Source organism: Archocentrus centrarchus, unplaced genomic scaffold (genome assembly GCF_007364275.1).
Source record: "Archocentrus centrarchus isolate MPI-CPG fArcCen1 unplaced genomic scaffold, fArcCen1 scaffold_30_ctg1, whole genome shotgun sequence".
In the NCBI taxonomy this organism is placed as follows: Eukaryota; Metazoa; Chordata; class Actinopteri; order Cichliformes; family Cichlidae; genus Archocentrus; species Archocentrus centrarchus.
Window position 1 is genome coordinate 3,870,257 of NW_022060259.1, and position 121,896 is coordinate 3,992,152.

The window sequence follows — 121,896 nt, forward strand, 5'->3', positions numbered from 1 at the left end:
GTTGTCTGTCTCTCTGTGTTAGCCCTGCGACAGGCTAGCAACCTGTACAGGGTGTACCCTGCCTCTCGCCCTATGACAGCTGGGATAGGCTCCAGCCCCCCCACCCCGATCACCACCCCGCACGGCAGAAGAGGATGGATGGATGGATGGATGGATGGCACTCCATCAGACCTGTTGCCACTGATTTTCAGGCCAGTTCTTGTGTAATTCAGCACATCTCAGCCTTTTCTCTCTGTTACGCTTCATAAAGCATGGCTTCTTTACAGCCGCCCTTCCACTAAGACCACTTGTGCTTTGGCAAACAGTACATGGATCGGCTGAAGGATCAGATGCATCTCTTAGGTCATGTGTCAGGTCTTTGCTGGATAATTTCCTATTTCTTAAGGGCAGGAATTTCAGATTCTGTTAATCTGCTTGGCATCTTTTTCTTTGACATAGCCAATACATCCATTGCATTATTTCATGCAAAAAAAGGGGCTAAAATAGGCACGGCTGGAAAAGCTGTGTTCAATTTGGCACCAGCATCTGGGCTGTGGCCGGCGAGGGCCTATTATCGCTGCTTGCAGCTTTAATTAATTATTGAATGTCTTTACTTTGCAATATAAAGCACCTTGAGGCAACTGTTGTGATTTGATGCCATACAAATTAAATAGAATTGAAATGAATTCTTCTTTTGTCTTCAATTTGTTTAGCTTTCTTATTTTTTTGAAGACCCACTGCACACCATGCAGAGATATGTCAAGTTTTCTGGAGTTGTTGTGTTGGTGCAGAAATACTATTTTATGCCTGTCAAACTGGATTTACAAGAAATTGAAACAAATTTTGTGTTTTTGTGACAGGCTTCTAGTAACTAACTGCCAGGTACAAAGTCTAGAATGCAAATGAGTGAAAAAGCAGCTGATGTCCAAAGAAAAACATTGAAGACCTTCACAAAGCCTGGAGAACTATTGATTCAAAACTTCTTTTAAAAAAAAATTATAAGAAAGCTCCGTAGAAGCAGAGGGGTAATAAGGGGTCGCTCAAATCCTTTGCACAGCAGTGTACGTAAAAATGACAAAAGTACATGAGCATGTTGTTCTCTAGTACCGTCTGTACTTGTACAAATGTGGGTGTCATCCATCCATCCATCCATTCGCTTCCGCACATCCTGTTAAGGGTCGCGGGGGGGGCTGGAGCCTATCCCAGCTGTCATAGGGCGAGAGGCAGGGTACACCCTGAACAGGTCGCCAGCCTGTTGCAGGGCCAACACAGAGGGACAGACGACCTTTCACACTCACATTCATGCTCTCATTCACACCTATGGGCAATTTAGATTAGCCAATTAACCTAACCCCAGTAAGTGCATGTCTTTGGAATGTGGGAGGAAACCGGAGTACCCGGAGGAAACCCACGCAAGCACGGGGAGAACATGCAAACTCCACACAGAGAGAGGGATGTGGGTGTTGCCTGTTTATTCACTTCTTAGAAGGAAATACTTTTGAGCTTGCAAAAAATGGCAACACAAAGGTAAAATAACCTAAAGCAGAGGGTCAAATCAAGCTTCAAACTGAACTACAAAACAGAACTTTTCTTAAATTATTACTCGAGCTGATGAGACTCTTTTGGTAGGTGTGGGAAAGCTGCTTGGATACATTTCATACAGAGGCTGTTGGAATTGTTGTATGTAACTTTATTTTGGTTGCTATGAATTATCATAGCTTCTGTTTCATAAGTTGATAATTTGTTTTCTATGTTATATTGTTGTCCCTTTTATCTTGATGGACACACACACATACACACACACACACACGTGATTTAATCATGTTAAGTGAGTGAAATAAAACAGCTGTGAAGGAGGCCGTCCTTCGGAGATCTTTTCCTCTTTGTTCCGAGTGAGCTTAGAGGACGGTGCCCCTTGCTGCAAGTAAAACTGAGAGTCGTGTGCTTTGTTCCATGTTTTATAAATTGATCTGAACCTATCAGAGGCCATGGAAAATAGCTTGTATCTCCTCACAGTTAATGAATGACCTTGAATCTGTTTCCTGTCACAGTCCTGTAGTGTATACGGTTCAGGCCGACGGTATAACCATATCTAAAGGCTTAACAGAGATGCAAGTTTGGAACTTTATTTAGATGTGGCTGATATGTATAAATAATAAACCAAGTCTACCTATTTTAAAATTTTAATTGTTTCAAACACCTATTTAGAAAAGGCAAAAGAATCCTCTGCATCCATGGATTAGGCTCTGGTGTTTTTCTTTGAAAGCTTGCTGTCCACAAGGGCTCAGGCACTCACTGAATAAAGGGCAAGTGGTAGGGATAACACAGCATATATGAAGTAGTATTATGTAAGTTATGTTAAACAAACTTATTTTCACATAGTAGCACAGACCTTAGTGATCCTGCAAGATTCTTACCCAAACCTGTGTAACCCGGGTTAACCTAATGTGAATTGTATCTAAGCCACCCACAGGTGAAATGAGCTTTCTTGGACACCTTCAGCTCCTGCTGGATCAACTTCACATCCCAGAGACGCTGATTCATACTGAACTGTGGTTGGACTAAACCAAAATCTCTGTTACTGCGACACGCAGAGGGCCAAATCCAGGGACTGATTACACACCAAAGTGTGAATTTGAATGATGATCTGTAAATTAGGCAACAAGTGATTTCATGTTTTCAGCATTGAAATTCAATCCAGTTTGTTGGTGGTGTGTTAAACCCGACGAATGTGGAAAAACTGAGACACATTATTTTTCTTAAGACATCTCAGGGTGTTCATCATCAGTTTGTTAACGAGAACATTTTCAGAACCGTTCAGAGCCATTTTTAGTGGTGGGGCACACGTGAGATCAAACCGAGCTGCTTCTAATGAAGGATTTGCCTTCATGTAACAGTGTAGCTTGTTTTTAGTGTTGGGGGAAAATTCACCACCACGAAAAACAGTTCGACAGAACGATGATCGCACTAGTTTTAAACAAACCAAACCAACAAACTACAAACTTATTTAGGAGAGACATGAGGTAAAATGATGACCTGAACCGCATACTGCAGACATCCATCACAGTCCACAGAACAGCAGCCCCCTTAACACTCAGTTACTGCACTTACAAAAGGCTGGGCTAACACACTTTTCTTGTGCATTGAGGGACAATTAATGACACTGCAGGTGAGCTAAATCTCAGTTTCATGTTTGAAGAAAGTGATTTAAAAGCCTATTTACAACCAGCCAGATTGTCTCACTACTTTTCCACATTTTGCTGTACCAATGAAATAAATGTGAGCAGTACACATTCATCAGACTGCAGTTTGACTTTTTGTACCAGGTCCAGCTTTGGTTTTACTTTGCTGCAAAGCTCCAACTTTCTGAAGTTCACCTACTTCCAAGGTGCACAGAGAAGATACGCTATACATAGAGCTACGTGTGTTTATATCTAGAGTAATGTGAAGCTTTCACAGGACTGCAAAGACTCCTGTGAAAACTTTTTCCACACCCCAAGTGCACTTTGTGATTCAGCAGCTTTTAGCAGCAATAAGTTGCAGTAATGGTTTTCTGTGTGACTTTATAGGATTGTCACATTGTTATGGAGGAATTTTGGCCCACTTTTCTTTATGTTTATTTTTTTTTTATGTTTTTGAACATATTTCAGTGTGACGTCTGGACTTTGACTGGATCTTTATTCTTTCTTAGCCGTTCTGTTATAGATTTGCTGCCATGTTTGGGATCATTGTCCTGCTGCATGACCCAGTTTGGGACAAGTTTCAGCTGTCGGAGAGATGACCTCACATGTGATTCATGAATATCTTGGTATACATAAAGAGTTCATCGGTCAACGCAAGGTCCTGTGGCTGCAAAACAAGCCCAAATCGTCAGCCCTCCACCACCGTGCTAACAGTTGGTCTGAGGTGTTTGTGCTGATCTGCTGTTTGGTTCTCCAAACATGGTGCTGTGTATTATGGCCAAACATCTCCACTGTGGTCTGGTCTGTCCATGGGACGTTGTTCCACAAGTCTTGTGGTTCATTTATATGGAACTTTGCAAACATTAGCTGTGCTGCTGTATTCTTTTTAGGGAGCCTTTCCAAAGAAGCAATTGTAGAGTCTGAGATGCAGCTCTGGGGTTTTCACAGTCTCTGAGCATTACACGATCTGAGCTTGGGGTGGATTTGCTGGGATGTCCACTGTGGCATCATGCTAACACACACCTGAATGCTTCAGACCAGCAAACTGCCAAAGCTTTTATAGATAATTAGCAGCACCTGTCTGCTACTTATGTTCTTAATTGGTATGGAAGCAGTAAGGGTGTACTAACCTTTTCTGAGGGTCCTTTGAACCCCACCCCACCCACAGGTCTGTAAATATTACAAGGTTGAGCATGTATTTAAAATTTCCTGAATGCTACAGAGAGTGGTCAAACTCTCCATAATTATTGTGAATGCTGCAAAGCATTCACAGTATTGTTGTTGTACTCCAAAAACCTTCGGTCGCTAAAAACTCAAGCAGCATTCGGGCTACAGACACCGTTCTGGTATCAAAACATTTGGCCTGTTCTGGAGATTTATGCTGTTACTTTTCTTTTTTGTAACCTTTATACTTTTTAAGATATTGAACTTTTTATAATCTTCATTTTTGCCATTCAAAATGAATGGAGAAGTTTCAAATCCTTTCAGGCTTTAAAAGCTAATAACTTCAGCATACTTTCAGCTAGAAAAACCATTTAAGCTTTAAAATGAAGCCAAGCCTTTCAGCTATTCAGCTATTACTTGGTGTTTCAAAATCTTTTACGGTTTAAGCACAGTGAGCGTTTAAGTTTAAGGTGGTTTTTCAGTCGTTTCAGAGTTTATAATGGTTGTGTATTGCGTTTGTTAGAGTGGGAGACTTCAAAACTTTCATGTGGAAAATTTATTTCTAAACTGCCGCTGTGTCCACACTCTTCACTCTATAGCCATCATTTTATGATCAAAATGTAGAGCTGCTTCTCTACTTTCAAACAATGTGTCTTTAAACCCCGTCAAATGTGCAAACTTGAAAAAGGTAATACCGGAGTTTATTCAACACATCGACTGCCCCACCAGAGGAGAGAGGACCCTAGACCACTGCTACTCTGCATTCAAAGATGGCTACAAAGCAAAGCCTCTTCCGCCTTTTGGGAAGTCTGACCACACCTCTGTCCTTCTCATGCCGAAATACAAACGGCTCAGGCAGGAACCCCCTGCTGTGAGAGAAGTGACACGGTGGTCTGATCAAACAGAGGCCGCTCTGCAGGGTGCGTTGGATTCAACTGACTGGGACATGTTTCGCAGCAGCGCGGGCGGAGACATCGAGGAGTTTACGGAAACTGTTGTGGGATTTATTGGGAAAGTTGTTGAAGACACTTCACTTAGGAGGACCATCAGGACTTTTCCCAACCAGAAGCCGTGGGTGGATAAATCTGTCCGTGACGCCCTGAGGTCCCGCACCGTTGCCTACAACTCCGGCCTCGCCTCTGGGAACATGGAGGACTACAAGGTTGCATCATACAACGTCCGCAGAGCGGTGAAAGAGGCTAAACATCGCTACGGCCGCAGACTGGAACAGCAACTACAACAGACTGACTCCAGGGGACTGTGGCAGGGACTACGCACCATCACGGACTACAAAGCACCACACACACACCCGGTGAGTGCCGACGCTTCTCTGGCTGATGAACTCAACATCTTCTTTGCGCGCTTTGAGTCGGGAAGCCGACAGCCCGCTGCGCTCCCGGCCGGAGGGGCGGAGACACTCACTGTGACGGAGCGCGACGTGAGGAGGGCGTTTAGACGTGTAAACACCAGGAAAGCGGCTGGACCAGACGGTATTAGTGGACGTGTCCTTAAGACCTGCGCTGACCAGCTGGCACCTGTGTTTACACTGATATTCAACCTCTCACTGAAACTGTGTGTGATTCCCACCTGCTTTAAAAAGTCCATCATAGTCCCTGTCCCAAAGAAACCACACCCCAGCAGCCCCAATGACTTCAGGCCCATAGCGCTCACCTCTGTGGTGATGAAGTGTTTTGAGAGACTCATCAAGACATTCATCACCTCCTCACTGCCCACCACCCTCGACCCACTACAGTTTGCATACCGGCCAGACAGATCCACAGATGACGCCATATCCTTCCTCCTCCACAAGACCCTTTCACACATAGACACTGGTAAGGGGAACTATGTGAGAGTGCTGTTTGTAGATTACAGCTCAGCATTCAACACCATAGTTCCCTCCAGGCTGGTCTCTAAGCTGCTGGACCTGGGCCTGGGCCCATCCCTGTGCAGGTGGGTTCACAGCTTCCTGACCAGCAGACCACAGGTGGTACGAGTGGGTCACCTCACCTCATCCTCCCTCACCCTCAACACTGGATCCCCCCAAGGCTGTGTGCTCAGCCCTCTGCTGTACTCACTGTACACCCATGACTGCGAGGCCACGTCAGAGTCCAACGTCATCATCAAGTTTGCTGACGACACTGCTGTTGTGGGACTAATCTCTCACAATGAGGAGACAGCCTACAGGAGAGAGGTCTCCCGCCTGGAGAACTGGTGCCAGGAGAACCACCTCCTGCTCAACGTCAGCAAAACAAAGGAACTGATTGTGGACTTCAGCAGGAAGCAGCAGAGGGACTACCATCCACTTGTCATCAGTGGTGCTGAGGTGGAAAGAGTGGACACCTTCAAATACCTGGGAGTGACCATCTCACAGGACCTGTCCTGGACTCATCACATAAACATCACTGTGAAGAAGGCCAGACAGCGTCTCTACCTCCTCAGGTGGCTGAGAGACTTCAAGCTCCCACTCAAGGTGCTCAGGAACTTTTACACCTGCACCATCGAGAGCATCATGCGTGGGAGCATCACCACCTGGATGGGAAACTGCACCAAGCAGGACTTCATGGCCCTAAAAAGGGTGGTTCGTTCAGCTGAACGGACCATCAGAACCACCCTCCCCAACCTGCAGGACATTTACACCAAGCAGTGCAGGCTGAGGGCCATGAAGATCCTAAAACAGCCCAGCCACCCTGGACACTCTCTCTTCTCCCTGCTCCCATCAGGCCGGCGTTACCGCTGCCTGAGGACTAAGACTGAAAGGTTGAAGAAGAGTTTTTACCCACAAGCCATCCGTCTGCTCAACTCTGAGCCCTAACTGGACCATTATTGCACAATGTAAATATTATAATTTATAAAAGTGTGTATAGTGTATAGTATATAGAGTATAGTGTATAGTGTGAATTACTTTTTTTTATTTTTATTCTTCTTATTTATATGTGTGTGTATATATGGTTGCAGGTACAAAATACATTTCACTGTGCATTGTACTGTGTATAACTGTGCATGTGACAAATAAACACTATCTTAATCTTAATCTTAATGTACACTTCTTAAACTGTGAGGCTTCAAACACAGAGAGTACCTTCCAACTCCTTCATTAACCTCCATAGTAATGTCAGAGAGGTGATTTTCTCCAAAGCAGAAATGAGTACCTTTTTTAAACTGCTCCCACGGCCACACTTTGGAGCCCAGGAAAATGAAAATTACACCACTGTTTAGAGCAGGTCCTTGTGACGCTCACAGTTCAAAAATGATTTTGATAGGAGCTACGGTTTTTGATGTAGAAGCAGTTATTTGACAGGTGCGCCGAGGCAAATTTGACAGAGTGCATGCATCTCAGTAGGTAAGCAGTGCACCTGGCAGGTGTTTTCAATTGGTGCATTTAAAAGCATTCAGCTTGGCAGAGCTCTCCAATATGTATGCTTGCAAACCTCACTGCTTGTGTGACACTACTGTTGGCTCAGTGGTAGCAAAGGAGACCATCAATGCACAAGAAGCAGACAGAGCAGGTTCAAGTCCCACTTTACTCCAAACTTAAAAGATTTTTCCATTGAGTTTTGAAGTTTAAATTATTTCATATTCAATGATATTATACGGATTCTTTCCACAGTTTTCTGCACCTTCTTTCTCCTTCATGTTTAGGACAAAGTTTCAGTGTGTGTTTATTTCTTCAAGCCATTATTAATCTTTTAAAACTTTTTATACTGACACTTAAGCAAAATCCTGCTGAACAGGAAAAAAATCTTGCTTTCTTTGCTGTAACAACACTCACTCTAGTGGTTAAACACAGAAGCAGCAGCATTAATGACACAATGTCAGAAGAGCATGAGCAGGAAAAATGGCCAGAGGTCATCAGCTGCCATAGCCACTTCAGTCATGGTGGCCCGGTATCAGTCACCCTCAATAACAACACATAGACACCACAAACCAACAATCACAGTGAAACCAACAGAACATCACTGAATAACTCATAAACACCAATAACTAAAAGTCCCAAACATCAACATGAAAAGTCCCATAATTCCTTGCTCCAGTGGCTTCTCCCATTGGCTCAGCAATGACAGCAATTCAGCTGAAACCCTTCAGCTGCAAGACATTAAACTACAATACTAAAGTAGGATTTAACTTCTCAATATGTTTTATGGTTTTTCTTCAACTCCAAATAAAATTTCTTCAGGTTGTTTTTCTGCCCTTTAAGCAAATCGAGTTAAATTTAACTACTTTGTTGACAGTTTCAGCTGTTTTGAATTTCAAATTCACTTTCAGCATTTTTCATCAGCTTAAACTCTTTCAGCCAGATTTAAGCTCTTTGAAGCATTTCCTGGCATTTCAGCTAGAGACACCATTTAGGCTTTAAAATAAAGCCGAGCCTTTCAGCTGTCCAGCTTTCCAGCTGTACAGCTGTGCTTTGAAATGGAATAACTTCAGCATACCTTTAGCTAGAGACATAATTTAAGCTTCAAAACAAAGCCAAGCCTTTCAACTATTCAGTGCCAGTGCAGCATGCAGGTGATTTCAGGTGGCGCATTTACAAGCATTCAGCTTGCAGAGCTCTCCAATATGTATGCATGCAAACCTTGGTGTTTGTGAAAGACTTCTCTTGGGTCAGCTGTAGAAAAAGCGAGTATGAAGGCACAAAGCATTCGTATTTCTTCAAGCCATTTTTGACTCTTTAAAACTTTTTATATTGACACTTTAGCAAATTTCAGCTGAAGAAGAAAAAAATCTTCTTGCTTTTTGCTGTGACTGCACTCACCCTAATGGTTAACCAGAGAAGCAGCAGCATTAATGACACAATGTCAGAACAACATGCACAGGAAAAATGGCCAGAGGTCATCAGCTGCCATAGCCACTTCAGTCATGGTGGCCTGTTATCAGCCACCCTCAATAACAACACATTGACATCACAAACCAACAATCACAGTGAAACCAACAAAACATCACTGAATAACTCATAAACACTGATAACTAAAAGACCCACACACTAGCATAAAAAGTCCCACAAGTCCTTGCTCTGGTGGCTCCTCCCATTGGCTGCCACAATTTTACATTCATTCTGTCCACAATTTTCTACACTTTCATTCTCCTTCATGTTTAGGAGACTCATTCAGTGTATTTTAACATTTTGAACAAGATCCCCAAATATTTCAGCAACGACAGCAATTCAGCTGAAAGCTTTCAGCTGCAAGACATTAAACTACTAAACTTGGATTTAACTTCTCAATATGTTTTATGGTTTTTCTTAAACTCCAGTTTAAATTTCTTCAGGCTGATTCTTGCCATTTAAAACTTTTCAAATAAATTGATAATTTGGCAAGCTACAATTGAAGACCTTGTAGCTTCTGGCAATTCATGTGATCACCTACTGGTTACACAGAGAAACTGCATTTAATTTACACAAACTGAAAACACCTTAAACATGAAAAATGGCCCAAGGTCATCTGCTGCCATAGCCACTTGAGTCACAGTGGTGCCCTTTCAACATCTTTCCTGGTTATTCTTCAGCTGCAGTTTACGCCTTTTCAGGCATTTGTTTCTGTTTCACAACCGTTTATATTGATTGACATGATAATAAAGTTGAGTCAAAGAAAAAAAGACTCTTCACCATCATTGTGCTCACCTACTGGTTGCACATAGGAGTGGCACTTTAATTACACAAACATCAACAGGAAAAATGGCCCAAGGTCTTCAGCTGCCATAGCCATCTCACTCATGGTGGCCCATTTCACCCATTTCAATGTCTTTTATGGTTTTTCTTCAACTACAGTTAAAATTTCTTCAGGCTGTTTTTCTGCCCTTTAAGCAAATCGAGTTTAATTTAGCTACTTTCTTGACAATTTCAGCTGTTTTGCATTTCAAATTCATTTTCAGCATTTTTCAGCTGCTTTAACTCTTTCAGCCAATCAGAATTAAGCTCTGAAGCATTTCCTGGCATTTCAGCTGCAATCTTTCAGCTTGCAGCATTTACAGTGCATTTTCTTCAGGAAATGCTTTTTCTAGTTAGAAGTTATATTTTATTTCATGTGAAGTTAATTGCTCACCAACTTTATTCATAAAGTTGGTGAGCCACTTGGTGGTAACCCACTCAGACCACAGGTGGTACGAGTGGGTCACCTCACCTCATCCTCCCTCACCCTCAACACCGGATACCCCCAAGGCTGTGTGCTCAGCCCTCTGCTGTACTCACTGTACACCCATGACTGCGAGGCCACGTCAGAGTCCAATGTCATCATCAAGTTTGCTGACGACACTGCTGTTGTGGGACTAATCTCTCACAATGAGGAGACAGCCTACAGGAGAGAGGTCTCCTGCCTGGAAAATTGGTGCCAGGAGAACCACCTCCTGCTCAACGTCAGCAAAACAAAGGAACTGATCGTGGACTTCAGCAGGAAGCAGCAGAGGGACTACCATCCACTTGTCATCAGTGGTGCTGAGGTGGAAAGAGTGGACACTTTCAAATACCTGGGAATGACCATCTCACAGGACCTGTCCTGGACTCATCACATTAACATCACTGTGAAGAAGGCCAGACAGCGTCTCTACCTCCTCAGGCGGCTGAGAGACTTCAAGCTCCCACTCAAGGTGCTCAGGAACTTTTACACCTGCACCATCAAGAGCATCATGCGTGGGAGCATCACCACCTGGATGGGAAACTGCACCAAGCAGGACTTCATGGCCCTAAAAAGGGTGGTTCGTTCAGCTGAACGGACCATCAGAACCACCCTCCCCAACCTGCAGGACATTTACACCAAGCAGTGCAGGCTGAGGGCCAAGAAGATCCTAAAACAGCCCAGCCACCCCGGACACTCTCTCTTCTCCCTGCTCCCATCAGGCCGGCGCTACCGCTGCCTGAGGACTAAGACTGAAAGGTTGAAGAAGAGTTTTTACCCACAAGCCATCCGTCTGCTCAACTCTGAGCCCTAACTGGACCATTATTGCACAATATAAATATTATAATAATCTATAATTCTGTGTGTATAGTGTATAGTATATAGTGTGAATTACTTTTTATTCTCCTTATTTATATGTGTGTATGTATATATGGCTGCAGGTACAAAATACATTTCACTGTGCATTGTACTGTGTATAACTGCGCATGTGACAAATAAACACTATCTTAAAAATATCACACGCATACATGAATGTTAATCATTTCAATCAAAGCTCTGTAAAGGGCCAGGATCAACACTGTGTGCTCTCTGTTATGCAATGGCCTCCATCATCTCACCCTTCACACCCTCAGAGGTAACAAATACCCCGCCCCCTAAAAAAAAAAAAAAAGCACTCAGCCATCCAACTTGGGTGGTGAACATGAGAATCAATCGGCAGCAGAGCCGATCGTAGTCAACGATCTTTTTAAGAGCTTTCAGAAGTTCACATGCAGCAAATCGCCACCACCTCATACCCACAGCTGATGGTGCTGATGTGTGAAGTTGATACTAAAAGATTCGACCTGATTAATTATCAACGGGCTGCTTTCAGGCCGTATTATTATGAAGTAGTAAGTCTGCCTCTTTGGGAATTCAGCACTGACGTCTTCATAAAAATGCGAGGTTAATGCTCGATACAATATTAACATCACTGGCTGTGGCTGTAGCTCAGTAGGTAGAGCAGGTCACCTACTGATCGGAAGGTCAGTGGTTCAATTCCTGGCTACTGCTGGCTGCGTGCCAATGTATCCTTGGGCAAGATACTTAACCCCAAGTTGCTCTCCGACCGTTCCGTCGGAGTATGAATGTGAGTGAATGTTAGACAATTAAAGCACTTAGCTTAATTAATCATGGAAGTGCTTGTATGAATGGGTGTGCATGGGTAAATGTAAACGTGTTGTGTAATAGTGCTCATATCTGAGTAGAAAAGCGCTATATAAGAACTAGTCCATTTACTCTGAAGTGGCTTGAGTAAAACTAAATATGACAATGCAGGATCACAGGCAGCATTGCAGTAATTTAACTCTGTGGACTCAACGTGCATCACCCAGTTTCCCTGTAGCACAGGAGGTGTTAGTGTCAAGACTGTCACTTTGTTTGTGTGACTGACAGATGGTTTAAGAACAGGCCTAAGGTGGGGGGGGGGGGGGCTAAAAACAAATCATAAGGCCTCAAACTCAAAAAAAAAAAGAAAGCAAGCTCACAGTCAAAGAGACTGAAGGCAGCAGGTTCAATACTGACCTGTTTGACTACAAATGCTGTCAAAACTCAAAAATGAGCCAAAAACAGGTGTCAGCCTTAATGTTCTCCTCATCCCGCCGCATCACTGCAGCGCTGCTGGTAAAGGTCTGATCATCTGTACGGGGACAGCTGTTGTCAAACCTAAAAATAACCCACAATCTGCTGTCCACTGCAAACAAAGCACCCCGAGTGCTGTGGACTGTCCGTCTCTGGGAAAATCTGCCAAAATGTTCAACAGATTCACACATAAGTGTGTAACAGCACAGCGTCCAGGCGGATGAATGAATGCTACAAGCCCGGCTGCTAAACTGTTTTCAAGATGAGATGGATTAAAATCTATTAATCAAACAGTCTTATTGGCAGCAAAACATGCAACACAGATTCCTTCTTTAGGTAATCTGAATATTACTTAATACAACTCTCTCTTAAATAATTAAAATGTTTTCATTCTCATTATATTTAACATAAAATCAGGGGACTGCGCACACGTTGCAGAAGCAACAGTTTCCTAGAGCTAGTTTCCAGTTCCAGCAATAGCAAGCCTCCACCCGGGATAAACGAGGAATGTGTCAAAGTTTCAAACTTGGACAAGGGTCAGTAGTCTAAATAGGTGTTAACATACAAATATAGTGCCATTCTAGCCCACAATATTTGTCTAATTTGAGTTTGAAAGTTGCATAAATATGTCTGTGTAGATTCTCAGTCATCCAGGTCATAGTAGTCTCTGGTGCTTGAAAAAAGGCGACTGGACTTCTTTTTGTTTCTTGAAGACGTTTCTCCTCTCATCCGAAAGGCTTCTTCAGTTCTCAACCAAATGGTGGAGAGACCCAGGTATTTAAACCCCTGTGGGTGTAGTCCCCTGGAGGGGGACTCCCAAAGATCCACAAAGAAGGATTCCCACTCCGACCCATTATCAGCAGTATAAACTCGGTCACCTACAACATTTCCAAACACCTCGCCACCATCTTATCACCTTTTGTTGGCAACACACCCCACCACATTGAAAACTCCACAGATTTTACAAACAAGGTCCAGAATCTTGTACTGAATCCAGATGAAACCATGGTGTCCTTTGATGTGGTTTCACTTTTCACTTGCATACCCACAACTGAGGCAGTGGAGACCGTCAGAAGACGACTACAGGAAGACGACTCCTTACTGAACAGAACCAGCTTCACCCCAGATCAGATTTATGCACTTTTAGACCTCTGCCTTACCACAACATATTTCAAATACAATGATGGATTCTACAGACAGAAACATGGATGAGCCATGGGCTCCCCAGTGTCTCCCATTGTAGCCAACCTTTACATGGAGGAAGTGGAAAGTAAAGCTCTTGGTTCTTTCAAAGGGGTGGCACCTAGCCACTGGTACAGATATGTAGATGACACCTGGGTCAAAATCAAAACCCAAGAAGTAGAAGCCTTCACTCGTCACATCAACTCAGTGGATAAATACATACGTTTTACCAGGGAGGACACCAGAGATAACAAGTTACCATTCCTGGACTGTGCGGTGCTTATCGAGGAAGATGGAAGCCTCAACATTGAAGTTTACCGGAACCCCACACACACAGACCAGTATCTCCTTTTTGACTCCCACCACCCTCTGGAACACAAACTTGGGGTGATCAGGACCCTACAACACCGGGCAGAAAGTGTTCCCTCTAAGGCAGAAGGGAAACAAAAGGAACACACACACATTAAGAAAGCCCTCAGAACTTGTGGTTACCCCAACTGGGCCTTCATCAAATCAGCTAAGATGCACAGGAATGAAGGCCAAACACAAACTACAGAGAATAGGAAGGACAAGAGGAACAACATTGTCATCCCATATGTGTCAGGCTTGTCAGAGAAACTCGGAAGAATTTTCTCCAAGCATGACATCCCAGTATACTTCAAACCTAGTCACACCCTAAGGCAAAAACTGGTTCATCCCAAGGACAAACCCCCCCCAAACACAAGATCAGCAATGTAGTGTATGCTGTCCAGTGCAGTGAAGAGTGCTCGGACCTCTACATTGGAGAAACCAAACAGCCTCTTCACAAACGAATGGCACAACATAGAAGGGCCACCTCGACAGGACAAGACTCAGCTGTACATCTGCATCTGAAGGTCAAAGGGCACTCTTTTGAGGATGCCAATGTTCACATTTTGGACAGGGAAGACAGATGGTTTGAAAGAGGAGTGAAAGAAGCCATCTATGTCCACTGTGAACAACCATCATCGAACAGAGGAGGTGGATTATGTCACCAACTTTCCCCCGCTTACAGTGCTGTCCTGAGCTCCCTTCTCAGACGTCTCAACCCCCATTCACACCTTTGTTCCAGTGACCTCAATAGGCCACATGAAACAATGGAGCGGAGCCCTAAATTGGTTTCAACTGAAACCACTGATTGAAATGACCCACGCTCCCCCTTCACACCTGGGCACATGTGTTTACGCACATGAACAATAGATGGTCATAACCACCTCCAGGGGACTACGCCCACAGGGATTTAAATACCTGGGTCTCTTCACCATTTGGTTGAGAACTGAAGAAGCCTTTCGGATGAGAGGAGAAACGTCTTCAAGAACAAAACTCCAGTCGCCTTTTTTCAAGCACCAGAGACTTGCATAAATATGGCACACTGCAAGAGCAGGCAAACAGAAATCCATCGGGAATCGTTTCTTTACTCACCACAAATGTTTTTGCTTAGTAACGCCACAGCGGCTGCTGGAAGCGCGGTGGCTGCTGGACGCACGGTGGCTGCTGGACGCGCGGCGGCTGCTGTACCGGCTGCTCCGACGGGGCCGACGGGGCCGGCTCCGGCTGCTCCTGCTGCTCCGGCGGGGCTGGCTGCTCCTGCTGTGGCTCCTGCTGCTCCGGCGGGGCCGGCTGCTCCTGCTGCGGCTCCTGCGGGGCCGGTTCCTGCTCCTGCTGCTGCGGCTCCTGCTGCTCCGGCGGGGCCGGTTCCGGCTCCTGCTGCTCCAGCGGGGCCGGCTCCTGCTGTTCCTGCTGCTCCGGCGGGGCCGGTTCCGGCTCCTGCTGCTCCGTCGGGGCCGGTTCCGGCTCCTGCTGCTCCTGCTGCTCCGGCGGGGCCGGCTCCGGCTCCTGCTGCTCCGGCGGGGCCGGCTCCGGCTCCTGCTGCGGGGCCGGCTCCTGCTGCAGCTGGCACAAAAATTTCAACAAAAATTTCAATATCACTTTAGGGAGAGGGGCAGGGTACACCCTGAACAGGTCGCCAGAAGCCGAAACCGGAGTACTCAGAGTAAACCCACGCAAGCACGGGGAGAACATGCAAACTCCACACAGAGAGAGGGAGAGGCCTGGGCTAAGGTGGAATCGAAACTAGGCCTTCCAGATGGCATTCTAACTGTGAGGCAGCTAACCACTGCGCCACCGTGGTGCCCGAGTTGAATCTATCTAAATTTGTTTTTTTTAAGAATATAAACAAAATGCAATGAAATTCAAGTTTCACAAGCCGATTATTTATTTTCCAATAAAATCTTGGAATACTGGTTTGCTGCTAAGGTGTGATGGCAATACTTGTGCTCGTAGCTGACCTTGAGGTTGCAGTCGCAGCGCTTTGTGTAGCACCAAAAAAGCTGCTAGGAGAGTCACATGAGTCCCCACTAACATCATTACAATCACTAATACAAGCGCAGAACAGCGTCTCCCCAGAGGAGAGACGGTTGTGGGAGCAGAGGGGTGCTGTAAGAAGCTCCTCCCCTCCCCATGAGGGTCTGTGGAGAAGTACACAAGGACTGTTTGTTATGCCATGTTCTATGCTGCGTGTGGCTATCAAACAAGCACATGGGGTTGATCATTGTAATAGGCGTGAAGTGCTCAGGAATGTGTGGTGGTCTCCTTTTCTAATGGCAGGGAGCACCTCCAGTGACTAAGGACACAGAAGGCGAAGCTGCCGCAAAGGAGACTTTCAGGCCCTGCTGGGATCAGAAGGTCTCAAAGACTTATAGCGAAAAAAACATTGTGGGGAAACAGAGATTCTCACTGTGCTTTTGCCAACACTGTGGATAGAGAAGGCAGGGAGTCAGGCAGCAGTGAAGGGTGTGATCCAGGGAATAGTCCAGTCAGCACCGACTCTATCCCCCGGTAGGTGGAGCATTAGAGACTAACATTTCATTTGATTAAAAGTAGCTTGACTACAAAAAGTGTCAACATGAAGCTGAGGGACAAACAGTGGAATCAGAGTAGAAAATCATGGACCTGTAATCATCAGCCTCAAAGGGGGAAGAATAGAGAGAATTGGAAAGTGAGGCTGATGATTTACATGTTACTAATAACAACACTCAGCATAGGTAACACAGGGCAAGAAGTAGGGCCTGTTTTGCCTAAATATAATAAGAAAGCAATTCTTCTATTAAATCAGCATCTTTGGAAACTAATTCCTTTTATCAGTGGTTAAAATTTTCAGCAGGTATGGTAGGGAAAAAGGACTGTACAGTCTGTCACACACGCTCGGTGCCACAGGCACTGCCCATTCCTTTTGGAGGAGTGGAAAAATGCTTAGCGATTGGGGGGAAAGCATTGTTTTGCTCATTGTGTCATGTGGAAGGCTCACACCTATGTGCCATATTTAGATTAGAACTTTTCTACTGCAAGTACCCTTACCCTGTTCAAATCAGAGGGTGTGAAAGTGTTGATCTACTTTGACGCATACTTTTAATTGAGTACATAAACAGAGAGAAAACAGGACCAACCTGGCCACAAATGGGGCAGTTGGGGTCCCCACATGTTTCATTTCTGGAAGAGATCAGAGAGGACATGAAGGTGAGAGGAAACTTACAAGACAGCTGTATATGACACATGGGAAACACCATTTCACATTTTCTTTGTAATGAACACACACACACACACACACACACACACACACACACACACACACACACACACACACACACACACACACACAGATACTTGCCTCCCTGGATCCATGTTTTCTTTTCTACAGGAAACAGAGCAGAGAGTTAGATCTCCATGTCTCCAAGCTCTAAACATTCACACAGTTACAAGCCTGTACACTGGCAATCCTGTGTAAAATATGCATTAAAACAGAATGTAATAATTTCAGGGTTTATACAGAAATCCTAGAGTTAAATTTACTACCTTTTACTACCTATTTTTACTACCTCTAAAATATTATTACTACCAGCACAAAAATCAAGCAGCAGCCTTTTTTGGGGTAGCGGTGGATTCACAGCACTAAGCCATGTAAGATGATCACCCGTCTCTCACCAAAGACAAAACTTTATCCCTCTTACTTGAAGGTGTAACTGTGACTTTGTCTTGACTAAGACCTCATACACATTAATATTCCAAACACATTTCAAAAAGTGCCGCTATGGGTAGGCGCTCGCCTTACAGCCGGCGGGTTGCCAGTTTGAGTCCCTGTGCTGCGTTGTGTCCTTGGGCGAGACACTTAAACCACCTCGCCTAATGGTAGCACCGGTCTCTGGCTGCATGACCGCACATGCTCGTCTCTGGATGAGTGATGCAGAACGATCATTTCGTTGTGTGCCTTGTGTGCACAATGACAACGAGTTGAATCTAACATCTTACACTGAATGTGCCTTTGATTTGCATTTTTATTATATGCTTATTTAGGGTCCGGGGTATATTTGGCCATTTTTGACTACTTTTGTTTTTAGCTTCATAGTTGACCTTAGAAACTGTTTAACTTACATTGTTTGGTATCATTTTTTTTTCAGCACCACCTCGTGTGTGACTGTATAGTTATTCTTTCATTTTGACATACTGTATTAACATATTGGACTTATTCAATTCAATTCAATTCAATTCAATTCAATTTTATTTATATAGCGCCAAATCACAACAAACAGTCGCCTCAAGGCGCTTTGTATTGTGGGTAAAGACCCTACAATAATACAGAGAAAACCCAACAGTCAAAACGACCCCCTATGAGCAGCACTTGGTGACAGAGGGAAGGAAAAACTCCCTTTTAACAGGAAGAAACCTCCAGCAGAACCAGGCTCAGGGAGGGGGGGTCATCTGCCGCGACCGGTTGGGCTGAGGGGAGAGAAAAGACATACTGTGGAAGAGAGCCAGAGATTAATATCAATTAATGATTAAATGCAGAGTGGAGTATAAACAAAGTAAATAAGGTGAATGAGAAACAGTGCATTATGTGAACCCCCCAGCAGACTAGGCCTATAGCAGCATAACTAAGGGATGGTTCAGGGTCACCTGATCCAGCCCTAACTATAAGCTTGATCATAAAGGAAAGTTTTGAGCCTAATCTTAAAAATAGAGAGGGTGTCTGTCTCCCATTCTACTCTTTAGTATCCTAGGAACCACAAGTAAGCCAGCAGTCTGAGAGTGAAGTGCTCTATTGGGGTGATATGGTACTATGAGGTCTTTGAGATAAGATGGACTAGTTCTTAGTTCTTATATAGTGCTTTTCTACTCAGTATGAGCACTCAAAGCGCTTATACAACCTGTGCATTCACCCATGCACTCCCATTCATACAAGCACTTCCATTTTTATGAAGCTAAGTGCTTTTTAATTAACTAACATTCACACGCATTCATACTCCGACAGAACGGTCGGAGAGCAACTTGGGGTTAAGTATCTTGCCCAAGGATACATTGGCATGTAGCCTGGAGTAGCCAGGATTCGAACCACTGACCTTCCGGTCAGTAGGTGACCTGCTCTACCTACTGAGCTACAGCCACACCTACAGATGGTGCCTGATTATTCAAGACCTTGTATGTGAGGAGAAGAATTTTAAATTCTATTCTAGATTTAACAGGGAGCCAATGAAGAGAAGCCAATATGGGAGAAATCTGCTCTCTCTTTCTAGTCCCTGTCAGTACTCTAGCTGCAGCATTTTGGATCAGCTGAAGGCTTTTCAGGGAGCTTTTAGGACAGCCTGATAATAATGAATTACAATAGTCCAGCCTAGAAGTAATAAATGCATGAATTACCTTTTCAGCATCACTCTGAGAAAGGATGTTTCTAATTTTAGAAATATTGCGCAAATGCAAAAAAGCGGTCCTACATATTTGTTTAATATGTGCATTGAAGGACATATCCTGGTCAAAAATGACTCCAAGATTTCTCACAGTGTTACTGGAGGCCAAAGTAATGCCATCCAGAGTAAGTATCTGGTTAGACACCATGTTTCTAAGATTTGTGGGGCCGAGAACAAGATTTCAGTTTGATCTGAATTTAGAAGCAGGAAATTAGAGGTCATCCAGGCCTTAATGTCTTTAAGACATTCCTGCAGTTTAATTAATTGATGTGTGTCATCTGGCTTCATTGATAGCTAAAGCTGAGTATCATCTGCATAACAATGAAAACTGATGCAGTGCTTTCTAATAATACTGCCTAAGGGAAGCATGTATAATGTAAATAAAATTGGTCCTAGCACAGAACCCTGTGGAACTCCATAATTAACCTTAGTGTGTGAAGAAGACTCCCCATTTACATGAACAAATTGGAGTCTATGAGATAAATATGATTCAAACCACTGCAGTGCAGTACCTTTAATACCTATAGCAAGCTCTAATCTCTGTAATAAAATGTTATGGTCAACAGTATCAAAGCTGCACTGAGGTCCAACAGGACAAGAACAGAGATGAGTCCACTGTCAGAGGCTCTAAGAAGATCATTGGTAACCTTCACTAATGCTGTTTCTGTACTGTGATGAATTCTGAAACCTGACTGAAACTCTTCAAATAAACCGTTCCTCTGCAGATGATCAGTTAGCTGTTTTACAACTACTCTTTCAAGAATCTTTGAGAGGAAAGGAAGGTTGGAGATTGGCCTATAATTAGCTAAGACAGCTGGGTCAAGTGATGGCTTTCTAAGTAGAGGTTTAATTACAGCCACCTTGAAGGCCTGTGGTACATAGCCACCTAATAAAGACTGATTGATCATTTTTAAGATTGAAGCATCAATAATTGGAAAGACTTCTTTGAACAGTCTAGTAGGAATGGGATCTAACAAACATGTTGCTGGTTTGGAGGAAGTAACTATTGAAGTTAACTCTGAAAGATCAACTGGAGCAAAAGAGTCTAAACAAATACCAGCAGTGCTGAAAGCAGCCGAACATGAAGAATAATCTTTGAGATGGTTATGAATAATTTTTTCTCTAATGTCTAAAATGTTATTTGTAAAGAAATCCATGAAGTCACTACTAGTTAAAGTGAAAGGAATACTCGGCTCTACAGAGCTCTGACTCTTTGTCAGCCTGGCTACAGTGCTGAAAACAAACCTGGGGTTGTTCTTATTTTCTTCAATTAATGATGAATAGTAAGATGTCCTAGCTTTACGGAGGGCTTTTTTATAGAGCAACAAACTCTTTTTCTAGGCTAAATGAGCATCTTCTAATTTAGTGAGACGCCATTCCCTCTCCAGCTTTCGGGTTATCTGCTTTAAGCTGTGTGGTTGTGAATTATACCACGGAGTCAGGCACTTCTGATTTGAAGCTTTCCTTTTCAGAGGAGCCACAGTATCCAAAGTCATACGCAGTGAGGATGTAAAACTATTGACGAGATAATCGACCTCACTGGGAGCAGAGTTTAGGTAGCTGCTCTGCACTGTGTTGGCACTGAAGAGCATAACAATGAAGGAATTAGATCCTTAAACTTAGTTACAGCACTTTCACAAAGACTTCTACTGTAATAAAACTTATTCCCCACTGCTGTGTAATCCATTACAGTAAATGTAAATGTTACTAAGAAATGATCAGACAGGAGGGGGCTTTCAGGGAATACTGTTAAGTCTTCAGTTTCTATGCCATATGTTAGGACAAGATCCAGAGTATGATTAAAGTGGTGGGTGGGCTCCTTTACATTTTGAGAGAAGCCAATTGAATCTAACAATAGATTAAATGCAGTGTTGAGGCTGTCATTCTCAGCATCTACATGGATGTTAAAATCACCCACTATAATGATTTTATCTGAACTGAGCACTAAATCAGATAAAAAGTCTGAGAAATCAGACAGAAACTCTGAGTAAGGACCAGGTGGACGATAGATAATAACAAATAAAACAGGTTTTTGATTTTCCCAATTAGGATGGACAAGACTAAGAGTCAGGCTTTCAAAAGAATGAAAACTTTGTCTGGGTCTTTGATTAATTAATAAGCTGGAATTGAAGATTGCAGCTAATCCTCCTCCTCGACCTGTGCTTCGAGCATTCTGACAGTTACTGTGACTCGGGGGTGTTGATTCATTTAAACTAACATATTCATCCTGCTGTAACCAGGTTTCTGTAAGGCAGAATAAATCAATATGTTGATAAATTATTAAATCATTTACTAATAGGGACTTGGAAGAGAGAGACCTAATGTTTAATAATCCACATTTAATTGTTTTATTTATTGGTGCAGTTGATGAAGCTGTATTATTTCTTGTTTTTGAATTTTTATGCTTAAATAGCTTTTTGCTGATTTTAGCTTTGTTTTTTGGTGGTCTGGGAGCAGGCACCGACTCTATGGGGATGGGGTTTTGGGGGGATGGCAGGAGGAGAGAAGCTGCAGAGAGGCGTGTAAGACTGCAGCTCTGCTTCCTGGTCTCAACCCTGGGTAGTCAGTTTTTAGGAGGGTTAATAAATTTGGCCAGATTTCTAGAAATGAGAGCTGCTCCATGACCATCCAAAGTGGGATGGATGCCGTCTCTCCTAACAAGACCAGGTTTTCCCCAGAAACTTTGCCAATTATCTATGAAGCCCACGTCGTTTTTTGGACACCACTCAGACAGCCAGCGATTCAAGGAGAACATGCAGCTAAACATGTCGCTCCTGGTCTGATTGGGGAGGGCCCGGAGAAAACTACAGAGTCCGACATTGTTTTTGCAAAGTTACACACCGAGTCAATATTAATTTTAGTGACCTCCGATTGGCGTAACCGGGTGTCATTACTGCCGACGTGAATAACGATCTTACCAAATCTACGATTAGCCTTAGCCAGCAGTTTCAAATTTCCATGAATGTCGCCTGCTCTGGCCCCTGGAAGACATTTGACTATGGTCGCCGGTGTCTCTAGCTTCACGTTTCTCAAAACAGAGTCGCCAATAACCAGAGTTTGTTCCTCGGCGGGTGTGTCGCCGAGTGGAGAAAAACGGTTAGAGACGTGAACAGGTTGGTGGTGTACCCGGGGCTTCTGCTTAGGACTACGCTTCCTCCTCACCGTCACCCAGCCGGCCTGTTTTCCCTGCTGCTCGGGATCTGCTGGGCGGGAGCTAACGGCGGCTAAGCTACCATGGTCCGCACCCGCTACAGGGGCCTGGCTAGATGTAGGATTTTCCAGGGTGCGGAGCCGAGTCTCCAATTCAGAAAGCCTGGCCTCCAGAGCTACAAACAGACTACATTTATTACAAGTACCGTTACTGCTAAACGAGGCCGAGGAGTAACTAAACATGTGACACCCAGAGCAGGAAAGTGCAGGAGAGACAGGAGAAGAAGCCATGCTGGTAGTGAGTCGGCTAAGGGCTAAGCTACTAGCTAAGCTAAGCTAGCGAATTTCTAAAAACAAATAAAGTGAGTAATGTGAATACAGGTGATTCAGCAAAGAGTATGCTATTTAAAGTAGGTGAAGATTACACTAAAATATGTTATTATCCAGATAAATCTAGTTATACAGATATAACAGCTAACAGACAGCAAAACACTGTGCTCCGAAACAGGAACAGGAAGTGATACAATACCGCAGTGAGAGCCAACACGAAGTTGCTGCTAACGGCAGCTAACTGCTAATTTTCTCAATTTGCCATTGATTTGTCAAATTGCAGCGAAGATGAAAGCTTGGCTAGTCGGTAACAAAAGGCAGCCATAGTCCTCGATTGCACTGACATACTTAGATGCCAAAATACTAACATATTCCTAAGTTCTAATTTTGACCGCCTACCTTTCCTTCTCTCCACTTCCTGTGATGTCCCGAACAACACTGCTAGGTCGATTTTCCCGCATTCTGTTTTTTTTTTTTTTTTTTTTTTTTTTTTTTATACCCCAATCTTTATTGACTTTAAACATTGAAGGTACACAAAAACATAATTTTAGATATATATGTTAAACAGCAAAACAAAGCAATGCCAGGGGGCTGAATAGACTATTTAGATTGAGTAAAAAAAATTAAATCACAAAAACGTTAAATTGGAAATATAGATCAAATGTTCTTATGGCTTTCTTATTTTTGGAATATTGGAGAGTTGCTATATAATGTTTGAATTCCTCTTTAAAAATTAAGAAGGAAGGATTGCATTTTGAGAATTTAGATTTATGAATATGATATTTTACAAGTAATAAAATTAGGTTAATAATATAGAATTGGTCTGACTGATTAGAGGGATAAAAGAAGAATCCAAACAATATATCTGTATAAGAAAGGGTAAAGTTGTCAAGAATGTTTTGGGAAATAAATGTACAAATATTTTGCCAAAAAGTACATGAAAAGGGACACGTCCAAAATAAGTGACAGAAATCTTCTTCATGGAGTCCACAGAAAGAGCAGCTTGTGTCGATGTCCTTTTTATATCATTGGAGAAAAGCGTTACATGGGTAAAAGCGATGGATCATCTTGAGAGATATATCTTTGATCGTATTAGTAATCAAATATTTAGATGGGAGACAACAGATATTTTTTCCAGTCCAAGTCTGAAGCAAAATTATTCCAATATGAGATTACATTAGGAACAGAGACCTTGTCCTTCTGGAATAAGGCACGCATATCACTATTGGTTTTTCGCTTTTTCATGGAAAAACAGGTTTGACCAATACGGGTGTCAGCTGGGTCCAGGTTCGGAGGGGTCAGTATTGAAGATACAGATGATTTAAAAAGCATTATAACATGTTGGAAATTTATTGCTACTTTTATCCAGGATATATACTTTTCCCTTAAGGTAGTAGTGGATACTTGCCACTATACATATATTCCATTGCCTGTATCATTTCCCCCTAACAGCCCCTATGCTGTCTTTACTTTCTTTCCCCTCTTTGAACTTTCTCCCCTTATACTCTCTCTCTCTTCATACTGTCTATACCTTCCCTCTGCCTTTGAATTCTCTCTCCCCTTATATTCTCTGTGCTATCTCTCCCCTCTTTGTACTCTCTCCCCTAGTCACCTTTGACCCCTTACACTGTTTGTACTTTCTCTCTCTGTAGGGGTCCTTATCAGTGTCATATCCCTTTCCCCATCATTAGTAGTAATTATTCTTCATTTGTGTAAAAGGGATTCACCTTAGTGTTAGTAGTGACTCATCCACATGTGGTAGAGTGTGGAGTTAGAAGGGGTCCTAATTTTATTAATCATTATTCACATCTATTATTTACTTGTATTATTCATTACTTATATTGTTTTAGTGCTATTAGTTTTATCACATGTATACTTTGTATTACCTTCACATAAGTGCCTGGGGTAGTTAGTTGTTATTTGAAGTATCAGGCACCACTTTTATGGCACGTGCCGATAGCCCCCACACACACACCACTGTGTTGAGAGGTTTTTATGTTCTTAGGTCACTGAGGTCAGGGTAGGACCTGTGTGTGTGTGTCTGGAGCCTTTGAAGAATTCCCACTTAAGCACTGTCTAATGTGACATTTGAACCCCTGTGTCATATATCAGGCAAGTTTATGGCAGGTGCGCTGTCAGGAAGGAGAGTTTCGTGGGCCCCCTTGCAGTTATATAGAGGGGGGGAGAATCTGGCTAACTTGGGGACTGGTAATCTTGTCTTAATGGATGTTTGAGGTCAACATTGGTGTCATCTGTTTGAACTGTTGTGACCTAAGAGCCTGACCTGTGGTGTACAGCCTTATGCAGGTGTCCCAAAGTGGGTAAAGAGTGCCCAAAAATTGAGGGGGTAAGGATCAAATTTCAAAGGGAAACAACTTATGCATATTAATTTGGGGTGGAGGAAAGTCCCGCTGACAGGGTATAATTGCCCTGTTTTTCGCCGTTGGAGCACTTCTTCTTTTTCTTTGGCTGCACTGCTTCTCTTTTTGCTGGACTAACTGCTTAAGGCTGTGCACTCCCGGGAGGCGCTTGCTTGCTTTCTTGCTTTTGCTTTCTATCTTCTGTAACATTTTTTGTGGAAATAAAACTTTGAAACAAACCCTGCTCGATTCCAGTGGATTATTTCAGGAAAATGGATTATTTCGATTTTTGTGTATTATTTCAGAAAAGTGGATTTAATTGGGAAATTTCCAGCCGGAGACGGGGCCACCCTGAGGATAAAAAGGTAAAAAGGGGAACCCGAACCACGACCGACAAACACCTGACGGGATAGCATCAAAGACATAAGCATATTCCTTTGGAGGTATAGGAATGCCAAATTTGTGTAAAAGTTTAGAATAAGACATTAAGACACCATCGGGATTAAAGAGTTGCTGAAGTAAGATGATTCCATGTTCAAACCAATTTTCCAAAAACAGAGACCTATGTTTGTACAAAATGTCTCTATTATTCCAAATATGGTAACGATGGGGTGAGAAATTATGTTTATAAATTAAAGACCAGGAGGGAAGCATTTGTTTATGGAAATGAGAGTTTTATAGGGAGTTTTTCAATATTGTAGTTGCAAAGAAGAATACATTTCAGGCCCCCAAGTTTAGAAAATAAATAATTGGGAATAAAATTCCAAATTGACGATGAGTTTTTGAGAAACTGTTTAATCCAATTTATTTTAAAAGTATTGTTTAAAGTTGAAAAGTCAAGAAAATTTAGGCCACCATGTTCATAGGAGTTCATTAGGACTGACTTCCTGATATAATGAATCCTATTTCTCCATACAAAATTGTATAACATTTTATCAATGAGATCAGTTACCTGTTTGTTTACAGAGAGAGACAATGCAAGATAAGTCAAACAGGAGATTCTTCCTCTAATAGACAAATATCTTTGAAGCCAAGAATTCAGTTTTTTTGCACTTTTTCTATAACAGGGTTGAAGTTCAGAGTACATCTAGTGCTTTGGTTCTTGTTAATTGTTATGCCAAGATAGGTGATGGACTCTTTAACAGGGATATTATAGATGGAGGGTGGGCGGCCAGCACTGTCACATTGGTAAGCAAATTATTCTCTTTCATTTCTTCAGTATCAGTGACAGTGCAGTACCTGACACACACAATGTAAAAGACAACACATGTATGTTACTGCTAATGATTTTTATTAAAAATTATAATAAAAAAACTTATAACCCTTCTACTGGTCACTTAAATAAATGTAGTGTTAACTACAACTAACTAGTGTTCCTAAAGGCTTGTTTATTCTAAAATTATGTAGATCCGCTTGTTACAAATGTTTAAAACTTTTAGATTACAGTTTTCCAAACGTTTTGTAGACTGTTTTGTACATGACATCTGCTTACGTTCTCTAACCTGTCGGCAGTAGACTTTACCAACACTGGAGGCAACGACCAAGAGCAACAACAACAATCATGGCGGCACCAACGAGGGCTTTTCGCTATTTTAGTGAAAGAGCGAGCGAGAGAGAAAAGGCGACAAAAGCTGTGTGTGACCTTTGAACCCACAGAGACAAACTTGGCAGTGAGCGACACCCACTGTCTGCGCATGTGCTGCTCTGTTGGTCGCATCCGCAGGCTGTTTCTTGTAGCTATAATATTGTTATATTTGGAGGCACTGATGAGTTTTCCTGTAAGGTAAGCATAGGTGTCCGATATAAATATGTTTGTGACAATCATCAAATACTTAGTATTTCATAGTGGTGTCATTGTACTGTGCTGCAGGTCATGTACCTGGGTGCATCCTCCATAAACCTGGCATTAACTGCTCTGGCTTTCTTTCAAGCATCAGCTGAGAAGTTTGGTTTCCACTAAGGTAAATGTATATTTTGATAAACTGTTAGATATTGCCCAAACCATGAATAACTTAGTAATTTATGTATTCACTGCTCTGTCACTGTACTCACTGCTAAAGCAGCTTTATCTCTATCTAGGTGTAAAATAGATATAAAGCTAGATTAGGAGTAAAAATATGGAACACTATAGATGTATTTTTATGTTTTTTAGGGTATGTGGTGATTGGAGGTGGAAAATCTGGACATTGCTCACCTCATATTCAGTCTTTGGTACTGGGAGGAGCAGCTTTATATCTGGGAAAAGTGTTCATAACCAACTGTTAGTCGAGAAGAATGTTGACACTGCTGCTTGAACGCTGTCACCTAATACTTAAATTATCTGTAATAATGCTTTTATTCTTAATATCAACTTTAAATATTTATATTCAGATGTCATTTGTGTAACTTTAGGATTGAGGTTGTGGAGGGACCTGTGGGTCGCTGTAACGAGCATGATGTTCTCCACTACCATGAAGAAGGTGGCTTCCTCAGCATTGGCAATGCTTCTCACTTCTTCTGTTGCCACACCCACAGGAGGACCTCACGCCCACTCAGGACAGAAGGCCACGACTCCTAACCAGCTGTGGTCCCCGAGCTGTGCGCACCACCCAATTCATGGACCAGATCGTACAGAAGTACGTGCATGTTTTAACATTTAATTACATTAGGACAGGCTTTTATATATGTGGTGTCTGTTCAGTTTCAAAACCTCAGCCCGTTTGTTTCTGTAGGATCCGGATTTTTCTGGATACATACAGAACATACAGCAGCTTAAACACTTATCAAATAGTAAAAAAAAAAGAAAAAGCACGTTTAAATAAAATTTCAATTAGTTTTATTTTCCAATTTGTTTTTGACATTTCTTTGAGTTTCATGGAAGACACCCAGGAACAATGAGAGAACATGCAAACTGCACACCAGAGAGAGGCTGAGGCAATAAAATACCCCTGTGATGTGTGAGCCTTGAACGTGTGACTTTAGAGTAGGCAGCCTGCACCAGAACCTGCTCGTCCCAGTGAGTTTTGGGATATTTTGGGTTTAATTGGGTTTGAATCTTCGGCCAAAAGGAACAGGGAGACCCTAAAAAATGTCACCGACATTTTTGGTGTGAGACGAACAGGATTTGAGGTAAGAGATGTCAGCACCAAAGGCCTCAACGACACTGCCTGCTTTTCAGGGAGCAGCAAAGCCGCAGCCAAAATGAGTTAAGCAGAGTTTTTCTGCATAAATGTGGTGCTGTCTGAGTGCAGAGGAGATTCTGTCCAGGCCTGAGGGAAAGAAACACTAATTGAAGTAAAATATATTTCAAAACTACATTTCAGATTCAAGTTTTTTTTTTTTTTACTTTCAGATTTTTTTTTCGCAGTTTCAATTTTTTTTTTCGAGTTCAAACTTTTGGCCCTGTTTTGGTGTGGGGGGCGGAGCCTCAGATGACGGGGGTGTGAAATCATGACTGACAGCTCAACACAGCGGCTGAACAACATGGTCCCAGCTGTTGCATTCAGGGACCGTGGGAACTGGAAATGTCTTTAATGCAGCATTGATATTCTATATGTTTGTGATTGGTTTTGAAAGATAACATGCTTCACCGATACAAGCAGCTTATGTGAGTACATGACTCGAATCACTGAGGAAAAATATGATCTTGACAGATTTGCATAGCATTTTAAGCCCGTGTTGGAGATTTCCCATGCTCTCAAAGTAAAGCAGAAGCCTCGTCTTCATAGACATATGTTCGTCCCCATCTGCGGGCGCTAGAAAAAATTGAAACTGTGAAAAAAAAATCTGAAAGTGAAAAAAAAAACTTGAATCTGAAATGTAGTTTTGAAATATATTTTTTTAGTTTCACATCTTTTTTTTTCAGTTGCAAAACTTTTTTTCATTTTCAAGCTATTTTTTTTGGTTGCAAAACTTTTTTTTTTCCTGTTTAAATTTTTTTTTTCGGGTTCAAAATAATTTTTCAGTTTCAGTTTTTTTTTTTCGAACAAATATTATGGCCCCAATTTAGCTCCATAGAATTTGACTTGGTAGTAAATTTTTCATCACCCCTTCAATATATTTTGATCTTTCCATTGATGCAGACTTTTTGTTTTAAGTTCGTTTAACTATAAGATCTGTATAGAATTATAACTACTCAGCAGGACCTGAGCTGACGTTGTTGACGAGCGGTTCCACTGTCCGATCTGCTGCGCACATGCGCGGAGTCATTTTGCGCCTCGTCATGGCTTAACCCTCTGGAGTGCATGGATGCGCTGGCGCGTCAAAATGACATCACCGATTTTAGATGACGTAGCATCGGGACGCTGCTGCCATGAATCGAAAGTGCAGACTTCAAACTATGTACCAGTTTTTAAATTAAGATAAGATAAGATAAAACTTTAATGATCCCACGATGGGGAAATTTGTGCATTACAGCAGCTCAATACAGAGAAAAAATGAAAAGGATGAGTAAGAACAAATAACTAAACTAAAAACTAAAACTAAAATTCAATAGAATAAAATAAAATAGCAAAAAACTATACACATATACATAAGCACTATATACATAAATATATATATCAGTGTTTACGTTGATAGGCCAAGTAAAACCAGAGTTGTTCACAATAATTTACGCCATGCTTTTTCCTGTGTATTTTCCTCACCTTCGATGCACGTTTTGTGCAGAAATAAACGGCGAAAATGTGAGTTTCGCTAACAGGAAGTGCTTGCTAATAAAAACAACAAAACAAAATAATTCCCGACAACCCCTTTCCTATTGGTGGAAAAATCAACCAATCAGAAAATTATGCAGTAACACAATGCATTTAGGTGCATTTGACTGCTGCAGAGCAGGTGAAAAAGTGGTAAAAGAGACATTACTGGCAAGTTTTGCCTTTGTCAACTATGAAGCTAAAAACAAAAGTAGTCAAAAATGGCCAAATATACCCCGGACCCCAGAGGGTTAAGCCGGTCATGGGGAATGATCGAGAGGCGTTTTGTAAAGTGTGCAGAAAAAATATACATTTGACCTGAAACGGTGTGACGGCGATCAAATCACACCGAGCATCCACCGTTCACCAGCAGCGGATTTGTGTGCGGGGAGCAGATCCCTATTTTGTTTTTTGGTGCTACACAAAGCGCTGCGACTGCAACCTCAAGGTCAGCTATGAGCACAAGTATTGCCGTCACACCTTAGCAGCAAACCAGTATTCCAGTATTTTATTGGGAAATAAATAATCGGCTTGTGAAACTTGAATTTCATTGCATTTTGTTTATATTCTTAAAAAAATAAATTTAGATTCAACTCATTGTCATTGTGCGCACAACCTGAAGGGGTTCCTCCAGGTGTCCAGAACCACCCAGCTTGTTATTTGTGCATCTGTGAGGGTCTTATTAATGCTGATACATACATACTTTGTTTTTAGGGTGAAACTTGATTATTTCAGCAAGATTATTTCTACATGAAATACGGCATGCAGAAAGAAACAGACTAGCCTGCAGTTCCAGTCTGTTACAGTACACACTGAAAACATTCAGTGTGTACTGAACTGTATTTGGGGTGGCTGTAGCTCAGTAGGTAGAGCAGGTCACCTACTGATCGGAAGGTCAGTGGTTCAATTCCTGGCTACTGCTGGCTGCGTGCCAATGTATCCTTGGGCAAGATACTTAACCCCAAGTTGCTCTCCGACCGTTCTGTCGGAGTATGAATGTGAGTGAATGTTATATAATTAAAGCACTTAGCTTAATTAATTAATCATGGAAGTGCTTGTATGAATGGGTGTGCATGGGTAAATGTAAAAACGTGTTGTGTAAGCGCTTTGAGTGCTCATATCTGAGTAGAAAAGCGCTATATAAGAACTATTCCATTTACCATTTACCATTCACGTCAGTGTAAAACAGAGAGGAGGTACACCAACCCATCAACTGGTGTGGGATCAACAATCTACATGTCAATGTCAACAGAACAAAAGAAATAATTGTTGACTTCAGGAAAAATCACAAGCCACACACACCCCTCACTATCAATGGCAGCACTGTGGAATCAGTGAAAAGCACCAAGTTCCTGGGGGTGCAACTCACTGATGACCTGACATGGACAACCAACACCATCTCCCTTGTTAAGAAAGCACAGCAACACCCCCACTTCTTACGCAGGAGAGCCAATGTCCCCCCTTCAGCACTCACCACCTTCTTCAGGGGTGCCATTGAGAGCATCCTCACCAACAGTCTCTCAGTCTGGTATGGCAGCTGCTCTGTAGCTGACCAGAAGGCCCTACAGAGGGTGGTGAGAACAGCAGAGAAGATCACCAGATCAGCCCAACCTTCCATCCAGGACCTATACTCATCCCGCTGCCAGAAAAGAGCCATCAACATCATCAAAGACCACACACACCCTTCACAGGAACTGTTTCCCCTCCTACCGTCTGGCAAGTGCTACAGCAGTATGCGCTGCAGGACTACCAGACTCAGTAATAGCTGTTTCCCACAGGCCATCATGTTGCTCAACTCACTCATGAAAACACACATAAAATGACCAGTAAACTGTGTAAATGGCTGACACAATGTCTGCAAAACACTCTTTGTATGCACATACGTTATTAAAACTCCTCTATCTCCATTCTGCTATTCTGCACTCTGCACTTTGCCATATTGCACTTGTATTGTTGTACACCTGTACTGTTACCACTGCACTCGAGTAACATACCTCAACCTGTCTTCATTCTGGTACACTGTGTTAGACTTGAAACTGTATCCCCCCTGCCTGTCTTATGTTGTGTGATTTGTTGATATTTATTTATTTATTTACATTTTATGCTTAGTAGTGTTTTATATTTAGTCTGTGCTTCGTTTTTTACGCTTAGTTGTGTCTTCCTTTTGTTTTTTTGTTCTTAATACTGCACATTTTGGGGTTTGGAGAAATGGAATTTCAGTCTTCTGTGTAATGTATTATTACATGGTTTGATTGACAATAAAGTTCACTTTGACATTGAAGTTACGATAAAAGAGGCCCTGAAATGTTGAGCATGTGAAATCTTCTCGAAACTGCAGCAACTGGTCTCATATTTACCTTTTACACAGCGTCCCAGCATTTGTTAAAGAAATGGGGTTTTAAGATTACATATTGTCAAGTGACTTTACAGCATGAACTGAAACTATTAACTTAAATTTAACTTCTTTATGATCTAACTAACATTTTCATGTTTTAGTTTTATTCCATCTGCACACCCAGGTTCGCTGAGCCTGGCTGCACAGTTTCACGACACAGATTGAACATCTGATAGATATGCTTTCTTCTGCCCTTGACACATGACTCATTAGAGTGCTATATGCTGTCAAGACTCTTAATTGTCCTTGGCATGACTCAATACAGACAAGTGAAACTGTTACTGTAACCAGGATCTAATGTGGAATTTTACATCCAGCAAGCTGGCCGCAATCGACCCATTTCCCTGAAAAATCAGCTCAGTGCTGCTGCTCAGCATACTGTACAGTATAATGTATGTGCTAATGATTTTTTTTCTTTATCCAGGACACACTTTATTTTGATAGCACGTTTCACTGCATTCAAAAGCAGGTTTTCAGCCCCGAGAACTTTATCCAGACATAAGTGGTTCAAGGCTGTTTCCAGGCTTCAAATTTGAAGCTGTTATTTTTGACCAAAGCTTTCAGATAAACTTTTAATGGAATGGCTGTTTGTGAGATTCAAATGTTCTATCACGATAAAGTGTTTGCAGTGTTATACTTTTGTAATGACTCTTCAAATATATTGCTTTAATATGATCTCAAAATAGAAAATAATATGTTTGTTTATGCCCAACTGTGCATGTGTTTTCTCCAGAAATGCATGTGTTTATATAATTTTTGTGTATATGTCATGTTCCATCATGTTTGATACAATGACATATGCACTTTACACTTGTCTTCCTGCAGTCTCAGTGAGGTCGGTCCACTCCCAGCCCTGTGAGAGCCGCTCTCTGCTCCAGGTTCCAGACATTTCCCCTCTTCACCCTCGTTACCTCCCTGCCTCTTCCCCGCATCGCCCCCACCAACACCCAGCGCCTCACCACGGGCCCTGCATAGGCAGGTGAGAGACCCCACGTCAGCTGCTTCATACACCTTTAATTACACACACACACACACACACACACACACACACACACACACACACACACACACACACACACACACACACACACACACACACATTTCTTGTCCAACAGCTCTCATGGGGGCTGCTTTTCTGTTACAGGTGGCAGTTAAAGTAGATTCTGTGGAGTCTCAGGGTTTTGAGCAACAGGAGAGGCTCAGTCCATCTGCCACCTCTCTCCCCGTCACCGCTACCTCCTTATACCTCCTCCTCCTCATCATCATCACCTCTTCCTCCTCCTCCCTCCTCTCCCTCTGCCCTTTCACTCCCACCTTGCCCCCCCCCACCTTCCCTCGCTCTCCTCCATCTCCTCTCCCTCCTCTGCTGTCTTCCCCTTCTCCTCTCCCTCCCCCACCATCTTCACCCTCACCACTTCTCCCCCCGCCTCCCTCCACGCCCCCTTGCATCCTACAAGCCTTCAGAGACCAAGGCCACCCTCTGCCATCTCCCTCTCTGACCCGGCCGAAGAGGAGGTGTATCACATCACCAGCTCGGCCCGCCACAGGTGGAGACAAGGGGAGGGAGGAGGGCAGGAGAGCAGGGGTAAAGTTGGCCGTAGCCACTCCCTCTCCCCATACACCTTGCCATCCGCTCTCCACTCCTACTCCTCAACCTCCTCCCCTCTTCCTCCTCCGCTACCACTGTCCTCATCAAGGAGCGCACTCAGTCTGCGTGGGGCTGGATTGAAAGACCGTGACTTCAGGAAAGGCTTTAGCATTGACAACCAGGGCTTCCTGGACAAACCGCCATCATTGAATGCTGGATATGCTGATGACCAGCAGCGCCACTCTATTGAGGTCTGCCTTCCACGAGCTGTAATAACCAATGATAATGAACACTTTACACAGGAGGCCCACCGGCTGGATAAAGGTGGTCAGGCATTTCCTGTGAGGGTCCAGTTACTCAGAAGCAACCACAGAAAGAAGAAGATGAGTCCTCCCTGTATATCCATCCACCCACCCTCAGAGAGGGAGAACACCCAAACTGCCTCGCCCCCAAAATTGTCTGATTGCAGCACAATGCTGAAACGCAGGACACCATCCTATGACTTGACGCCACACACAGTCAAATACACACACCCAAGACGTGTCGTCAGACATACACACAAACACTCAGACGCAGTCTCCGATGTGCAGACCACTAGCACCTCTCCACGTTCCACTGCAAGCAAACTCACCACCTCACACACTGACACACTCATGACCATCTACCCCAACACACACTCAGACATACACCCCACGGCGTGCATCAACACCCACATACCCGCACATCCCCATCAGCCCAAACACCTTCATCCAGCCTCATGCACCTCTTGTCTCTATGCCTTTCTCACAGACATGCCCCATCTCCCCCGCTGCCTTTAAGATATACATGTTATTTCTAAAAGTATTCACTCACCAATCTAAATCACTGAATTCAGGTGATCCAGCCACTTCCATGGTCACAGGTGTATAAACCAGGAGAGCGGTACTTGTCCGTGCTCACAGGCGCTGCTAATCAGGCACTTGGTTGTCAGCACCTGGGGTACCAGAAGCTCTAAACAAGAGTCAACAGCAGAATGAGCTGTTTGGAATTGGCAGAGAAGATTTGAAAAGTTTTTCATGGGCACAACCCACATACTCAACTCTGCAGCTCAACCCACAAATGCATTTTCCCTACAAATGTAGAAAATCCCATCTGATCAAATGCATCTACTCAGAAGCATCTAAGATACTGAGCAAAGTGCCGAGACATGCAGAGGAGGCCGACATATCAAACCCCACTGTGCTGTTAACTGCCTTCACTGGGACAGCCGCATTTAATATCTGTGGAACAAACACTGCACTCTCTCCTCAAGCTGCCTCGAAGCTTAAAACCTCCCATGCTGAATGCTGAAATAATCATCATTGATGAAGTGTCTATGGTGTCAAAAAACCTCTTTGCCTATGTAGATGCCAGACTCAAGCAGATCAAAGGGAGTCACAGACCGTTTGGAGGCATGTCAGTCATTGCTGTTGGAGACTTCTATCAGCTACCACCAGTGCAACAGTCTAGCCCTCTATGTGTGCATGACCCATCAGAGATTGGCCAATGATGGGAGCATTTTCAGATGATCACACTGACTGAGATTATGCGTCAGAAAGATGATGTTGCCTTTGCAGAGATGCTGAACAGGATCCGTGTGAAAGGAAAGTTGGATCAGCTTTCTGAAGCAGACAGAGGTTTGTTGTCACAGACCATAACTGAATCGGCCTGTTGTCCAAATGATGCATTGTGCATTTTTGCAACTAATAAACAAGTGGATGAACACAACTCTGCCACACTGACTCTGCTCCATTCTCACATCATTGACATTGATGCAGATGACTACAGAAAGGACCCGAGAACTGGCAAAATGGCAAGACAGCCCGTTCAAAGGCAATAAAAACGAGTTACCGGACACACTGAAGGTTGCAGAGGGAGCGCGTGTCATGCTCACCAGAAACATTGACATTCAAAGTGGTTTGGTTAATGGCGCTTTTGGTAAACTACTCCGAGCACCTGGAGAGCCTGACAACCTAGTGTACATCGAAAGATCTGAGGAGAACCTGAAGCAGAAAGGAGTGGTACGCAGACAGTTCCCAGTGAAGCTGGCTTTTGCATGTACTATACACAAGGTCCAAGGTATGACAACCACATCAGCTGTAGTCTCTCTCAGGGGCATCTTTGAACCTGGCATGGCCTATGTAGCTGTCAGCAGAGTGACCTCCCTCAGTGGACTGCATCTTCTTGATCTGGATGAGAAGAAAATATACGCCAACCCAGAAATCACTGCAGAACTCCAGAACATGAGACAAGCCAACCTGGATGACATGATGCCTCTTCTACACGTGAGACAATCACTAAGTAGGTCTGAAGCTTTCACCATTGTTCACCATAATACAGAGGGACTGCCATCTCACATTAATGACATCAAGCGCCATCATGAACTGTGTCTAGCGGATGTTTTGTGCCCAACAGAAACTCACCTGCAGGGCAATTTTGTTGCACAGAGTCTCCATTTGGAAAATTACAATTTGTTCAAACGCAACAGACACCTGTCCTACACAAACTTTCCCCAAATGGCAAAAATGGTGGAGGAGTCGCTCTTTATGTGAAACGTGACATTCAAGTGCATGAAAAACAGTACATCCATAATGTAACTGACCTTGAGTTTGTGGCTTTAAAGGTTGAAGCTCCAGTGAGTGCTCCAATGAGTTTGAGACCATTCCTGCAAAACCTGGTAAGCCTTTTAGATTCACTGGAGATCATGGACTGTCATCCCATCATTTCTTGTGGTGATTTTAATGAGAATCTTTTCTCCAATGCAAGTAAACCAATCATGGAGCTGTTTCAGTCTAGGGGATACGCACAACTCATCACTGCTGCTACCACAGACAAGAACACACTGCTTGACCTTGTTTTCATTTCTCAGCCCCACAGGTGTCTCCATTCAGGTGTGATGAAAACCTACTACAGTTACCACGATCCTGTGTACTGTGTACTGTCTTGTGATGGTTTGTGAAGTTAACAAGCTGATTTTTGACGACAGTTTATATTTTCAATGCATAAATTAAGAACACAGCATAAGATATTACCCAACAGGTGGTTGGAAACAGTGCAGAGGAGTACAGAAAAATACACAAACATTTCTGAATCATGGCAAGTTTGATTTAATAGGTTTGACCAGGGGTGCCCAAACTCCTGACCCACGGGCCTACTTCTGGTCCACAAATTGATGTCAAAAATAACAGAATTTGGCCCTCTGACTTAGTTTTTTGACATTTCACTTAACCTTCCTAATTGGAGGGGAAGGAGAAATCTCAAAAAAGTAACTTAAAGGGCCAATTTGTATGTCGTCACCTTGTTAAAATAATGGTCTTAGTCTTTTCTTTTTTGGGGGCAGAAAAATAACTTTCATTAAAAGATGACTTAAACCATTCTTTTAACAAGGTGACAATGTTATTTTTGACATCAATTCACAGACTGGAAGCAGGGTCGGGAGTTTGGGCAACCCTCGGTTAGACTGTTTTAAAGGGACCAAATTATTACAAGATCATGTCTGTTAGGAATCATGTAGATGGCTTTGATTTAATAGATTAATTGCTGATATAACCAAGAGCTGTGCACAGATTTGAAAATAAATCTTTTCATATTCAATGATATTATACTCATTCTTTCTACAATTTTCTGCACCTTCTTTCTCCTTCATGTTTAGGACAACATTTCAGTGTTTTAATTTTTTCAGGCCATTTTTGATTCTTTAAATCTTTTTATATTCATTGACATTTGAGCAAACTGTAGTTCACAAAGAAAGAAAGAAAAAAAGATAGATAGATAGATAGATAGATTTATTTATTTATTTATTTTGCTGTGACTGCACTCACCCTGGTGGTTGTCAACAGTAGCTACAGCTTTAATGACACAATGTCAGAACACCATGAACAGGAAAAATGGCCAGAGGTCATCAGCTGCCATAGCCACTTCAGTCATGGTGGCCCGTTATCAGCCACCCTCAATAACAACACACTGACATCACAAACCAACAATCACAGTGAAACCAACAAAATATCACTGAATATCTGATGAACATTGATAAATGAAACACCTAGACACCAGCATAAACGTTCCCACAAGTCCTTGCTCTGGTGGCTCCTCCCATTGGCTGCCACAATATTATATTCATTCTTTCCACAATTGTCTGCACTTTCATTCTCCTTCATGTTCAGGACAATCATTCAGTGCATTTTAAGATTTTTAGCAAAATTCCCAAATATATCAGCAATGACAGCAATTCAGCTGAAAGCCTTCAGCTGCAAGACATTAAACTTGGAGTCAGCTCTTCAATAACTTTACTGTTTGCTTTTTACAGCTACAGTTTAAATGTCTTCAGGCAGCTTTTTTTGCCCATTAAACCTTTAGATATTCATTGAAATTCTGACAGGCTGCAATTGAAGAACAGCCCTTGCAGGCTGTAGTTATTCCTGTACGCACTTACTGGTTGTACACCAAAGTTGCAGCTTTTCCCACAGAGATGGGATGTATTTTAAAAATTTTAAAAGCTGAATTGTTTTGCTGTTTGTTTGAAGTTGGTGGAATCCATTCTGAATAACAAACCTGGTGGGGAACGCATAATAAAGGAATATAATTGAAGCAAGTGCCTTACAGATGAAACCAGAAGGAAAACGGTGAACATACTGGCAGCTGATATGACTTTGTTTGTCAAATCCAGTGCATGCAATGGATAATATACCGTGACCTTTTTATTCTTGCAGGACATCACCGCCCAGAGAGGTTAAAGAAATGTACACCAGAGGAATTGTGAGCTTATTCCCCTACCTCAGTGATCCATTTTCCAGGACTGGTTATGTAAGTCACACACTATAATAAGCTGTGTTACTGTTAAATGATACATTGAAACCTTTTAATTTTTATCAGAGCATAATTTTAACTGATGCAGTTGCTTTGTGCACGAGTTTCCTTAAGTTGCAGTTGTTAAAGTATTGTTGAGATGTTTTTTCACCTTTCAACTGTGTTTTATATAAACCTTTTAAAAATATAACGAATAAGGCTACAAACACTTGAAAACCATAAATCCAGTTGTGGACATTACCCGTGCAAAGATGGATGCAGCTGAGGTAAATTAAAGCAAACTTATAGACATTTTAGTGTAGACATACTAAGGTGTTTTGTTTGGCACCATCTAGAAAAGTGGGGGTTCCGAGTTTTTTTTTTCTTGCAAAACTTACTAAACTTTTTTTTTTTTACATGTCTAAAATAGTTTGTTTTTTATTTACTTTTTAACTAATTACTTTTTTTAAAACCTGATTTTAATTGAAAAAAGCTGCTGTGCTTGACTCCAACTAGAGCACATTAATTGCAACGTTTACATGCAAACATTTTGATGTCTAATCAAAAATCTGTCATCAAATATTTGGAACTCTATGGTACTCAACTGTGCTTGCCATGCCACAGCTCAAAACAATTTCTTTTTGAGATCAGACTGACATTACAAGCTCACCTTCAGGATGCCAGGCTCCTGGCACCACCTGCAATACCTCCTTGACTGGGTTGCATCACTACCATAGTAATGTGACATGCAGATTAGTGTTGATGTGGGTGCACACGTGGGTGTGGATGCACATGATGGTGTAACTCCTGGGTGGATTGTGATAAGTTTTGTTTTTAGATTCTGAGATGTCTGCTCTCAGCAGATTTGCTAGTTGTGTCGGTCAAAGTCGTGTGATCTTCTCAGCCCGAGATGTGCAGTGATGTCATTTTATTGGCATTTGCTCATTTTTTTGGTTTCAACTGCTTGTAGTTTTAACTGTTTGGTTTGCATACAAACATATTTAATTAATTTAATTAGCTATGATTGTGACATTTCTGCAGCTGTTAAATATGTTTTTGTTATCCTTTCAACCCCCAAGGAGCATTATTATGATGGTGGAAGCAGCACTGGGTACTTGGCCTGGAGGATAAAAACTATTCAGAGATCCACTGCTAGAGACAGACAATCATCATATGGAGGTAAACCATTAAGAACACTTGAGGAAGATCTGAAGCTAGGTGATGGGGGTGAATTTTTTTTTTCTTTTGAAGTATTTTCTTATATTGTATAGCAACATCTGAAGAAGCATCTTGTGAACGTGGGCTAGGACAACCAGCTGCCAGATGGGAGTCCCAGTTTGTTCCAGAGACTGTCCAGAGTGAAGAAGAGTGTAAGGAAGCCATCGCACTGATTAAGTATTCAGCCGATGAGGACACAATCAAGAAAGTGAAGCTCACATTTGACTTCCGACGCAACATAATCCTCGACCCACAACAGTCGAGCAAAGTACTCTACGTCTCTCCACGTTTCAAAGATGTCAAAGGCTTGGTAATTATTTAAATAATAATTTTGACTGTTTTGACAATTTCACAGTTTCTGGAGAAATGGACGACCACATTCAAGGTTGAAGGGTTGAAGTCCCACCTGAGCTACTGTAATAATGTAAGGGAGTAAATTTGTGTATTGAGATAAGACCGCCCTAAAAGTGTTTCTAGTAATGTGAAAATATGGATAGAAGGGCGGGGTTGTTTTGGCAGCCCCCAGAGAACTGTCATGGAGCCATTGCATGAGGATCAAACTAGTGTGGTAGATAGTGAATTGGGAGCATCCTTCTATGCCCACTGGCCCTGATAACAGCAGGTACTTTGTTTAACTTTGTGCTTCAATAAATCCTGGAAACAAAACCTGCTCATCTCCAGTGAGTTTTTGTAAAGTGTGAAGTTACTATCAAGGTGCACTGGTTTGCACTGGTCTCACCTCCGCCTGGTAAGATGGGCAGCGGGAGAGAGCCGCACCACGACCCGACATTTGGCACCCCAGATGGGACCCTGAGATAATTTTAAATGATTGAGAGTCTGGGGTACTCTTATGTGAAAGGGTAAGTTATTCCAGAGATTAGATGCCACCACTGTGAAGGCTCTGTTGCCTCTGTTTTCTGCCTGGATTTAGGCAGACTGAAGTGTAGTTGGTTAGTAGACCGCAGATAGGAATAAAGGGTTTCAAAAGTTCCGTTAAATGACCAGGCGTAACAAAGTAGCAGCTGATTACATCTAACATATAAAGAATTATAATGGTTTAAAACAAGAGGTAATAAAAGCATAAAGTACTCTCAAAGTCCTGTGATGGGTTAGGCTTCACTGTACTGACGAGTCTAAATGAAAAGAAGCTCAATTTAAAAACAAAGCTAATTTGTTTATCAAATTTTGAAGCAGCAACATAATGATAATAAGAGACTAAAAGACCAAAGCACTGTCGTACCCATAACAGGTGGGGTTATCCCAAATAACATCATTTCTGTGTTGTTTTCATTCAGTTTCAGAAAGTTTATCTCCTACTATAACCGCACATCCCTGAGACAGGTTACTAGTGTCTGCACAGAAGCATAATATTAGCTTCTGACTCTGATGTAGTTCAGATAGAAGCTGTACAAAACTCGACATGAGTGACTACGAGGGGTTACTGCATGCAATATCAATGCCAATGTAAAATAGACTGAGTATGGTTTGCCTTCTGAAACATGAAAGAACCAACCAAGAAAGACAACTGTAGACGCCATCCATCTGGTAAACACTATAAAGTTGGGAAAAATAAAGAGAAAAAATATTTTTAAAAAAAAAGCAACTTAACAAGAAGGAAGGGAGTTCAAAGCGAGGTGGAAACGCAGGCCTGTTCTCGAGCATTTCATCGGTTCACTGAAACCGACACCAGCACGAGCAGAAACGTAGTATGTGAGGAAACGAGAGACGATGTATTAGAGATGGACATTAAATGACTCCAGTCATAATTCAACAACTCTCTGACTAAAAATTAGTTCCAAGAACAGGAGAGGCCAAGTGTTTAATGTGCTAGTCATAAATAACTTAGGCTGTAACTAATGATTTTTTCTATTATCAAAATCAATTAATTACGTAATTTTGTTTATTTTATACTTGCTGGTCTCATTCTGTTCTCTTCTGTACTTGAGCTGCGGTAATGCACAAATTTCCCCGTTGTGGGATCATTTAACTTTCATTTTACCTTTTTGTTTTATTTGAGATAGGAGGCCCGCTCCTGCTGCTCCTAGCCCAACACCGGGGAGAGGAGAGGAGGCATGCACAGTGGGAGACACGGCCACGACGGGTGGCGAGGAGCCGGGAGTCAGTGTGTTTCCAAAGCTGACTGGGGTAGCAGTGACAGCGGACAGAGGGGCCACAACAGCTGTTAGGCCACTCTGCGCGGCGGCGGCAGGAGGAGGAGAGGCCGGGCTGGAGCTGCAGTGCGCACCGCCAGTGGCCGAGTGTCCCATCGGCAGAGAATTACCCAAAATCGGCAGCTGCGAGGCTCCGCTGCTGGACTCCTCTCCAAAGCTGTTGAAGGAATGAATGTAAATATGCTGCACACTATACATACCATAAATATAACAATTTAAATAGAAATATAGCATCAAGTAGCATATTGCAGAATTAATCCTCATAACAAGGTGAAAGTGTTGAAATAACTCTGTACAGCAGACAGAAATAAGACTGCAGAGCAGAGAAACAACAAAATCACATGCCGGTGAGTTACTGGAAAAGAATGTGTGTTCTGGTCTGATGTTTTGTGTCTACAGGACTCAGATGAGGCCGTTAACAGGCGACAGTGAAGGGCACAGAAGGAGGAACTGATAAGCTGCTACATGCTTGCATATTTCAATAACTGTGTAACCGTGTCAAGTCTGTGTATAAAAGTTGAACTAAGATAGAGAGCAGATTCAGACTTGTGTGAAGCTGCACCGACTGCATCAGGCAGCTCCAACAATTCTGACCCAGATACCTCATCTCTCTATGCCCTTTTTGCAGGCAAATTTATAAGCACTGAAAATCTCTGACCCAGATCTGGACTCCTGCCCTCTGATCAGACATCGTTCGGACCAGAACCATACTCACCAAATATGGGACCCATCACCTCCACCTCACAAGAGCCTCAACACTGCGCTCTCCTGTATGGAGACAGACCAGATAGGCCACTCAGAGCAGAGGCCTGAAGTGTGACAACCGTCACACTGAACTGAGCGTCATGTGCAACATGTGCAGGAGATGGTTAATCAGCAGAGGAAGAACCAGAAGAAAAAAGGACAAATAAGATGCTGACAGAGAACAGCAACATTGACTCTGCACTGAGCAGTTGCCACTAGGTAAAGTGTTGCCCGAGGGAGAGGACGAGGATGTGGAAGAAGACGGGGTGATTTTTTCCAGGTGCGTCGAGATGACAGATGTTACAGCTGCAGCCTGATGACTCATTGGCGACATGAATGTCTGCAACTGGTGAAGGGAACACGGATTAACCTGACTGTGTCACACTGATTGGAGAGGAGGACTCCAGACAAGTCAGATGAGGGCGAGTTGCTTGATCAGTGGAGAAGGGAAGTGAGATATCACCCATACACACACACACACAACTCACACTCATTACTGGCGCCTAACACACACACACACAGCCTGGCACACATAGAACAATCTGCTCAGCAGGCTTCCTGTAACATATTATTTTAATGCATTTATGTACAGTTGCATCAGGATTGTATAAGAAAATGCCAATGCTGTATTTAATTGTAAATGGGGAAATTTTTCTTTTTTGGTTGATTCGGGAGCAACAAATTCTACTGTCCGTGAATATGCATTATTTGTTTCATTTAAGTTAAGTGGGCGCCACATCTATTCAATGTCCGCATCTGGGAATACAGTTAAATAAGTTTTGCAGTGCCAAGCTCTGGCAAAACAGAGTCAGGACAACTGTTCACCCAGTCTTTTAGTGTCTAAAATGTTTTAGCTTTCAGGAGTAAAATTAGTCCAACTTTGTCTGATTATGTCTACCAGTGGAAACTAAGTCAAAACTCATTTTCCAAAAAAATTAGATGAAGTACGCAATTTGGTGAGTCCTAATTCTGATTTTATGTCAAAGTATGATGTAGGCCCTATTAGGGACTGTGAACCTCTTATCAGACTGAAACCTTCTTTTTGCCCTTGTTAAAAACAATATCCTTTCAAACCAGAGGCTGTTGCTGGCATAACACCAGTATTTAACTCCTTACTGGCTACTGGAGTTATTGTTTCATGTCTTGCTTCTCCTGTTTGTATTCCTCTATTTCCTGTGGAGGAAAAACAGGGCTGTTGTGGCCAGAGCTCCTACAGTACCTAATCCACGTACTATTCTTTATGGCTCCTCTCACAGATCTCCTGATGGTGTCATCCATGTTGGCTCTGTTTCTCTACACAACCTTTTAATCGCTCTTTTTCAGAGATTCAAGCCTTTGCTACTCTGGAGGAGCGTCGTCTTTGAGCTAAGTGTACCTCCACCCCTCGTGGATGGTTTCTTCAGACAAAAAAAAAAAACCTTGTCTGCCTTCCCTTGGTTTGCAAAATGGAGTCATGGGTCAGACCATGTCTCCAAAGGGGGAATACTAAGAATGATACTTTGAAAAACAAACTGGCCAAATGTTGTGAGGGGACAGGACTTTCTTGGGTTAAATGTAGCCCAGGTGACAAAACTGACTAATGAAAGGAAAATGGAATTAATAGGAGTGTATGCTTAAATTTCAAATGCCCTACTGCACTTGAATGCATCGTTCAGTGTATGCGATCCTACGCTGTTCAGCAGCCAATCAGGAATCACGCTCAGAAGCGTAGGGTGAAGTCGAGGCGCAAATGGAGAAGGTAGCTACATGCTGAAGGGAGAACATCTCGGTTGATAAAGTGAAGAGAAAGCCAGAAGCAATTAGCTTACTTGCTGCGAGTTCAGGAGAGAGTGATTCGGCAAAGGGAGACGAGTTACAGCAGCTGGTTTTGCCGTTCACGTTGGGAGCTGTGGATGAGCCGAAGCTAACAAACTCCGTTTGAAATCCAGAGCAACGGTCAGGTTTTTTTGAGTGGACAAGAAAACCAGTCTTGAGGACCCAGCGAGACTCCGATCCAATTCGATGGCGAGCTAAAAGGACTTTGGAGAAAGACCCAGATCCAGAGAAGGAAAGAGTCAAGTACACACATATACACATACAGACCATTCAGATAGACTCAGCATACCCAGTACACCTGCAACACGGGCTGTCTTTCCCATAAGAGACTCAGACGGACAATTTCCTTTTTCATCCCTAGTGGGACTTGTGCACAATTTTCTTTTTTTTTTGTTTTGGGGTTTTCAGTTAATTGATTGTAAGCCATGGCAAATTTTATTTTTATTATGTAACAATATAAGAGTTGCTACTCAATTTCATCTCTGTGTTCGGCTCATTATTACTGCTTTATTCCTTGGCTCCACGAACCAGGTTCTTCTGATCTTAGGCCCACAGTTGTTCTATCAGTTATCTCACTATTAAATGTAATCTGCTCTCGTATCTCGGGAAATTGGTTACATAAGGCTTTGTTATTAGTGAAAATGTACAGGCACATAACACCATCAGAATTAGGACTTACTCCGTATGAAATAGAATGGCATGCTTTTATTGTTATTATATAGGATGTACGATGAGATTGGAGGGTCACTCCTGTTTAGTGCCATGTAATACAAAGTCAAACTCACTAAAATGAAAATAAAATAATCTAATATAATCAAAATATATATAGAAAATAAAATATATTAAATACAGAAAATAAGAGATGTATAAAATATATACACTGGTGCATATTCATTCATAAGAAATATATTCATTGTAAGAGAAGGCAGAAGAGAGCTGTGATTTGAATGAGTGGATGAGGACATTTCTACAAAGCAAATAAGTAACCAATGCTAATAAACTGCCAGAAGCATCTTCTTTCTCTTCACAGGTGCCACTGATACAGCCAGGAGACTGGGTGCTGGTTAAGGTCATCAAATGGAAGTGCTGGTCGAACCCGAGGTGGGACGGCCCATATCAAGTTCTACTGACCACACCAACAGCAGTGAAAATCGCTGAAAGGTCTACGTGGATTCATCTGAGTCACTGCAAGAAGGTGGAGCCACTTACTTCGGAGTAAAGGTGGAAGTCTGGTTACAAAGAGGGAAATTCCTTATAGTGGTTTTTCCGTCTCAACCCAGTGAAGAAAACAAGTGATCCCTACTCCTTTAGAATGGCACCCTTCTGCAGCTTCATAACTATTCTCAGCGTGAGCGCACTGCTAGTTTTAGGAGGAACATCTTCATTAAATTACACCCAGTACCCACATGAAAATGCAACCAATGAATGGTGGCAGTTAATGAATGTCACAGCTCATGTTAATAATTGGACAAATTGTTATGTGTGTGCACATGTCAGTGGCAGGACACAATACTGGACTGAGGCCTTACAATGTTAGCTGGGAGCGCTCATGGTGCCTCTATGGGTTGGCTACACATCCAGGGAGAAGAGCTAAATGGAGTGAAGCAAATTTTATTATAATTCTTAATGTAAAGGGGATAAGTTCTCCCATTAATAGTAATTATTCCACGCTAACAGATTTGCTCACTTGGCATCAGGTAGCCACCCCCCTGTCTGAGGTGCTAATGTTGAATCATTTGCCAGAGAAAGCTTTTCCAGCATGTGTTATAGCAAATGGAACCACCAAGGTGGGTAAACTACCAGCTACTCTTTGTAATGCTACCTATTCCTACTGTCCACCAACAGATGGACGCTGGAGAGCTGAGTCAGTGCTCACGAGTAGCACCAGGACCCAAGGGAACAAGAGTGTTAGTGGACTGGTATTTCATCTGTGGTCACAAAGCATACGTGTCCCTTCCCTCAGGTTGGGGAGGCCTGTGTAGTGTTGCATATGTGTCAGATCATGTCTTTTTCATGCAGTACCAGGCCAGTCATCCACATCACAAGATGAAGCGACAGGTTGGAGAGTGGCTCACGAGCCATTCAGAAGTCCCAGAGGAGCTCCAGATCTGGGGAGTCGGAGCGAAGATTGCCCAGTCTATCTTTCCAGGAATTGGACTGGGATTTGTGCGTGACCAAGTGGAAATAAATCACTATGCACTCTTACGTCTGGTAAATACAACCATAGCTCTAGGACAAGGAACTTTAAAAGAGTTAAGTTCACTCAGAGCAATGGTGATGCAAAACAGGATAGTATTAGATCTTTGGACAGCTTCCCAGGGTGGAGTGTGTAAGATCATTGGTAAGACATGTTGTACTTACATCCCAGATGAAGATAATGCTGGTGGAGCCATAAGGGAGGCACTCGATAGACTGACTGAATTACAAAAATATGTACAGCAGCACACTCAGGAAAGCCAGAGTGATTGGTTTTCCTGGCTAAATGCAGGAACTTGGTGGCAGGTATTGTTGAAATGCCTGACTCCTGTTTGTGTGTGTTGGTGTTGATTTGTGTGTTTACAATGTGTATTCTGCCCTGCATCAGATCCATGATAACAAAGATTTTCACAGGTTATGTTGTGTCATATTTGCAGCTTCAGATGGTCGACCAAGACACTGACAACCCTGGAGATATCTTGTAAATATGTAAATATTTGGCAATGAATGAAACCCACACTGAAAATGTGCAAGCAAGTGGTGTGGTAAAAAGGTGCCAGAGAAGTTATGATAAACAGGGGGGAAATGTTGGAGTTATGGTATAAATTCCATTCTGTTTATTATGAATTATCATATCTTCTGTTTGTATATTTTTATAAGTTGTTTTATGTATATATATGTGACCCAGGTCAGGTGGGAGGCCCAACCTACCACACACTCCAAAAAGGAACTGCCGTAGGCGTGCATTCAGTGAAATACAAATAAAACTTTATTCACAATATAAAATAAACACGTGTCCGGGTACACTCCAAGTTAAGCAACAAACATTAAAAACCACGTACCGATCAATAGGATAAAAAATAAAATAAAACACCAAGAAGATAAAAAAAAAAACGTAATAAAAACCTACGGCTGTTTCAGTCGCCAGCCGTCCTGTCATAAAAGGGAAAAAAACAACAATTACACTGGGAGAGGTACAGTATATCCTACAGTTAGTGTGGACCCTGCTACACACAATAAAAACACAGGTTAACTTAAACCTCCATGCAAAAAAAGGGCAATTCCGCTAAATTGGCCTATCTGATTTTTTACAATGCTGATCCCAAGATAAGTGGTTTTAGTTTTGTTTTGTACATTATGAACATGATTAGCGTCAAAGTCCTTAAGAGGGAATAGGTCACATTTCTTCAGATTTAAGCAGTGTCCAGAAGCTGCAGAGAATAGATCGATTATTTGGATAGCAACAGGGACTTGGGTAATATCTTCGAAAATAATGTAGTATGTAGTAAAATTTCTCTGTTTGCTAGGAAGATACCTTTTAATGTGCTATTTTTAAATGAGTAGAAAGTAGTTGTATACATAAAATAAATAAATAAGAAGATACAGGGGAGCCTTGTCAGATGGCCCGCTGTAATTCAAATGCATTTTTAAGTCTGATCGAGCTGTTACCGTTGGAGTACAGTTAGCAGTTAGAACTGTTGGTTCTAACTGCTTTACAAAAAAATTCACCAACTCTGAATCACTCGATTGTTTAAAATGCCTCAAATGCTTTATAAAAATCTAAGAAGAAGATCAAACTGTCATCAAGACACAGGAATGAAAACAAGTCATATATTATTAGAAATATGTCTCTTCCACATGAATCCCAATTATGTTTCATCAAAAATTGGATCCAGAACATTTTTAAGCCGTTGAGAAAGTACTGTACCAAAAACCTTATAATCAGTGTTCAATAATGAAATGGGTCACCAGTTGTCAATGAGTAGACGGTCTTTTTGAGGTTTTGGGATTAATGTTATCAAGTCTTGTGTTAGTACAGGAGGTAAAGTTTCCTGCTCCACACTTTCTAGTATCACCTTCAGTAAAAAGGGAGCTAGATTTTCTATAAAGGTCTGAAAAAAATTCTGCAGCGAGACTACCAACTCCAGGAGATTTATTAGTTTTAAGTAGTGATGGGTCGGTCGTGAACGATCCGGCTCTTTGAAGTGAACGACGGGAGCCGGCTCCTGATAGTGAGCCGTTTCTTTTTTCTTTTCATTCGTTTCCTTTTTTTTTTTTTTTGTGGAAGTCGCACGTGATTGGTTAAGATGAATGGTAGGATATGATCGTCTACACTGAGTGGGAGGGCAGGGTCCACAGACACACTGCACAGTGAGTAAACAAACACCAGAGAGGGAGGGGCTCCTGCAAAATTCGCTCGGAGACATGAAAGAGTCAGAGGAAGTTGAGCGTTACATAGAGGCTACACACAGGAATGGTGAGGAAAATGAGTGACGGAAAGCGTAGCAAAGACTGGACACATTTTAACCTTATACCTCCAAACATGTCGAACGAGACACCACGTACTTCAAAAGTGCCGGTGTTTGTGGACGTCCGGTCACAAATACCATAATACTACTGCATGACTGTGAAGTGTAATTTCTGAGCTTTCAGGAACCGTTTGAATTTTTTCGATAGCAGGAATGGTCGCGGAGTTAAGGTGAAAAGCCAGCTGATCAAGTTCCTTTGACCAGCTGACTCTGCGGTGAGCCTATGTCTTAATCAGCTGTTCGCGGCTTGTAAGGTCAGGAAACCCGCGCTTCAGCAGTGATCGCCTGGCGTTAAAGGATTATTCTGATAGAGTGTAGACTGCAAATTTAAAATTTAATATCGAGCAGGCTGCACAAACAACCTACATAGGTATACTGTATATGAACTGTTCATCCCTCAGTGTAATTAGAACAAATCAGGGCAGGTCATCAGGCAGGAGAAACAGGATCAACTCCTTTAAGGCCCTTTGTGTTTCTGATTTCCAATCTTTTGTTTCAGAATTTGTATTTGGAGCACTCTATTATATGTTGAGTATATAAAGAAATGTTTGATATAGGCCTAATGTATGTTTTTACATTAGTAATTAGTTTTACACTTTTTTTTTTTTAATTAAAATCTAAGGAGCCATTTGGGAGCCAAAAGAGCCGGCTCTTCTTTGGGAGCCGAGCCTAAAGAGCTGGCTCTCTGAAAAGAGCCGGAATTCCCATCACTAGTTTTAAGACGTTCAACAGCATAAGTCACTTCCTGTCAGGGGCGTGGTGGCCATCGGGAGGTTCGGGAGTTTTCCCGAATGGCTGGTCATTTTCAGGCCAAACCGGCCAGTGATCAGAATTTTTTTTTTTTATCCAATTAAGCACGGCAGCGCTCGCACGGCCACAAGTGCAGACAATGATGGTCGGTCGCGAACGTTTCGGCTCTAAGAGCTGGCTCTTTTTTCATCAGGAGGGGCTACAAATAGTGATGTCTCGTTCTGTGTCGAGGCTTCGAAGCATGTATTGAGTAATTGAAGGAGACTTTTGTGAAGCGCGTGGCTTGTGTCGTGACGTGCGAAGCCTCGCAAACCGGCTGTACCACGTGAGTGATTCAGGAAACGATTCATGGGTTTGGTGTGCGATTCGAAATATAAGGGGCAGCGAAACGCAACGCATCCCCCCTCACAGACTGTGCTATTGGCGACTCTTGCGCGTTGGTTTGCAGTCTATTTGAGCTGCTTCTTTTTTGGTGATGGAACCAGCCAGAAAGAGGAGATTTTCCCTGTTTGGGAACATTTTCAGCTGATCTCCCAATAATGTGTGCGCATAGTAATAAATTATTACCCCAGCATCACCTGTATGGAGGACCAAAACTGACATAATCAGAAATAAAAGCAGAAATATATATATAGGGTATATATCTTGTTTTTCCTTTTCCTTATACACGCGTTTTCATCAAGAAATGTATATATTTGTTTTGCCTTTTCCTTATACAAGCCTTTGTTCTTTTTACATTTCCTCGTCCGCTTTTCCTTTACCGCACGTACTTCTGCCTCATTATGCAAATGAGGAAGGCGGCCTTCTTGCTCCAGCTCCTCTACTATTGGTCAATAAACAGGAAGGAGCAGGATCCATGTGCAGATCGATTGTGCATGCCTGCACCTTTGACTTCAGTTTAGCAGCCCCGCAAAGTTCGGCAATATCCGTAACTGACACACTCGCAAGCAAAAACGACTCCAAGGCATCAGCGAGCAGCAAATATCCAGGTCTCCCAGCAGTTCTTGTGTGGTACAGACTTGTGCAAGCGACACGCCACCTCCTCCAAAATCTGGAGAACTAATGGGTCAGCTTCAATATCCGTGTCTGCAGCTAAATGCAGTAGCCTCTCATTCAAAAATATCTACACTAAACAATAAATAGTCGTCACTGACAGTATTACTTTCAGCTAAGCTAGCAAGGTGACTTAATTCTTCTGCAATTGTCAGAGACCTCCCTGGAAAATTCATGGATGCTCATCATCTTTATGATATAGCGAAAGGTAAGGTTAACAATAACAGTATTTACGTGTTAGTGATTTCTGATTAAGTCAGTTTTGGTCCTCCATACACCTGTGCCCTGTGAAAGTGTGTTTTCTGAAGCAGGTGAAATCGTTTCAAACAAAAGAAAACGCGTGAAGCTCAGCTCTGTGGCAAAGCTCTTATTTCTAAATAAAAACGAATAAGTAAAATGTCCCTAGTGAGCACACTTACCAATCAAATAACACATTCACATCACAACTCTCTCCCCAATTTATTTCCACTTTCCCTCTTGACCCCAACATTGTATCATAAGGACAGACACCATATTAGTTATCTCAGGATTTATTTATTGTCATCACAAAAATCGTTTATTCTGCTCAAAGCTTCACGCACCAAAGCCACTTTGCGACTATTATCAGTCTGTCTGTTTTACATTGACTGGCCTCTTGATGGCGCAGTTTCGACCCATGGGTTCACTGATTGACTGAAAAGCTTAAATGCTTCATGAAGCTTCATCTCACCGTCACTAGATTATAATCACTCTGCCTGTTTTACATTGACTGTCCACTTGGTGGAGCAATAGGGCAAATAAAGCACCATGGCGCTTCGATCCATGGGTTCGCTGATCTGATGGAAAGCTTCAAAGCTTCATGAAGCTTCATCTCACCATCACTAGCCACAAAGACAACAGCCCAGCAGTGTTAATCCGGTCTTTAAGTCTGACATTATTTCCAGGTCCAAATGCTCCTAAATAAACAGCAATGGCATAACCAATGACTGTTCACTATTAAATATGATTCTAACATACCTTATCAACTGCAGTTATTTCCCCTTCTCTTTCTCATCGGTAAAATCACAGCTGTGTTTTTTTTTAAATAAATATTAGTTTTCGTCAACGGCCCTTTTTTCATGATGAAAATGAGACTATAACTAAATAAAAACTACCTAAAAGGATAAAAAAGATGACAAAATTAATTGACACTTTTGTCAACAAATGAAAACGAGAAGAAAATGTTTGTTGGGGAGGACATCCAATCAGAACTTATTTAATTTTGTGACAGGGCGGGACAAGTTAGGAAAACATCCAGTCAAACGCACAGTTGCACAAATTTGCTCTAAACCCGGGAAGACCAAACTAGCCTGTGATTGGTCGTTACTTCTGATAGAACCAAGTTATGTAAACAATGTCAGCAGGGAGAAAGAGAAGAGCCGATGTATGGACACATTTATAACTTTTAATAAATGTTTAATTTTGTGTAAGTGTGTATCATGACTAATTCAAGGGAACTGAAGAAAAATGAAGCTTCATTTTTCTGAAGCTTAGCAGAGACAGAAGGTGAGGACGAGACGAGGAACGAGGAGCCGAGGCAGCAGCTGATCAAACAAAGTGAGAGTTCATTTAAAGGCAGCATCAGAGAAATATGATGTTTATGCTCGCAGACGTCATACAAGCATAATGTTTGTGACAGCTTTTATACTTTTGATCAAACCCTCAATGAGACAAAATAATAATAATAATACATTTTATCTGTTTATCTCAAAACTCCCAAGATCACCTGACAGTAATCATATTAATCAAATCAATCAATATTAGAAGATCATGTAATAACAGTGACTGTGGCAGATTATAATGAGTAAGCTTGAGGTAGATTTGAATCATACTTGTTGTAATTTCACACACAGAAGAAGAAGCTGTGATGGTTCAGGTTCATCTGACACACCGTATGAAGACAAAGCCCCTCGTATTTGTGGACTCCTCCTCCCTCATGGTTTCTGTGTCCCGCCTCCTTCATCAATAAGAATAATAACTAATAACGTCTGTGAAAAACACACCAGAGCACAAAGGAAGCTTGAAAAGCTGAAGAATGAGAAATATTAGACTGAATGATGTTTGAACTTATGATGAAGTGACTGTAAAGCTGTTGTGAGTAAATGATGATCAGAAAAGTAGATACTGAGTCAGGAAATAAAGTTTTGCTGATTAAATATTTAATAAAATGTTGATGATTGTCATCAGTGGAAAATGAAGAAGTGAAAGCAGTGTGGAAAACAGGAAACACTCAAACACGCTGAAGGGAACAGGAAGTTCCCAAATGAAAACAGATTTTTGACCCCTGAGTCATCGAGACTTCCTGCTGCACAGTTAAAGGTTTGGAAAACTGAAACTCAGGAACTGTTTCCAGTCAGTCAGGAGTTTGGATCATGTTTCTGCTGTTTGTATGAGCTAATCACAAAATGAGGAAAAAGTTTCACTTGTCATGAAACTGTTGTTGTGTTTGTAGAAGTGTGAGTTCAGTAGAAACTGTACTGAGCTCAGTCTGAGTTTCTCAGATTCATTTGGATGTGAGATGAACTCGTCTAAATCAGCGTGCACGAAGCAGAGGTCTCCAGTCCATCACAGGGTTAATGAGGAATAATTAATAATGAACTTTCATGGTTAATTTTAGGTCAGGAAGTCAGATACAGTGAAATGGGCTGCACTGAAGCACTTACAGCAAACATGTTTGTATGATTTAATGTAAAATATTATTCTCTATGTATCACCACATGTGGAGAAAAAATGAGCTGGACCTCATAATTCTGATGGGTCAGCTGCTGTTTTTACATATGAGCTAAACATCCTCCTGAAGCAAAGCTTTCACAGAGTCTCACCCCGAGCGAGGAGCCCCACCCCGAGCGAGGAGCTCCACCCCGAGCGAGGAGCTCCAGGGCAGCCAGCAGTGGACTCAGTGACATCATCACGGTGCTCTGAAAGGCTGCCACATACCGGCCTCTTAACGAAGGCTGGGAGCACAGAGGGAGGACGCAGTCCAAACACAGAGAGCCAGCTGGAGCCGTCCTCAGCTCATCACCACGTTTCCTCCTCACTCACTTTTTACTCACACTTATGCAGATTAATTAAAGTCCAAGATGTTCTCAGGATGATAAAAATGAGTGCATTAAATCTGATGTTTGTTTGAATGGTTGAAGTTTGTTCCAAAAACGGAGGAGATTCATCTGAGTTTTAGAAATGTAACTGAATTAATGAGCATCATATCAGCTGAATCCAGTTCACAGGAATAAAAGTGCTGCAGCTCCAACCTGACTCTGTCACACTGGAGCTTTCAGGTTGCTGGTTCGACTTCACTGACAGTCAGTGGTTACACGAGCAGCAGCAGCCCAACCTTCACCTTTCATCTGCTTCAATTATCAGCTCCTATTATTTGGTAACTGAAGATGAATCTGTGGAGTTTGGATTTCCAGGCTGGCTGCTGTCCCAGTTTCCTTCCTTCCTTCCTTCCTTCCTTCCTTCCTTCCTTCCTTCCTTCCTTCCTTCCTTCGTCCAACAAGGTCACAGAGTTATGACTGACTCTGGATCTGTTTATTCGCTCAGCGTGCTGATGACTTCCTGTCCTCCTGCTGCTCTGCCATGACGGTTTCTATCAAGAAGCAGAGTTTCTTCAAATGTGTTTCTGGCTTTAATAATATTGTTTCAGATTTTGGGTCACAGCGTTCCAGCTTTTATATCCGTATGTCCGACTCTTTGGAAGCAGAAGTGTTTTCATCGATCTACAACAGGTTGTGTGGTTGTTTGTTTGCGTGGCTGCCATGCCAACACACAGGTGTATTAGTTCCACATTCAGCCTGATATGATTGATGGTTTCAGAGCTGCTGTCATATCTGAAGCTGTGTTTTCAGCCATCAGCTGAGCTGCAGCATCACACAGACACCAGCAGCACCACAAAAACACCGTTTAACGTCTCAAAGATGCTCTGAATCTTTATTTGTAACCATACATAAGAAACATGTAAGGTCAGAGGTCAAGTTTTTCTTAAAATCATAGATTCATCTCCTACATCTCTGCAGCCTTGACCCCAAACTGAAGGTCAAAGGAAAACTGTGGGTGTGTAGAGCAGGACCTGTGTGCGATCTCAGTGATTCAGTGTTTGGAGAGCGACACGTTTGTTTCCTTAAAATGAAGACGACTCCACTCCAGCCTCTGAGAGCAGGAGCATCGTTTATGCAGACGTGTGTGTGTGTGTGTGTGTGTGGGTCTGTCTGCCAGTCTGTCTCTGAAAGTGTGTTACTGGAACAGTGAGAGACGATGACACACTCGCAGGTCACCGTTTGATGGCCGTGAGCTTGAAAAATACAGGAAGTGGTTGAGAGGATGAAACTCCTGAGTAGCATTACGTCATCACCATGGCAGCGAGAGAGGATGAAGAGCAGAGTGCTGCTCTTCCTCAGGAGGACACAGGAAAGCCCGCACACTAACCCCAAACTTTATTCTGCGTGCAGACAAATCAGTTTGCAATAAAGTTTTCTGACACACGTACAAACACGCACACGTGTGTGAGGTCTGCATGCACACCCAGAATATAACACAATATTCACACAAAGAGAACGAAGGTGATTTCTCTGGTCACACTCAGAATAACCATCATTAATAAACAGGAAGTGAGCAGATTATTAAACTTTGGTCAAAACTGATTTTAGCAAACAGAGAAATAATCATGCTGTCAGCTTTAAACATCTATAAACATGTTTTCATAGTTATTCTAAAGATGAACCATTAAATCGTGTTTCTGAAGGTGAATCTGTGAGTTGTAGATGATCTTTATTAAAGATCCATTCATCTGTTATTAATGTAGCCTTTTATTTAAAAGTGTAATTGTTAAATATTGTTACATTACATTAGGATTACTTTATGATTACACCATAGATTAACATGGAAACACACAATAATCAGTCTGATCAACTTTTCTGTCCACAGTTCATCCAAACAAATCTATGAAAATGAAAAATCACATTTACAGTAGAACAGATTCAGTTTAATATGAAATAAAATCTATCATCTAATGATGTGTATTTCAGATATTTTGACTGGTATGTTTTATTTCTGCAGATACATTTGATAAATAAGTGTTACTATATCAACGCACACCTCACCAGCCACTTTATTAGGTACACCTTGCTAGTAGCAGGTTGGACCTTCAGAGCTGCTTTAATGGCTCAGATTCTTCAAGGTGCTGGAAACGTTCCTCAGAGACTTCGGTCCATGTTGCCATGGCAGCGTCACAGCTGCTGCTGATTGGTCGGCTGCATCCATGATGAGAGTCTCCCGCTCCATCACGTCCCAAAGGTGCTCTGCTGGTCTGAGATCTGCTGGCTGTGGAGGCCACTCGAGTAACCGGATCTCCAATAACCAGCCTGAGATGATGTGAGCTTTGTGGCGTGCTGTGCTTCAGGGTTTGATCTTCTGTGTGCTCACAGATGTTCTTCTTGGTTATAATGAGAGGTTATGTGAGTCACTGTTGTCAGCTTGAAGCCATCCTCCTCTGACCTCTGACCTCAGCATTTTCTCCCAGGCAGCTGCTGCTCACTGGATGTTTTCTGTTTCAGAGCTTCTCTGTAGACCTCAGAGATGTTTGTGAGAGGAAGTCTCTGCGGACCAGCAGCTGCTGAAGTCCTCAGACCAACCACCACGCCACGCTCAGTCACTTTAATCACTTTTCTAACACATTCTGACGCTCAGTTTGAACTTCAGCAGCTCGTCTCCACCACGTCCTCATGTCTGATTAGATATTTGTGTTAATGAGCAGCTGAACAGGTGTACCTAATGAAGTGGCAGGTTAGTGTATATCTTTAAATCCAGCAGGAACAACAGGAAATGCTTTATTGTGTTTTGCCTTTGGTCCAAAGCCAGAAAATGATCTTTGGATGAGCTGCAGAGCCACAAATGCAGCCATAAAAGATTCTGCAACAAAGTTTTTATGGCATTAAATCGTTTGCATCGTGGCTCATGGTATAACAGCAGCAGGGTTAAAGAATATATGATGACTTAACTGAGTTTAATCTTCTTTAAATATTGTTGCAGTCACTTCCTGATTGGTTGTGTGTTGCTGACTCGGCTGATGTGTGTTCAGTAGGAAACAGTTGTGTTCACTGACGCGACGTCGGCCGAGTCTCAGCTCAGAGATTCTTTAGGATGTGAGATGATCTGCTGGGAGCTCTTCCTCTGCTCCCTGAGCTCCTTCGGCCGAACAAACACAGAAGATATTGGACACCAGCTCAATGCTCTCAGGTCTGCTTGGCTCCCGCCCCCTGCTGGCCTGGAGAGACACGACAGCACACAGATCAGACTGACTGCATCGGTCCTCTCTTCAGTTCAGTAACCAGGCTCAGGGCTTCACTCTCAGCTACAAAGATGTTCTCAGTACCTTCCAGTAGAAGTAAAGGGCAGCGATCACAGACAGCAGGATCAGCAGCAGGACGACCGCTGTGACGGTGCGAGCTGTTGGATCTGATAAAACACAGTTTAATGAGTCCAACGGCTCTGAGTGAGTCCCTGTGATCTCTGATTACACTGAACCAGAATCAGAACTACTTCACTGATCACTGATGGAAACTCATCAACATCTGCTGCTGTGTAAGAACAGCAGTGGAAACATCTGCATAGAAACATGAGCTGAAGCTGGATTACTGCAGCAGAGCAGAAAGACCCAAACCCAGCTGGGTCCAGTCTCACAGCTGTTTGCTGTCAACAAGTGAAGATTCATTCCAAGTTTTCAAAGTCAAACTTTATTTGTTTCTGATGTGAGCGACTTTCTCTGAAGCCTGAAGACAGTCAAAGAGCAGGCTCTACTTCAGCTTACCTGAGACAGTGACAGGCAGCAGGCGGCTCTCAGAGGAGAAGTTATGGTCAGAAACATGGACGTCATAAACACAGCTGTAGTTTCCTTGGTGGGCGGGCTCTGCAACAAACAGGAAGTGGGCCGAGTGATTGACAGATGGTTGGGTGTAGCTGGATGCTGTGTTGGAGGAGGTGAAGGTGAGCTGGAAGAAGCCTCCTGGGTACTGTGGCTGGATGGAGCAGCTGATGGTGAAGCTGGAGCCCCTGGACACCTGAAGCCCCTGCTGCTGGGCCTCAGAGACCCCGTCCATGGAGGACACAGAGATGATTGTCTGAATCAGCAGGTCTGTAAACAGATGATGGAAGGTCACATTACAGTCACCCTTCATTAAAGCACAGGTAACACACACTGAGCAGACAGATGTCAGAGAAGAAAAAACCTCTGAGTGTTTCTGTGACAGGAAACATGGCTGTCAGAGGAGATCAGAGATCAGCTTACCTGAACAGGTGAGTTTCAGGATGAACAGTGAGTGTTCTGATGTTGGACACTCCCTCAGAGCAGATCCAGGCTGAGCAGGTCTGATCAGCCACACAGACCTGTGTGAGGACTTCATGACTCCTCCATAATCAAACGGGCCACAGTGCAGACGCTCACAGACAGCATCTGCTGTGTCGCCCAGGATCCAGTCACAGCCAAACACTGGTCTCCACTCTCCCCGATGTTTCAGCTCCAGTGTACCTGCACAGCGACTGGCTCCTCCCACCAACCTGACATCATTAGGCTCTGAACAGAAGGCATCCTGCTGCTCTGTTTCTCCACAGGGTGCCCACTGGAGACCTGAAGGAGACCTGCATCCACTCCCCTTGCAGACCACCTCTGCATCCTGCCTGTCAGAGTCAGCTTCACACACTGAGGACCAGCTCTGGTTAGACTTCACCTCCAGTCTGCCTGAACACAGACTGGAACCATTCAGCAGCCTGACAGAGTCTGGAGACATGTTAGCATCACATTTATATTTCAAACAGCTGATGTTCAGGCCCCGACAGATCTACTCTGATTTTGCCTCTGTGAGGTATCACTCCTGCTTTTGTCTCACTGCATTTCATCATCACCATCATCAGGAGATTATTCTGTTCTTTCTGCTCAGCTCCTCCACAAACTGTTTTCTCCACACAAACGACTTCAACACATTTCATGCTTTCTCATTTCTCTGAGATGATCTATAACCCAGAATATAACTGTTTAGAAGACGAGCCAAACACCTAACAGGTATCAGGCCTGAACTACACTGTATTGCCAGAAGTATCCACTCACCATCCAGATCACTGAATCCAGGTGTTCAAGTCTCTTCCACAGGTGTATAAACCAGCACCTAGGCATGCAGACTGCTTTCACAAACATCAGTGAAAGAATGGGTCGCTCTCAGGAGCTCAGTGAACTCCAGCATGGTACCGTGATAGGATGATACCTGTGCAACAAGTGCAGTCCTCAAATTTCCTCACTACTACATATTCCACCGTCAGCTGTTAGTGGGATTATAACAAAGTGGGAACAACAGCAACTCAGCCATGAAGTGGTAGGCCACGTAAAATCACAGAGTGGGGTCAGAGGATGCTGAGGGTCATAGTGCACAGAGGTCACCAACTTTCTGCAGAGTCAATCACTACAGACCTCCAACCTTCATGTGACCTTCAGATCAGCTCAAGAACAGCCTTATATCACTGAGCTCAATGCAAACCTCAGCCTGATAGAACACCTTTGGGATGGATTAGAGCAGAGACTGTGAGCCAGGCCTTCTCTCCAACATCAGGGTCTGACCTCACAGATGTGCTTCTGGAAGAATGGTCAGAAATTCCCATAAATACTCCTAAACCAGTGGAAAGACTTCCCAGAAGAGTTGAAGCTGTTATAGCTGCAATGGGTGGGCCCACATCATATTAAACCCTCTGGATTAAGAATGGATGTTACTCAGGTTCATGTGTGTGAAGGCAGACGAGTGAATACTGTTGGCAGTACAGTGCATTAAGGATTCAGCCTGCCTGATACAGCTCCCTATATTTTTTTGTTTGTTTGCTTTGTTTTTTGTTTTGTTTTTGGACATAATATATGAACTTAACCTCGTCTTCCTTGTGTTTGCAGTTCCCATGGAGGTCTCATCATTCGTTCCCACATCTCCCACCTTTGCTTTCCATATTTCCAGCTCCAGCTCATATTTCCATTCCTCACTTCCATGTCAGCCTCAGCCCCGAGGTCACAGCTACCTGCCTCAGACCTACGTTAGCGCTCAGTTCCTGCTGTCAGCCTAGCTCCTGTTCAGGAACATTACTTCATCTCACTTCCTGCCCTGCTCTCTGTGCTATGAGAGCCTGTCAATCACTCCCCCTGCCTCCAGCTGTTGTGTCTGTATTTGTGTCTGTTCACTTACTTTAAAGGGGACATATGCTTTTAAATCCTTCCTTTTCATATGTAAGTCATTCATTGTGGTCTATATAAAGTAGAACTGCAATGCTTTGGTCTGAATTCTCGTTATTGTAACTCCACAGACCTCTTTCACACCTTTGACGTGTGTCTTAGAGCAGCTCTTTTGGTGCAGTCTCTTTAACTGTGACTGACACATGTGTGTTAACACACCCAACAACTGAATATTTTGACTTGTCTACTTGCAACTTTGGCATAACTGAACTTGGACTACAAAATCACTGCGAGGAAGAAAAATGAAAAATGATTCAGGAAATCGGTAAGCTGGAGGTCCATGACCTGGTTTAGCAGTTCCACAGCAAATACTGCTATGCTGTTGTTCTAGCTGCTGTGTGTGTCAGCCTGGTAAGATTGTCATATGATGCAACACTGTGCTTACCTGAGCAGGTGAGACTCAGTATGTAGTAATAGTAACTTGATGTTGCACACTCCCTCAAGGCAAACCTGAACTGAGGGCAGTCAGGTGTGATCTCCCACACATTTCTGGCTGATAACTTTCTCTCTTCTACAGAAACATTAGAGCCACAGCCCAGATGTTCACAGACAACAGCTGCATCTTTCAGGTTCAAGCGAAAGTTATACATTGGTCTCCACTCTCCCAGATGCTTCAGCTCGATTCTGCCTTCACAGCGGCTGACTCCTCCCACCAACCTAAAATCGTGAGGTTCTGAGCAGAAAGCAGAGAGTCATCAGTAACAGAATAAAGTGAGTTTGAACCAAATCAAAGCTGCAGCTCCTCTTCTACCTGAGCAGGTGAGTCCAACAGCTTTGCCAGGTGAGCAGCTGCTTCTAGCTGAGCCTGAGCTTCTACAGTCCAGGAGAGCAGACTCATGGCCTCCACACTGGAACTCTCTGCTCCACACTGGAGCCTCCACTTCTCCATAGAGCGCCCCCTGGAGGACCGAAGGAGGCCCACAGCCAAGCTCCCTACAGACCACCTCTGCATCCTGCTGGTCAAAGTCAGCTTCACACACTGAGGACCAGCTCTGGTTAGACTTCACCTCCAGTCTGCCTGAACACAGACTGGAACCATTCAGCAGCCTGACAGAGTCTGGAGAGATCAGAGAAGATCACACAGAGAGATCAGAGAAGATCACACAGAGAGATCAGAGAAGATCACACAGAGAGATCAGAGAAGATCACACAGAGAGATCAGAGACAGCAGACACACAAGAAGAAGATGGCAGCAAACAACTATTCCCTGATTCACACTCAGCACAACTCCAACACGAGCTCATCATTAACTACCTTAGAACAGAACTTATAAATGAATTCATATGATTTTATATTTATGCAGGTATTTCACAACAACTGCTGTCTCAGAGTTTTTTATTGTCAGGTAAAGACTCTTGAAGGAAGGAGTGTAAATAAGCTGCACAGTAGACACACCATAAATATAACAATTGAAACAGAACTATAGCATCAAGCAGCATATCACAGCATTAATCTTAGCAAGGTGAAGGTGTTGAAATGATGATGATGATACTTTATTGATCCCACAATGGGGAAATTACAGTTAACAGAACACCATCCAAGAAGACAAACAGAACAAACATGGGGAGATAGGTGTCATGAGGAATCTTTCACAACTTCATCACTTGGCTTTGTGGGACTGGCTTCAACACTGGAACTCGGTCCAGGTTCAGGTGCATTATGAACTGTATTATCCATCCCACCTTCCTCATTACCGGTAGCACTTCTAGCACTGGTAACTGTGAAGTGTGGATAATAATACTCAACACCATCCTCTTCATCATCACTTTCTGATAACACAGTGTTTTCATCATCATTCCTGTCGGATCTTCTCCCCTTAGCGAGACTGTTAGGCTCGGACCCTTTTGAACCACGTTTTGCTTTGGTTTGGCTGGGTCCTTGCTCTACAACTGTAGGGGGCAGAAAACCGCAGGGCAGCAACAAATCCCTGTGTAGCACTCTTTCTGGCCCATCGGAGTCGCAAGGTGCAACGACAGACCGGTAGATCTCTCACTTGCTTCACTGCCTTGTAAATAGTCTCACTCCATTTGTTAGATATTTTGTGTTTCCCACAGATCCCAACATTTCTCACAAGGACACGATCTCCAGCCTCCAGCTTTGACTCTCTGACTCTCTTGTCAAAGCGCTGTTTATTGTACAAAGCACTTTGTGTACTGTGATCAGCTGCAATCTTGTAGCTCTCTGTTAGAGTTTCTCTGAGATTCTTGACGTACTCAGTGTGAGACACTTTCCCTTGTCCAACAGGGGTCAGACCAAAAGCAATGTCAATAGGTAGGCTGGGTTGTCTCCCAAACATGACCTGATATGGGGAATACCCAGTAGTGTCATGTTTTGTGCAGTTGTAAGTATGCACTAATGGTTGCACAAAGTCCTTCCATTTAACTTTGTTCTCTTCCTGAAGTGTACCTAACATGGCTAGAAGAGTTCTGTTAAATCTCTCCACAGGGTTGCCACGTGGATGATACGGTGTCGTTCGGGTTTTCTTTATCCCAAGCAGGCTACACAGCTCCTTTATGAGAGTGGATTCAAAATCCCTTCCCTGGTCACTATGCAGCCGTTCAGGGAAACCATAATGGACAAAGAAGTTGTTCCACAATGCCTTTGCGACAGTTGTCGCCTTCTGGTCAGGAGTTGGGACAGCCACAGCATACTTAGTGAAATGGTCTGTCATAACGAGTATATTCTTGGTACCTCGTCCATCTGGCTCTAAGGACAAATAATTCAATTTCAATTCAATTCAATTCAATTCAATTCAATTTTATTTTTAAAGCGCCAAATCACAACAAACTGTCGCCTCAAGGCGCTTTGTATTGTGGGTAAAGACCCTACAATAATACAGAGAAAACCCAACAGTCAAAACGACCCCCTATGAGCAGCACTTGGTGACAGTGGAAAGGAAAAACTCCCTTTTAACAGGAAGAAACCTCCATCAGAACCAGGCTCAGGGAGGAGCCGGTCATCTGCCGCGACCGGTTGGGCTGAGGGGAGAGAAAGACATGCTGTGGAAGAGAGCCAGAGATTAATATCAATTAATGATTAAATGCAGAGTGGAGTATAAACAAAGTAAATAAGGTGAATGAGAAACAGTGCATTATGTGAACCCCCCAGCAGACTAGGCCTATAGCAGCATAACTAAGGGATGGTTCAGGGTCACCTGATCCAGCCCTAACTATAAGCTTTATCATAAAGGAAAGTTTTAAGCCTAATCTTAAAAATAGAGAGGGTGTCTGTCTCCCGAATCCAAGCTGGAAGCTGGTTCCACAGAAGAGGCGCCTGAAAGCTGAAGGCTCTGCCTCCCATTCTACTCTTAAGTATCCTAGGAACCACAAGTAAGCCAGCAGTCTGAGAGCGAAGTGCTCTGTTGGGGTGATATGGTACTATGAGGTCTTTGAGATAAGATGGGGCCTGATTATTCAAGACCTTGTATGTGAGGAGAAGAATTTTAAATTCTATTCTAGATTTAACAGGGAGCCAATGAAGAGATGCCAATATGGGAGAAATCTGCTCTCTCTTTCTAGTCCCTGTCAGTACTCTAGCTGCAGCATTTTGGATCAGCTGAAGGCTTTTCAGGGAGCTTTTAGGACAGCCTGATAATAATGAATTACAATAATCCAGCCTAGAAGTAATAAATGCATGAATGAGCTTTTCAGCATCACTCTGAGAAAGGATGTTTCTAATTTTAGAAATATTGCACAAATGCAAAAAAGCGGTCCTACATATTTGTTTAATATGTGCATTGAAGGACATATCCTGGTCAAAAATGACTCCAAGATTTCTCACAGTGTTACTGGAGGCCAAAGTAATGCCATCCAGAGTAAGTATCTGGTTAGACACCATGTTTCTAAGATTTGTGGGGCCGAGAACAAGAATTTCAGTTTGATCTGAATTTAGAAGCAGGAAATTAGAGGTCATCCAGGCCTTAATGTCTTTAAGACATTCCTGCAGTTTAACTAATTGATGTGTGTCATCTGGCTTCATTGATAGGTAAAGCTGAGTATCATCTGCATAACAATGAAAATTGATGCAGTGCTTTCTAATAATACTGCCTAAGGGAATCATGTATAATGTAAATAAAATTGGTCCTAGCACAGAACCCTGTGGAACTCCATAATTAACCTTAGTGTGTGAAGAAGACTCCCCATTTACATGAACAAACTGGAGTCTATGAGATAAATATGATTCAAACCACTGCAGTGCAGTACCTTTAATACCTATAGCAAGCTCTAATCTCTGTAATAAAATGTTATGGTCAACAGTATCAAAAGCTGCACTGAGGTCCAACAGGACAAGAACAGAGATGAGTCCACTGTCAGAGGCTGTAAGAAGATCATTGGTAACCTTCACTAATGCTGTTTCTGTACTGTGATGAATTCTGAAACCTGACTGAAACTCTTCAAATAAACCGTTCCTCTGCAGATGATCAGTTAGCTGTTTTACAACTACTCTTTCAAGAATCTTTGAGAGAAAAGGAAGGTTGGAGATTGGCCTATAATTAGCTAAGACAGCTGGGTCAAGTGATGGCTTTTTAAGCAGAGGTTTAATTACAGCCATCTTGAAGGTCTGTGGTACACAGCCAACTAATAAAGACTGATTGATCATTTTTAAGATTGAAGCATCAATAATTGGAAAGACTTCTTTGAACAGTCTAGTAGGAATGGGATCTAATAAACATGTTGCTGGTTTGGAGGAAGTAACTATTGAAGTTAACTCTGAAAGATCAACTGGAGCCAAAGAGTCTAAACAAATACCAGCAGTGCTGAAAGCAGCCGAACATGAAGAATAATCTTTGAGATGGTAATGAATAATTTTTTCTCTAATGTCTAAAATTTTATTTGTAAAGAAATCCATGAAGTCACTACTAGTTAAAGTGAAAGGAATACTGGGCTCTACAGAGCTCTGACTCTTTGTCAGCCTGCCTACAGTGCTGAAAACAAACCTGGGGTTGTTCTTATTTTCTTCAATTAATGATGAATAGTAAGATGTCCTAGCTTTACGGAGGGCTTTTTTATAGAGCAACAAACTCTTTTTCCAGGCTAAATGAGCATCTTCTAATTTAGTGAGACGCCATTCCCTCTCCAGCTTTCGGGTTATCTGCTTTAAGCTGTAATTTGTGAATTATACCACGGAGTCAGGCACTTCTGATTTGAAGCTTTCCTTTTCAGAGGAGCCACAGTATCCAAAGTCGTACGCAGTGAGGATGTAAAACTATTGACGAGATAATCGACCTCACTGGGAGCAGAGTTTAGGTAGCTGCTCTGCACTGTGTTGGCACATGGCACTGAAGAGCATAATAATGAAGGAATTAGATCCTTAAACTTAGTTACAGCACTTTCACAAAGACTTCTACTGTAATAAAACTTATTCCCCACTGCTGTGTAATCCATTAAAGTAAATGTAAATGTTACTAAGAAATGATCAGACAGGAGGGGGCTTTCGTGGGAATACTGTTAAGTCTTCAGTTTCTATGCCATATGTTAGGACAAGATCCAGAGTATGATTAAAGTGGTGGGTGGGCTCCTTTACATTTTGAGAGAAGCCAATTGAATCTAACAATAGATTAAATGCAGTGTTGAGGCTGTCATTCTCAGCATCTACATGGATGTTAAAATCACCCACTATAATGATTTTATCTGAACTGAGCACTAAATCAGATAAAAAGTCTGAGAAATCAGACAGAAACTCTGAGTAAGGACCAGGTGGACGATAGATAATAACAAATAAAACAGGTTTTTGATTTTCCCAATTAGGATGGACAAGACTAAGAGTCAGGCTTTCAAAAGAATGAAAACTTTGTCTGGGTCTTTGATTAATTAATAAGCTGGAATTGAAGATTGCAGCTAATCCTCCTCCTCGACCTGTGCTTCGAGCATTCTGACAGTTACTGTGACTCGGGGGTGTTGATTCATTTAAACTAACATATTCATCCTGCTGTAACCAGGTTTCTGTAAGGCAGAATAAATCAATACGTTGATCAATTATTAAATCATTTACTAATAGGGACTTGGAAGAGAGAGACCTAATGTTTAACAATCCACATTTAATTGTTTTATTTTTTGGTGCAGTTGATGAAGCTGTATTAGTTATTGTTTTTGAATTTTTATGCTTAAATAGCTTTTTGCTGATTTTAGCTTTGGTTTTTGGTGGTCTGGGAGCAGGCACCGACTCTGTGGGGATGGGGTTTTGGGGGGATGGCAGGAGGAGAGAAGCTGCAGAGAGGCGTGTAAGACTGCAACTCTGCTTCCTGGTCTCAACCCTGGGTAGTCAGTTTTTAGGAGGGTTAATAAATTTGGCCAGATTTCTAGAAATGAGAGCTGCTCCATCCAAAGTGGGATGGATGCCGTCTCTCCTAACAAGACCAGGTTTTCCCCAGAAACTATGCCAATTATCTATGAAGCCCACGTCATTTTTTGGACACCACTCAGACAGCCAGCGATTCAAGGAGAACATGCGGCTAAACATGTCGCTCCTGGTCTGATAGTCAATACAGACCAATTCCAGTGGTCTGCTTGTCTGAATGTTTACAAGAGGAGCACTACGTTCAGCTCTGGCCTTTTGCCTGATGCAACGCTCACAGATTCAAACTTTGTTGTCAACATCTGCTGCCATGTGTGGCCAATAAAAGCAATTGCGCACCCAAGTCCATAGTGCGATCAACTCCCATGTGGCCAGTGGCATCATGGAGGCTTTCTAGAGCCACATTCCTGTAGCTCTGTGGTAAGACAAGTTGGTAAGTAATCTGTCCATTCACCATCCGCTTTCTGTAGAGCACTTCACCAATTAGAACCAGCTGGCTCCAAAGACGCAGCATGAGTTGAACCTCTCTATCCTCACGCAGTCGCATTCTGTATGAAAGTTGCCTCCCTCCTTTCAGCAAAGAGATGACCCGGCTAATGGCAGAATCCTTCTTTTGCTCAAGGGCCCAGTCTTGCTGGGACAGGCAGGGTAATGTGCATGACCCTGGTATCAAATCAGCATGGCAGTACTCTAGTGGGATGACACCATCACCAATAGCTAGACATTCGACTGGGGTCGGTACAAAAGGAAACTCATGGTCGGTGTTGTATGTTTGCTGAGTGAGATGCCTCTGGCAGATGATTTTTACAATGTCTGCTGAGACTCCTGGTTCCTCTTTCTCCTGAACAACCCGGGACATAAACTGCTTCATTTGGTTGTCCTCATTCTCAGAAGTATGATCTGTCCCACTCTGAAGATGAGGCCGCTTCGAGAGGCCATCTGCATCTTGATTTTTCTTTCCAGCCCTGTACTGTAACTGGAAATCAAAAGTCGAAAGACCAGCCAACCATCGATGCCCTGCAGCATCCAGTTTGGCGGTCGTCAGTACATATGTCAATGGGTTGTTTTCAGTTACTACTGTGAATTTTGCTCCATGAAGGTAGTCAAAGAATTTATCTGTCACCGACCACTTAAGAGCAGGGAACTCTAGTTTATGTGTGGGATAGTGCTTTTCACAGTTGGATAGCCCTCGGCTAGCATATGCTATCACCCTCAGTTGACCATCTTGCTTCTGATAGAGAGCTGCCCCTAATCCATGTAAACTTGCATCAGTATGCAAAATATAAGGCTTTTTAGGATCTGCAAAGCCTAAGACTGGGGCGGTCGTGAGTTTGTGAATCAGCGTGTTAAATGTTTCATCACATTTTAAAGTCCATTTTTCCGCAAATCGTTTCTTTGGATCAACAACAGGGGTGTTCTTTGGATTTCCCCTACCAGACTTCTTAGACGGTATGACGCCTGCTGTCAGATCATTTAGCGGCCTTGCTATCTTGGAATAATCTCTAATGAATCTCCGATAGTATCCCGCAAACCCCATATTTGCGGGATACTATACTTTGTAGTCTCGGTTACGGTCACAAACAAACAGGAGCTCTGTTCGGCTATGACTAATACATGGAGTAAAAGACAAGACACTCACCGGAGAAAATCCCAACCAATCACATCAAACTCGGGTCCTCCGAATTCCTCTCTCACAAACAACAAAAATCCAATACGGTTGTTACACTTAACAAAACCTTAAATTCAACATTAAAGAAGCAACTAAATCCAATGTTTTTTTCTCTGTAAAACTCATGGGGGTTACATGTCTCAGCTACATCACTGTCATATATGAACTCATGGATGGTTCTGTCAATATGATTACCTGAACAGGTGAGTTTCAGGCTTTGGCAAGTATGATCTGATGCTGCACAATCCCTCAGAGCAGATCTGGACCGAACACAGTCAGGTGTGATAAGCCACGCAGGTGTGCCTGAGGAGTTTCCTTTTTCTACAGAAACAGCAGAGCCACAGTCCAGATGTTCACAGAAAACAGCTGCTTCTTTCAGGGTCCAGAAATATCCACGAGAGGCACACAGTGGTCTCCACTCTGCCAGATGTTTCACCTCCAGTGTACCTGCACAGTGACTGGCTCCTCCCACCAACCTAAAATCACCAGGCTCTGAACAGAAAGCAGAGCGTCATCAGTAAAGAAGTGAATTTGCTCATGGAAATATTAAAGTCAAAGGTGAGTGCTGAACCTGTGGTTCTCTCTGTACCTGTAGAACTGGGTTTTCCTTCAGTTTGGACTCCTGAGGAGAAAATCAGTAAAAACCATCAGTGAGAAGAAGGATTTCATTTTGAGCTCAGGACAGAACAAACCCTCTCAGGCTGGAAAAGAACTTTCCATCAGCTCACAAACATCTCTGTAAGCTCAGCTTGGACTCACTGGACTGTTTTTCATGAACATGTGAAACAATATCAATAATAAAAGTGTCACGTAAGCTGCGTGGCAGACAAGCTTGAACCCCAGAATGCAGGACTCTTAACACAAAACTGAACACAAACACTGAATACAAATGAATGGGGCTGGATGAGTGCCAGAACCAAGTACAAAGCTGAGTGGCAGCAACAACAAGGAGCAGACACAGAGTGAGGACTTAAACACAACCACAGGATAACGAGAGGATCGAGAACAGGTGGAGACACAGCTGGGAATAACTAAACAGGACGAGACCAGGAAGTAAACTAAATACAGAACAGATGAGACAGACTGATAAAGTAAACAGGAAACAAGCAGCTACAGGACAGAGACGCAGACTCGTCACAACACTGGGAATAAAACAATACAAAACCACAGGAGGTATGACAGAGGGACAAAACAGACACTAGAACACAGAGACAGGAACAAAGGGAACCAGGAAGCCAATAATAATAATAATAAATAATAACAGGATAAGAAACCACAATGAACAAAGGATCTAAACCAAATGCAAACTGGGAAACAAAACAGAAGAAACTCAATGAAAACAGAACCTGAAAGAACTAAAGACAAAACCCCGGGTACCCGGCCCAGGACCACCACAGTAAGACCACAGAGTGATTTACACAGACTGAGGGAGCAGGTTTGAGGACACAGAGAACAGAGATGGACAAAACTCATTCAGTTATAAGTAATATGACAACTAAAAACCATTTATTAAAATCAAATTCAACATTTCAGTCATTGAAAATCAATCAGATCTCAGACCTTGGTTTAATTCTTAGGAACAGCCCATGTACGACCTGCCATGCAGCCAGTCTCAGCAGACGAGGACAAAGATGCTTCGATTTCATCTCCTGTGATTTTATGGAGTCATCCACACATGGACACATCTGACCACCCTGCCAGCAGCCACGGGCCTCAGGTAGCTGTGAATGACCACCTCGGCCGGCCCGGTCATTTCTTCTGTTTCTTCCGAGGCTCCGTATGCTCACTCTGAGACGCTCACAGCTTCACGTCTCACTGACCGAGTTTGACATTATGAGCTGTCGACTGCAGCAGACAGCAGAGCGGTTTGTAGTGAAGCTGTGTGGTAGGATCAGTCTGCCTTTCTTCTGTTTTACCAAACACTCACCAAAGTGTAAGAGCTGATCATCGTGTTCTTTGATTAGGATCTTTGTTACATGGTGTTATGGATGAAGGACTACCAGATCTGGTCCTTCCATCCTCCAGATAAATCCAGCTGCATGCATCCAGGTGGTTAAGGAGAAACTGTGGGCCACGAAATCAATTAGAGGACGGTCTCACAGGTAAGGTCAGGCTGGGTTACCTGTGGGGCCAATAGACCTCCAGCATAACTCTTCAGATTTCACTGACAGCTCAGCTCCCATGTGTCATTCCTCTGGTCCCTCACTGAACGGTAACGTGATGTCAGACATCTTTAAGTAACCTTTCAGCTGTTTCTGGTTCTTGATGGACTCTGCAGTGTGTCAGGTCTCAGTTAATCAGTTCTCTGAGCTTAAAATGGAGTTTATGTCAAAGCTGTTGGTGAGTCTCACTCAAACACAATGCCATTGCATCCTGATGATGACATTTCCTTTCTGTGAAGCAACGAGATCATATTAATACTCTTTGAGTGGTGAGAAAAACTAAATGTCTGTGAAATGATTTTCATTTTCAGGAACATGCTCCTCATATTGTGACACATTTATTGTTCAATTGAGTTCAATTCAATTTTATTTATATAGCACCAAATCACAACAAACAGTCGCCTCAAGGCGCTTTGTATTGTGGGTAAAGACCCTACAATAATACAGTGAAAACCCAGCAGTCAAAACGACCCCCTATGAGCAGCACTTGGTGACAGTGGGAAGGAAAAACTCCCTTTAACAGGAAGAAACCTCCAGCAGAACCAGGCTCAGGGAGGGGGGGTCATCTGCTGGGGGGGGGGGGGGGGGGGGGGGGGGGGGGGGGACAGAGATTAATAACAACTAATGATTAAATACAGAGTGAAGTATAAACAAAATAATTAAGGTGAATGAAATGAAAGAGTGCATTATGTGAACCCCCCAGCAGTGTAGGCCTATAGCAGCATAACTAAGGGAGGGTTCAGGGTCACCTGATCCAGCCCTAACTATAAGCTTGATCATAAAGGAAAGTTTTAAGCCTAATCTTAAAAACAGAGAGGGTGTCTGTCTCCTGAATCCATGTGCACACCTGACTGTGTTCTGTTCACATGCAGAGAGATGAGAGGGAAGAGTTTCCTGGGTTACAGTCACTCCGTGTGAATCAGAGCTGCTGCACAGAAACCATTACTGAATATAAAGCCCTGCAGCAATAACACAATCAGATTTGAACCTGAGGGTCAATATCACCAAAAAGTGCCTTTGGGACATCATAATTCATCTGAAAAAAAGTTACAATTTTCCAAATAATTTCATTGTATCAAGCTGACTTTAGGCTGTTGTAAATGAATGTTGGTCAAGCTCCCACTTTGGATGAATTTACACATAAAGAATGAACACACTGTAAAATATGTCCACTCTGTCATGGACAAAGTCACATGAAAATAAATACATTTTCATACCAACAATGCACATTTTCAGATAGGTAGTTTGTCCTTTGCTCAATAATAATATTTATTTGGTAAAATAAAGCTTTTGAAAATAGTGAAATAATTACAAATTTCTCGTGTCTTCAAAGAATCTGTGATAGTTGTGTTTTCCTTTTTTAATAAAACCTCTAAAAACCTCGATCTGATCAGTTTTTCAATCAATATTATTTGTCAGTGATTAGTTTATTAAGAAAATGTGAAAAGCTTTTACTAACTTGTGACGATAACTTGATTGTTTTCAAAAACTGAAAAAATTAGAGGGTGGACAAAAATGTGTAAACTGCTGACATGAGTAGATTTATTAAGAGCTTTCTCAACAAAGGTGATCATTACAAAACATAAATATGAACATTGATAAGCTTTTTGCATCATAATTAAGATCTATAAAAGGGTCTAAGGTGGCAAAAGGAAGTGTGTGACTAACTGCTTCTCTGGGAGTCACTTCCTGAGTTCTTCATTGTATCGCACACAAACTCTCTGCAGTTTTGTCTGAAGTTGTGTGACTGTTTGCTTGTGTCCAGCTGCCTTGCCCAATGATACATTGGCATGCAGCCTGGAGTAGAATCGAACCGCTAACTTGCTTTACGTCCTGACCTGCTCCACCCCTGTACTGATGTTTCAATTGTACTGATGCATTTCTCCCACAGCAAGTTAAGGCAGCAGGATAACCCCCCCCCCCCATTGAGCTCAGGGACACTCTTCTTCTTCTTCTTCTTCTTCTTCTTCTTCTTCTTCTTCTTCTTCTTTCCAGTGTTTCTGTCTTTATCTCGTCCTCTGTCTGGAGCAGCGTCTTGGTGTTCCCAATATTGCCGTGCTGTCTCTGCTCTAACTGCACTCATTGCTTTAAAAAGACAATACAAACTCACCAATGACCCTTTTTAGCAGGATGAGCCTTATTTGAGAAAAAAAGTTCAAAGAACTCTTAAATTATCACCATCTCATCAAAATATGTAAAAAATAAAATAAAATCCCAACGATATAATACAGAGTCCACCCTGTCACGCAGGGTTTGGAGACAGGGTGGACATCTTTGGACTAAGAAGCACACGGTGGACCATCAGCTACCAAAGTTATTGATTATTGAAGGAGACCACATGATGTTTTCAAAATATATTTAAACTTTCTGAAAACTTTTTCTATTAATCAGCTTTTCCTCTGACAGGGTGGACATGTTAAGGTTGACCACACCTAACTACCAACATGTGGAAAGTAGTTTTAGGGACGTGCACAAAATGTTAAATAAAATAATAATAATGGAGACAAAAAAATCAGAATGGTTTGTTTTACCCAAGAATTTGTTAAGAGTAATAAGAACCTTTAAAAAGTATTTTCATTTTGTGCCATTTAATACCTTATTACACTGCCTGAAAGGAGCAGAGCAGCATGTGGGACACAGCAAAAACAGATTCATCAACCAAAGAAAATGGTATAAAATTAGTGAAATTCATTTTAAGAAACTTGTTCTGGTACTGATGTGTGTGTCAGTGTATCCACATTTAGAATAATACCTAAATTTTTCATTATTTTGTAACAATAATTTATGGATTCTGATGAGGACACCAAAAAGTACTTTATTGTGACCCCTGAAGGTAACGTATGTGTCAGAGTCCTACCTGAGCTCCACAGCAGCAGCAGCACCAACAGGTGATCCATGCCCAGGTAGATGTCTGCCTGTGTGCTCTCTGATCCTCACAGATTATCTGCTGCAGGTCCCTCTGCTGTGTAACTCTGCTTGTTGTCTCCACCTGAGCTCAGAGTCACACACAGTTTGCTGTGATGGACAGTCGGGTTCTGCCTCTTCTTCTTATCTTCCTAACGTCTCGATAAAGTGGAGCCAGTGAACCCTGAGACAGCATCTGTCTGTCCACCTTGTTGCCCACAGGAAAAGGAGACTGCTCTGTTGGTCCACGACATGGTCAGGAGGGAAATACCATAATATGTTGTTTTACTATTAAACGAGCCAGCCCCACTGTTTCCTGCTTCCTGCACCACAGACTGAACTCTGCAGCTGAATGATGAGAGCGAGGCCTCAGTGAGTGCACGGCTGAAGTTAGAAACTTCACTCACTTCCATCAGGACAGGTTCAGCAACCACAGGAACTCCACAACCAGCAGATACTTCAGTCCCATCAGACTCTTCACAGATTTACTCTACAGATGAAATAAAACCCAATCTTTGAGCTTCCTTTGTTCTTTATGTTGTGTAGAACCAGGATATGTTCTCCATCTGTCATGGAGAACGCTGGCTCGTGGGCTGATGGTCCAGGAGACAGAAAGGCAGCACGGGTCCAACTCTGGAGACGCTCGTCCTTCTGTTCTGGATGGTCAGAGGTTCTTTCAACAATCCAGAGGAAATTCACTTTATTTAAATATTATTTATAGTTACAGGTCACAACAACAGAGATCTGAAGGTGCTTTAGAAGGTCAGATGAAGACCCCAGAAGATTAGAGAGAACCCAGTGATCAGACGGTCCTTTGTGAGCAACGTCCAGCAGATCCATCAGATGAGGAGCTCGCTCTCCTTCCCAGTTTGTCTCTCAGGTTCAGCTGGACACACGATATTTGCCAAAGCAGCTGGTCACCAACCATGAAGTCTAAATATGAAGTTCCTCTGACTGCTACCTGAACAGGAAGCTGTTCCCATCAGAGCTGCTCATGACGCTCACTTTAGTGAGAGCTTTGTGTTAAATAGAAGGCTTCACCTGCTTCAGCAGACCCCCACCTGCTTAAACCAGACTGTTAAAGAAATGTTTGGACCCTCAGAGCTGATCTGTGTTCAGTTTGAACATAATCAAATGTAGGGTCTAATCACAGCTGAGAGGAACATCTAACAGAATGAGCTACAGTAACACCATCCCTGCCAGCGGCCTCCTCACACCACCACATATTTAACTCCACCCAGAGCTCCTGCTCCAGCTTAGCTGCATTTCAGACTGAAAACATGTTGATGGATATCAGATATTATAGTGCCAGGACATTTTTCCTGAGAATCTGTTCTGGGGAAGTTTGGAGATAACATTCCTAAAGTCCAGGAAGACTGCCCCCCCACCAGCTTCCTTTGTTTGTGTGTGATCAGGTTTTATTATTGTAGTCAAAGTGTTTAAACTTTATTAGTGAAACGCTGCAGCTGAACTGGGAACACAAAGAAAAAGGACCCGAGCAAAATGTTTGTTTCACTCTGAGAGCGAAGAAGCTGTCAGAGTCTGAGGGAGGAGGGGCTTCTCTCTGCCACATGAGGCAACGAGCTTCAGAGCTCAGGTAAATCAAACAGAGGAAGTTCTTCAGGTTCCACAGGTCTGCAGGAACCAGAGATAACACGGCTGTAGTGCTGAGGAGAGAACAGAGGAGAGAACACAGTTCCCAACACTCATGATGCAGCGCCTGAAGGAAGGAGCGTAAATAAGCTGCACAGTAGAAATACCATAAATATAACAATTTAAACAGAAATATATCATCAAGTAGCATATCACAGCATTAATCTTCACAAGAAGGTGAAAGTGTTGAAATAAGAAATAAGACTGCAGAGCAGAGAAACAACAAAATCAGATGCCGGTGATTTACTGGAAAAGAATGTGTGTTCTGGTCTGATGTTTTGTGTCTACAGGACTCAGATGAGGCCGTTAACAGGCGACAGTGAAGGGCACAGAAGAAGGAACTGATAAGCTGCTACATGCTTGCATATTTCCATCACTGTGTAACCGTGTCTTAGTCTGTGTATAAAAGCTGAACTAAGATAGAGAGTGGTGTCAGACTTGTGTGAAGCTGCACCGACTGCATCAGGCAGCTCCAACAATTCTGAACCAGATTAATCTGTAAACTGTTTGAAATGGTTTTATTAAATTTAATAATTGGACTCCTTATTCTGTTTGGTGTTATTCCTTTTCGATAAATGAACACACAGAAACCTAAAGGCTTAAACAGCAACACTCTTGTAATTTAAATTCCTTCAATTTGTGACGCCCGACGTGATCGAACAGGAATGTTTTTGATTTTCAGATGTTTTTATTTGTGTTTTTTGAGTTTCTTGGGAATAAGGAATGAATTTGGGCACCAATAATCGCCGCTTCGAGGTTCCTCGCGACAGTACTGACTTCCAGACTATCAGTGACCAGGAGATCTCCACCTAAAGGTTGGCAGAGACCTTTTCTAAATATCTGCATATTAAATTGTATCAAATTATAATGGTCACTGGTGGTAAGACAGGAGGAAGGTGTAATTCGAGCCATTTCACACAGGTGTAAAAGCTTGAAAGACGCGACGTAAACAGTGACCCGTCTGTTTACGGCTCCCGGTAGAAAAGCTGATAGAGTAAACACTGGTGGTCTTCGCGGTTCTTTTCACGAACCTTGATCTCAGAAATCCATAAAAGCAATAAAACCCTTTAAAAACCTCAAAAGATAGAGATAAAGAATAAAAGGAATAAAGAGAATAAAGAAAAAGTAAAAGAATACAGAGAAATGAATAAATAAAGAGATAAAGAGAAAAAAGAGTTTTTGTAATAAAAAATAAAATCCCTAAAAAAAGAAAAAATTTAAATGGTACCTCGTTAACATTGTTTTTTTGTAGCAGTTTGGACCGACTGACAAAATGACGACACTGGGTGCAGAAAAGGGGCTCAGAAAAAAAAAAGGGGGAAAGTTCAAAAATAACTGGTGATGTAAAATTATTTTAGTGTAAACTTTCAAGCACAGATATTAAACTGAAAGCAGATTTACAGGAGCGATGTCTCCATTTAAAATTAGGCTAAAAATTGGTGTTCGACTCAACAGAAACTAAGACATTTGTCAAGTAATCCCAAAATCTGATCACACAGGGAAAAAAATGGTTCATGACAATAATCTCTAGAGAGAAAATTGATAAATGTTTGTCGTTCTGTGTTTGTATTTGTTTGTTTCTTATGCAGGTGTGCGAAACCTGCTCTCTGTGTTTGTGTGTAAGAGGCCTCTGTGTGTGTGCGTGACTGAGTACTGCTATGTGGGTGTATTTCTATTGGCATGTGTGTTTCAGAGAGAAAGAAAATAAAAAGGTTGCTTTGTTTAGTGTGTGTGTGTGTGCTCTTCGATTTGGAGTTTGTGTGTATCTGAGTCTGTGAATGTGTAAGAAAACAACTGCTGTGTGTGTGTGCATTTCTATCTCAAGGATGTGTGTGCGGTTGAATCTAAGTGAGAGTCAGAGAGACAGAAGTTGTGTGTGTGGATGAGAGTTATTTCTCTTTTTTCTTTTCTTAAATTTGGACTGAGATGGTTGTATAAGGGTGTGCTGGTTAAAACATCTTGGAAGGAAGGTTTCACTTCCAATACATATGAGAGATAAGCCAACCACAGATGAATAAAGAGATTAAAAAATTGAAAAAACTGAAAGAAAAATCACAAAAAAATGAGTCAAGAGTTTTTTGATTTAAAAATAAATAATAAATAAACAAAGCCAATATAATAGACTAATGCCTTGAAAATCCCAGGCTGAAGTATTTTTTGTAAATTATTAGATGTCATTTTTTCAGAAGATTGTTGTTAAACTTTAAGAAAAGTTTACGTGAGAAGCTCAGTTTTAGTAAAACCTCAAAAGAAATGTTAGAAAAAAAAAACAGTGCATGTAAATACTTTGTGAAACAGCCGAATCTGAGACCCAAAGCAAAGTGTCAAACTTTGAGCTGCTGCTCTGTTACAAAGCAAAACACAGAGGACTAAAAAAACCTATTTATTTGCCCATGCAGGATAAAATACAAGTTACCGATTTATACTTTTGTGCATTTACATTTCTTCATTTGTGTAGATCATCCAGATGAATGAATGTGCATTTTGCAATGTATGTGCTTTATTGGATGCCGTACTTGTGGCAGCGCGGGCTTCACCCGTTGGTGTTCTTAGACGCAGACATGTTGTGAAACTGTCGTCTTCAGGCTGGCATTAAAACCGCTGTTAACAAAGTCGGATCTCCTCACTCATTTCAACATGGTGTCAGAAGATGTTTGGATCTGCAGAGCGTGAGTCCGGTTTTTTTCTTCCTATTTTTCGCCAAACATTGAAAGTCTCGCGGCTTGCTAACTATGGCGGAGGGATTTCGCAGACCTGACCCGCTCCGTTTTGAAGGAGACATCGCCGAGAACTGGCGTATTTTTGAGAGGGAATACGACATCTTCATTGAAGCAGCACACACGAATAAACCCACTAAGACAAAAGTGTACATCCTTCTCAATCTCGCAGGAGCAGAAGCCATTGAACAGGAGTGTTCGTTTGTATACGCCACAGAGGTATACGGCTGAGCCGTCCTTGTCCCAGCCGAGTCCAGGGAAGATCCTGAATGTCTCAAACGCAAATTTCGAGAAATTTGCAATCCACAAAGCAACAAAACACTGGAAAGGCACAAGTTTAACACTCGAAATCAGAAACAAGGTGAGACAATAGAATCCTTCATCAGCGACTTGAAAATCAAAGCAAAAAGTTGTCACTTTGGAGAACTAACAGATGAACTGATATGCGATAGAATTGTCTGTGGCATCAACAATGATAGTGTAAGAAAGGCCCTGCTGCGTGATAGTGACTTAACCCTCACTAAAGTCGTTTCTATCTGCCATATCCACAAAGCGACTGAGGAGAACACCAGAGCCTTAACAAAGCAGGCGGCAACAGTGGATGCTTTACAGCCAAGCTCCACTAGAGGGCAACATAGGACAAGACATAACCAGACAGGCATACGTAACACGAAGTTAATAACAAGCTGCAATAATTGTGGAGGCAGCCACCCTGCCCAAAGAGATAAACGCCCTGCGTTTGGCCAGCAGTGTCATAGGTGCAAAAAGATGAATCACTACAAAAAACACTGCAAGTCAAACCCAGCTAGTCAAAACCCTGAAAGAAAAGCTTTGTGAAGAAAATATGTCTGTGTAGATTCTCAGTTATCAGGTCATAGTAGTCTCTGGAGCTTGAAAAAGGCGACTGGACTTCTTTTTGTTTCTTGAAGACGTTTCACCTCTCATCCGAAAGGCTTCTTCAGTTCTCAACCAAATGGTGGAGAGACCCAGGTATTTAAACCCCTGTGGGCGTAGTCCCCTGGAGGTGGTTATGACCCTCATATGACCCACGCCCCCTTCACACCTGGGCACATGTGTTCTCTATTGATCATGTGTTCACACACATGATCAATAGAGAACACATGTGCCCAGGTGTGAAGGGGGCGTGGGTCATATGAGGGTCATAACCACCTCCAGGGGACTACGCCCACAGGGGTTTAAATACCTGGGTCTCTCCACCATTTGGTTGAGAACTGAAGAAGCCTTTCGGATGAGAGGTGAAACGTCTTCAAGAAACAAAAAGAAGTCCAGTCGCCTTTTTCAAGCTCCAGAGACTTTGTGAAGAAAAGCTATGCCAGAAAATCAGTGCATCAGCTAGATGTAGAGCCACCAGAATATGCCGTCACTGATGATACTTTCTATGTAGATGGTGTATCTGTGGACACTGTCAATAGAAAGGAAAGTCGAGATGAAGGATATGTCACTTTGCACATAAATGACAAACCAGTTGAAATGAAAATTGACACAGGAGCAAGATGCAATGTAATCGCAAAAGACACTTTTCAACAGCTTTCAGGAGGAAACATCACACCATGTGGCAAGACCACAAATCTAGTGGCTTATGGAGGCAGCAAAATAGAAACTGCAGGTCTAGCCACACTGCCTTGCTACTTAGATAGACAGCAACACACGTTACCTTTCTACCTCGTAGAGCGTGATGTTATACCACTTTTGGGATTTCGTGCATGTATGCAACTTGTCACACTCAGCCCTCACGTTCACCAGATCAGTACAGAGACCAAAACAGACTTCATAAAAAATTTCAAAGAGCAGTACAAAGATGTATTTAGTGACGAACTGGGAGAACTGCCAATAACCTACTCCATGACACTGGATCCAACTGTGCAGCCAGTCGTCCGTCCAGCACACCGTATCCCCTTGGCAATGCAGGCACGAGTAAAAGCTGAACTCGACAGCATGACAAATAAAGGCGTCATTACCCCATCGCTGAGCCCACGGACTGGGTTTCATCAATGGTCGCAGCACACAAAAGAGACAAAGAGGAATTAAGATTGTGCATTAACCCCAAAGATCTGAACACTGCTTTAAAGAGACCTCACTATCCCATGCGCAGTGTGGAAGAAGTTGCCACCCAAATGTCAGAAGCAACTCTGTTTTCAGTACTCAATGCTAAGAACTCCTTTTGGCAAATAAAACTGGACCAAAGGTCGTCCATGTTGACCACATTCAGTACACCTTTTGGACGCTACAGGTTTCTCTGCATGCCATTTGGCATAAGCTCTGCAAGTGAAGTTTTCCAGCGCTCAATGGAACAACTGTTTGCTGGCTACCCATGTGCCATTATAGTTGATGACATTATTGTGGGAGGTCGAGACGCTGCAGAACATGATGCAAATCTGAATAAAGTGGTTGAACGGCCACGTGAAATAAAACTCAGACTCAATCCGCAGAAGTGCAAGTTTCGTCTCGACCAAGTCTGCTATGTGGGTCACATGTTCACAAAAGAAGGTCTAAAGGCTGACCCCACAAAGACAGATGCAATCACAAACATGCCTGTCCCCCAGGACTCTCTCGCCGTGCAACGTTTTCTTGGCATGGTGAACTATCTTGGGAAGTTCATACCAAATCATACCAACATTGCAGCACCGCTCAGGCAGCTCACGCATAAGGACACTGCGTGGTGCTGGCTCCCTCAACACTAACAAGCATTTGAAAATCTGAAGTCATGCCTATCCAGCTCACCAGTCTTATCGTACTTTGATGTAAAGAAACAGGTGACACTGACCTGTGATGCGTCTCATTGCGGACTAGGTGCAGCATGTTTGCAAGATGGAAAGCCTGTCGCATATGCATCTCGCACTCTATCAGACACAGAGACTCGCTATGCGCAGATCGAGAAAGAACTTCTTTCAGTCGTTTTCGCATGCACTAAATTCAGACTACATCTATGGCAAGCACACAGTCATTGAAACGAACCATCAGCCCCTGGTCACCATTCTAAAGAAGCCAATCTACACAGCTCCAGCCCGTTTGCAGAGGATGTTACTTCGTTTACAAGCTTACGACATCACCCTGGTCTACAAAAAGGGTAAGCACATGTACCTGGCCGACACCTTATCACGAGCCCCGACCAGCACTGCTTCTCAGATATCAAGTGCTTACAACTCGTTTGAAGTGATGTCTGTTAGTTTTATCTCAACAGCCAGGCTCGAGGAACTCAGAGCACACATGGGCAGAGACCAAGTGCTCCAAACTCTAGGCAGTGTGATCCAAAATGGGTGGCCAGACAAGGAACGCCAGGTACCTCCCTCTGTACAACCATTCTTTCCCTACCGTGATGAGTTAGTGGTGGAGGATGCCATTGTTGTTAAAGGGCACAGACCAGTCATTCCAAACTCACTGCAGCAAGAGTACATTAAAATCATGCATAGAGGTCACCCAGGCCTCGAGTCAACAAAATGCAGAGCCAGAAGCATAGTATTCTGACCCAACATGAACAAGGACATTACAAAAGAGCTGCTGCCTTGTGCAGTATGCAACAGCACTCGTCCACACCAACAAAAGGAACCATTGACACCACACCCTGTCCCGACCCTGCCATGGTCTACAGTCGCCACTGATGTTTTTGAATGGCATGGCCAACAGTATGCAGTACTAGTAGACTCATACTCAGGGTGGTTTGAGATAGATCTTCTCTGCGACACTTCGTCAGCTACCGTAATCAAAAAACTAAAACGGCACTTTTCTGTTCATGGGGCACCCCACACCCTGATCTCAGACAATGCCAGACAGTACACAAGCCAACGTTTCCAGCAGTTTGCCAAACAATGGGACTTTGTCCACGTCACTAGCAGTCCGGAATATCCACAGTCGAACGGACTAGCTGAGCGTGCGGTCCGCAGTGCCAAACAGCTTATGGAAAAGTCGTACAGAGATGGAACGGACGTGTTCCTCAATCTGCTGAACCTCAAGAATATTCCTCGTGACAAAACGCTAGGATCACCAGCAGAACGTCTCATGTCTCGACAGACACGCTCAGCCTTTCCAGTCAACAATCATCTTCTAGCACCCGCCCCAAAAAGCACAATCCAGGTCACCGCCCAGCTTCAAAGGAAGAGGATCATTCAAAAACAGTATTATGATGCAACTAGTCGCCCACTACCGCCACTTGCAGAAGGGCAAGCTGTTCGGTTGCAGACTGTAAAAGGACACGACCGCCTTGGCACAGTGACACAAGTGTGCAAGGAGCCTCGTTCCTACATCGCTGAGTCCAACGGAGGCGTTTACAGGAGGAATCGCTGCCACATCCTTCCCGTTACCGAGACACCACCACCTCGACACGTCGACCCTGGTGACTCTTGTTCTCAGCAAGCAGTACCGGGTACAGCGGACACGTTCCCAACTGCACCACGACCCTGGTTACCCCACCCCTCTCAGCTGACCACTCACCTCTCCATTGGGGAGCAACATAGTACTCCAACTCAGACATCCACCAAAGTGTCACAAAATGATACCCTATATGTGACATGCTCAGGTCGGATTTGTAAGCCAAATCCAAGGTATAAAGTCTGAACTATATGATATGTTCTTGTTAAAAAAAAACAGTAAGGGCAAGATGTGTTTATGTTTTCAGTTTTCATCCGCATTGTGTCCAAGCTAAAAAAAAAAAAAAAAAAGTTTGTTATATTTACCAGTGTGTTTCTAATGTAATTCTGGGTACAAAGCTGTACAATGTTTCATCAATAAGTTTATCATTACCTGCCAATTTTGTGCAGGATTGTTTACATTAAGACAGCTACGTTTACACTGCTAGTATGTTATTTTATAGAAGGCCCAGACTAAAAGGAGAGGATGTAGATCATCCAGATGAATGAATGTGTGTTTTGCAATGTATGTACTTTATTGGATGCCGTACTTGTGGCAGCGCGGGCTTCACCCGTTGGTGTTCTTAGACACAGACATGTTGTGAAACTGTCGTCTTCAGGCTGGCATTAAAACCGCTGTTAACAAAGTCAAATCTCCTCACTCATTTCGACAATTTGGTAGATTTGTTTAAAGCTAAGATTATAAGAGAGAAGCAGAGAACATTTGAATTTTGAATGTCTAAACAATTTGATATTAGATCAAGCATTAAAGGAAAAATCCCAGAAGCTAATAATATAAAAATCAGTATGCCCTTTAGATAAATAAGCTAGATTAAGGTAAATTATTGAGACAAACAGCATTTATGTCTCAGAAGGAGGGAGACAGACCAGCAGAAAATTAAAGTTTTAACTAACAAAAATCTCTCAGTTTTATTCTAACAGGAGCCTGAATAACATGCAGAACAAGGTGATTCCAGCTCATGCCAAGATCTCCTGAACAGACTAACAGCTCCAAACACTTTAAAAAAGGCTCCTGGTGCTCAAGAAGGAGGAGGAGGCCAACCATCTCACAAACAGGTGACCTGAGAGTTCTTGACCAATGATCTTTGTGTACAAGTCTGAGCCCAGAAGGAGGGAAGACCAGAAGGAGACCTCTTTGACGTCGGGAGTGGCAGGCCTTAAGCATGGTTCGTGTTAAATCCTGCTAAAATGCACCGTCTGCTGGTCAAAAGTTATACTCCATTCACCCTTAGGAGCAAGGTATTATGGGTAATCCTCAGAGCCGCAGGATCACTCATGAAGTAAGATGTCTGCGATGTCTGACAAAGAAATATGATTAGCGTACTTATAAAGCATGTTTATGGTTTTCACTTATGTATATTATTGAACCATGTTTATTGCAGGTCACGATTGTTCTGCTGTTCTCTTGTTATCGTCGTGCTTTAGAAGAATTTAGTTTGTGTGAAAACACGGTGGTGGGAAATCCCCGCACAGTAACGCTATGGCTCCTCCTTGCAGAAGGAGCGCTTGTTTTGCTGACCAGCGACACCTTACCACTGTGCTCATTTTGTGAAAATGCAGGTATGTTTTACCAAATAGCTTTTTATCATTGTAGCAGATGGTTAGGACTCAACTTTAATGAGTTTTATATATACAGTTTATATAAAAACAGAGTTCATTTATTTTTGCATTGTTCTGAAAATTAAGTTTATAAAATCTAAGAAAATGGCATCCAGTAAATAAAATGTCAGTTTATTTTATTTTCAGAACATTTTAATTAATTGCTTTATTTTTTTGAGAGGTACACTCACTGTTAGTTGCATTGAATTGATTGTAAGACAAAAATATCCACTATACGGTCACTGTAATCTCCAACGTTTTTATTATTGTATTATGGGTAATCCTCAGAGCCGCGAGGATCACTCATGAAAAGGAGCGCTTGTTTTGCTGACTAGCGACACCTTACCGCTGTGCTCATTTTGTGAAAATGCAGATGGAGAATTAAAGACAACTGATCCCACAGCTTGAGCAGCTCCTCGTCATTTATTCCCACACCAAGAGAGGACACCAGATACACATAGGTCACATTGGTGCCGTGACTCGTCCTCAACAACATCGGACCGGGCTGGTGTCTTCTCATCACAGCATCGTTTGGAGCATCTCTTTTCTTGTGTTTTGACTGTTGGGTGTACTTCAATTTTAGCTTTGTCTGTTATCATATTGCATTAAGCCCCTTGTATTTATTTTGATATACTGCTAAATATGGATCTCAGTAACTGTGGTGATAACTTAAATGTGACCCCCCTTGGTATTGGTAGGGGTAGAGGCTTCACAGCTGTTCCTTTTTCACTGGGTGGCCATCGGGTGTGTAATAGTCCCTGTGGGCTTTTGTTTGACTCACAGCCACCAGAGGGCGCTACTGCGCCAGTTGCAAATCCTCCAATTACTGATGTAAGCCTAGTTGACCAGCTGGCTGAAAGCGTTATGTCACATCTAAATACACCTCACACCTCAAGTCCAGCAACTGCTACGTATGCATGTCCTGGTGGGGCGTATGAAACAAAAGACATCCCTTCCAGTCAAGCTTTAAGGCCCTTTCACACCAGATGCGTTGCGTAAAAACGGCACGAAATTCCGAATCTGTCGTGTAACCTACATACACACCGGATGCGCTGCGTTTTTGCAACTAAATCCTCCTCATATAACGCACGGTGGGAAAAAAATGAAGTCGACATCAAGTGATGATGTAATGGTCCTGATGTTTCTAAACAAGAGAAGAAAGAAAGAGAGTTTATGGGTTCATCCAACTCATAAGAAAGCAGCAGCAGGGAGAGTTTCATGGTTTGATCACGGAGCTGAAGCTGCATCACGGATGCTTTCGTGCATATTTCAGGATGTCAGTGGGACAGTTTGAGTTCTTGTTGGCAGAGTTGGGATCACATGTGAGGAGGCAGAGGATAACATCAGAGAGCTGGCTGACCCGGAGCAGCATGTAGCTGTGTGTCTGAGGTAAAATATGATTTTATTGTTCCCACATCACTGTATATTCAGTACATTGCTGCGCGTTTTGAGCTATTACCTCACATGCTGCTAAATCGCTTGCGAAAGTCAGAAAAATCGAACTTGATCCGAAAAAATAAATGCCGCAAATTCGTCCTGTGAAATGACGCGGTCGGTGTGAACGGCTGCATTAAGAACAGGAGAGTCCGAAAAATATTTTTAACGCACGAAACATTCGCACAGAATTTACGCGTCCGGTGTGAAAGGGCCTTTGGATCTTTCCCAGGTGCAGCTAGTAGCTCAGAGACAGATCAAAGACCCACCTATATTTCGAGGCGAGGGTTCAGACTCATTGACTGTTGATGAATGGGAGGAAGCCATGCAGAGTTACGTAAGGCATTCTCCCAGAAAATCAAGCTGAGGAGATTATGATGCACCTGAGAGGCAGAGCGAAGGATGTTGTAAAATTTGGTGTAAGGAACGGTGGTCTTGATGTCCAGCATAACCCACAAGCGATCTATGGCCTCTTACACAAACATTTTAGCTCCTCCCACTGCTCGTCAATGCCCCTGGCTGATTTTTATTCCACCCTGCCAAGTGAAGGAGAAGATCCATATGAGTCTTGGCTGAGGCTAAATAGAGCTGCTGATGTTGTTGGTAACTGTCTTAAGGAACAGGGGAAATCTTTTGACAATGCTGGTGTTGAAGTTGGACGCATGTTCATAAGACACTGCCCCTGCAGGGAGTTGGCTCTTGTCTTTAAAACCAAGACGTGTTAAATGGTCTGCTCATGAAGTTCAAGGAGTGCTGGATGAGTATCACCTTGAAAAAGGGCTCAAGCGTTCTTCAGATAAGAGCAACAGTGTCCAAGTATATAAGGCTGAGGTTAGCGCTAATGCTACGTTTTGTCCAGTTGACCATGAGCAGAGACAGGTTGTGAATCAGGAGGGCTCCGCTATTGAGCGGTTGATCAGCATGCTTGAGAAAGTGTTGCTTCAGGGCCCTGGCTATGCTCATGCTACTGTAGGGCGACAAATTGCCAAAAATACCAGGCTTGAAGGACACACCATGCTCTTTATGCAGAGGCAGCTCCCACTCTACACTGACTCACTGCCGAGAAAACAGATTGTGCTTCCTGTGTCACTTACCTGGCCATTCAAGGCGCAACTGCCCCAAAGGGAGGTGTTCTCCTTCCAACGGACAGCAGGGAAACTGAATGATCTGCGTGGAGGGAAGGACAGCACAGATCAAGTGAGTAGACCTCCCACCTCTGGCTTGACAGATATTGATGATTACGAGGCTTTATTCTGCACTTACAGTGGCATGGTGCCACCACAGAAAACACTGATTGCACAGAGCCTGCATTGACTCTCAAAGACTGATAGCTTGTTCTACTCTGATGTGACTACTGATGGTGGACATATTCTTAAGGCATTGGTGGACAGTGGATCTATGGCATGTACCATAAGTGAGATGGCTGATAGAAAACTCTCACAGTCAATCCGTGATACTGAAAGGAAATCAGCTGAGGATTTTGTCATCATAGGGTGTGGGGGCACCTTGTCACGCCTTCTGCTATGTATGACCTCACTGTATCAGTGTATGGCTTTAAGGTGATAATTCCTGTTCTGGTTGTCCCGGGCCAGACTGATGACATGATCCTGGGCAGCAATACTACAAAGTGGCTTATTTCACAGTTAAAAGTGATATTTGGTGCCCAGAATAGCCCGTCCACAGTTGGTGGTATTCAGAGTGACACTTTACCCCACTTGGCAACCTTGCTGTCTTACTCAGATAACTGTGATGTACATGCACTGCCTCCCAGCTTTGGCACTGCAAAACTCAAGAGATGCGTCACCCTGCAGCCCATGTTTGAACATTTGGTGTGGACTAAGCTGCCTGCACCTGATGCCTCAGTTGCCCGGAGTACTGTCATCATTGAGCCCACCCAGTCTCTGTCATAACCTAGGGGGAGGGTCTGTGTGTGTGTGTGTGTCTGTATACATGTGTGTTTGTCCTGCGGGCCACAGTGGAGGTTCCGGTGTCTCCGCCTCCCTAGGGCGGAGATCACCACACCTGCTACGGATCAAGCCATCAGGCAGGGTCTCTTTAAGCTGCCAGCAGACCATCACTCGTCGCTGGATCATTGACTACTTCTCAGTTAGTACCGGCTCTCTTGTGTGACTCTCGCTTTCGTGTATTCATATTACTTACCTGCTCTTCGTGTTCGCTCCTTTTTCAGATCCCCGTGTCAGTTCCTGCTCGTCCTCTCGGAACCCCGGCTTTTCGTCATCCCGCCGTTCCACGCCGTACCACAGCTGGCCCCTTTCCCTGACTCACTCACCTGCCTGACCTCCCCTCACCACCTGGGAATTCCTTCAGCCTCTCGACCCGCTTCAGCCGCCTCCCCCCTCGCCTCCCTGGACCCCCTTGTCTTTGCACCTTTCTCGATCACTGTAAATAAACTTGCACCTTGCTTTCATCAGCCACCGCTTGTGTGTCCTCTTCCTCCTCGAGTCCTGACAGAATGATCCAGCCAAAACCGGACACCGCGGACGCTGATCCGGTTCATCGGGCCCTGGCTATTCAAGAGGAAACCCTCCAGCGTCACGACCATATGCTCCATCTGGTTTCCAGTCAGCTGGGCGCAGCCACCCAACAGCTCGCCGATCTCCGAGGTATGTTGGAATCCACCATGTCATCCGCTACGCCCCGTCACCAGGATTTATCCCCTCCGCCGACAGATCCGCCGGCTGTTTTGGCTTCCGCGCCCGAGCCCGCCGTAGCGTTGGAGAAAGCCCTGCCCATCCCGGAGGTGTTCCGCGGTGAGTTAGGGAAATGTGGAGGTTTCCTCACCCAATGTTCCCTCGTTTTCCGGCAACAGAGAAATGCCTACGCTTCTGATTGTGCAAAGATTGGTTTTATGGTCAATCTGTTCCGCGGTAGAGCATTAGAGTGGGGGCACGCTGTGTTACGGGGAAACCCCGATCTGTCTTTCCATGCGTTCTTGTCTCGATTTAAGGAGGTGTTTGACAAAGGAACCAGCCCCGAATCCGCATCCCAGAAGTTGCTCAGCCTGCAGCAGGGACAACGGAGCATGGCGGATTTCTCCGTGGATTTCCGGATCCTCGCGGAGGAGGCCGGCTGGGAGGAAAAAGCGCTCAGGGGAGTATTCCTGAACAATATTAATGATGATCTCAAGTATGAACTTGCCACTAGGGATTTGCCTCAGTCCTTGGAGGCCGTGATTTCATTGTGTATCCATGTAGATGACCGCCTGAGAGCACGACGGACTCCGCGGAACTACAACTCCCAGCATGCCCCTCGCCGGGCGGTTTCCGCAGACCGGAGGAGCCTTCTAGCGGACGACAGCCCGGCTACGGCGCCCCCTTGCGGCGCGGAGGAGCAACCCATGCAACTCGGCCGCGCACGGCTGTCTCTCTCTGAGCGACGACGGAGATGGGAGGCGGGGGAGTGCATCTACTGTGGCAAAGGGCCACTACATCGCGTCCTGCCCTGTTTGCCCAAAAGACCGCGCCCGTCAGTAATGGTGGGGATACTGGCGGGTCAAGCTAACGCATGCTCCTCCCTGCCCAGATTCACGCTTCAGACAAGGATAAATCTTCCATCAGGCAGTCACACAGTCTTGGCACTCCTCGATTCCGGAGCTGAGAAAAATCTCATGGACCGTGCCCTCGCCCAGCAGTGGGGTGTTCCATCCACAGCGCTACCCACGCCTCTCCTGGTCTCCGCTCTGGACGGCGCCGAGCTTTCTGAAATCACTCATAAGACCCAACCGCTTTCTGTGACTCTGTCGGGTAATCACTCTGAACGGCTCTCCTTTTACCTGTTTGACTCTGCACAGACGCCCATCGTCCTCGGCTTTCCCTGGTTGCAACTGCACAATCCACAGATCAACTGGGCGAATCGCAGCATCTCGGGTTGGAGTGAGCGGTGCCACCAGCGCTGCCTCAGATCCGCAACTCCCTCTCTCCCTCGGTCCACCGATGTGGGGGAGGGGACCCCACCTGACCTGTCCGGCGTCCCCTCGATCTATCACGACCTCGCTGAAGTATTCAATAAGGACCGGGCTGTTTCCCTGCCTCCCCACCGGCCTTACGACTTCGCCATCGACCTCATCCCGGGGGCGCCCTACCCCTCCAGCCGCCTCTACAGCATCTCTCCGCAGGAACGGGATGCCATGGAAAAATATATCACCGAAGCTCGGGCGTCCGGTCTGATTCGACCCTCCACCTCTCCCATGGGCGCAGGGTTTTTCTTCGTGGCCAAGAAGGACAAGACCCTCCGGCCCTGTATTGACTACCGCGGTCTGAACGAAATCACTGTGCGCAACAAATATCCTTTGCCACTTCTCACCTCTGCGTTTGAGCTCCTGCAGGGGGCAGCCGTCTTCACCAAACTGGATCTCCGGAACGCTTACCATCTCGTCCGGATCCGGCAGGGAGACGAGTGGAAGACTGCCTTCAACACTCACCTCGGCCACTTCGAGTATCTTGTCATGCCCTTCGGCCTAACCAACGCGCCAGCTGTGTTCCAGGCCCTCGTAAACGACATACTCCGGGACTTCATCAATCATTTTGTGTTTGTCTATCTCGATGATATTTTGATCTTCTCATCCTCATTACAGGAGCATCAGGGACATGTGCGGCAGGTGTTGCAGCGGTTACTGGAGAATCGTCTGTTCGTGAAGGGGGAGAAGTGCGAGTTTCATGTGGAGTCCACTGCGTTCTTGGGATACATTATTGGTAAAGGGCAGATCAAGGCGGACCCAGTTAAGGTACAAGCGGTCCTGGATTGGCCCGAGCCAGCGGATCGGAAACAGCTGCAGCGTTTTCTGGGCTTCGCCAATTTCTACCGCCGCTTCATTAAAGATTACAGCTCCATCACCCATGCTCTGACCTCTCTCACCTCTCCCAAGGTTCCTTTCAGATGGACCCCCGCCGCTGCAGAGGCTTTCGCGCTCCTGAAGGGTCGGTTTGCCTCCGCACCCATCCTCATCCAACCTGACCTATCCAAATCATTCGTCGTGGAGGTGGACGCGTCCGACGTGGGGGTGGGGGCAGTGTTGTCCCAACAGTCCATGGGTAGCCTCCGACCCTGCGCCTTCTTCTCTCGCCGCCTCTCCCCGGCAGAACGGAATTACGACGTAGGGGACCGGGAGCTGCTGGCCATCAAACTAGCCTTGGAGGAATGGCGGCACTGGCTGGAGGGCGCGACGCATCCCTTCTTGGTCTGGACTGATCACAAGAACCTGGCCTATCTGCGAACCGCCAGACGTTTGAAACCCCGGCAGGCCAGGTGGGCCTTGTTTTTTACCCGATTTAACTTTACTATCTCTTATAGACCTGGATCACGGAATGTCAAGCCCGACGCTCTGTCCCGACAGTTCAGCTCCACGGACTCCTCCTCGCAGCCAGAGTTTGTCTTGCCTCCCTCTTGCGTCATTGGAGCCATCACCTGGGAGATCGAATCCGCCATTCAGGCCGCTCTACAGACTGAACCAGATCCTGGGACGGGACCCCCCAACCGCCTTTATGTGCCCTCTCAAGTGCGAAGCCGCGTACTGCAATGGGGACACACAGCCAAATTCACGTGCCATCCCGGGGCCAATCGCACTGTGGCCTTCCTCCAGCGTTATTTCTGGTGGCCTACATTGATTAAGGATACCTGTGAGTACGTGGCAGCATGCAGCGTTTGTGCACAAAATAAACCTTCTCTGTCACCTCCATCAGGTCTCCTCCGGCCCTTACCCACCCCTAAGCGACCGTGGTCTCACATAGCTCTGGACTTCGTCACAGGACTTTCTCCCTCTGAAGGAAACACCGTGGTCCTGACCATTATCGACCGGTTTTCCAAGGCCACCCACTTCGTTGCGCTACCCAAGCTCCCCTCCGCCTTGGAGACGGCCCGGCTTCTCACCACCCACGTTTTTCGGCTCCATGGGATTCCTGAAGACATCGTGTCGGATCGGGGGCCCCAGTTCACATCTCAGGTCTGGAAGGAGTTCTGTACATCTCTCGGAGCCAAGGTGAGCCTCTCCTCTGGTTATCATCCTCAGACAAATGGGCAGACGGAACGGGCCAACCAGGAGTTGGAGGCAGCATTACGATGCGTGGCGTCCACCAATCAGGCCACCTGGAGTTCCCACTTGGCGTGGGTTGAGTATGCACATAACTCTCTCTCCTCCTCCGCCACAGGGGTGTCCCCCTTCGAGGCCTCCTTGGGTTTCCAACCGCCACTCCTCCCTGCCATCGAGGAGGATCTCACCATTCCCTCCGTCCAGCACCACCTTCGCCGCTGTCGCCGGCTATGGAGGTCCACCCGCGCAGCTCTGCTTCGGACGAAGGAGCAAAACAAACGCGTCGCTGATCGCCATCGGACCCCTGCGCCGGACTACCAACCAGGCCAAAAGGTATGGCTCTCCACGAAAAATGTTCCAGTCCGTGCCGAGTCTAGGAAACTGGCCCCCACCTTCCTGGGGCCCTTCGAGATCGACTCCATTGTTAACCCTGTGTCTGTCCACCTCAAACTCCCTCGTACCATGCGCATCCATAACGTCTTCCATGTCTCCCAACTTAAGCCTGTTGCCACCAGTCCTTTGTGCCCTCCAGCTGCCTCACCTCCTCCTGCCCGTTTTCTCGATGGCCAGCGGATCTACACCATCCGTCGCATTATGGACGCCCGCCGTCGGGGGCGGGGTTATCAGTTCTTGGTGGACTGGGAGGGCTACGGTCCCGAAGAGCGATCCTGGGTGTCCCGAGCTAACATTCTGGATGCGGCCATGGTGCGGGAGTTCTGGCGGCGCCATCCCGAGAAGTTTCGGTCGCCAGGAGGCTCCCGTTGAGGAGGGGGTACTGTCATAACCTAGGGGGAGGGTCTGTGTGTGTGTGTGTGTGTGTGTCTGTATACATGTGTGTTTGTCCTGCGGGCCACAGTGGAGGTTCCGGTGTCTCCGCCTCCCTAGGGCGGAGATCACCACACCTGCTACGGATCAAGCCATCAGGCAGGGTCTCTTTAAGCTGCCAGCAGACCATCACTCTTCGCTGGATCATTGACTACTTCTCAGTTAGTACCGGCTCTCTTGTGTGACTCTCGCTTTCGTGTATTCATATTACTTACCTGCTCTTCGTGTTCGCTCCTTTTTCAGATCCCCGTGTCAGTTCCTGCTCGTCCTCTCGGAACCCCGGCTTTTCGTCATCCCGCCGTTCCACGCCGTACCACAGCTGGCCCCTTTCCCTGACTCACTCACCTGCCTGACCTCCCCTCACCACCTGGGAATTCCTTCAGCCTCTCGACCCGCTTCAGCCGCCTCCCCCCTCGCCTCCCTGGACCCCCTTGTCTTTGCACCTTTCTCGATCACTGTAAATAAACTTGCACCTTGCTTTCATCAGCCACCGCTTGTGTGTCCTCTTCCTCCTCGAGTCCTGACAGTCTCGGTCCAGACCTGCTCAGATTCTGGTGGGCAGAGTTGTAACTTCCTTGTGGGGGGATGGTTGGGTCCCTGTTAAAGTGGCGAATCCCTCTGAGAAGCCCCTCACTCTAAGAAGAAATGCAAAGATTGCTGATGTGTCCCCCTGTCTTTCTGTACAGGACTTACCTGAACCTGTCCGTATTCAATCAAGTGCACAGTACACACAAGACTCACCGACCACTCTGAGATCAGAGGTAGGAATGTCACAGACCTTGTGTGATTTGGGCCTACAGGACCTGGACCTTTTGTCTTGTGAAGATTCCCCGGAATGGAAGGGTAAACTGCTGCGGATCATTGAACAGTATGACTCCATCTTTTCCCGGCACAAAATGGATTGTGGTGAGGCAGTAGACTTTGTCCACAGAATCTACCTTGTAGATGACAAACCCTTCAGACTGCCATACAGACGGGTACTGCCATGCCATTATGAGAAACTTCGCACTGCCCTGAACGAGATGGAGGAGTCAGTCCTAAGTCACAGAGCAAATTCTCATCTCCCCTTGTCTTGGTTGCTAAGCCGAATAGTGACTTGCGCATATGCAATGACTTCAGATGGCTGAATGCAAGGACAGTTAAAGATGCACACCCATTGCCTCATCAGTCAGATGCACTTGCTGCACTTGGTGGAAATGTCTTCTTTTCCACAATGGACCTCACGTTGGGGTTCTGCAGTGTCAGACTCCATGAGGATGATAAAAAGTACACCGCATTCTCTTCCCCATTTGGCCTTCATGAGTATAACAGGATGCCCCAAGGCCTGACAAATAGTCCTGCCACTTTTATGCGAATGATGATGTCCATTTTTGGTGATGAGAACTTCACAAGCCTGTTATGCTACCTGAATGACCCTTATGGTCTATGCCCCATCTGAACAGGTGGCACTTGATCATCTACAGATGGTCTTGTCACGCCTTGCTGCCAACAACCTGAAGCTCTCACCTAAGAAATGCCACTTCCTTCGGCGGTCTGTGAAGTTCCTGGGACACATCATATGTGGTAATGGTGTACAAATGGACCCAAGTAAAGTAGAGGCTATAGATAATGTGCCGGAAGCTGATCTGATGGAGTCTGACAGCGTGACACCTTGTGCCAGAAAAATCGGATCCTTCCTAGGAATGGTTCTCTATTAATATCACTTTATTGAACGGTGCTCTGCAAAAGCTAAACCGCTGTTTGATCTTATGGCTGAACCAGCTGCACTACATAAGAGGGGAAGAGGCCATAAGCCCAAATTTAAAAGAGGCCAAGTGAAACTGTCTCTAGCTGACTGGACTGATGAGTGTAGAGAAGCATTCAGGACTTTGAAACATGAACTTGTGCATAGTGTCACATTAGCCCGTCCAGATTTTGATGCACCATTCATCCTTGCAGTCGATGCCTCATTTGATGGCCTTGGAGCTGCCCTTTCTCAGTTGCCTCCAGATGAAAACGCTTTTGCCAGCAAGACACTCTCACGCGCACATCGGCTGGAGTTTCTTGCTCTTAAATGGGCAATCTGTGACAAGTTCAGCCATTGGTTGAAGGGCCACCATTTCACAGTTTGTACAGATAATAACCCGTTGACATATATTTTGACTAGGGCTGCATAAAACGATTATTTTAGTAATCGAGTATTCTATCGATTATTCCATCGATTAATCGAGTAATCGGATAAGAAATACTTTTTTTATTAACAGTTTATCTGCATATTTTAACTTCCGTACTGCAGTTTTTCGCCGTGTGAACAAACAGCGGTGGATGGAGCAGCTACAAAGTTCTCTTTTCTTCACCTTAACACTTGCTGATCAGGTGCTTGATGAAGGACCTCAAGCTGTTTCCCAGTAAAGATTTTAATGGTGGTTACTAAAAGAAAAAGCTGCTGTTTTGGACGCTGGAAAAACGTTTCCTTTTGCACTACTTGAGCTCACCGTCTCTGTAACAGCTTCTTTGCGCTTGCGCAGTTCAAACCGCTGCCTGCTATGAGTGCTTTTCGAAAAACCTGTGGCTGCGGGAGCCATGGCGCATGTGTGAGTAATGTTGTAATGCTTTATATTCACAAGCATTCTCGAAAATACGTTTCTACTGCCGGTCTATATTTAGTCACTAATAAGGGATTAAAGTATAAAAAATATTTTGACGGAGCCCCTCGGTCCTGGGGGGCGGGCCTTCTGGTATCGAACCATCACTAGTGCTAATGGCCCGCGCTCGCTAGCAAACCAGTTCTGGTAGCTACAGCTGAAGTAAAGACAAAAATAGCAGCTGAAATTCTCAGCGAGCACAACACACACAGACACACAGAGAGCAGTGGAGGCGTGGAAATGCATGTCAGCGATAGTTGCCACCCATCCCGTAAAGTACGGAACCCCGCATGTTACGGAGCCGTATTCCACGGAGTACCGTAACATACGGGGTTCTGTATTTTATGAGACAGGTGGCAACTCTAGATGATCCACTCTGTGTTAAAGGAAATCCATCGCAGCGACGGAGAGCTTTTTAGAATGTGTGTGTGTGTGTGTGTGTGTGTATGTATGTGTGTGTGTGTGTGTGTGTGTGTGTGTGTGTGTGTGTGTGTGCACGTGCATGTGTGAGTCACACTCCAGTCCAGTAGGTGGCGGTAATGCAGTTCTATGTTGGTTTGCCAGCCGCCAATAAACCCACAAAAAGACGACGGAGCACTAATGCTGCTAATGCTAGTGAAGAGCACCGCTTACACCAAGACAGCTGAGCACTGCTGAGTTTAAACGAAGCATCGACAGTAAATTTGTGGCGATAATTTTTTAGAATCGATTTAATTGAGTTAATCGATGAATCATTGCAGCCCTAATCTTGACAAACCTAGGTTAGATGCATGTGAACAATGATGGGTTTCAAGGCTTGCAGCATATAGTTTTGAGCTGAAGTATGTCCCTGGCATGAAAAATGTAATTGCTGATGCGTTAAGTAGGGAGCCATTTGTTCAGTCATGCATGGGCCACCGGCTGGTCACCGAGCCTTATGCTGCTTTGTTGAACCATGTGGATGGTCTGGCGGACAGGAATGTGCAAGACGCATTTCGGTGTGCCGCCAACTGCCAGTTGGTTGTAGGTCAACCCGAGGGGGAAGCTGCTGCCACCCTGCCTCTCCCTCAAGGTTCTCTCTCTTCACAGGATGTTTCTGCTGTGTTGACTGCACATGACTCTGGCAGTATCAGCTGCATGGGAGGGGTTGGCCCTAATATGCCACAGCTTGTGAGTGTTGCTCAGCCTGCTTCCATGCCGAAGAGTGAACTTGTTGACCTGCAAGAACAAGATGAGGTTTTGAGCACGGTTTTCTTTTATGTCCGGCGACACAGAGGGCCCACCAGACGTGAACGCGCTGATGAATCTCACAGTGTAGTGAAATTGCTGAGACATTGGCCCAGACTTTTGATTAAGGATGGACTGTTGTATAAGGTGAAAAAGGACAGGCACCTGAACACACGGATTTACCAGTTTGTTGTCCCAGACTCCCTGAAGGCTCAAGTTCTCCAGGGGCTTCATGATTCTGCAGGCCATCAGGGGCAAGCTCGCACTCTGTCCCTTGCCAGGCAAAGATTCTTTTGGATAGGAATGGAGCAAGATATCATCAATCATGTGAAGAACTGCTTTCGTTGTGCGGTTGGAATAACCCCAGAGCCAAACGACCGCGCACCTCTGGAGAACATTTGTACCACTGAACCAATGGAGCTAGTATGCATTGACTTTTGGACTGCTGAACAGACTGACAAGAAGTGCGATGATGTTTTGGTTGTCACAGACCACTTCTCCAAATTAGCGCATGCATTTCCTTGAAAGAATCAGTCTGCAAGGCAGGTTGCCCGTCGCCAGTGGAATGACTTTTTTTGTATCTATGGATTTCCCAGACGCATACATTCCAATCAGGGGGCCAACTTTGAGAGCCAACTCATTAGGGAGCTCCTGCACATGGCAGACATTCAGAAGTCACACACCACCCCATACCATCCGATGGGGAATGGTATCATGGAGCGATACAATAGGACGCTGGGGAACATAAGGACTTTACCACCACACTCCAAAGCCAGGTGGCCACAGATGCTTCAGATGCTGACATTTTGCTACAATTGCACTGAACATGAGACAACAGATTTTGCTCCGTTTTTCCTCGTGTTTGGGAGAATTCCTCATTTACCTGTTGATGTTGTTTTCCAGCATCACCAAGCAAAGAACTACAACTGCAAAGCTAAAGGATCACCTCTCTCTGTTAGTGATAGAGTCTTGCTTGCTAATCGAGGTGAAAGAGGGAAGAAAAAGATTGCTGACAAATGGGAGTCCACAGTTTTTGAAGTGGCAGCTGTAAAACCTGACATAAACGTATACTGCATCAGAGACCCTGTGACATTGAGGGAGAAAGTTGTCCATTGAAACTATGGTTTAATCCCGGGACCCGGGATTCCTGGGAAATGCGATCAGAACCATTTTCCGTTTCCCGGGAAACGTTAAGACGGGAAACCGGGAAAAAAAGTCGCATTATAAAGCCTATAAAATATGCCTGCCCTGAACAATAAAGAAATATCTGTTTAACTTCGAGTGTTTCTTTTCCTCGTTTGCAGCCGCTTACTAACAATCATGAATTAGGATACGGGCCTAATGTGTGAAGAAAGTATCATGAAATACATTACTTTAACATATTTCACTTTTAAAATGGAGTTGAGTAAAATGTATTTTTTTTAGGCTGGACTGGTGGCCCAGTGTTTTGTGTTTTGTTTCAGTTATTTCTCTGATTATCTTTAGTAGTTTTCTTTTGTATTCCTCAGTTTATTCTGGTCCTTTGTGTTTCCCTGTGTCAGGTCTGCATCTCTGTCCAGTGTCTGTGGGCCAGTTCCCCGTGTCAAGTCTGCCTGTTCCTTGTTTAGTCACTTCCTGTATTATTTTGACAGTCTTGTGTTCCCTGTGCTTTGTGTTTAGTTTTGCTTCCCCTGTTATTAGTTTAATTTGCTTCACCTGTTGTGCCCTGCTCTTGCCCTGATTACCAGCTGTGTATTTAAGCCCTCAGTTTTCTTCTGTTCTTTGTCGTGTCGTCGTCAATGTATCCATTGTGTGTGTTCTCCGTCCCTTGTGTCCCGTAGTTTAGTTCTGGCCTCAGCCCAGCCCAGTTTATTTGTTTATGTTCTTCATTACAATAAAAATACATTAAATTCATCACTTCAGAGTCCTGCATTTTGGGGTCTTCAGGCTCCTGCCACACACTGACATGACAGAACGACACGACCATTACAAAGACCCCGCGAACTCAACTCTACGTGAGCGGCAGCAAGCGGCTCTTCACTACGCGAGAGAAAAGTGGGGGTGGAATTTTTGGCTCGCCCCGGTTCCCAAGACGTCTTCTCGGGACCCACGCCATGCCCTGGAAGGTCCCAGCTGTGGAAAGGGACCCCAGCATCACCACTCACCATGCGCTCCTCTTCAGCAGTCGCTGCATTGCTCACCGGCCGTGCCACGGCAGCCACGTGGTGCAACCGCCGCTCATCTGCCGCTCATCCGCCGCTCATCCGCCGCCCGAGCCTCCGGGGATTAAGATTGGCGGCTTCACGCTGTCTCCAGACTCTCCACTTCCTGCCTCGTCATTTGTCTGCACCGTTCACCTTTCACTACCTATAGTGGGGGCGCGGAGGCGGAGCTTTCGGCGCCATAAGAGAAAGACGGAGCCGGAAAGTTATGATGTGCCTCTGGCCGCAGCCACAGACAACAACATGATGAACTCTTCTGGATACATCCCTCCATACACCGGCTCTTCTGACGTAGAACTGTTTCTCCGTCTGAGGTGTTTAAGCAGGACACCCACAAATATATAGTGGAACTGCGTGAGCAATGGCTCAAATGCCCCAGTGAGGGGTTTCAGGGAGCCATGGCTCACACTGTGCATAGACTAGTGTCCGATTACCCCTGGCTTTTGGACTCTTTGCCTGTCTCACAAAAGGACCTTGTAATCCAAATAATCTGTTCCCTTACACCTGTTTGCTGTTCTGGTCCATTCAATTCCACCATGTCATGGATGGAGACTGTCACTGATAAATCAGTCACGGTGTGTTTTAAGACTGTGGACGCTTTACAGACTGTGGATGCTGCCTTAGCCCCCCCCAGAGACTGTGTGTTTCATACCTGGGGGTAACCCCAGTGGGTCTGCTGCTCCATCCTCTGTGCCTCATGCCTCGGCAACCGCTCCTGTTCCGCGGGTGGGGGCAGCCACAGATGAGCCTGCTCTGGCACCCGTTTCTGTTCCGCGGGTGGGAGCACCAAAGCCTCAGTCACCCACGCCGCCTGCAGCAGCGCCTCAGACCGCTGCAGCAGTCACCCCTCAGTCACTCCCGTCAGAGCCCCAGCACTCTGTCAGCTGTAGCTCCAGCCTCGCTCCACTCTCAATCAGTGGTTACAGCTCCCCCAGTGTCAGCTCTCAATGCCTCAGCTCCCTCAGTGCCAGCTCCCCCAGCCTTAGCACCAGCTCCCCCAGTCCCCACAGCCAGCGCCTCAGCTTTGCTTCTTCGGTGGCTTCACTTTCTTTAAACCCCTTGGTCACTCTGGTCAGTTCAGCTTCAGTCTCCTCATCCTCATTCTCAGTCTCCTCATCCTCAGTCCCAGTAGTTTCTGCTCCTGCTCCCTCGGACCCAGTGCCCTCTGCTCCTGCTCCCTCAGTCCCAGTCTCCTCAGCCTCTGCTCCCTCGGTAGTTTTGGTCCCCTTAGCTTCCCCGCAGTCAGAGCCCCTAGTGTCAGCTTCCCCACAGTCTCCATTACCTGCACCAAGCAGCCCCAGGTGTTCGATAAAGCAGCTATGTGCTCTGCACCGCAGTCCCAGCCTGCGCATCCAGGGCCTGGCCCTGTAGGCCCCGTTCATCCCAAGGGTCCGGCTCAGTCCGAGTCGTGTCTAAAGCCCAAGGGTCATGCTCGGTCCGAGCATGTGGCTCAGTCTGAGCCTCGTCTCGCCCGCCACCGCTGGGAGCGCGGTCAGTTTAGATGACCAAAAGATGACAAGTCTGCAGTGAGCTGCATGTAAGGTCAACAAACAATGGTGTTGTGAGTATGACCTCTGACCCTAAAAGTATCTATGTTTTGACTAAAGACTTTATGCATAAGATTTTTTTTTGTTTTTTGTGGTGAAAATCCCACTGCAGGGGTTTTAGATTTAAAAGCATAGAATTACACGAAATGGAAAGAAAAATAGTTAAAGCCTCTATTTCACTGCTGAACTAGTAACAACTGCTGATGTTGTTTTAGGTCAAGGTTGTGCATTTTTCCCCTTCATAATTTAGTAACCTACTTGCAATGAAGAAGCAGCTTACACTCATAGACAGACAGAAGCTCATATTAGCTTTTGCTTAATCTGACATTTAACTCTAGGTGCATTAGATCAGGTTCACTTTTGGTGGATTGAATCCACTCAGTAAATTAGCAAATTAGTGGTATACTAAAATTGTAAGATCATTTTCTCAGGCTGATAAACAAAATAAAAGATTTATAACTAAATGCCATTGAATAAATAGATCCTTAGAATATTTATGGGCATTTTGATGTCCTGTCTTAGTTTGTGTAAATTTAATTATTGACCCACAGACCTGCAGTTCATGGTATTTGTTTAACTGACAGGGAAAAATTGGAACTTTCTTCACTGGACTTTTTCCACAGGTACCTGAGATCATACCTGAGACATTATGAGCCTTTAACAGGAAACTAACCAGGATGACGGCCATAAGTGAAGAGCTGATGTCTACAGAGGTGCAGGAATGCATCTCAGGGACGAGTGCTGACTACTGTGGTTTGAACATCATGGCTTTGGTGAATATGAGCAGGCTGTGCTGAAGGCTGAAAGAAGGCTGCATATATAACTATTACCTGTGCACTGATCAGTGATCATTTCTTTATGTTTGCAGTAAGATTTTCATCATGGAACTGGATTTGATCCTGAAGGGATGCAATCCACATTTTTAATGAATTTGAGGAAAATTATTAGATAGTAACTGTTTCATGTTACTGTTTGTCATGTGGGCCAATTGATATGCAGGATTTACTTTGGACTGATTAAATTTAAATGCTAATCCACTTCACTGAACAACATTGATACACCAAAGACTAATGCTTGTTGTCTTTTTGTTTTTCAGGCCATAAGAAAGTATAGAAAGTAGGTACATCCATTATAAATATGACATTATTAAACCCTGTATAATTTTTTGCTAAATTCACAATCACAATAGTATGAGATTAGTTTTAACAGGAATCCTCGTCTGGCTCTTAACATCAATGCAGTCCTGGCTGAGAACCCGAGGTCAGGCTGCTGAAGTTGACCTCAGGTCAAAATGGGGATTGAAGGAAGAAGTGTAAATAAGCTGCACACTAGACATGCCATAAATATAACAATTTAAATAGAAATATATCATCAAGTAGCATATCACATCATTAATCTTCACAACAAGGTGAAGGTGTTGAAATAACTCTGTACAGCAGACAGAAATAAGACTGCAGAGCAGAGAGACAACAAAATCAGATGCTGATGAGTTACTGGAAAAGAATGTGTGTTTTGGTCTGATGGTTTGTGTCTACAGGACTCAGATGAGGCAACAGGCGACAGTGAAGGGCACAGAAGGAGGAACTGATAAGCTGCTACATGCTTACATATTTCAATAACTGTGTAACTGTGTCTAAGTCTGTGTATAAAAGTTGAACTGAGATAGAGAGCGGGGTCAGACTTGTGTGAAGCTGCACCGACTGCATCAGGCAGTTCCAACAATTCTGACCCAGATTAATCTGTAAACTGTTTGAAATGGCTTTATTAAATTTAATAATTGGACTCCTTATTCTGTTGTGTGGTGTCATTCCTGTTCGATAAACGAACACACAGAAACCTAAAGGCTTAAGCAGCACACACTCTTGTTAATTAAATTCCTTCACGTCACACTGAAGCTTCCACACGTGCTTCAAATCCTGAACTTCCACTTCCACAGGATCCTCCCCTGCCACTGTTACACATGCACAGAAAGTGTATGCCATGCTCTCCCAGCACTCACGTCCATCAATCTGTTTGTAAATAAAACATGTCATATTCAGTAATAATTTGTGTGTGTGTGTGTGTGTGTGTGTGAGATCAAACCCTTGCACTTCTCCAGTAGAGGGCGCTGTAACTAAAGTTTTGAGACATTAGCCCATTTTCAAAACATTTGGCTCAAAGTGTTTCAGCGCTTCACCAAAGCTTCATCTGTCCACAAAGGCAGGAAGCATCATCAGGTAGGGACGAGACGCTCGCTTCAGAAGTGCAGCTGCTCCAAAATGGGATTCGGAGCACCTACATCACCTGACCGTGGCTAAGTGAGGCTTGTTTGGGTTTCATTCCCTTTTTTTCTTTTTTTGATGAACCTGTCATTTTGGGCTGGGCCTTGTACTGTAATTGCTGAAAGAATGTTTTTGAAATCACTGCTTCTGTTTATTACAGACACACATGTATAACTCATTATTGTTACTGTGCTGATTCAGGCTCTGCATTCACAAACAGGAGAAACATTTTCTTTCAGTGCAAAAAGGGATCAGTGGTCTCAGCACACACTGGGACAGCTGAAAATCCTCCGTTTGTTTCTGCTGAAATGACCTATTTATGTTCAGATATTAAAGGAACCTCCCAAAGTCTGACCTGCATCCACCTCCGCTCAGTGTCCTCCTCAGTCACGCTGCCCACCACGATCACTGCAGAACCTGAAACCACACGTGAGACCGTAGTTGGCAGTTCGTCCAGAAGTTATCGATCCGTGATCAGGTTTCAGGGAACGACACTTTATGCTCATCCCAGACATTTTTTTTTTTTTGGGAAACTTTGGTTTGAATTGAGTTTTAAACAGGATTGAATCCACTTCATTTCAGCCCAAAGGAAACTCAGAAATTATGACCAAATAGTGACCAAATGTTATCAGCAGTCATTTCTGAAGATAGATCAGGTTCAGGCTCCTTCAGAGACAGTTTTAAAACTTGTGAAAACAGAACAAATCTAGATACTTATTAGTAGAAGATCAAAGAAAGAAAATCTGGTGAAATAATATGGTTTCAATTTTTGGCAGCTGGTACACGGCGTATTTTCAGTCATAACATCCATTTAAAGTAATTTCAGCTGCTATAAGCCTCATGTGAGGCTCAGCCTAGCAATACAAAGAAATGAGGGGTGGCTCAAGACTTTTGCTCAGCATGAGAGTTGCATAGATAACTGTGGGAGGAAGCAAAGCTGTTAAACTCCCTGTTCTCAAAAACAACACAAATTCATGGGGAGCAAAAGGTCTTTATTTATTTACCTACAACAGCTGCAGTCTCTGAACCAAGGTAAACAAAGACATGTTTGTAAACAAAGACAGTAAACATACTAGACATAAATTATGATTGTGCTATAAACTGCAAACAAACTTTTGACAGTTACAAGACACACTGAAGTTACACACATACACAGATACATACCTTTGCCTTATAAAAAGAGCATAAAATTGTAGTTATTTGCACGTTATGTCAGTTTAACCCCAGAATGAGCAGCTCAGTAAGTGCTTTGAGCTACGCGCTGCAGCTTTAAGGAGCTGCGTGCTCCTGCAGACCACAATCAGTTTCTGGCACCACACAAATGCTTCAACACTTCAGTGTTTCACAAAGCCTCGCTCTGCCCATCACCAGAATCAGAGAACCCAATTACCACCATAACAGCTCTGTGACAGAGGGTGGAAGCACAAGCCAGTCCTAAAGTACAGCGAGCTGATGAATGAATGCAGGACAGGTGTTATGGCAGAAGACCAGGAAACATGAACCTCCACCTGTGGGCGGGCCAGCAAGCAAAGACCAGCCCACAACTCCACCTGAGAAAGGAGGAGGCGAGAGAGAGGAAGTAAAGGAGGAAGAAACCTGAGACCACCAGGACTGTGACAGACTCAGCAAAAAGCATGAAGAGCTTTACACCAAGGGGCAACCACAGGTCCTCCATCTCTCCATCCATCCTCTTCTGCTTTTCTCTTTTCAGGGTCAGCTGTCCTGACAAAGTAAAGCCAGACTGCCAAAAACTGAAGTCCCTCTGTGGCCACTAGGGGCTCCACAGTGACTCAGTCCCCACAGACTCACATGTTAACATCAACAGCTTTCCAACAGATACTCCAGTTTTCTCAAAGTTAGAACTTCCTTTAATGAAAATCACACTGTTACGCTTACACACACACACAAACACACACACACACACACACACACACACACACACACACACACACACACACACACACACATCTGATAAATTTAAGTGTATATCAGAGGAGTTGCATGGAGGTCGTCCTCTGCTCGTTTCTGTCCAGCCGGCTTCCTGCAGCGGCACAAACATGGAGCTGACGGTGCTCGGAGTGCTACTGTCTCCTGACCTGGAGAAAGATGACAGCACACAGATCAGACTGACTGCATCACCCCTCTGATCATTAAAAACAGGCTGAGCTTCATCCTCAGCCACAAAGACGTGTTTAGTACCCGACGGTAGAAATGAAGGGCGGCGATCACGATCAGAAGAATCAGCAGCAGGACGACCGCCGTGACCACAACCACTTGAAGAACCTTTGAATCTGATAGAAACACATTCACAGTCAACAGAGCCTCACAGCTGACTTTGATTCAGTCCCACACTTATCTGTGCATCACTCATGCAGAGTACTGAGCACAAGTCTTGAACCACCTTCATTTCTTTGTGTTTTGCTAGAAAAATGGGAAATAGCTGCAGCAGGTTATTGAAACATGTAGAAATATAATAAGATTTTCCCTGTTTTTTAAGGTTATGGCTTTCAGATACTGTTCATGAGCTGCAGATATTTGTTAGGCTGCTTCGTTCACCCTCCAGGACACTGCAGAGCATGCAGAGATCTGCCACAGGCTCAGCTGACAGCTCTGTGGGAATCACCTCGTTGGGTTTATGTCTGTCAAACCGTGTTATCATTTTTCATAGATACAGCTGAAGAAATTACAACAAACGATGGGTTTTGGTAACAAGCTGCTTGTAAAAAGTGCCAGAATATACACTTTAAAATGGGCTCTTTGCTAAGTTTTCTGCCACCTGTGGACACAACACTGGTTTGTTCCTTCAGTTAGGAGCCGTTTTTATGCCTGAATGACTCATAGGTCAGAGTTCATGGGCTTAACAAACAAAAACATCCCTCTGATAATGGTCAGGTACCAGGACTGGACTGAGAATGAGTGAAAAAGCAGCCAATGTCCAAGTAAGACCTTCAGAAAGCTGGAGAGCTGTTTCTAAAGAGCACTTTAAAAATTACAGGATCATCTGAGTCTTTGGAAGCAAAACAGAAAGAAATGAGGAGTTTTGAACAGCAGTGTAACAACATGAAAATACAGTATATAAGTACAAGTGAAAGGAAAGGAAGGTATGAGAAGGGTGGAAGGACACTCATGCTGAAGTACAAAAATACTTAGAAATATTAGCTGTAAATATGCAGTATATCAGGTTACTGCAGTATATACATGAGAGCCACCATAAAACCATCTGGACCCATCTATGATTTAAAGCTGATGCCAAACAAACCCCTCAGGCTCTGCTTCATCTTACCTGAGACAGTGACAGCCAGCAGGCGGCTCTCAGAGGAGAAGTTATGGTCAGAAACATGGACGTCATAAACACAGCTGTAGTTTCCTTGGTGGGCGGGCTCTGCAGCAGGAAACAGGAAGTGGGCAGAGTGATTGACAGCTGGTTGGGTGTAGCTGGATGCTATGTTGGAGGAGTTGAAGGTGAGCTGGAAGGAGCCTCCTGGGTACTGTGGCTGGATGGAGCAGCTGATGGTGAAGCTGGAGCCCCTGGACACATGAAGCCCCTGCTGCTGGGCCTCGGAGACCCCGTCCATGGAGGACACAGAGATGATTGGCTGAACCAGCAGGTCTGTAACACACAGAGGTCACATCCACCCTCTGGTCAATGAAAATGAAGTAGGGTCTGTCAAACTTCCACAGAGCGCCCCCTTTCATGCTTTCACAGCAGTTTAATACTTCCATGTAGCTGGTAGCTCACCATCTGAGCTCTAACATAATATTGATATGAAGATGCTTCAATAATTACTTAAATCCTTAACACCAAACCTGTCACAGAGCCAATGTATTTCAAATATCCCGCTGTTCACAGACATCCAGCAACAATAATAATGACCCTGTGTTGGATGTGAAGCCAATTTGTCACGTTTCATAAACTGTTTTAATTTTTCTGGTAAGAGAACCCGAAGAGTAACTACGGTGATGCAAACTGCGCTTAATCAGATGGCAGTGCTCGGTGTTAAAGGCTGGTAAAGCAGCTAACAGGTGTAATCTCCATTTTTTTCAGTCTCTTTGATATTTGCTGGAAATCTGGTGTCCATGTTGATTTATATTCTTCAGTGCACTAAACTTTAGTGTGCAGATGGTTGTATATAGTGAAGAAAACGAGTTTTTATGAAGTTTCATGAGGTTCATTGTATATGTTTATCTTTACTAAATGTACATTTACTTCCCTGAGAAATTGGTCTGGAAAATAACATAACTGATTAAAATACACAAGTACATAATGTTGTAGGTCATAATGTTCCTGCTGTGTCGCCATTGTATCCATAACAGAAGCAAGGACTCCTGAGCGGTCAATGAGACTAAACATGGTAAAGGAACCTTGGAGGGAGAAGCAGCTGTGGATCCTTTCTCTCTGCACATTTCTTGTTTTGTATAATGATGTAACCAAGACTGATAAGCTGTGACTAAATGAAACTGTAAGCTGAATTAGAATGTGCCAGTACTTCATGTCATCTCACACGGGCATGGCATGCAGTCTGGTCCAGATTAATCTGTAAACTGTTTGAAATGGCTTAATTAAATTTAATAATTGGACTCCTTACTCCGTTGTATTGTCTCATTCCTGTTCGATAAACGAACATGCTGGAACCTGGGGGGATACGCTGGGTTTTTTTTAGGTTCCTTCAATAGTCATCGTAGCCCTTCATCACCTCACTCATCAATGCTTTGGCTGTCTTAGTTTCATCCAGGTCAGAGAGAAACTCACATTTTTCTGCTCCAGAGCAGAGGTGGCAAAAGTACACACAGTCTTTACTTCAGTAGAAGTACTGATACTCTCCATCCTCATTGTCCATTCTATATAATTACAATAAAGACATTCTATTCTATTCTATTCTACTTGTGTTAAAAATACTCTGGTAAAAGTTGAAGTACTGATTCAACTTCATTACTCAAGTAAAAGTAGAAAAGTACAGGCTCAAATGTACTCACAGTACAAAGGTAAAAGTACCTCTTTGGAGGATGTTTGTATCAGCTATTTTTGTAACAAGCTCATTGAACCTCGTGCTATATTAATATAATAAAATAATATTAGTACATGGCAATTTTGTTTTCATAGCACAACATAATGATGGTAGGTTTCATTATGTATAATGAAAAGTTTTAATCTTAAATTCAGACTCACCTCTGCAGCACTGATGTAACCTGTAACTGTGACCATGAACACCACAGCTGCTCTGCACCAACACAGAGCTTTACTGTAAGCTGATCACAGTACTGCAAACTAACCTGTTTATCCTGCACTAAACTGCAGTATTTTCATGCAACCTTTGAATAAGAAGTTAGTGTACCTCAGTTTATTTACAGGATGAAAAATCATAACTTCACGTCATATACAGAACCAAGATCTGATTTAAAAATGAGGACATTACATGTAAGCTTTAAACGTCTATCAGAGGTCACTGAGCAGTCCTTCCCTTTAAATCTAACTCTGCGTTTATGTGTTACTGTTCCTCCATTTTGGCTCAGTTTGATGTTTGAAGGCAGTGAAGGGAAAGGAAAATTTCCCCAAATGTGTCAGACATAAAGTAACAAACCTGTTCTGAAGTGAGTAAAAATACATCCAGATGGCCACTTACCAGCAGCATACAGAGAGCAGTGGCATATGTGATTTACACAGAGTATAAAAAACATACTTTACAGGAGTTTACTGTATCCAACTTCCAGGACCTAAACCCTGCAATGTGGGCATCATCAAGATATGTAAGCAACCATAGATGATAGGTCTGCTTACCTCTGCAGGTGATGTTCAAGGTTAATGAAGAAGAATCTGATGTTGCACACTCTCTGAGAGCAGATCCAGACTGAACACAGTCAGGTGTGATCATCCACACAGATCTCTCTGAGGACTCATTTTTCCATTGTATAGAAACAGCAGAGCCACAGCCCAAACGCTCACAGACAACATTTGCTTCCTCCAGGCTCCAGTCAAAATAATCTATTGTTCTCCAGTCTCCCTGTTTCACCTCCAGGATACCTTCACAGAGACTGTTTTGGCCTGCAAACCTGACAGGTTCTGAGCAGAAAGCAGAGAGTCATCAGTAACAGAATAAAGTGAGTTTGAACCAAATCAAAGCTGCAGCTCCTCTTCTACCTGAGCAGGTGAGTCCAACAGCTTTGCCAGGTGAGCAGCTGCTTCTAGCTGAGCCTGAGCTTCTACAGTCCAGGAGAGCAGACTCATGGCCTCCACACTGGAACTCTCTGCTCCACACCGGAGCCTCCACTTCTCCATAGAGCGCCCCCTGGAGGACCGAAGGAGGCCCACAGCCAAGCTCCCTACAGACCACCTCTGCATCCTGCTGGTCAAAGTCAGCTTCACACACTGAGGACCAGCTCTGGTTAGACTTCACCTCCAGTCTGCCTGAACACAGACTGGAACCATTCAGCAGCCTGACAGAGTCTGGAGAGATCAGAGAAGATCACACAGAGAGATCAGAGAAGATCACACAGAGAGATCAGAGACAGCAGACACACAAGAAGAAGATGGCAGCAAACAACTATTCACTGATTCACACTCAGCACAACTCCAACAAGAGCTCATCATTAACAGCAGAACACATCTTTATAACAGGAGACATGTTAGCATCACAGTTATATTTCATACACTGGAACAGCTCTCAGAGATTTATGATGTGATTGAACATCAGCACATCATCATCTGCTCAACAATCTTTGCTCATTTTTCTCATTCTTCTGAGAAGATCTGTACCCAGGAGGAAAATGCTGTTAGAAAATGCTCCAAAGATATGAAAGGGTCATTTTAAGGAGATGCACAAAGTGAAGGATGCTGTGTGTTTGTGTTGGGATGCTAATGAACCCTGACTGTACTGATATGTTCCAGTTTGTGGTGTCTGTCTGCTGGAAACCAAAGAAGCTGCTGCTGGAATCCAGCGGCTCAGAAAGCTGTCAAACTGAAGAAGAAGCTCTTTCAGGCTGGTTGATTGTTGGTCATGGCTGATGGAGACGATCTGCTACTATTCTACCTGGTGTGTGTGTGTGTGTGTGTGTGTGTGTGTGTGTGTGTGTGTGTGTGTGTGTGTGTGTGTGTGTGTGTGTGTGTGTGTGTGTGTGTGTGTGTGTGTGTGTGCTACATTACTGTCACTGATGGGCTGACCTGAGCAGGAGACATCCATGACAGAGGAGGAGTATCCTGATGTTACACAGTTCCTCAGAGCAGATCCAGACTGAACACAGGTAGAACTGATCCTCCACACAGAGCTGTCTGAGGACTGTTCTACAGAAACAGCAGAGCCACAGTCCAGATGTTCACAGACAGCAGCTGCTTCCTTCAAGGTACAGTCAGGGATATGCACTGGTTTCCAGTCTCCCTCATGTTTCACCTCCAGTGTACCTGCACAGCGACTGACTCCTCCCACCAACCTGATATCATCAGGTTCTGAACAGAAAGCAGAGTTATCATGAAAATTGATCATTTTACTTCCAAAAAGAGTCAAACCCAAATGCTGATTTTGCTTTGGTGATTGTTGGTTTCACTTTGGTTTCTCTGTGTACCTGCTGACTCATGTTCATCTTCAGCCTGGACTCCTGAGGAGAAAGCCAGAGCAGAACCATCAGTATGAAGCAGGATCTTTCCTGGAGCTCAGCTGTGGACAGCCCTAACTCTCAGGTCTGTTTGTATCAGCTCAGAAACATCTCAGTGAACTCAATGGGAATCATTTCAGTGTGTTTGAGAGAACAACATGGGCGACCAGAATATACAGAAGTATAAGACTGCCTTACAAGTTTGAACCACATCACCAAATGGGATTCAATAAAATTGTATTTATATAATACCAATTCCCAACAACAGTCACCTCAAAGTGCTTTATAATGTAAGGTAAAGACCTACAAAAGTACAGAGAAAACCCAACAATTAGATGACCCTGATCGAGCACTCAGTGAAGGTGGGAAGGAAAAACTCTCTTTTAACAGGAAGAAACCTCGGGCAGAACCAGGCTCAGGGAGGGGGGGGTCATCTGCTGTGAACGTTTGAGGGTGAAAGAGAAGCAAACACATAAAAATTTATATTTAAGATGAAATATTTGAACAGCATCTGGTTGATGGCAAGCAGGATGGTAAAGAGGAACTGGACAACAATTAGAATTGTTCATTGTCTGGACTTCACCCTGATCAATAAGAAAGTGAATGTGAAGGCTTCTGTGTGTAGCTGCTGTAAGCTGAAAACACAACCCCGAGCACACTGATGATCCAGCTGATCTGACGGTCCACTAAGAAAGTCTTTCTGAAGATGCAGGTAAGGCTGGGTTGTTCTCGACATGCCCAAAATCCTGCTTCTAAGTACAGGTCTGTGATGTCAGGTTTTCCAGCATCTAGTATTCATGTATTTTATTTGCTACAGTATTGATGGTTGTGGATGTATTGAATGATTTTTGTTTGCTTGGTCGGCTTTTTTAGCAGCAACCTCTGAAGCAGAACTTTTTCTTTTGGTATCTGCAGCTCAGAACAGCTGAGGGCCATGATTATGAAATGTGATTTAGAGAACCAATACCTGATTGAAATTTGATCACCGTCCCCTATAAAGTACTTTCTCTGTGTATCAATACACCACTGTCTACTTTAATTTACAAACTGGTAATATGTCGGGCTCACATAGAGAGATTACTCTGAAGTCAGGTTTGGTTTGGTTTATTTGCAGTCTTGTAACTTTTTGAACATAGAACTGTTTCCAACTCGAACAAATCTCCATTTTCCTCGATTATTGTTATTATTGGTTTCCCCAATAAAACATCTCAGTAAACTTTTTTATTACATGTTTTATGTGATGATGAATCTGCCTGTGTGAGTCACCAAAATAAAATGTTCAGACATGTTTGCTGCAACTTTTGTTTTCTTCTCTTCTTGTTGAGATAAAACAATTGTTAAATATTAAACTGAAAAGTAATGTTTCCCTTTTTTATACTGTCATGTTTGCTGTAACTGATTCGCCGTGGGACTGTCCCACCTCCCGATGGTGAGATGAAGCTTCATGAAGCATTTAAGCTTTCCAGCCAGTCGGTGAACTCAGAGGTCGAAACTGCACCATCAAGAGGACAGTCAATGTAAAACAGGCAGACTGGCAGTGCGTGAAGCTTTGAACAGAATAAAGGATTTTTGTGATGACAATAAATAAATCCTGAACTAACTAATATGGTGTCTGTCTTCATGATACAATGTTGGGGTCAAGAAGGAAAGTGGAAATAAATTGGGGAGAGAGTTGTGATGTGAATGTGATTGTGTTACTTGGTTGGTAAGTGTGCTCACTGGGACTTTTTTGTTTTTATTTAGAAATAACAGCTTTTTGTTTGAAATGATTTCATCTGCTTCAGAAAATACCCTTTCACAGGGCACAGATGAAGCTGGGGTAATAATTTATTACTATGCACACATTGTTAGGAGAGATCAGCTGAAAATGTTCCCAGACAGGGAAAATCTCCTCTTAGTTCCATCCATCCATCCATCCATTTTCTTCCGCTTATCCGGGGCCGGGTCGCGGGGGCAGAAGCCTAAGCAGAGAAGCCCAGGCTTCCCTCTCCCCAGCCACCTCCTCCAGCTCATCCGGAGGGACCCCAAGGCGTTCCCAGGCAGATGATACCCAGCCCTTCTCCAGGAGACTGGTTCCAGAGCCCAGGCCATGCGTTGAGGTGAGCCCAACTATATCTAGCTGGTATCTCTCAACCTCACGCACTAGCTCAGGCTCCTTCCCCACCAGAGAGGTGACATTCCATGTCCCAATAGCCAGTTTCGATAGCCGGGGATCGGTCCGCCAGGGCCTCCGTCCTCGGCCACCGCCCGACACACACTGCACCCGACCCCTACGACACCTCCTGCGGGTGGTGGGCCTACAGGAGGGCGGGCCCATGTAACCTCTTCGGGCTGCGCCCGGCCAAGCACCACGGGCTAATGCCTGGCCACCAGACGCTCTCCCTCGAGCTCCCTCCCCAGGCCTGGCTCCAGGGTGGGGCCCCGGTAACCCTATCCCGGGCAGGGTAAACTGTTCCCTTGTTTTTTCACTCATAAGGGTCTCCTCCGTGAATCGCCACCTTATCGTGGTGGAGGGGTTTGTGTGTCCCAGTGATCCCAGGAGCTATGTTGTCTGGGGGCTTGTCCCCCTGGTAGGGTCTCCCATGGCAAACTGGTCCTGGGTGAGGGTCCAGACAAAGAGCGGTTCAGAAGACCCTTATGAGATCCTCTTAGTTCCATCACCAAAAAAGATCAGCTCAACTACATTGCAAACCAACGCAACAGTCACACATACCACAAACCGTGAGGGGGGGTCCGTTGCGTTTCGCTGCCCCTTACAGTATATTTTGAATCGCACGCTGAACCCACGAATTGTTTCCTGAATCTGTCACGAGGTACAGCCAGCTTATGAGGCTTCACACGTCACTGACACCAGTGTTGTCAAGTCTGCTTATTATAAGCGACTTTGGGCTTGTTTTTTTCTAAAATCGCTTGCAAATCTCGTGAGTCGCGGGTTGTGGTCTTTTGGGCTTATTTTTGAACATCAAGTTGCTTATTTGGGCTTGACTTTCTTTCCAAGTGAAACTCACTGAATATCTCTCGACGCCCTATAATAAAGCAAAAGACGAGTGGTAGGTAGTTTGTCCCTTCCAAGCCCCTGTTTCCTGTTTATCGCTCCTGCACAAGTTGACCGGGCGCACACCCAAACAAACACTGATAACAGCCCAGAGTGAGGAGGCAGCGCAAGAATGAACTCCAGTAAGTGGGAAAATATAGAAAACAATATAATAAAGAGTGGGAGAAAGAGAGCGCAGTTACAGAATGGATCCGAGCTCAGAGGGGAGACAGTGACGCTAAAAGTGGGTCTGCACTATATGCATAAGGGCGCCGCACAAGAGGGCTGTGCCAAAATGAGGCGACAAAATTATTTCTGTAGTCGCATTTTCTGTATTTAACAGCTGTGCGTATGAAATGATCAGTAACAGAGGAACAGCGCTGATTAGGCACCCCTGTGCTCCTTCACCCGCCCCCCCCAAAAAAGTGTCCGCATACACCTCTGAAAGTATCTGCGGTCCTAATGGTAGACGTACCAAAGGCATTCCCCAGATTTTGCAAGTGTGAAATATGTGCTCACCATGCTGGTTTAGTTCAACATGCTGATAGAGAGAAGCACACACACACACACACACACACACACAAACACACACACACACACACACACACACACACACACACACACACACACACACACACACACACACACACACACACACAAAAACTGTGCACCCTTCTCTTCTATGAGGCTAAGAACCATGGGTTTTACTGCTCCAAAACACAATGAGATAAAACAAAGAAGTGAGCTATACTACTATAGAGATATACTGTTTAAACTGGGCCTCAGTTTTACACAGTGTTGTGGGTTGCCAGTTGGGCTTCTTTTGTGCTTGTTTTCATAGAGCTGGTTGCTTGTTTCTGTCGCAAGATCTGGCAACACTGACTGACACAACCCTCGATGCTCGCTTCACAAAAGCCTCCCTCAATTAGGGCCTCGACACACAGGGAGCAACAAACAACAGCGACAAATGGGCCGCATCGCCGCTGGGGTGAAACAGACACGGCAATAAAGATGAGGAGTCAGAAGATTTTAGTGGAACTGACAGAAATCTTGCTGTTAAGTCTCCTCTACAAAAGAAAAAGACAACCTTGGGTTCATCCTATATTAGCACCAAAGTCCTCTCTATCCTTCTGTTTAAGGTCAATCTGGCACCAACAGGTTCCCATACAGCTGCCTTTTATGTTTAACCCCTTAACTGGCAGCAAATAAAATCACCTGAAACAACTACATAACACCCTCTGGTTATTATTGGCTCTGAACAACCCATTTCATAGCCTATTAATCGGCTGCGTCTGGTCCGCGGGCCGAATGAAGTGCATTTATATGGCAGGCTAGACCCGCCCATTTTGACTGACACCTCATTCAGCCAATCATGTTAAGAAATGGGTTTCCCAGAGCCAATAATACTCAGAGGGCGTCACGTAGCTTTGTCAGGTGATTTGGTGGAGCCAGTTACATGATTGGCCGAATGACGTGTCAATAAAAATGGGAGGGTCTAGCCTGCCATATAAAAGGGACTACAAACGGCCCGTCACCGGGCCCTTGCCAGTTAAGGGGTTAACTCGATAATCACTGTGTGAAGTGTCATATAATATAGGAAAGTCAAACACAGCTAAAATGATGCTTTCCTTCATGATGTAAGTGGCTGCAGACTGCAGCGTGTAGCATACTCTCCGCTCATTGGTCAGTCAATGAAACCCTCACTGATTGGTTTAGTGCCACGACTTTGTTGTGTTGCGTCGCCTGGTCGCGTGTGCACGTCTACGTGTACGAGCTCGACAGACAGGTTTAATGATTTCTTGATTCGGCAGGTCTGGCAGTGATCCGGCTTTGGTGTGGTTAGTGAAGCTCAATTCAGCGTTCCAAAATCTGAGGTTAATAATAGTTCATTTATGATTTAAGAAGCAGAGACAGTTACTTTGTCACACAGGGTTTGAAAATATTTTTTTTCCTTAATAAATGAAATCATCATTTGAAAAATGCAGTTTTTTATTTACTTTGAATATTGTAGTCTAATATTCAAATTTGTTTGATCATTATAAATTAATTAATAAATAAGGAAGGGGTAAATGCTTTTTTCACAGCACTGTATAGATTATTAACCACTTCAATTAAAGGCAGAATAGTTGTTCCATTAGGACCACAGAAAACAACTAAACTGAAAGAGGGAGTTGTGATGTGTTTGTTATTCACAGTTCCATCTGTAGGTGTCGCTGTTCTGAGATTAGAGGACAGGCTGGACATATATCAGTAGTAGTATAAGGATGCCTGTGTTGTGCAATGAGATCCAAGAGCTTAAAGCATTAAATCACTGCTCTGTGCTGGTCTCTTTGCCTTTCATAACACTGATCTTGAGCAGCAGTTCTACAAGTTTTCTGAAGGTCTTTCAAAGTTTTTCTTTACACATTGAGTGAGACACTCTCTATCTACTCTGTTACATATGTAAGGGGTAACTCTTTAAAGTCACCCTGAGAGTAAACTGCACAGCAGGAACATCTGTGAATGGGATATCCAAACTGATCTGTAGATGGTAAGCCAATTGTGGAAACTACACCCAGTTGGTTACAGTTGAGCAACACCCAGCACCCGCTCCATGAAGGAAACCAGTAGAATCTGGAAAACATGGACTCAGATCACCAAGTCGCAGCTTCACAAATTTCCAAGACGTAAGTACCCCTCTATAAGGCCCGTGAAGTGACCACACCTCAAGTTCTGTTAGCCCATACTCTGGATGGAAGGTTGGGGGGTGGTACCCAAGAACACACATGCCTGCTAAATGGCATCTGCAGCGCAGTGGGACAGCCTGGGCTTTGACAAGGGTTTGCACAAAACTCCAGATTTAAAGCAAAGAGCTGATCAGTCTTCCTACTGGTCCAGTGGTGGGAAACGACTGTAACTCAGACTGGGACAGGTGGTACTTGGATAGAGCCTTCAGCAGAAATGCAAGGTTGGGGTGAAGGATAACCCCAGATCCATCTTGCAAAACTTGCAGCAATCCTTGTGGATTGACAGAGCATAAAGCTCGCTAAAGCCATTTCAAATCAGCATCCTCAAGGTGCTCAAAAGGGTGATGCTGAAGTGCACCAAGGGCTAAATCCAAGTCCCATGGGGGAACTGAGAGGTCTAGACCATCTAGATGAGTGACCGGTATGAACCAACTTGATCACTGCCACCATACCTTGCAGGGTAATAGCAGCTTTTCCTGTCTGGGGCACAGGTGCACCAGCCCATAGGCAATTTAATTCAATTCAATTCAATTTTATTTATCAAACACCAAATCACAACAAACAGTCAATTCAAGGCACTTTATATTGTAAGGTAAAGACCATACAGTGATTTAGCACCTTCAGGCAACTGTTTGTTGTGATTTGACACCATCTAAATAAAAGTGAATTGACTTGATTAGAGAGAAAAGGCTACAATAGAAATGACGCCCTATGAGCAAGCACATGAGGACAGTGGGAAGGAAAAAGAAACCCTTTTAATAGGACGAAACCTCCAGCAGAAGGAGTAAAGGGAGGGAGAAAGGACAAAAGACACACTGTGGAAGAGAGCCAGAGATTAATAACTAATGATCAAATGCAGAGTGGGGTATAAAACACAGAATGAAAAGAGCTGAGTGAAAAAGTTATACCCAACTGAAAGCTGAAGGTTCTGCCTCCCATTCTACTCTTAAGTTTCCTAGGAAAGGCAGAGGTAGACTGCAGGAAGAAGAAGAGATGGCAGTGTGTCGACTCCCTGCCTAATGGCCAGTCCAACAGATTTTGACACCACAGGCCGGTATAAAGTGCTTTGAGTGCTCAAAGTAGAAAAGCTCAGTCTCATCAACGTTTTGCATCTCAGGGAACAAAGATAACTGTTGAGCTCCCTGATGTCCAGAATGGGGCAAAGTCCACTCTCCCACTTTGGGAATTAAAAAATAGCCATAGAAAGGTCCAGCCCGGCCATCTCCGACTTTCACTGAATGGGAATATCTGAGTTGACTTAACGAGCTGATAACCACCTTTGGCTGACTGCTTACTGTGAGACAGCATGGTGTGTTAAACCTTGGACCATGGGCCCAGTACAGCTTTAACAAAAAATATTTTCATAGTTTGTTATTTCTGTTTTTTTTGTGTGTGCATGTATGTGTGTGTGTGTGCGTGTGTCTGTGTTTCAGGTTGATGTTGATGTGTGAGCAGGATGTTTGCCAATCAAAGGTCCTACCTGAGCTCCACAGCAGCAGCAGCAGCACAAACAGGTGATCCATGCTCAGGTAGACGTCTCTCTGTCTGCTCTGACCATCACGTGCTGTCCTCGGTGTGGATCTGCAGAGAGATTCTCATCACACTCATCACATGATCAGGATCTCTATCAGCCATGTTTATAATTGGGCTGCTGACCAGTTTTCACTTCACACTAAAACACAGATGTGTTTTTTTCTGCACTGAAGGAGTCTATCACAAGACTAATGAAACAGACTCAGTTATGATTAATGCTGAAATTATTATGGACACATTTAGTTTGCACAATGTAACAACTGACCCAGTGACAGGAAGAAAAGGCAAAAGAAGAATCTGTGAGAAAACCACCAAACCTACGAGGCCTCATCAGGAATAAACTCAGAGCAGATGTTTCAGTGTTGAAATCTCCAAGATTAAATGTATTTTCACTGATGCCATTGAGTAAAAGCTCTGTGTGTGTGTGTGTGTGTGTGTGTGTAGAGATGTTTGTAAGTGTTACAAATGCAGCAGATAATAAAATCTAATGGAGAACAAACATAACACAACACACATTGGCATCAGGCTGGTGCACAGCACCCAGCAGGAAGTTCCTGCCTCGGGGCCCAGGTGTTCCCAGCTGACACTGACCAATCCTGCCCTGAAACACCTGAAGATTAAACACAGGGAGAGAGGCTTGTTGTAAAGTGTTTTGTGATGTGGTCTCTCAGGGCAGTATTTGTGTTCCTGTTAGCGCTCATTAGTGTTTTGTGTACTTTATTCTGTGTGTTTCATCTATAAATCTCTACAGACTTCCTTCATAGTGTAACCTTCACATGCTTTATCCAAAGCAGACTCTCTGCTGAATCCCCTGTAAATTGTATTCACATAATTCAGTTAGTGTGTTTTTAGGGATTTCTAGCTTAGCATAGCTTTTAGCTTAGCTTGACTGAAGAAAATAAGAACAACCCCAGGTTTGTTTTCAGCACCGCAGCCAGGCTGACAAAGAGTCAGTGCGCTGTTGAGCCGCTGCTCTTGGGACCCTGGGGTCCTGCTGCCGGCCTGCGCATGGGACTGGCCTCTGGGGGGGCTGGCTTCCCATTGCCTCGGGTTCTCTGGGGCCCTTACCCCTCAGCTGGAGGGGCTTTGTCTGGGACCTCCCTCTCCCGTCTGCTGGGATGGGCATGCAGTTGTCTTTGGAATGTGTGGCCATTGGTCTTCAACATGTTTGATGGGCTGCAGACGGCCCAGTCGTCCTGGGTCCTCTGGTTTCTGGTGGGTGGAGCTGCAGCTTTCCGGTCTTATTAGTAAGTACATTTCATGATATGGACACAGACACTCACACTTACTCATGCAGGATTGTTGGTTTGTGTAGCCATGCTTTGTTTCTGTTTTGTTTTGCCTTATAAATGTATTTTTCCAGGTATTTTTTTGTATGTTGTTTTATCTTCAGGTGGCGTAGTGGTTAGCACTGCTGCCTCACAGCTAGAATGACATCTAGAAGGTCTGGGTTCGATTCCACCTTGGCCCTGACCTCTCGCTGTGTGGAGTTTGTGTGTTCTCCCCGTGTCTGTGTGGCTTTCCTCCGGGTATTCGGGTTTCCCCCCACCGTCCAAAGACATGCAGTTACTGGGGTTAGGTTAACTGGTCACTCTAAATTGCCTATAGGCATGAATGTTAGTGTTCAAGTATGAGTACCAGTACATTTATCATACACATTAAGACACAGTTGAATAGATTTACTGTGTAACCAATCAGAGCAACGTACGATGGAAAAATTCAGACATCATGGAGTTCTTTTAAAGCAGCAGCCATCTTACTGTCAAAATGGCTGAACAGTGATTTATGAGGTGTTACAAAAGCTCCACCCACCCTATTAAAAGTCAGCAGCTGTGATGACCCTCAAGCCTGATCAAAAATCTGTTTCAACAGAAGGAGAACAGACAAATAATGAATCTTCACTCGTCTTGCTCACGTTCAGGCAAAAACACAAACTGGAAGAAGACGAGCTGCCAAAATAAAGGAACAAGCAGCCTCAGCTGGATCAGGAAATGCCATCCCACATGACTAATCCAGAACACTGTCAGGAGAAACGACTGCATGACAACACATCCACATGGAATGAGCTGTTACTTGGAAAAAGGAGAATTCAAGCACACACTCTGAATGCTGATACCAGCTGATTTATCCAGCATGTCAGTGAAACAGCCAGAAGTGAAGTTTGGCCATTTGTCACCTCAGTTCATGCAGTCTGAGTCCAAATGTCTCCCACACAGCAACAGTTTCATCATCCTCAGGACAGCTCAGCAGTCCAGGGTGGAGACGAGCGAAATCCATGGCAGAAAATGAAGAACAAAAAAAGATGTTGGCCAATATGAACAAACAAAGGGAGACAACTCCACTGCTAATACAACAGCTGCAGAAGAGAGATCCCAGTGTTTGATGGTGAGACACTGAAATATGATTTCTGAGGCTTTTCAGAACAGTGAGGACAGAAACAGTGGAAGATTTCCTCCTTTGGGCTCTGAGAACAGCGACCTGACTGAAGTAGTTTAGTGTTATTTGTTCTCCTAACTAACTCTTTTCAGACCTTGTGTATTCACTGTGTGTGCGGGCTGCAGCACCACAAACCACAAAAATACAAAACACAGGTAAAACTGAGAGAACCATTGAATTCCTTACCCAGGAAAGCAGAGAAGGTGAGGACGAGTGATCAGCTAAACATCAAAATCAGATTTGCTCTCACACTGTGGAGGACAAAGTTTGGCAGAGAAAAAAAGAAAAAAATTTGGTCCTGATTTTGTATTTTGTCCGTTTGGCTTCTGACTCTGATCTGCTCGTCAGGCTCCGGTGCTTTATCTGTGGACCTTTCCATTCATGCTGCAGCACAGAAATAACAGAACCACACCCCTGGTGTGTGACCACAGGAGCACAGGAGGAGGTGGAGGCACAGCTGTGCATTTTGGACTCTATGACGTGGAGGATAAAACTTCAGGGTACTTCAAAAACAGATGCTGATGATCCCGGTTGGAGCTCTGAGAGGAAAACATTGGCTGAAGTGACTGAAGGTGTCATCTGCAGGAGTGGAACAGAGCATCCATGCTGAGAAAAGAAAGACTCACCAAACAGTCTTATTTCCACACTCTCAGCAGTGTACTTTGCATTAAGTTGATTCTTTTTTCCCCACTTTTCATTAATAAAGATTTAAAAGTGTTTTTGAAACATTTTTCTTGGTAAACACATCACACAAGTATGCAGGCCCAGCCTCAGCCTCCTGCTGACTTTCAGCTTGTTACTGAAGTTGCTTCAGTGACATCCATGTTCAAAGGCACAAATCAGCTCAGTCGACTTTATATTAAAATCAGCATTGTCCAATCTGTGTGTGTAGGTCCTGATTCTAACAACAGGTGGCAGTAAATACTAGTGTTGTAGTCAAGACCACCTAATCCGAGACCGAGACAAGACCAAGACCAGTGCCTGACGCTACATGACCCAATTAAATGTGAGACATGATCAAAATCACTTCTCAAATTGATCTGAAAGATCCACATTCCCATAAAATCATCCTGATATTAAACACTCACACTTCAAATAAATATAACCATCTTTATTTAATACTCCTGGGTGACTTCCATCATTTATCACAGAATGTAAAACAATTATTCATAGTTCATCACAATAGTCTTAACTTTTCTCTGCCTTTCATAAACAATACATAAAGTTATGTTGTTTTTAAACCAACAATCTTTGTAAAAATGGGAGCTTTTTCAAAACCACATAGCTAAATGTGTAAAACTGAAAAAAATGGCAAACACTCATGGACAGTAAGAACTAAAGCCTTTAATCTTATACAGATTAAAGCTGCAGGATTTTTATAAAAAATCTGGTTTTTACATATTTGTTAAAACTGTCACCATGTCACGACTAGGGTTTAATCCCAGGATCCGGGATTCCCGGGAAATGCGATCAGAACCATTTCCCGTTTCCCGGGAAACGTTAGACGGGAAACCGGGAAAAAAGTCGCATGCGTCGATTTGACTTTCAGAAAGAAAAGAAAGCTTCAGAATGTTAAATTTAAGGAAATATTGAGAGAAGGGTTCGTTTAATGCGAAAAGCATTACTCTTCATTTCAGGCACGTTCAGCCTCCGTTTAAGGCTTCAGCCTTCATCTCAAACGTTTTAATAGAGGTATTACACAGTTGTACTTTTTTCCTCTTTAATTTGTTGAAATCGTAGGCAATGTGTTTACCCTAAGGTATTTTGTATTATATAATTTTATATTATTATATATTGTTATATTGCATTATATAGCCTATAAAATATGCCTGCCCTGAACAATAAAGAAATATCTGTTTAACTTCGAGTGTTTCTTTTCCTCGTTTGCAGCCGCTTACTAACAATCATGAATTAGGATGCGGGCCTAATGTGTGAAGAAATTATCATGAAATAGATTGCTTTAACATATTTCGCTTTTAAAATGGAGTTGAGTAAAATGTATATTTTTTAGGCTATAAGGATTGGCCAGTTTTTCAAAAGACGATTCACAGCGAACCTACTTTAACCCTCAGACACGGTGTTATAAATTTGCTGTTGCCAGAATGGCAATGACCAAGTCGTAGTGCATTACTCAAGGCCCTGTGTTATGCCATATTATAGTGAAGTACGGTAGTTCACTTTTCAATGACTATTACAGCGTTCCACTGGTGGAGATATAGCGCAACAGATGTCGCCACGACAGCGTGGCTGAGCCTTTATCAATGCTGTGGAGATGAACCGTATTGTTTTGCACCAGCAGTTGTAAAATAGCTTGGTATAATTCCATGTACAATGGAGGAATATTCGAATTATATTTGTTAAGGGAGTGTTGAGGAACGATACAACACCGCATAGCTCGAGCACTCGAATGTCGAGATGTAGGTTTTATTGCGTTAATCAAGCCGACGTTGCCCCCTACTGGGCATAACAGGACATAGCTGGAAAGCTACCTCTACAATATCACAATAGGTTAAGGCCGACACAGGCTACAGAAGGCCTAATTAAAATAAAAAAATAAATAAACTTTTTCCCGGGATTCCCGGGAAATGGCTCGTCATTTCCCGGGATTTGATTCATGTCATTTTCGGGAAAAATATTAAACTCTAGTCACGACAGTATGAGACCGATAATCTGTGAAAAAAATGGAGCTCCTCCACCTCCTCCCTGAACCACTCCCAGTCAAAAACAACCAATCAGAGCCAG

General features: G+C 43.8%; 2 protein-coding genes and 1 long non-coding RNA gene across 3 annotated transcripts; 1 reads left to right on the forward strand and 2 right to left on the reverse strand.

Moving 5' to 3' along the window:
• The first annotated feature begins 42,731 nt into the window (after positions 1-42,731).
• On the forward strand, positions 42,732-47,666 carry LOC115776311 (uncharacterized). Its single transcript, XM_030723935.1, has 3 exons — positions 42,732-43,368; positions 45,763-46,639; positions 46,752-47,666. Exons 2-3 carry the CDS (start codon positions 46,175-46,177, stop codon positions 47,277-47,279), a joined length of 993 nt encoding a protein of 330 aa, XP_030579795.1. The 5' UTR covers positions 42,732-43,368; positions 45,763-46,174; the 3' UTR covers positions 47,280-47,666.
• Positions 47,667-55,907: 8,241 nt separating this feature from the next.
• Positions 55,908-58,018, reverse strand: LOC115776313 (uncharacterized). The gene is made up of 3 exons (XR_004019441.1): positions 57,864-58,018; positions 57,429-57,511; positions 55,908-57,320 (listed from the first exon to the last, which is right to left on the reverse strand). It is a non-coding gene; the product is annotated as an uncharacterized LOC115776313 (long non-coding RNA).
• Positions 58,019-58,023: 5 nt separating this feature from the next.
• On the reverse strand, positions 58,024-119,526 carry LOC115776298 (scavenger receptor cysteine-rich type 1 protein M130-like; the record flags this gene model as incomplete). Its single annotated transcript, XM_030723914.1, has 10 exons — positions 119,341-119,526; positions 116,666-116,766; positions 109,396-109,428; positions 108,998-109,279; positions 107,978-108,283; positions 107,618-107,899; positions 61,066-61,371; positions 60,700-60,987; positions 58,341-58,829; positions 58,024-58,187 (listed from the first exon to the last, which is right to left on the reverse strand). Coding segments are annotated over exons 2-10 (2,193 nt in total), but the record flags the coding sequence as incomplete, so codon positions are not given.
• Positions 119,527-121,896: the final 2,370 nt, after the last annotated feature.

What these genes read in the sequence shown, in the direction of transcription:
- LOC115776311 (XM_030723935.1), top strand. Translation starts at nt 46,175, where the DNA reads ATGTCACAGCTCATGTTAATAATTGGACAAATTGTTATGTGTGTGCAC. An exon ending in GGACCCAAGGGAACAAGAGT is followed by an intron (nt 46,640 to 46,751) that starts GTTAGTGGACTG and finishes TTTTTCATGCAG; the next exon opens with TACCAGGCCAGTCATCCACA.